Source organism: Apodemus sylvaticus, chromosome 8 (genome assembly GCF_947179515.1).
Source record: "Apodemus sylvaticus chromosome 8, mApoSyl1.1, whole genome shotgun sequence".
Classification (NCBI taxonomy): Eukaryota; Metazoa; Chordata; class Mammalia; order Rodentia; family Muridae; genus Apodemus; species Apodemus sylvaticus.
The window spans coordinates 70,642,491-70,786,669 of record NC_067479.1 but is presented as its reverse complement, the minus strand read 5'-3'; the positions used below and the strand labels follow the sequence as shown (position 1 = coordinate 70,786,669).

At 39.8% G+C, this 144,179-nt stretch overlaps 2 protein-coding genes across 2 annotated transcripts; both read left to right on the top strand.

Annotated features, from left to right (window-relative positions):
- The first annotated feature begins 27,671 nt into the window (after positions 1–27,671).
- Zmym2 (zinc finger MYM-type containing 2) lies at positions 27,672–98,013 on the top strand. The gene is made up of 27 exons (XM_052191351.1): positions 27,672–27,797; positions 28,613–28,675; positions 43,385–44,241; positions 47,376–47,658; positions 49,740–49,905; positions 50,627–50,839; positions 55,032–55,103; positions 56,390–56,540; positions 57,505–57,620; positions 60,467–60,583; positions 62,713–62,863; positions 67,271–67,443; positions 74,091–74,256; positions 74,991–75,025; positions 78,424–78,553; positions 79,455–79,570; positions 80,268–80,439; positions 82,926–83,053; positions 83,796–83,815; positions 83,998–84,003; positions 84,377–84,443; positions 85,858–86,026; positions 86,571–86,722; positions 92,292–92,406; positions 93,019–93,270; positions 94,383–94,503; positions 95,962–98,013. Exons 3-27 carry the CDS (start codon positions 43,395–43,397, stop codon positions 96,152–96,154), a joined length of 4,131 nt encoding a protein of 1,376 aa, XP_052047311.1. The 5' UTR covers positions 27,672–27,797; positions 28,613–28,675; positions 43,385–43,394; the 3' UTR covers positions 96,155–98,013.
- A 31,084-nt stretch (positions 98,014–129,097) lies between these two features.
- On the top strand, positions 129,098–143,222 carry LOC127690710 (uncharacterized). Its single transcript, XM_052190274.1, has 7 exons — positions 129,098–129,119; positions 129,715–129,989; positions 130,701–130,788; positions 140,314–140,619; positions 140,894–140,971; positions 142,356–142,655; positions 142,927–143,222. Exons 1-7 carry the CDS (start codon positions 129,098–129,100, stop codon positions 143,220–143,222), a joined length of 1,365 nt encoding a protein of 454 aa, XP_052046234.1.
- Positions 143,223–144,179: the final 957 nt, after the last annotated feature.

The window sequence follows — 144,179 nt, the reverse complement described above, 5'->3', positions numbered from 1 at the left end:
TGTTTTTTGTTTTTTTGTTTTTTTTTTCAAGACAGGGTTTCTTTGTGTAGCCTTGGCTGTTCTGGAACTCACTCTGTAGACCAGGCTGTCCTCAAACTCAGAAATCCACCTGCCTCTGACTCCCAAGTGTGGGGGTTAAAGGGGTGCTCCACCATTGCCTGTCATGGAGACTTTTTCTTAACTGAGGTTCTTCCTCTCAGATGACTCTAGTTTGTTCTGGCTTGAAAAACAAAACAAACAAGTGAACAAGCAAATAAAACCAACCAGGACACTACTGATCAAGACCAAAATGAAGATAATTACTTTTTTTTCTGGGACAATTTTATTTTTCTAAATATCACCAGTTTTTTTTTTTTTTTACAGAATCTGTTCTTTATTCTCTTCCATGCCTGTTCATGCCATGACCATGAAATATTGGTGGCAGCTAATTGTGTAAGGAAAGTTCACAGGGTGAAAGGCCAAAAGCTGTGGACTGTAACAGGGTCCACAGTGGATGGCGAAGCACGGGCTTAAGGAAGGAAGCACACTAAAACAAGAAGCTGGTAGGCCATGTGGGCTCTCTGACCTTCAGAGGCAGCAGGGAGACAGTCTTCAGGAGAAGGCTGTTCAGCACAACTGGACTCAGTAGCTGGCGTTGGTTCAAACTGCAGGAGTCTGACCCAGAGTGGCTCATTTTAGACATATTTAAGCATAGCACAATTGGGTAAAAACTGTTCTGGTGATGACACAATCTTGCTATAATAAAGTATACATAAATCTCCTTGAGGAATAAAGAAGTTAAATATGGATCAAACATGACTACCACAATTCTTGGTAATTTCCATAAAGATAGGTTCTATAAATTGACTAAGAAAAACGAGTTTATGAGATGGGACCGAGAAAAGTCCTGTGCCTGAAGATCTTCAGCCACATAGATTGCACAATGGTTACCAGTCTAGACAGCATGCCTGCCCCAGACTTCTGGGCAGATTTCAGGCTTTCCAGTACTTCCCTTGGAGGAGTGATTCTTGATTTCCAGGTTTCCCTAGCACATATCTGTGAGCACAAAGACTTCCATGCCCCCTGTTAATGTTGGAACCACCAAACCCTCCAATGGGACTTCTCAGTTGTCCTAGGACCTACCACAAGGCCTCACCTCATGGAGGTTCCTCCATATCACAATAGGGTTATCAAGAGACCAAGACCTCCATAGCACAGTCCTGGAGAGATAGACCACACCCAAGCTATAGCATCATCCTATAAAGAAAATGGGCAGTGCAGATCTTTTGGAGTGGTACGCAAAATATATTACTTTATCTAACATTAATATAGAAAACAACCATAGCTGGGCATTGTGACACACACCTTTAATTCCAGCACTCAGGAAGCAGAGTTAGGTGGATATCTAGATTTGAGGCCAGCTTGGTCTACAAAGGTGAACTTCAGAATAGCCAGGGCTGTAACACAGAGAGTCTCTGTCTCTAAAAATAAAAACAAACAAGCAAACTAGCAAACAAAAAAAATGAGAGAGAGACAGACAGACAGACACACACACACACACACACACACATACAGAGAGAGAGAGAGAGAGAGAGAGAGAGAGAGAGAGAGAGAGAGAGAGAGAGAGGGAGAGGGAGAGAGAGAGCAAAGATGAGAGCAAAAGGACCATTTGTTGTTAATATGCACTCTTCAGGGATGTAGGTGATAGGGAGGCAGCACAAGCGCAGGGGTGTGTCTTCGGTAGGGTTCTTATTGCTGTGACACCATGACCATGCCAACTCTTGTAAAGAAAACATTTAACTGAGGCTGGCTTACAGTTTCAGCGGTTAAGTACATTATCATCATGCCCAGAAGAGTGGCAGCTGAGAGTTCTACATCTTGATCTGAAGGCAGCAGAAGACTCTGTTAACACCACGTTAACAGCAAAGGTTTAAAGAAAGAATTCTCTATCACTTGCCAATTCTCTATCACAAGCCAAGGAAATTGTGAAGCAATGCCCTACTTGCTCATTATATAACCAAACTCCATTGCCTATGGAAACTAACCCTAAGGGTACCCAAAGAAATGACATTTGACAAATGGATGTCTTCCATTTTACAGAGTTTGGCAAACTGAAATATGTGCACCATACTATAGACACATATTTAGGATTTCAATGGGCAACTGCATTAGCATCAGAAAAAGCTGATTCTGTTATTACACGTTTGTTAGAATTTATGGCCGTTATGGGAATTCCCACACAAATTAAAATGGACAATGGGCCGCCATATATCTCTAATAAGATAAAGCAGTTTTTTGAACATTACAATATAAAACATGTTAAAGGCATACCACACAATCCTACAGGACAAGTAATTGTGGAGAGATCCAATCGAACTCTAAAGGAGATGCTTAATAGGCAAAAAGGATTAACAAGAACCCCCAAGAATAGATTACATAGTGCTTTATTAACTTTAAATTTTTTAAATGCTAATGAACAAAACACCACAGCTGCTGAAAGACAATGGATTGTGGAAAGAACTATTGAACTCAACTGGCCTATTTAAATTAAGGATATTCTAACATCAGAATGAAAAATGGGAAATGGGGCTGGGGAGATGGCTCAGCGGTTAAGAGCACCCGACTGTTCTTCCAGAGGTCCTGAGTTCAATTCCCAGCAACCACATGGTGGCTTATAACCATCTGTAATGGAATCTGATGCCCTCTTGTGGTGTGTCTGAAGAGAGCAATGGTGTACTCATATAAATAAATAAATGAATAAATAAATAAATAAATAAATAAATCTTTAAAAAAAAAAGAAAAATGGGAAATGTGTTACACTGGGGGCCGGGTTATGCCTGTGTTTCCACAGGAAAAGAAAAGCTGTGGGTTCCTCCAAGTTCATAAAAATCAGACATGACAAAGGGGAGACCTCCTGAAGACCTTGGCGACAAAGAAAAGGGAGACTAACACAATCAACACAATAGGTGATGTATATATGATGATGTTTATGTCTCTGTATGGAGACAGCTCTGGAACCAGCTGAGACTAAAATGTCTTTATGCACCCAATAACACTTATTTGGTACAATTTCTCATAACTTGTTATTACATAGTATCCTCTACAAGGGAAAGTATACAAAGTTATAGTGCAGTTTGATTATGTGATCAAACTAACCTGAAGAAAGGCAGTCATCTTTATTGATCTTCACTGACCAATCTGTGCACCCTGCACACGCTTCATGTGAATGTCTTTACAGAAGTACATGTTGCTTTTAAGTTTTGTATACTACAGGATGAAAGAAGAGAAAGACAGCCCCGGAAAGATTCACTCTGGGATGCTGAGATTCTGGGACCTTCCATTCCAGCTTTGCACTTGACTACTTCAACTACATCAACTACACTGAAGCTGATTCATTTAAAGACTTGCTTCCAGAACTTTACCAGATCAGCTAGCTTGCCTATCCAGCTTTTCAGAACATCATGGTCAAGATGTCAGCTAAGCAAGGAACTTTCTTAGCACATAGTGACTGGAAGGCAAATAATGCCAGGTAGCTCTCCTTTGACGAGTCAATTTTCCTATTTCCCTTTGGGCCCCCAGATGGGAATTCTTCACCCCAATTCAGCTGGAAGCAGACAGAAGAAGATCATCATCCCAGTTCCTTATGTTAGGTGGATGGTTCTGGTTATTTTAGAAATTATAGATATGTTGTCATTTTAGGGATACTTTACAAATGTAGGTTTGGACAGGGAGGGAACTAAAGGACTTAAACTCAGGGATTTCTATCTTTCTTTTCCTCTTCTCTCTCTCTCTCTCTCTCTCTCTCTCTCTCTCTCTCTCTCTATATATATATATATATATATATATATATACACACACACACAACGTGTGTGTGTGTATGTATATTTATTTATTTGTTTGTTTGTTTGTTTTTTGAGACAGGGTTTCTCTGTGTAGCCCTGGCTGTCCTGGAACTCACTCTGCTGTAGACCAGGCTGACCTAGAACTCAGAAATCCGCCTGCCTCTGCCTCCCAAGTGCTGGGATTAAAGGCATGTGCCACCACCACCCGGCAGTAGAAATTTTTATAATTGAAGTTATGATCTCTTATATTGGTAGAGAATTTATTTGATATAAATTTAAGGTTTTCATTGGTATAAATTTATCACTGATATAAAATTGGGATTAATATTGTTATTCTCATTTAGGCATTGTGCCTATATAACACATTTAAGAATACAAGGCTTAGGCCCAGTCCTTCTATAACTGCTATTATAAACTGTTTTTAGATGATTAAGCAATATGAGTTAAGGGCCAGATAGCAAACTTGTGGTTGTGAGTTAATTAAAAGGGTGTTCCTGAGATATTTCAACTAGAAATGGCCAAGAGTAGTCAAGGCTTAACAGTGATGCTTTGCGTAGATATATAGTCTTTAAAGGTCTCAGAAGTTTGCAGTTTATGACATTTATGCGCCGTTTATTGACATTTCTTTATTAAAGGTCATTTGACTGGAGACCTGCCTGCTCCTGACAGCACCCCTTTCTTGAATTCAAATAAGTAATTGAGCATCAGTGGAGTTGCTTCAGTTGTGGCAAGACAGTCACCAGGCAAGAATTGCCTCATCTCATCTACAGACAAATTTTGAAGACAAATCCTCCAAAAAAGGGACACACTATGCGGAATAATCAACTGATAATCTCTGCCAAGGCAGAGTAATCAGCCCTTCAAAATTCTGCATTACCAAGGTCTGTCAGATGATCCTGGTCCAGAAGGTTGAAGACAGATGAGCCAACGTTTTGAAGTACAGGGCCTGTCCAGGTGATCAGCAGTCTCATTGGCTAAGTTTTAGAAGCTATATTTTGTGCTTCTCATATTTTCAGATAATATTATTTATTCTTGGATTTCTGATGGTGTTGAAGACTAGTAGTCTCATAGCCAGTCCATGCTATTTAGCATTGAGAAAGATGATACAGATTTGAGAGGATGGTTTTCAGATGGCTTACAATCTAAAGCCAGGACATGAGTCAGGTGTAGAATTATTAGTCTTTTAAGTTAGGATAGATGACAGAGGTACTATTTAATTGATAAAAAATGATGGACTGGGTGTTAAGTCTATCCTGTACTTTGTAAATTACAAAATGGTAATAATTGTGTTCAATTTATGTCTGAGGTAAAAGAGTCTTTTAATTGGACAGAAAGGGGGAAGTGCTGTGGATACCTGGTCTTGTATCTTGATGCTAATTCCACTCCTGGGAGGGGCTGCCTTTTTATTATCCTAATTAAGAGGAGTTAATTACAGATGCCTTGTGAACCTTTTCCCCACCTTAACTTTTCAAATAAAGGCTTGAGTCAATGATTGGACAGGAGAAGGGAAGGTGGATCTGAAAGGTTTTGTGGGGAGAAGAGAGAGGGGGAGGAGAGAGGACTGACAAGGAAGTAGAAGGAGAATGGAGAGAAGCACCTGGCTAGGAGAAAGCGCAAGTTACAAAGGATCTCATAGATGGGAATAGAGTAGTGTAGTGCGAGATCTGCCCAATCTAGGCTTATAGCTTGTATTGATATTGATTGAGTTGTGATTTCTTTAACTGGGTCATTTGGGTTGGAGATTTACTGCTACATCCTATTGATTGTCCTCGGTCAGGGTTACTCCTTAGCTACTTCCTAGCGACTGTAATCTGATTGTTTCAGATGTACTTTCAGACCCTTCGTGATTGTATATGGTCTTAATTCAGAGCTCCCGCCTGTTGGCTTACGATAGACATTCAGTTAGATGCTCACCAGCTTGGACACTCCTCACTTGTTCCCATTTTCCTATAAAACCTTGTCCCGATGAGAGTTCTGGGCTGTTTCATCAAACGGTCCTGTGAGCTGGAGGTGAGTAAGCCCAAATTCGTGTTTGTAATAAAGAGACTTTAATGTGATTACACTGGAAAAACTTCTTGGTAGTCTTTGGGGGTTTATAAATGCTTCCTGGCACAACACTGCAAAGTTCCTCTACTTGCTGGGACTAGTATATGGCTTCACTCATTCTAATACATTTTTGCCAGATTTCTCTTTTTGATGTTTTCCTTTACTGTCTGGACTCTGCTGTCCTGGATTTGCTCTGCCTTTGGAGTGCTGGGATTAAAAGTGTACATCACCACACTTGTCCCTAAACTTTTCTTTAATTCCTTTTTCCACGTTGGAAGCTTAGCTGGCTGTGGTCTATTTCTGAAGTCACTACTTCCTTCATCCCTCTCAGCATCTTTTCTTTCATTTGTTTATACTTCCTGATGCTCCCTTTCACCTCTAACTGTACATTTTGTATTTTTCCTTGGTTAGCTTGCTTCTTCTCATTATAAATCTACATAGGTACGGCTACTTAAAACCAAGCAACACAGTTAGTACTAGGCTGTCTGGAAATTTCCTCTGCCAAAGCTGTCAATCCATAACTTTTCAATTTAGCCTCAGGCAGATTTTTTTGGAGAAGGGCAGAATGCAGCCACATTCTTCACCAAAATATAAGAATGATCTCTAGGCAACATACTCCTATGTTTTTCTTGTGAAACCTCTTGGGCTGGGCCCCACAGCTCAAATCACTCTCAGCACTACTGTCTTCCATGCTTCTACTACTATGTCCTATTAAACCCTCCTTAGAATGATCAATTGCTTTTCTAGTCCAAAGCCACAAAGTGTTCCATATTCCTCCAAATAAAACACAATCAGGCCTATCACTCCAGTACTTGGTACCAACTTCTGTCTTAGCTGGGGTTTTATTGTTGTGAAGAGACACCATGAACAAGGCAACTCTTATAAATGAAGACATTTAAATGGACATTTAGTCCATTATCAGCATGGAAGGGAAGCATGGCAGCAAGCAGGGGGACATGTTGCTAGAGAAAGAGTGTGGCAGTAATTTTTATTTTCCTGTAGTAATTGTTCTCTCAAAGGCTTACTGCCTCCATCTGTTAACCTAGCGCTAGTCATGGAAGCTTCTAGCTTCCATACAAGATTATCTAGGCTGTGAAGCTTTTCATCCTCTGAGACTTGTTGCTAAATAAGCTCACCCTTTCTTGTTCTTTTTGATCTCTGGCTGGTGCTGATGTAACTCAGTTGTTCTGGTTCAATCTTCTCTCCAAGCTGACTGATTCAATTTGGCTTCTCTCTCTCTTCTCTTTGAATTTCTCTGCTTGATCTCACACTAACTCTAGCAATCTGCTCTAATTTTTTTGCCTCATTCTCATTCTCTGGCTCATTCTGTCTTCACCTGTGTCTAGCTTGTTCTTTCTCTACAATCTGTCTCTCAACAACTTTCCCAGTAAAACTACCTCCTCTCTCTCTCTGCACTACTTTCTCTAAGTCACCTTTCTTTCTGGTGTTCTCATGAGAGTTGGGCATATCCTATTCTGTCAAATCTTTCTCTGATATCTTTCTCTCATTTGTCACTCTTTCTGCCATTCAATTAGATATCACTTTCAAGCATGGGTGCTTTCTTCTGCAATATAACTTTACCTTCATTGTTTGGGATTAAAGGTGTGTACTAAGGGTGTGCCTGTATTCTAGCCAGAGTGATTAATGGTATGTGCTAAGGCTAAGCCACACCACAACTAGAAACAGGGTTTTTGCAGTAAATAGTACAATCTCAGGGTTCATAGTGTGATCAAATATCCTGTAACAAAAATGCTGAGAGTTCTATATCTTGATCTTCAGACAGCAGAAGTGAGTGCCCCACTAGACGTGGCTTACACTTCCTCTAACAAGGCCATACCTACTCCAACAAGGCCATATGTCCCAATAGTTCCACTTCTTATGGGCCCATTTTTATTTAAACCACCACATGCAGCTTATAACCATCTGTAAATCCAATGTTTTTTTCTTAGCCTCCACAAGCACCAGGCAGGGACACAGTATACTTCCACACATGAAGGCAAAATGTAACAGGGCTTCAGATCTTAATAAGCCCCAGACCTTAGAACAATTGACTCCATGATGGACGTAGCACACAGGCTATACAACTCAGCATATAAATAGTAGCTTCTATGAGAACAAAAACAAAGTCCTAACCCATCAAAGTTCATAGTTCTAGGGAAGTTCTTGAAATGTACTATCCTTGCTTTTTGGCATCTTTTCTCTTCTGGCTAATGGTTCTTATTAACTGAAGTCTGTCAACCCAGAACATGTTTTTGTGCTTAAAGCTCATCCTGAGAAAGGCTCAGTGCTGCACTGGGATCCTGAACACCTAGGGTAGTTGCCTATAGGCTAATAAAGACTTCTAAGGATTATACCTATGTTTGACTAGTCTTCTTTGGTAGATAACCCCCAACACAAAACACTCCTACACATTAAGTGAATGTAAATAACTCTTAAAAAAATAGTTAAGCTGGGGACTGGAGAGATGGCTCAGTGGTTAAGAGCACTGACTGTTCTTCCAGAGGTCCTGGGTTCGATTCCTAGCAACCACATGGTGGCTCACAACCATCTGTCATGGGATTTGATGCCCTCTTCTGGCGTGTCTGAAATAGTTACAGTGTAGTCACATACATTAAAAAAAACTTTAAAATAATAATAATAATAAAGCCACAAAGAAGAAAAGGAAAGAATATTAGCAATAAGTTAGGGAATTGAGAAGGAAGTTGTCAAGGTGCTGGGATTGACTTGCACAGAACAGAACAGAACAGAAGGAAAGACAAAAGCTTTCTTTCAAGGAACATCATATGTGTAATTCTCTCATTTCAGTGAAGAAACTCAGCTCTAAAAGACTCACTCAGAGTTACAATGTTTTCCTTTTCTTTAGGACTCATGGTTACCAAGTCTGTCATTCAAGAAACAGAGGCAGATTAATCAGAATTTACTGTTCAAGGCCAGGCTAGCTACAGCAGACAGAGACAAGGAGAGAGAGAGAGAGAGACAGAGACAGAGACAGAGACAGAGAGATAGAGATAGACTGAGAGAGACAGAGACAGAGAGAGAATATAAGTTCAAATTATATTGCTATTGTAACAATACTAAGTGGAGTTAGAGTTTACATCCTGGGTGTTCTCTCCTTACATATTGATTAGATTAGTTCCCTTTTGGCAATTATGGGTTCTTTATCTTGGAGTGTAGTCACCTATTTGCTTTTTCAGGTCTCTGCTCTTTAGTGGTGTGTTGCTGTCCATACTAAGGCAGCAAAAATGCTCTTTCCACTTGCCTGATGAACTTCCCCAAGTCTAGAACGAGCTAATATGTAGAGATACTTTTTATAGGCACTGTGTGAAGATGTGTCTCTGCCCTTCCTTGCCTGTCTAAGGCATCTTCTGAATGGTTAAAATAAAAAACCTATGGCCTATATAGCAAAAGGCAGAACAGAAGGTGGGACATCCAGCAGCGAGACGAGAGGAACTCTGGGAGAGTCGGGCGATGGAGATTCGCCATGAAGATGCGGAAGTTGGTGGAATGAAACTGAGGAGTTGTTACCAGGCAGCAGAGCTTAGATGAGGCAAAATAGGAAAATATAAGTGAAGAGCTGGTTGGGGACAAGCCTACGTTAAGGCCAAAAAGCACCGTAAATAAATGTAAGCCTCCGTGTGATGATTCGGGATCTGGGGCAGGCATAGAAAGACCCACAGCTACAACAATACGTTTCCATTCTTTATAAATTATGCAGCCTCTGGAACTCTGCTGTGGCCTTCAGAACAGGTAGACAGCTACAGGGTTAGCAGACAGTGGAAGCAGCAGCAGCAGCAAATGCAGAGGTACTCTTCCTCTGCTGGTCCTCCTAACTCTTGTTACTTCTGCAGACATTTTGCTTGTTTTTGCTTTAAGAGATAAAGGGTTACTTTATTTCAGTACCTGATCTGTGTAATCACCAAGGCCAAAAACACTAGATGCCAATTTCAGTTACTGCTTTCTGTCTCTAGACAAGTCTAAGGAGCCCTTCTTAGGCAAGAGGTCTCTTCCTCCTCCTCCTCCTCCTCCTCCTCCTCCTCCTCCTCCTCCTCCTCCTCCTCCTCCTCCTCCTCCTCTTCATCCTCCTCCTCCTCCTCCTCCTTCTCCTTCTCCTCTATCCTTCTCTATCTTCCTCCTCCTTCTACAAGGTCTTGTATAACCCTGAGTAACCTTCAATTTACTATGTGCCTAACCTTCTTGCCTCATTTGTTTGTTTGTTTTATTCTAGATAGGGTTTCGCTGTGTAGCCCCGACTGTCCTGGAACTCCCTCTGTAGAACAGGCTGGCCTCGAACTTGTCATTTGTTAACCCCTGCACCCTGCCCCTTGTGCTGGGATTAAAGGAGGGTGGCCAGCCTCAATTTCTCAAGAGCTGAGATTACAGGCATGTGCCTTCATGACCCTGCCCCACCCAGGAATAGGATTTCTATGTAACAATCAGCCATGTTAAACTTGTTTCCATCTTTCTTCTCCTGAAGTGGAAACTTAAGGGTTCTTTGGAAAGTCAGTTGTGTCAGATGGTGTTTTGCTGGGGCAAACACTTGAAGGACCATTTAGCTGGAGCAGACACTGGTGAAGGGATGCTCTGCTAAAGCAAGCATGTAAAAGGATGTGTGATGAAGGATTCTTGTTAACGACAAGCATGTATTGGTCCCCCGTACACTGCATAGTTGGGCGCTATTTGTTGGAACTCCATAGAGAGAAATACACCAAAAAAACCTTTTGGTGATGTGCTGCTGCTTCTTGCTGCTTCTAAGGCTTCAGGCTGCTTGGCAGAGTAAAGTCAGTTGAGACAGACTCACATGGAGTTTTGCTAAGTCAGACTCATATGCTGAGGTAAGATACACGATGAGGCGAGATCTGTGGAGGACACGTGATGTTTGGAGGGAGTATAATAGGACATCGTGGACAGTGATGAGGGTTGGGCTAGGCTTGTTTATAGAGCTTGCTGGCCCTCCTGCTGACTTGTGCCAATTTGGCTGAGGCCTGGCTGTCTCGGCTGGGTGGTGCCACCACTGATGATTCGAGTTTACTATCCTGACTACTGAACTGGACGGCTGGTGTATCCATGAAGTGTTTCAGAGTGGATTGAGCTGCTTTCCTGACAATGCAGATGGGATTTGCTCCAAAGAACCATTTCTAAACAGGTCCACTTCTCCTGTATTCTTTCTTTCCCACTGCCTCTGGTGGGTGGTGAGCTAGAAGAGAGGTTAAAGCATCTAAGAACACTCATTAAAAGTAGGTTTTGAAAAATTGAGGTTACATTCTTCCTTTAAAAATACATCACCTGGGCTGGAGAGATGACTCAGTGGTTAAGAGCATTGACTGCTCTTCCAGAGGTCCTGAGTTCAATTCCCAGCAACTTCATGGTGGTTCACAACTATATCTCTAACAGGACCTGATTCCCTCTTCTGCTATGTTTGAAGACAGCTACAGTACACTCAAATAAATAAGTAAATAAATAAATAAATAAATCTTAAAACAAAACAAAACAAAAAAACTCTTTAGTTCTTCTGATTGCAGGATTTCTTTCTTTTCAATGGGAAAATTCAAAGTATAAGTCTATGTGTGTTATCTAACCAGGCTCAAACAACTTTTAGATTAGAAATAATAGTCTTCTAGTCCTCATATTGGAAGGATAGAATAAATTATATTAGCAGGGAAGCTCTGTTCCTGTCATACACAATGTGCTCACTGCAGAACATAAATAAACTTGTCTTTTTTACCTTAAGAAAAGTTACACTAAACTTTCAGAAAGAAAAAAATGCATTTCATTTAAAACACTATTTGATCTGTTTTCAGTCATCATTTTGATTACATATGAGCATAGTGCTGGTGGTAGATATCCCAATATAGACCCCACAAACAAATTATTAAACAAAAAAATTATACATATATTTTTTTCTGCCCAAGAAAGACAGCAAAGTTCGGTAAGCCTAGCACTTTTTCCTTTGTGACAGGATCTCCCTATGTAGTCTAGGCTGGTCTTAAACTCATGATCTGTATTATAGTTTGCTTTCTATAGCTGTAACATTTGGATCAAAAACAGTTTGGTAAGGAAAGGGTTTATTTGGCTTACATATCCCAATAACAGCCCATCATGGAGGGAAGTCAGGGCAAGAACTCAAGATAGGAACCCGGCAGGAACTAAAACAGAGGCCATGGAGGAACAGTTCTTATTGATTTGCTCCCCCTGGCATCCTCAGACTGCTTTCTTACACAATCCAGAACTACGTGCTAGAGCCCCTCAGAGGGCTAGGACTTCCTCTACCTATTATTAATCAAGAAGATGCCCTACACTCATGCTCAAAGGTCAGTCTAAAGTGGGCATTTTCTCAGTCGAGGTTCCCTCTAAGTCAGATGACCCTAGCTTGTGGGAAATTGATTAAAAACTCACTGGAACAATTCTGTCTCTGCCTTATCAGTGTCAGAATTCTAGGTGTATACCATCAGGTCCAGCTAAAACTTATATCTCTAATAATCTACTGAGCCAATTATGACAAGCTGTGGTGGTTATTGAATAGCTATGGTCCCCATAAGACTCGTGTGTTTGAATGTCTGACCCATAGGGAGCGGCACTATTAGAAGATATGGCCTTGTTGGCAGAAGTATGTCATTGTGGGGGTGGCTTTGAGGTCTCCAATGCTCAAGTTCCACCCAGTGTCACACAAAGTCCCCTTCTGCTGACTGTGGCTCAAGATGTAGAACTCTTGGGTCCTCTAGTTCCATGTCCACCTGTATGCTGCCATGCTTACCATCATAAGGATAGTGAACTAAACTTCTGAAACTGTAAGCCAGTTCCAATGAAATGTTTTCCTTTATAACAGTTGCCTCGATCATGTTGTCTCTTCATAGCAATGAAACTCAAAGACATAAGCATGTTTTGAAGTTTATAAGTTGTATATATAGGTGCTTATTGTAACTCTGAAAAGAGGGGCTATCTATATTTTACACATGATGAGACAGGGTTTAAGAAGTGTTACTGCATGCCTAAAATAATTGTCCAGTGGTAGATGATGCTGGAGTTCAAATGCTAAAGCATTAATACATGATCTCCTTGGTGACTTGTTGGCACTCAGAGCACTAGACTACATTTTCATAACACCTCCACTAACCTTGTTCAGCCAATTAACAGCTCTGTATTGCTTTATCATAGGAATGAAGAAAAAGACTCAAAGAGAAGGGACATTTCTGAGAGTTGGGTAGGCTAAATAAGTATTGAAATAAGAATGTAATGCTCAGACCTGGCTTTTTAACTTCGACTGTTACTTCCTTAAGAATATTTTTGTTTATTGTATATATGGTCATATATACAATATATATGCCCATATATACAGTAGGCAATAGGTAGCCAGAGAACAGCTTCTGGGAGTCATCACCCTCCTCTGTTTACAATGTAGGTCCTGGGGATCGAAATCAGGTTGTCAGGTTTGGTAGAAAGGCAGCCTGAGTGATCTTGCCGCTGACCCAAACTGATACTTTACATAATTTGCCCTCAAATCTTCTTCATATTACCTTTCCACACACATCTAGTGTTAAATAAAACTTCCTATGAAGTTAAATAAGAATTAAAAGTACATGTATGGCCTGTAAGATCTCTCACTATTGTAAAAGTGCCTACTGCCAACCCTGACAGCTGGAACGCAGTACCCGAGAGATACAATGTGGAAAGGCAGAACCAGCTCTTGCCAAGATATCCTCTTACCTCCACACATGCAAGTGGCATGTATGCATCCCCTGCATACACACAAAATCAGTAAAAATATATTTTAAAAAATGTACATATTGCATAGACTAGTGGTTCATGGCTTTAGTCCTAGCACTCATGAGGCAGAAGCAGATAGACCTCCACACAGCAATTTTCAGACTATCTGGGCTACAAAGAGAAACCCTGTCTTAAAGAACCAAAAACCAAACCAAAAGAAGACAAAACCCAAACAAACAAACAATCAGTGATAGGGATTTTGTAAGAGCATTTTCTACCATGCATTCTCTCATTCCTGATGTGATTATTTTTCTGTTTTGATGTCTTAGCTACTTTGGAGTAATCGTTAAAGTAGGGTGACAGAGCATCTCCACTGAGTTCTTTCATGGTCTGCCTTTCCACTGTGTTATTTTGTATTGCCTTTGCCTCTTCTCCATCCTGTAGGGCCTGCCACACTTGAGAGTTTACATGTGCTGGGGCCTAGAGAGATGGCTCACACAGGGTAGGACTTGCTGTGCAAGCATGAGGACCTGAGTTCAGTTGTGCAATACCCTTATAAAAAGCCAGATACAGTGTTAATTACCTGCCATCTTAGTCCTAGAGAAGGGACACAGAAGGATCCCTGCACCTCACTGGTTGGCCATTCCAGTGGAATTGATGAGCTTCACAGTTCAGTGAAGACCTCATCTTTAAAAAAAAAAAAAGGTGGTGTCAAGCATCGTGATGCTTTTCATCCCAGCATTTAGGAGGCAGAAGCAGGTGGAGTTCTATGAGTTTTGAGGCCAGTCTGGACTACATAGTGAGTTAAAGACAGCCAGAGCTACATAGTGAGACCTCATCTTGTAAAAACAAAAATGAATAAACAAAGAAAGGTAGAGAGTGATTGAAAGAAATATCTGACTTTTACCTCTGGCTTTTATACACACACACACACACACACACACACACACACACACACGCCTGCACACATGCATGCACTCACAAATAAATGCAACAAAAATGGTTTTAAATACTACAGTCTGCCTTTAAGCTAATGGCAGTCATGTTTGAAGCAGACAGAAGTCACGGGCAGCTTAGATGCACTTCTGAAATCCAAGCCTCCAGACGAAAGTTTGGACACACGAAGGAGGGAACCAACCTGCAATAACTTCTACTAGGAAAACACAACAATTTCACCTGCCATATAAGGTTCTGCCATGATAAATAATGATCAGAATAAAAACCCCAATTTAGAAATGATCCGTGCTGAGAATAACTTTTCTCTCCTGGGACTCACAAAGGAGATCTTTTTGAGGTTTGCCATAGGCAGATGGGCGGAATGGACACTCTCTAAATATGACAGCTGCACACTTAAGGGAGCCATATAAGGCTCTTATGGCTTGTGCGTGTAAGGGCATATGTGCCCCAATGCACTCGTAGAGGTCAAAGCTTGTGTGTGATCTCTCCTCTCTCTTTTTACCTTGAGGATTCTAGGGATGGAACTCAGGTTGTCAAGCACCTTTACCTATGGGGTTGTAAAAGTAACTTTTATTCACCAGGAGCTATTGTTATCTAGGAGGCTTACTACTGAAGAAGCTCACCCTTTCTATCTCTTTCTGAACTGGTTCAGCTCAACTGTTCTGGCTCAAACTCCTCTCCAAGATGACTGACTCAAACAGGCTTCTCTTGGCTTCTGACTGAAGTGCTCTGTTTGACTTCAAGTTAACGCTAGCAATCTGTTCTAATTTTCTTGATTCTTCTTATCCTCTGGCTTGTTCTGTCTTCACCTATGTCTGCAACCAGTCTCTGTTAAACCGTTCCAGTAATAATGCTCTGAACTTTCTCTCTGTGTTACTCTCTCTCCTGTCTGATCTCCTGTGAGTCGTGCATATCTCATCTCTGACTCATTCTGTCAAATGTTTCGCTGATTTGTGATTTTGTCTGCTCCTCAATTAGAAGATACTTTTAAATATTGCTTCTTCCTTCTATAAACTAGCCTTACCTTCATTGTTTGGGATAAAAGGTGTGCACTAAGGTTGTGTATGCATTCCAGCCAAAAAGATTAAAGGTGTGTCATTCCAGCTAGATCACACAGACCTAGGAAGTCTTTGGATGTGATTCCCTGCCAGAGCAGCCAGGTTGCTGAATTGAAATTTGTCCATATTGAGTCATCTTTTGTCCCGCGCTACCGTCTCGCCAGCAAAACGACACGGCACACTCAGGATCCTTCTGTAGAAAGCTTTAATGCATCTTGAGAGGGAGAGCATAAGCTTACAAAGCGGAGACTCCAACGGTCTGAAAACCCGTCCCTTATATAGGCTGGTAAGCCTGCCTAGGACGTGGCACTTCCTAATTGGTTGCAGCTCATCAGCCCATATTACGCCACGAGGTAGGCAGAGAGCGAAGGATGTTAAATCACTTCAGGCACGCGCACTGATTTGATCAGCACAAGCTGGATGCAAACGCCATCTTGTAATGGAGTTTGCAGGAGCAGCGGGCGGCTCCTCACAATCTTTCTGTACAGCCCTCGCTTTTTTTTTTTTTTTTTTGACAGCATCTCAGTGTGTAGTTCCCATTGGCCTGGTCGATAGATCACACTGGCTTCAAACTCAAGAGATCTCTCTCTTCCTCCTGAGTTCTGGGATTATGGGCCTTTGTGACCATGCTCGGTTAAATGGTAAGTCTTTTATCTGTTGCTTACTCAGTATTGTTGGGGCAACCTTTCTTCACATTGTGTGACTGTGTATCTCTGTATTATCCATTGTTATTTCTATACCAGCAAAAAAAGATGTATGGAAAGATTCTGGTATTGTTAATTCTATGGCCCATCATAGAGTTTTTCCCTTTTGCAAATATTCTTCTATCCTTACCTGCTTAATGGCAATCAAGAGTTGGTCTGGTTTTGTCTTAGTGCTGATAAGTTGTAATAAAGATCTAATGACCAATAGCTGTGAGAAGAAGGATGACGGTGGAACCTTTGGGCAGAGGAGTGATGCAGGGAGAAGCAAGCAGAAGAGGGGATTCAAAACCAGACATTGAGGGGAACAGACACAGACCAGAGCGGAGCAGAGAGGTCTAGAGCTAACCACGTGTCAGCTTGTAGGTTAGGTAGGCGGGTTAAGTTAGATGAGCTAACTGGGAAACTGCCCAAGCAAAAGGCCTAAGCTTTAAACTTTATTAGTAGTCTCCATGTTTTATTTATACTGCTAGCAGGTCTGAGAATGCCCCAGAGTACAGTCATTCATGATTCTCACCAGTCTTGTAACCAACAAGCATTGTTGCTGCAATTTCTTCTGTCAGGTTCAAGAATGATCTGTGAGAAGACCAGGAATCCACAATGTATTAATAGTAGTTAATTTTCTTGGGGTCAGTAATATGGTTGTGACAGAAAGAGGCTTACATTTATTTTGACTTACGGTTTAAGGGATTAGAGTTCTTGAAGATGGGGGAAGCAGAAGCAGGAAGAGGATAGCTTCATCAAATGCTCAGTCAGAAAATGGCCACAACAGGAAGCGAGTCCAAGCTGAGAAGCCTTAAGGCCTCTCCTCTACGACCCACTTCTCATAGGCATGGATGCTAGGCCCCTGCTAGGGACCAAGTGTTCAAACTCAAGATACCATGGGAGCATTTCTCTCATTCAAGGATTCAACAACATCCACCGAATCTGGAAGAAGGCTCCAAGCGCCTGCCAGCCCTTCCCTTCTTACTTCTATCTTTTTGGCTCACTCCACGGGCAGCCTAGTTTTTTGCATGAAAACTATAGATCGTATTTAATCATCCCCCCACATGACAACGTTCTAAATTTTAAAGGTTTACTAGTGTGTGTGTGTGTGTGTGTGTGTGTGTGTGTGTGTGTGGTGTTTACATGAATATCATAGTACACATATGGAGGTCAGAGGGCAACCTCTGGGTGTTGCTTGTCATCTTCCACCATGATAGTCTCATGTTCTTGGGATCTTCAGCCTTAGTGACAAGTGGCAAGTGATAGGTTATTTCTCTGAGGTTGAAATAAGCCAGTTCAAGACAGATTATATATATATAAACACAGATTGATTGAGAAACTGCTCTTGGTGGGCGAGTTCACTGGTCTCAGGGAACTCACAGGGAGGGAGTCAGGGAAGGGAAAGAGAGAAGGTAAAACAGGGAGAGAGACCAAAATTTCTAGGTTATATAGGAAGGAGCCTCTGGGGGAAGGGCAGTCCAGCCCCTGAGTTGGAAAGGTCAGAGTTGGGAGTGGGATATGCCAGGTAGGGACTGAAGGATGGGGGGGGGGGGACCTAGAAGGCCAGGTCTGCTTTGGGATGTAAAATATCCGCCTTGTCTGAGGTCTGAACCCCAACAGTGTGTACCTTTATCCAGCAATACAGCAATCTTTCTAGTCTCATGATGATATCTTAAGTATACTATTCAGCCTGTGTCTTTTCTTTTTTTTTTTTTTTTTTTTTTTTTTTTTTTGAGACAGGGTTTCTCTGTGTAGCCCTGGCTGTCCTGGAACTCACTCTGTTGACTAGGCTGTCCTCAACTCAGAAATCCGCCTGCCTCTGCCTCCCAAGTGCTGGGATTAAAGGCATGTGCCACCACTGCCCGGCATGTGTCTTTTTTTTTTTTTTAATGCAGGATCGATGTGTTTAATTTTCAGTTCCTTTCTTCCTGTTTACAATTAATTATGTTTAGTATGTTTTGTATTGTTACAGAGTAACTCCATATACCCAGATTTTAAATTACTAATTTGCTGAAACATACTTGGTAGACCATGCTATTTACTTTCTCCATAATTTTTTTTGCTTTTTTTGAGGCAGGGTCTTATATAGGCTAGTCTCAAACTTGATATGTAGCTTTAGTTAACCTCAAGTTCCTGAATCTACTGCTTCCACCTCCTCAGTGCTGAGGTCAAAGGTATAAATCACCATGCCTGGCTTTATTTTCCATTTAAAAATGTACAGGTAAGCCAGGTGTTGAGGCTCATACCCATATCTGAGCTCTGGCAAGAGAATCAAGAGCTTAAGGCCAGGGCCATTGAGGCAATGTATGGGTAAATGCTCCTACGTTGTTAGGTATTCAGCAGAAAAGACTGCTTCGACCGAGGTTTAAGCCAATAGGAAGTCTTTATTAACTGGCTAGCATTGGGTGTTTAGGATCCCAGTGTAGCACTGAGCCTTTCTCAGCCTACCAGCCCTAAGGATCAGAGTCTTATCCCTGGGAAACCACATGGTTGAAGGAGAGAACTGAGTACACAGATTATATTCTGATCTCCACAGACCAAGGTACACATGTGCTTATACACAGTAAATAAGTAAGTACATAGATAAAGGAATTAATTTTGAAACAGTATTCAAGACCAGTCTGGGCTATATAGTGATATTCTTTCTCATTTCCCAAAATAAAAGCATTAAAAAAAATCAAAGTGTGTAGTTAAAGGTTTTCAGTTCTATCAATGCTATCACTTCAATTGATTTTTACAACATTTCAATATTTTCATAAAAAATACCATATTTTCTTCGCTTTCCCACTTTTTTCTTTTTTAAATTGAGCCTCTCCTGGCCTGTCTTCCTTCTGTGACACACACCTTCTCTCCCCAAGGTTGAGGGACAGCTAAACAACTTGAGATCTCTATGGACTAGCCTATTTGGGACATTTTACATAAATGGAATTGTATAGTATGTGGTCTTTTGGACCTACCTTATTTCATTTAAGATAATCTATTGAAAGGTTATCTACACATTTATCAGAATTTCCTTCCTCTTTAAGGCTGAGTAATATTCAATCATTTGGCTATACCAGGTTTTATCCATTCATCAGTTGGTGGACATTATATTGGCTTATAACTTTTTGAAATTATGAACAATAATGTTATGAACATTCAGATGCTTTTTCTTTAAGAAGTTAAAGATTTACTTATATATTATGTAGGTCATATGTAGAGGTCAGAGGGCAGCTTTAGAGAGTTGGTAGGACTCTTCCATCACATGGGTTTGAGGGAATCTAATTTTGGTTACTAGACTCTGTGTCAAGTGCCTATATTTTCTGAGATATCTTTGCAGGCCTTTTTTTTTTTAATTTACTTTTGTTTTATGGATGGGAATACTTTGCTGCATCTATGTGTACTATGTGCATCTACATTCACTGCATGCTTGGTGCCTAGAGAGGCCAGAGAGGGTGTTAGATACCTTGGAGCTGGAGTTCCAGTCAGCTGTGAGATGGGCACCAAATCCAATTTTTCTGTCTCTCTTTTTTAAAGATTTATTTTATTTTTATGTTTATGAGTACACTGCAGCTGTCTTCAGACATACCAGAAGAGGGCATTAGATCCCATTACAGATAGCTATGTGCCACCATGTGATTGCTGGGAATTGAACTCAGGATCTCTGGAAGAGCAGTCACTGCTTCTAACTGCTGAGCCATCTCTCCAGCCCCCAAGTCTCATTAGTTATGTTTCTGTTGCTGTGATAAAACACTATAGACAGAACTGACATTCAGAAGGAAGGGTTTACTGGAAATTACCATTCTGAAGTGCTAGGCAGCCACGATGCTGTGGCAGGAAGCTGAGAACTTGCAGCTTAAACTGCAGTCATTAGCAGAGAGAGTAAATTGTGAGCAGGGTAAGATCTTAGGTCTCAAAATGAACCCCCAGTGACATGTTTCCTCCAGCAAGCCTACCCCTCCTAAGCTTCCCCAAACAGTGCCACCAAGTGTCAAATGTAAGAGTCTATGGGAGCCATTCTCCGGCAAACCAGAAAATAGGCCCTCTGCAAAAGCAGCGAGTGCTCATAATTGATGAGCCATATCCCAGTCCCCTCTATGAGTTTTGAGACGTGGTGTCATGAGGTCTCAGACTGGCCTTGAACTCCGATCCTTCTGTTTCCCTCTCCCAAGTGCTAGTATCCCAGGTGTGTACCACCATACTTGGATAATATTCAAATGCTTATTTGGTTAGTTGGCACAAGTTCTTACATAGTCCAGAATGGCCCAGAACTCAATTATATAACTAAGGAAGACCTTGAATTCCTGATCCTTCTACTTCTCAAATTCTGGGATAAGCATTGTACCCCAAGTCCTGCTCAAAAACTTCACATACTTCAGGCTGGCCTTGAATTTACAAGGTAACTGTAGATGACTTTGGCTTCTTGATCTTCTTGCCTACACCTCCTAAACTGGAGGATTAGAATCATGTGCCACTGCACTGGTTTATGCAGTACCAGTGTTTTTCTACCCACAGATTTATAGTCTTAGCCCTCAAATGTTTATTTTATTGCTATTATTATTTTGGATTCTTTCTATTTTGGATCTTTTACTTTTTCATGTTTGGTTTTTCTTTTTCTTTTCTATCTTCTTCACACCTCTTCCCAGAAAAGGTTTCTTTGTGTAACTCTGGCTGCCCTGGAACTTACTCTGTCCAGGCTGGCCTCAACGTTCAGGTTGCTGTCTGCCTTCTGAGTGCTGGGATTAAATGCTTGTGCCAGAATTCAAGGCCAGACTGGGCTCTATAGTGATACACTTCCATCTTTTTTTTCTTTCTTTTTTCTTTTTTTTTTTTTTTTTTTACTTTTCTGGGTTTTTAATAGTCACATGCAGAGCTCTGGTTCATTTCAGCTCCTTCACTGCCAAACCCGGGGGCAGGGATTGCTTCAGCTTCTCTGACTTCTCCTTGTTTGTGATGACCAGGGTGTACAGGTACCCGCTGCAGCGAACCTTGAATTTCACATTATCCTTGTTCTTCTTCTTCTTTTTTTTTTTTTTAGATTTATTTATTTCTTTATTATATCTAAGTACACTGTAGCTGTCTTCAGACACACCAGAAGAGGGTGTCAGATCTCATTACGGATGGTTGTGAGCCACCATGTGGGTGCTGGGATTTGAACTCAGGACCATCAGGAGAGCAGTCAGTGCTCTTAACCGCTGAGCCATCTCACCAGCCCCATCCTTGTTCTTCTTGATCTTCACAGATTTGGCATCCTTTCGCCGGGCTGTAAGCAGAAAGTCCTTGATTTCCTCAATTTTCCGAGGCATGGCGACGGGAGCTCAGCTCTAGCATCCGCACCTGCCCAAAAAAGACTCGATACACTGCCATCTTAGATGTCTTTTTTCTCTTTATGTAGCCCTGAATGCTCAGAAACTCCCTATGTAGACAAGGTTGTCCTTGAACTCATAGATTTGCTTACTTCTGCTTTCCAAGTGCTGAGATCAGACATGTTCCACCATAGTAGTTTCAGGTATTCAGCAGAAAAGACTGCTTCGACAGAGGTTTAAGCCAATAGGAAGTCTTTATTAACTGGCTAGCAGTGGGCGTTCAGGATCCCAGTGTAGCACTGAGCCTTTCTCAGGGTGAGCTTTTAAGTACAAAACCATGTTCTGGGTTGACAGACTTTTTTTTTTTTTTGTTGTTGTTGTTGTGGGTGTTCAGGATCCCAGTGTAGCACTGAGCCTTTCTCAGGGTGAGCTTTTAAGCACAAAACCATGTTCTGGGTTGACAGACTTTTTTTGTTGTTGTTGTTGTTGTTTAGTTTGGATTTGTTTTTTTTTGCCCCCGAGACAGGGTTTCTCTGTGTAGCCCTGGCTGTCCTGGAACTCACTCTGTAGACCAGGCTGGCCTCGAACTCAGAAATCCGCCTGCCTCTGCCTCCCAGAGTGCTGGGATTACGGGTGTGCACCACCACCACCCGGCAACAGACTTTTGTTAACAAGAACTGCTAGCTAGAAGTGGAACTACAGAAGCCAAAAGGCAAGCTTAGTATTTTTAGAGACTTTCTCAGAGCTATAAACTTTGATAGCTTGGGTCTTTGTCTTTGTTTTGACTGGCGGTGCTGTCTGCATGCTGAGTTTTTTTTTTTTTTTTTTTTTTAAAGATTTATTTATTTTATGTATGAGTACACTGCTGTCTTCAGACACACCAGAAGAGGGCATCGGATCCCATTACAGATGGTTGTGAGCCAACATGTGGTTGCTGGGATTTGAACTCAGGACCTCTGGAAGAGCAGTCAGTGCTCTTAACCACTGAGCCATCTCTCCAGCTTGCATGCTGAGTTTTATCCTGAATGGCGCTTCCATTATGGAGTCAGTTATGCTGAGGTCTGGGACTCTGTTAGAAAATGGTTGTTTTAAAATGAACTTTCAAACAAAATTGAGTGTAATTTGTGTTTAAATTATCACGGTCTAACATCCCCCTAATGTAGAATGATGTCCCCTTGGCACGACTTAGCCCTTGCACTTTCAAACTCTGAGCAATTGTAATTACTTATGCAAGACCTGCTTAAGATTTGGCCTATTACTGTTTATCAAATTGGTGACAAGGTGTTCATAATCTCTTCCCCGTGTAGATGTATAGGCAGTTAACAGTTGGTTGGGGGAAGGGCTCATGAAACCCTTCCTCTTCCCAAGAATGTATAAGCAGTTAACAGCTGGTGGGGGAGGGGTTTCCAAGGCCCTGGGGCTTCCTTAGGTAAGTAGTTAATAGTTGCTGGGGGTTGAGAGGTTCCAGAGGTGCTGCCCTTCCAGGTGATAGAAAGTATTATAACAGTTTCTGGTAAGACTTTTCTTCAATGTAATTGCCTATGTTCTTGTAAGTAGTCATAATTAAATCCATCATTTACAAAGTTCTACTTGTGTGGAGTCATTTCTTGGGTTTGACATTGGTACCCTACCTGGGGTAAATGGGTATTTTTTTCCCTCTCTCTAGGAGAAGTCCATATCACATGTGGATCAAAGTTTTTATGACTGGCTGGGTGTGATAGTACAAGCCTTTAAGCTCTGCACTCAGCAGGCTTAGATAGGAGGATCTCTGGAAGTTCTAGGGCAGCTTGGTCTACATAGTCAGGCCAGTCAGGCTACAGTGAAAGATTTTCTTAAAACAAAATGAAACAGGACTCTAATAAGTTACTGTTTTATGGACAAAAGAAAATGATGAACAAATAATTATATCTAATCTTCCACATACTTTTTAAAGTTTTACCACTGTGTGTGTACATGTTGGTAATCTTTGAACTTATGAGGTATAGGCAAGATCAAGAGTCCAAAGTCATCTGTGATGGTTTGTTTATGCTGGGCTCAGGGAGTTGCACTATTTGGAGGTGTGGCCTTGCTGGAGTAGGTGTGTCACTGTGAGTGTGGGCTTTAAGACCCTAGTAGTAGCTACCTGGAAGTCAGTGTTCTCCTAGCAATTTTCAATTGAAGATGTAGAACTTCCAACCCCCTCCTGTACCATGTCTTCCAGGACTCCTGCCTTGATGATAATGGACTGAATCTCTGGACCTGTAAGCCAGCCCCAATTAAATATTGTCCTTATAAGAGTTGCCTTAGGAACCAGGCAGTGGTGGCTCATGCCTTTAATACCAGCACTTGGGAGGCAAAGGCAGGCAGATTTCTGAGTTTGAGGCCAGCCTGGTCTACAGAGTAAGTTCCAGGACAGCCAGGGCTACACAGAGAAACTCTGTCTCGAAAAACAAAACAAAACAAAACAAAACAAAACAAAAAGAGTTGCCTTAGGGATGGAAAGATGGCTCAGTGGTTAAGAGCACTGCAACCATCTGTAATGGAATCTGATGCCCTCTTCTGGTGTGTCTCAAGACAGCTACAGTGTACTCACATACAATAAATAAATAAATAAATAAATAAATAAATAAATAAATAAATAAATAAATGTTAAAAAAAAAAGAGTTGCCTTGGTCATGGTGTCTGTTCATAGCAGTAAAACCCTAAGACATCATCCTCAGCTACAGTGTAGGTTCCAGACCAGCCTGGAATATATGATTAATCTAGCAGTGCTTTGTAAGTTCTAGACCAGCCTGGAATATATGATTAATTTAGCAGTGCTTTGTAGGTTCCAGACCAATTTAGCAGTGCTTTGTAGGTTCCAGACCAGCCTGGAATATATGGTTAATTTAGCAGTGCTTTGTGACACATGCTTATCCCAGGTTTTGGGAGGTAGAGGCAGAAGGACCAAGAAGTCAAGGTCTTCCTTAGCTACATATTTGAGTTCTAGGCCATCCTAGAGTGGAAGAATCTGTATGACTAATCAAATAAACACTTAAATAATTTCCAGGTAAGGCGATGCATACTTGTTTTCTACCATGTGGGCTCCGGAGATTGAACTCAGGTCACCAGATAATTATGAAGTATAAGATAGCAGTAACATCAGAGAATTGGTAGCAGTATCAAGCTGCTCCCATGTAAACAGCTTGTGGCAAACCAATCAATGCTTACCACCTAAGACCACTTCTAACAATAAGTTCAGTGAGTTGACTTAAGATAGGACCCTAATATCTTCATTAGACCCTTCAAGGTTCAGGGATGTATTTAGTAGAAGGACAGATTGTAAGAGCCAGAGGTGGGAATGATTCCAAAGGAACACCAGGACTGACCAGAGGTTGACACAGAACTCATAGGACCTTCTGGGGTTCAAATCTCAGCACTGTAAGGGGGGAAGTGGACGTAGGGTTCCACTCCTAATCAAGAAGCTGTTTGCAACTAGAAACGCAAGTCTTTCCAATGGAGTGTCATAGAGTATCAACTACCCTTCAGGGTAGGCCAGACGCCCAGGAGCATTGGCAAACACAAACCAAACCAACTCCATGTCCATGCTTTTCTTGGTGGGCTCCCCCCCCCCCCCCCATTTTGTTATTTGGTTTCTGAAGACAGGGTTTCTCTGTGTAACAGCACTGGCTGTCCTGGAACTCATTCTGTAGACCAGGCTGGCCTTGAGTTTGGAGATCTCTCTCTGCTCCCGAGTGCTGAGATCAAAGGGGTCTTCCACCACTGCCTGGCACATTTTGGCTTCTTCCCCCCCACCCCCTTACCAGTTTCCTATTTTTTTTTTCTTCTTTTGAGAGGAAGAACAGGAAGTTGGGGTGGGAAGGTAAGGAGGAGGGTCCGAGAAAAGGGGGGAGGGGAAAACATGATGAAAATATATTGCATGAAAAAATGTTAAACAGAATAATGGCCCTAGATTCTCATATATAATACTTCTATGTTGTCAGCGAATTTTATCACTTCACATTTGTTTTTTTTTTTGGATTTGGTTTTTTTTGAGACAGGGTTTCTCTGTGTAGCCCTGGCTGTCCTGGAACTCACTCTGTAGACCAGGTTGGCCTCGAACTCAGAAATCCGCCTGCCTCTGCCTCCCAGAGTGCTGGGATTACAGGCATGCACAACCACCGCCCTGCCACTTCACATTTATTAAGATGTTCCTGTTGTGATAGTGACCTCAAACATGTCCAAGTCAAATGGTATTGTGAAATTTGAAATTTCAGAAGAATGTTTTAGTGTATTGAAAATAAAAATAATTTTCTTACAAAAGGTTTCTGAAAAATACTCTCTGAAAAGCTGATTCATACGTATTATAGTTTTTTCCTTCAAATGGTAAAGGAGAGTAGTGTATGTATGGAATTTAAACGAAGGTGAAAGCACTTTATTAAAAATGAATGTTTCTATCAGGTTATCCTTTGTAAATGGTATCCACTGCAGTCCACTTATTAGTATGAGACCTTAATCAATAATTCATTAAAAATTTCATGTTCATTATCACCCGGAAGAGCTTTAAAATGTAACGTCATATGACTCATTACTAGGTGGTATTGTCAATTCGAAAATTCAGAGGTCTAATTTAATCAGTCCATTTGGCAGGGGAAGGAACCAACAACATCAGTTGTAATCCCGCTAACAACCACCAGGGCGAGGTACATTTCTTAGGTTACAGGGAGTCCTGGAAATCCGGCACCAAGGCTTCTGCCAAAGACTTGGGTGTAGACGAGAAACAAAAGACCCTCGTGCCGCCCTCCAGCGGCCCCGCTAAGAATGTTCCCCGTGGGACTCCCGTGCGAGGGTCACTGCCCACGAGGCCAGGACTGAAGCGACGGGCACGCGATGGCCCGAGGCCCTGTCAACATGGAGGACAGGCGCTGGGCAGGCCCAGGAGCGCGTGCTCGGCCAGGCACCGACGGCCGAGCCCAGACAGTCCAGGTCCTAGGGGCGCGAGTCCGCTAAGGGAGCCCGCGGCTCCATCTTGCCCCGCGGTAGAGTCTGGGGTCACCACCGTCACGTGGCCCCGCCGCAATCTCGGGCGCGCAAGCTCTTAGCGACCGAGGGCAAGGCCTATGGTAGAGCGCGATCGGGCCCGTTCCGGGCCGAGTTTCTCGTCCCCACGAGTTCGGTTCTGATGGGCCCCAAGTTCTCCCAACAGATCCCACAAAATGGAGGCCGATGTCTCCTCTCGCCGCAGCCACGGCGGAGGTGGGACAGCCTTCCCACCGGCTAGGCAAGGTGGAAGCGCCAGCATTGCCGCCAGCGCACCAGTCCCCTCGCGGCCGCGGCCGGGCTCGCCCCCTCGGTCCGTCGCAGGCGCTGCCGGGCTCGCCAGTCGCCAGTCGCCAGGGTCTTGGGGGCCTGGACAGGGAGGACGCCCCGACATCGAGGCCGCGTCTCTCTTCGAGCAGACTCGCTGGGGGCCGCGGCGACCGTCTGGAGGCCGAGGCCCGGTGTCCCAATCCCGGGCCCGCAGGAAGCCTCGACGAAGACTGCCCGCCCCTAGGGCCGAAGCACGAGCTGTACAGTGGGCAGCGCCACTCGGGCTCCTGACCCCGGCGGACCCCGCGAGTGGGGGCGGGGCGGGGCGGGGGCTCGGAGGGAGGGAGGGAGGGAGGGAGGGAGGGCTGGCCCAGCCGGAGGCTGGCGGCTGGGGGGGGGGGAGGGAGGGCCGGTAGGCCTGAGGGCGTGGCCCAGGTGTGACGGACAGCCGCAGTGACTACCTCACGAAGGAAGGTCCTGAAAGAAGGCCGACCAGGCCAATGGAACCTGCCCGAGGCATTCGGGGCCGCCCTCGCCAGTAGCCAATGAGCGCGCGGAGGGCGGGGCCTCCCCGGGCACCGCCGTGCCGCCGCCTCCTCTGCCTCCTCCTCACCAGCGCTAAAGCCGGGACTGGACCGACTGGAGTTGTGCGTGTCGCCGAAGGGGGGTGGGCCGGGGGAGGGGAGGTTCGATCCGAGGAGCTGCAGCCAGAACCGGGTGAGGCTTCTCCCCGCCGTCTTTCCTGTCGAGGGCCGCGGAGAGTGGGGGTGGCTGGGAGCAGCACAGCCTCGGGAGGAGGAGGCGGAGGCGGGGGCGACTGGGGAGGCGGAGATGGGTGAGGGCAGCGTCGGGAGCCTCCCACCGAGCCGGGCTTAGCAGCCCGCGGCGGCCGGCGTTGCCGCTGCTGCGTCGGGGCCTCAGGGTGCGCTGGGGGCCGCGCTGATGTCCAGGGCGGCTTCGCGTGCGGCCCGAGGGGTGAGGGAGCGCGGGCGCGGCCGGACGGGCTGGGTGAGGCGGCCACCGGGGCGGGGGGCGCGGGGGCCTCGGGGTGCGGGCGGCGGCGACCTCCGGTCGCGGGGTGTTTTCCTTTCGGTGCTGCGGGCGCCCGGGCCGGGGAGGGGCCCTTTGGCCCTCTCGCTTGGGGGCCGCACTCCCACCCTGTCTGCCCGACCGAGACCCCAAGTTTTCGATGGCAAGGGACGCCTTTTGAGTCTTTCGTGGTCCTCTTCGTCGCTGGTCTCCTCCTCGGCGCTGTGCTGCGCGGCTCTTGCTCTTCACGTATTGTTTGGCTGGGTCTCTAATGGCGGACGGGGAGGCAGCGCTGCCGGTCTCGGACTGCAGGGGGGGCAAACCTCAGGCCCAGGGCAACTGCTTGGGGGCAAATATGGGCAATATTAGCCCATCGTTGCCATAAACTATTTTTTTATCTGTAAATCGGTGCTGAGTTTGAGTGGAATGAAGGTGGTGGTAAGATTTGCGAGGGAGTGCAAGTCCCTTGCTGGCGTCGGGGCAATGTTTGCCCTTCCCCCTCCCTACCCCGAGCAGGCTTGATGCCTTTAGGTCCCTTTCCCTGCAGAAGTTGGCTTACACATAGGTTTTGGCCCCAAATAAAATGTTTCACTCCACTTGGGTAGGAGTGGGCCGTTTTGCATGGGCTTTGGAGTAATAATAGAAGGGCTGAACCTCCTTGACCTCTTAGTCCCTTCTCTGCCTCCTCCTAGTGTAGTCTGGTGCTTCTACCAGATTGGATGCTCATCCATTTCTCTCTCTTTTTCTCTTTTTTTCCCCAGGACCAGAAATTTTGTTCAACCCTATCTGGTGCATCTTTGGCAGAAAGTGAGGAAAACACCATTGTGAGTCCTTTGCTTCTAATTTGTTGCTTATTACAGAGTATATCGTTGGATTATAGGGGTTCAGCTATAGGGCTTGGCCCTCCTGGTTGTTCTTATGGGAGAAGCCTTCTTTTGGGTGGCATCTGCTCTTGGTCAGAAGCTCGAGTGATGCCTGATGAGGCAGCTGGGAGTGGGCGCTGCTGTTTCCACCGCTGCGGACATAGCTTCTGCTGCTGCAATACCAACCTCAGCAACCAGACGGGCTTCTGCAGCTGCTCACGTTACCGGTGGGGAGGAGGGGTGTTGTGAAGGAGGGCATATTTCTGGTGCCCTCTAGAGTTACAGAGTGGGAATTAATGTTATTTGGTTTGAAGTGCACGCAACCATTTTTGACATTTTTCTTGTCATAATGGTTAATGGACCTCAGGTATTGGACAACTAGGGAGAGCTGCTCAACCTTTTATGTCTCATCTGAGTGACAGAATTTGACCATTAAGGTGGAGGTGTCTCTAGATCTCTCATGTTTCATCTTTGCATCTGTTGTTTCATTTCACCAAGTAGATGCTGCTCAGACCTGTGCGTCCTCTACTTAGTCTCTCATCTCTGGTGGTGACCAGTCCGTCATGGTTTTTATAAATTTCGAAAAATTTTTGTAGTGTGTGAGTGCATGATGTGTTTGTGTTGGTGCACATGCCACAGCATCAGTGGCATGTAGTGTAAGGTCAGGATAACTTTTGGAGTTGGTTCTACCCTTCACTGTCTAATCGTTTCTGTGGGTCCAACTCAGGTTGTAGGCTCATATAGCAGGCGCCTCTATCTACTCAGCCATCTTGACAGCCTTGTCACTTAATTTGAGATGGCCTCTAATGTATCCCAGGTTGACCTTGAACTTTTGTTAAGTAGCCTAGAATGATTTTGAACTTGTGATCCCTCTGTCTCAACTTCCTAAGTACTAGAATTACACTTGTGTCCTCTGTTTAGATTTATGTGGTGCTGAGAATCAAACCCAGCTTCCTCCACGGTAGGAAGCACTTTACCAATGTGCTCCAATTCTGAGCCTAGTACACCTCCTGTTGTTACTCTTTTTTTTTTTCTCTAAAGATTTATTTATTTATTTCATGTATGTGAGTACTGTCTTCAGACACACCAGAAGAGGGCGTCAGATCTCATTATAGATGGTTGTGAACCACCATGTGGTTGCTGGGAATTGAACTCAGGACCTCTGAAAGAGCAGTCAGTGCTCTTAACAGCTGAACCATCTCTCCAGCCCCTGTTGTTATTTGTATATTTTCAAAGGTGTGCTATAAATATAGATGCTTATGTTTTCTTCATCTATATATATTTTTTTAAATTTATTTTATTTGTTTGTTTTTTTTTGGATTTGGTTTTTTTTGAGACAGGGTTTCTCTGTATAGCCCTGGCTGTCCTGGAACTCACTCTGTAGACCAGGCTGGCCTCGAACTCAGAAATCAGCCTGCTTCTGCCTCCCAGAGTGCCCGGATTACAGGCGTGCGCCACCACTGCCCGGTAATTTATTTATTTAATGAACATGCGTGAACTGTAGTTGTACAGATGGTTGTGAGCCATCATATGGTTGCTGGGAATTGAACTTAGAACCTCTGCTTGCTCCGGCCCTTGGATATATTTTTAATGTGTATGATTGGTTTACCTGTATGTGCGACATACATGTACTTGGTGGCCAAGGATGTCAGAAAAGGGCATTAGATGTTGTGAGCCACTGTGTGGGTATTGGAAACCTAACCTTGTAAAAGCAAGTACTTTTTAACTGTTGAGCCATCTCTCCAACCCAATGTTAACGTTTAAATTCATATTAAGTAGATTAATCCACAGGAGAACTTGGTAGTATAGGTAATATTTTTCCTTTCTGAATACTGTTTTTATTCTGAATTTGCAGAGGAGGAAATAGGCAAGGAAACATACTGGGAATATTTAGTAAAGCAGGTTCTGAGCATAAGCAGTGTGATGGCAGCCCAACATCAGCACTGTACTGTGTACTGTACTTTATGATTCTCATGTCATAGACCTCAAATTTCAAACTGAGTCAAAATGACCTTTTCTTGCTTGGAAGTAGAAACATAAAAAGTGCTTGAATCCTGTCCCGTTCTTTCTTTTAAAAAAAATAGAAAATACCAGGTGGTGGTGGTGCCCATCTTTAATCCCAGCACTCAGGAGGCAGAGGCAAATCTGTGAGTTTGAGGCCAGCCTGGTGTATACTGTGAGTTCCAGGATAGCTTGGGCTACATAGAGGAACTCTGTCTGAGGGGCCTCAGAATAGTTAACAATTGGTATTTGTTTGTTTGTTTGTTTATTTAAGACTAGGATTGTGGTCCGGGCTGGCCTTGAAGTCACTTTGTAGCACTTGATGCCTTTGGCCAATCCTTTTGCCTCTTTTTCTAATTTGTGGGTTTACAGGATTGTGCCACCATGACATGATTGATTTAGATTTTTTTTACCTTATTTTAGCACCAATAGAGGCTGTTTGTATCAGTATAGTTTTTTTCAGTATATGTCTAGATTAATCTGAAAATTTGAAAGAACTTTATTATTATTGGAGATGAGGTTTTACCATATAGTTCTGGAACTCATTTTGTAGACCAAGGTGGCCCCGAACTCAGAGAGATACACCTGCCTCAGCTTTCTAAGTACTGACTCCAGGTGTCCACCTCTATGCCTATCTTGAGTGTGATGTTCTTGTAGGGATTAAGTCATTCGAATACTATATTTCAGGACCTTTCCTGTGGATGTTGTTTATATTGTATGAATGATTGTCTTCCCTTTCCCCCTTTTTCTTATATTTTTGATTGTGAGCCTAGCCTTTAATAGGTGAGCCATCTCTCCAGTCCTCCTCTCCTTTTTTGTAGTTGTGGTTTTTGCTTGGTTGTATTTTGAGATAGTCTTGAGGGTAGTGTGTGTGTGTGTGTGTGTGTGTGTGTGTGTGTATGTAAATGTTGCTCAGGATGGCCAAGACTTTACAGCAGTTCTCCTGTTAGGATTACCTAGGGTTATAGGTAATGGACATGGCCTGCCCTGGCCTGACATAGGCCACTGGACATGGCCTGACTCTGTCAGTCCTTTTTCAGTCACTTTGGTGGTCCACAGAAGCTGACACAAGAACATTTCCAGCTCGAATGGATATGAGCTTGTCAGACCCTAGATTTGTATAATTGGATTTATTTTGTAGACTTTTATTCTGTTTTGTTTGTTACAGAAATATACAAACAATGCTATTGTGACAAAATGAATCTTTGGCTCTTATAACATGCACTGATATTACTGTGATAGGAAAAATGTATGAAATACTATAACTCTTTGTTGTCAAAAGATGTGGTATAGTTTTAATTTTGTCTCTTTATGCTTTTATGTCTGTCCCCATTTCACTGATAACATCAACATGTAGGTTGTTCTGTTAAATGGCACTTGGAAATCTTAAGAATATTCACTTCTGTGTGTCTAAGGAAAGCTTAAGCTAATTTCTTATCCTGCTGGAATTATATGTGTGATTCACCACAGTGGCCTCTTGACACCTTAAGACAGACAGACAGACAGAGACAAGATTGTCTTTCTGGAACATCTTTAGAAAAATAGACACAGTGTCCTTCTCCTGCTATGATTAAAACACAGATCAAAAAACAACTTAGTGGAGAAAAGGATTTATTTATTTTATACTTCTAGGTCACAGTTTATCATTGAATGAAGTTAGGGCAGGAACTTTTAAGCAGGAACCAAGAAGGACATTGCTTGCTGTATTGCTTTTCTCCTTTCCCTCTCTCTTTTCCTCTCTCCTCTTTTTTTTTGGGGGGGGGCATAATTTCAATATATAGCTTTTCTGGCTTGGAACTTCCTATGTAAACCAGACTGTACTCAAACTCATAGAGATCTGCCTGCCTCTGCTTTTGGTTCCAGAGTGCTATTAAAGGCTATCCAGCTATGCCCTATTCAACTAGTTTTATATATATAGCCTAGGCCTCCCTGCTCAGAGATGGTGTTGCTTAGAGTGGGCTGGGCCCTCCCACATCAAACATGAGTCAAGACAATTCCTCACAGGCATGGCATGGCACAATCTGATCTGGGCAGCTCTTCATTTGATACTTAGATGACTTCAGGCTGTGTCACATCGACAACTGAAACTAAATAACTAGGATACTCCATTTCGTGTCCACTTGATACATAAACACCATAGATTGCCTTTCCACTCTTGTTTCTAAGATCTTGTTAATATCATAAAATAAAATGTCCAACTTTCAAAGTCATACAGCCTTTAAAAATTTTCAATACTTGAAAAGTTTAATCTCTTTCAAAGTCCAAAGTCTCTCTTTTTTTTTTTTTGTTTTTTTTTTTTTGTTGTTGTTTTTTTTTTGGTTTTGGTTTTTTCAAGACAGGGTTTCTCTGTATAGCCATGGCTACCCTGGAACTCACTCTGTAGACCAGGCTGGCCTCGAACTCAGAAATCTGCCTGCCTCTGCCTCCCAGAGTGCTGGGATTACAGGCGTGCGCCACCACCGCCCGGCAAGTCCAAAGTCTCTTAACTGTGAGCTCTATAAAATTAAAAACCAGGAATATTCATTCTTATTCTCAGTGGGAAGCACTAGGCATATTTATACTCAGATCAAAGCAAACCCAAAATCCAACAGTATAAATCCAAATTCTGAAGTTCAGTGTTCGGCATCTAGGACTCAGTCACCTTCCGGACTTCGAAGGGCTTGACAGCTTACCTTTCAGCTGTGTCACCCACAGCACATGAAACGTGCCTTTTAGTGTCAGGTCAGCTCTACGGCATGGATCTCTCACATCCTAATTCTCCACTGCAGCTGTGACTGCACTTTTATCAATGGCTTCTCCTGGCCCTGCTTTATTGACTCTGCCTCTGCCACATGGTGCCAGGCCTCAGCCACTTTCCATGAACCTTTCCATTCTACCTTTTATGCCTTAAGAACCAGTCCAAGGTGGACTGATTCTTTTTTTTTTTCCCCAAGAGAATAAGACTTTATTTAAGTTTGGGGGGCTGGGAAGATGAGATGGCGGCAGTGCTTGAGCCCCTGCCTGCACCCGGATTCCTTCACCTGGATTCAGAGAGCACATCCATGAAGTAAAAAAAGGGAACTCTGACCAAACAGCACTGGTGCCTGGAGATTCTAGATAGGCTTTTCTGCCCTGTGCCAGCCAATCAGGGAGACCAACCTGGTTTTGATACAAAGAGGCCCAGGCCAAAGAGCATCAAGCTAACAATTGTCTACAACAATTTCAAGGCTAACTCATTTTAGCCAGAATTATAGCACACAGGCATGGTGCTATAAAGTATTAAGTGGGGGCTAAGCTTTTAGTGTCATTGCACACGACCAGCACACTTCAGCTCCCACACCCATGTGCTAATAGCCATTGTTAAAAGCAAACCGAGCCCTCCCCCAATCTAATCACATTACAGAAATTGACCAGGATCTGTGAGCAGTGCCCACAGGAGTGGACTGATTCTTAAAAGTTGTGTAGTTTTGGCTACCAGTTGGATAGTGCAGCCTTGGTGTCTTGTTGGGGCTACTTCCCAACTCCCTTCTGTATGCTGACACTGAAGAAATAACTTTCTGAAGAGTCATCTTAGTGATACTGACCTCTTACTTAACCACTAATGATTATTCAGTCCTAGCTAATCAGGAACCACAGAATGAGATTCAAAATACAGCACAATTGTGTTAAGAATTTCTTCCCTCTGAAACTTCAGACAAGACAAAAGTTTCAGCATTTTTATCGTCTAAGCTCCATTGTAGCCCATTTATTAAGCACTGGTTTGCAATGAATGGCCTTCCAACTCAAAGTTTGAAAATTCTCTATAATTTTCTAGCTAAATAGTGCAAAAGCATACAAAGCTATGGCCAAGCTCATTGTGGCTGCAGCCTCACTCCTAGTACCAGATTTGGTTCTATTTTGCCTTTTTGTTGTTGCTGCTGTGTTAAGAATACTCTTACTAAGAGCAGTTTTGAAGAAGGATCCATTTGGCTTATACTTTAAAGGAGACATCTTATTGTTGAGGGAAGTCGGAGCACAGCCTGGAAGCAAAAAACCATGGAAGATATCTTCCTTTGCTCAATCTCTGCCTTGCTCACATGTTTGTTGTTTATCTAGTTCTCTTTCTTTCTTTCTTTCTTTCTTTCTTTCTTTCTTTCTTTCTTTCTTTCTTTCTTTCTTTCTTTCTTTCTTTCTTTCTTTTTTGGTTTTTTGGTTTTTTGGTTTTTTGGAGTTGGTTTTTTTCAAGATAGGGTTTCTTTGTATAGCCCTGGCTGTCCTGGAATTCACTCTGTAGACCAGGCTGGCCTCCAACTCAGAAATCTGCCTGCCTCTGTACTGGGATTACAGGAGTGTGCCATCACCCCCGGCTCTTTTTGTTTTTTCAAGGCAGGGTTTCTTTGTGTAGCTTTGACTGTCATTTAATTCACTATGCCTTGAACTTAGAGATTTACCTGCCTCTGCCTCCAGAGTGCTAGAATTAAAGCCATGCTCCACCACTGTCCAGCTATCTAGTTTTCTTATACAGCCCAGGCTCACCTGCCCCAGAGATGATGTGTTGCTGCCCATGTTGGGCTCCTCCCTCCTGTATCATTCATCAATCAGGACAAGGCATAGCACAGACCAAATTGATTTGAACAGTTACTCAGTTGCAACTCTCCCTTTGATTACTCTAGACTATGTCACATTGGCAGCTGAGACTGACTAGGATACAGGGTATCAGTATGTCCATATTGGCCTCAGCTGCCTTCCTAAATGTTGGGATTGAAGGGGTTTGTTAGCTTGCCCGACTAGGATTTTCCTATTTTAAGTTCCTAACAGTCCATTGAAAATTAGAAGAAATAACTTCTATTCTTGGGTATGAATAAACCTTTCTTCATGGCTATAATTGTGTGTGTGAACACGTGTGTGTTATATTTATTTACATGTACATTTGGTTGTATATACGTGTGTGTGTGTGAGTGTGTGTGTGTGTGTGTAGAGGCCAAGGGTTGATGTTGTATGTCTTCCCAGTTGTCATTTGTCATAGTTTTTGAGGAAGTTTTTCTTTTCACTGTTTTTTGGGGTGGATGGTGCACACCTTTAATACTCAGAGACAGAGGCGGGAAAGTCTCTGTAAGTTGAATGCCAGCTTATTGCACATGAGTAGTTTCAGGCTAGCTGAGGATGCATAGTGAGACCCTGTGTTAAAACAATTAAATTAAAAACAAGAAGATAGTAGCTTGGGGTGGAGAGATGACTCAGTGGTTAAGGACTGTTCTTGTTCTTTCAGAGGACCATGCATAGTATAATGTAAAAGTATTAATTGAGCCTTTTTTATCTTTGTCAGTATGATAAGATAGATGTTCTTTAGAATCTAAATTTGTATTTACTTAATACAAGTAGTTCTTTTATTCTTCTTGGTAGCTTTTTAAAAAAAGTTTTAAAAAATTACTGTTTTATTATTTTATGTGTATGGGTATTTTGTCTGCATGTTTGTGTACTTTATGTCTTGGTGCCTATGGAGGCCAAGAGAGGCTGATTCTCTGTAGCTGGAGAGTTACAGATGTGTGTGTTATCCTTGTGGGTGCTGGTAATAGAATCTAGATCATCTGAAAGAGCAGCCCAGTGTTCACAACTGCTAGGCCCCTTGGTGCCTATTTTCAACTGTTTATGTTCACTTTTAACCAAAAAGTACTGTTTTCAGTTAAAGTAGTAGTTGGTCCCTATTTTCTGACATATTGCTCCTGAAATTTATGAATCTCAAATGATACCTGTGCTAACGAGGTTTTTCTGATGGCTGGCAGTCCTGGTGGTTTCGAAATATGGGTAGGGCAAGGGCCTGGTAATTGGAAAGACTGGGGTATAAGAGGGTTGGGATTTTTCAGTACCAAACTTTTATCTATGGGGAAGGGAGAGAGTAACAGTTAACTTTATCATCAATGTTCACAAGCTTCTATAAAAACTGAAAAAGAAGGTTCAGGGAGCTTTGGGAATGATGAGCTTTTAGAGAGCCCTGGAGGATGGTATCCTCAAAGGGGCACAGGGCTCTTCTGCTCTTGGTTTCCAGATCTCTTTTATAGTTTTTAAAATATTACTTATATAAAGTAAACTGTTAAGTGTAAATTCCAAATTGAATTTTATGGATAGCTTTAGCAAAGTTTGGCCCTAACTTGAAGATCTTGAGGACTCCCAGTTTAGATCTGATTAATAAGAAACATGTTAAAACAAACCTGTGGCTTGCAGTCTGACATGGAAGATACATGAGTCCTCAACCTGTGGGATCAGAATAAAACACAATCAGAAGGTATCTTGCTGGTTTTAGGGGAAGCCCTCCTCTCCTCTACATTTGGTCATAGATTTTATGTGCTGAGTTTTCAGTGGGAGTGTTGGAGACACTTTAATGTGTTTTTTTCCCTTAACTGGTCATTCTGCTCTCCCCATATATTTAGTTGTCTTTCATTCTTTTCCTTTAAAAATTTGTGACATTAAAAAAATATTTATTATTACTTAAAAAGTTTTTAGGTTTATTTATATTTTATGTGTATCAATGTTTTGCCTACATGTATGTATGTGTACCAAGTATATGCCCGGTACACACATATATGTAGATACACAACATATAATGCACGTGCACACCTATCATAATACAATTTTTAAAAAGTCATTGAAGATTCTTCATATCTTGATCTTTTTCCCCCCCCTCTCAAGACTGGGTTTCTCTATGTAGCCCTGATGGTCCTGGAACTTGCTCTGTGGTCCAGACTAGCCTTGAACTCAGAGATCTGCCTGCTTCCGAGAGTACTGGAAGCTTTTGATCTTATGGCTTCTGCTGCTTAAGGGAGACTACGGTTGTGGGGGATACCACACCTGGTTTATGCTGGGATTAGATTCAGGGTTTTATTTATACTATGTGAGGACCCTGCCAACTGAACTATATATCGTTTTTCCTTTGGTAAAAAAAAAAATTTTAATAGCTTCATAATTTACATTTCCAATAGTGCTAAGGAGATTGGATTTTTTTTCATTCTTTTCAGTATTTAAAAAAGTTACATGTATTTTAATATGTGGTCAACATTATGGAATATTTTGAAGGACATACTCTGAGTGGAATAGAAAGTTTGCACATTTATTTAATGGTAGTTTTTCAAAGAAATGACTTGTAATGTATATGATTCTCTCCTTCTACCTTGTGTGTTTCCGGTGGTCAGGCTTGTCACCAAGCACTAGCAAGTGCCATTTTGCTGGTCCCTTTGGATAGTTTTTTTAAGACATATCAAAATGTAGCTCAGGCTGGCCTGAAGTTCCCTTAGTCTCAGAGCTCTGAGTTTACAGAGCAGACCATCAGGCTCTTGGTTTCGTGTACATTTGCCAGAGACTGAAATGGGCCTCTTTTGACTTGGTGATGGGTTGCTTGTGTGTCTTCTGGCAAAGTGTTTTATTTAAGTACACTGTTCATTTTAAGTTCCACCTATTTACCTTCCCACACCTACCTTTCCTTGTTGAATTTTGATTCAGAAGTATTTTCTCTCTGCATTGTCTTCATTTCCTTAGTAATATTCTTTGTACAATATTGTGAATCTTGAAATTTTAGTATGGTTTTTTTTTCTTGTTTGGTGTCATCCAGAATGACAAATTCAGTGGCATGAAAATTTCTCAGTTTTTTAGTTGACTTCTATTTAGATCTTGTTTCTTTTTGAGATTTATTTATATATTGTATATAGTAAAAATGAAGGACCAGTTTTGAGTATTCCCCCCTTCAGGTCATCTTTTGTTTTTTTGTTTCCATATGTGAAAGAAAACACAGACTGGCTGTAAAAGTAACTTTTATTCTCCTGTAGTAATTGTCATCTTGGAAGCTGACTGCCTCTCTCTGCTAATTTGGACCTAGTCCTGGCAGTTTCTAGCCTCTGTACAATCTGATCTAGGTCTAGAATGTTTTCAGTCTCTTGAGAATTACTGCTGAGTAAGCTCCCCCTTTATAACTCCTTCTGAGCTCTGGTTGGCTGGTTCAACTCAGCTCTTTCACCTTAAACTCTTTTCCAAGGTGACCGATTTAATCTGGCTTTTGTCTCTTGGCTTCTGCTAAATTTCTTTGCTTGGCTTCATACTAACTTTGTCAACATGTTCTAATCTTCTGGCTCCTCATTCTCTGCCTCATTCTGTCTTCACGTGTGTCTAGCTTGTTCTCTGTCTCTCTGCAGTCTGTCTCAGTGTGGCTGTCCTCCCCCTCTCTGTACTGCTCTTAAAGGAGCTTCCCTTTTTCCTCTTTCCTCTCATGAGAGTTGGGCATGTCCTAGTCTGTCAGATCTTTCTCTGATTTGTCACTTTGTCCGCCACTCAATCAGACATCACTTTTAACCATGGTTGCTTTCTTCTACCAGCTAACTTTACTTCTTTGTGATTAAAAGTGTGGGCTAATGGTGTGTCTGTATTCAAGCCAGAGGGATTAAAGGTGTGTGCCAGGCTGGGCCACACCACAACCGGAAAAAAGTTTTTCCAGTAAACAACACAATCTTGAGGTTCACAGTGTGATCAAAGATCCTGTAACCACTGGCTATAATAATTTCCTCTAGTTCATCTATTTTCCTGTAAATTTTTTTATGCTGGAATATTTTTTGTATACCATATTCTTTATTCATTCACCTATTCACTTCTCTGTTAAGGACTTTTGGATCTGTCTTTTTGTTGTTGTTCGTATGTTTGTTTTTTGAAACAGAGTCTTTTTGTAGTCCTGACTTTTCTGGAGTTTGATGTGCAGAGCAGATTAGTCTCTTTACTCAGCTTCTCAGGGCTAGTGCTGTGCAAACATTACAGAATAACTATAAACTACTTATAATGTGTTTGCCAGAATTATATATCCAGGTAATTCTGGATTCAAAAAGGGAGTTTGGAAATGTTCCCTTTTTCTTTTTGTTCTTGTTCTTCATCATAGCCATCACTACCACCATCACCAGCATCATCATCATTGGTTTTTTTGAGACAAGGTTTCTCTGATATAGACCTTGCTGTCCTGGAGCTTGTTCTGTAGACTAGGCTGGCCTAGAACTGAGATCTGCCTGCCCCTGCTGGTATTAAAGGTCTGTGTCAAGATTGCCTGGGTCCATTTTCATTATTTTTAGGGAGGTTTGAGAGTTGTTAGCTATTTTGAAATGTTGATAGAATTTATAACTACAGCTGTCTGTCCTTATTTATTTATTTATTTATTTATTTATTTATTTATTTATTTTTAAGATATGTTTATTTTATGTATATGAGTACACTGTAGCTGTCTTTAGACACACCAGAAGAGGGCATCAGATCCCTTTATGGTTGGTTGCGAGCCACCATGTGGATTCTGGGAATTGAACTCTGGACTTCTGGAAGAGCAGTTGATGCTTTTAACTGCTGAGCCATCTGTTTATCTGTGCTGCCCCCTGTCCCATTTATTCTTTGTGTCTTTTAGGTCTACTTAGATTTCATACTCTTCCTTTGTGTGGATTTTAAGGATTTTTCTCATTTTACCTTTGTTTGACATATGATGAATTGCTCATGTAAAAATTAGTAGTGACATTTGGATTTTATTTCCCATTTTAGTAATTTGAGGCTTTTTTTTCCCTCTTAAATAGACAGTACTTTTTTACTATAGTTTACTTTTCTCTTTTAAGAATCTACCTTTGTTTTTTTTTTCTATTTTAACTTGTATTTACTTCTACAGTACTTACTGTTATTTCCTTCCATTATGAATTTAGGCTTAGTGTGCTTCTTTTGTTGTTGATACTGTTTCTTTGTTCCTTATTGATTTGAGAGGATTTTTCATTTTTTTTTTTTTTTTTATTCGCTCTTGTTTGTTCCTGTACTCCAGGCTGGCCTCAAATTCATTGCATAACCAAGATGACCTTGGAACCCCACCTCTGCTCTACAATCTTGGGTCATGGGTGTGTGACAGTGGACCTGGTTTTTGTGGTGCTGAGGATAGAGTCTGGGGTTTCTTGAGTGATCAGCTTGCATTCTTTTTTTTTTTTTTAAGATTTATTTATTTATTACATGTAAGTACACTATAGCTGTCTTCAGACACTTTTTCTTTTTTCTCTGGCCCTGCTCACTCTAGCCCAAGATTTATTTATTTATTATATGTAAGTACACTGTAGCTATCTTCAGCAACACCCCAGAAGAGGGCACCAGATCTCATGACAGATGGTTGTGAGCCACCGTGTGGTTGCTGGGATTTGAACTCAGGACCTTTGGGAGAGCAGTCAGTGCTCTTAACCACTGAGCTATCTCTCCAACCCAAGCATGAACTCTTACATCTTTATCTGATATTTGTATTGATGGATATTATTTTCAGAATAGTGCTGTACTGGGATAATAAAAGATTATTCTTGTCATTCTCTAATGATTTAAATATTTTCTATTTGATATTTTGTTTTGATACATTAATATTTTACAATTTTCTATTTTATTAGGAATTATTAATTTTAAATTGATTATATTGAGAACTATAGTATATACAACAAACACATTAGTTAGTATTCTTTTGTTGTAGAAAATTTATCTTAGCCTCCTTTGATTCCTTTAGTTTTTTATAAAATTTTTAGGTAGGTTTCTAAAGGGGAAAGTGTTCTATCTTTTGTTTTGTTTTGTTTTTGTTTTTTGTTTTTTCGAAACAGGATTTTCTATGTAGCCCTGGCTGTCCTGGAACTCACTCTGTAGACCAGGCTGGCCTCAAACTCAGAAATCTGCCTGCCTCTGCAAGTGTTGGTATTAAAGGCCTTCTTTTTCTTATTTCTTCTTTTTTTAAATTTGAGACAGACTTTCACTCTGATAGGCTTATAAGTGAGAAGATGATGATAATTTGTTTTTATTTTTGTTGATTATGATGGGCTTGAACTTGGATTTCATAAAGTTAAGCAAGTTACGGAAAATTGTTAACTAAAAATAAGTGGTAGTAAGTTACCTATAACTATATTACTCTTGTTTATGGTTCATAGAGTAATAAAACATTTGCATATCTTTTAAACCTGAATTGTCTTTAATAAGAAATTTAAATGAATGGGAAAATGGATAGGACTCCCTAAAGCTGAAGTCTCTGATACAGAGGTGGAATAAAATTGAGAATGAACATCTTCCATTCACAAAGCCATGGGATGATTTATGGATTGTCAATTAGTAGGAATGTTCATGTTTATCTGTGAATTGTCAATGTATTTCCATTGTAAAGCTATTATATTAGCACTGTTGAACACTTCTATTATATTCAGCTCTCATTGTAAATCTTTTGATTTCTTTACCAGTTCATGGTTACTCAATTTATACTGTGTTTTGGAGTAAAGTTTCTGACCATCAATTATACATTTTTCTATTGTTATCTCTCTCAATATTTTTATTTGTTTATTGGTTGATTGATTGATTGTATTTTTGAGACAGAGATTCTCTGTGTAGCCTTAGCCATAATGGAACTAGCCTTATAGACCAGGGTAATAACCTCAAACTGCAAGGGCTTCTCTATCTCAAACATAAAAGCCGAGGATCCCCCTTACCACCAATAAATTCAGCTTACAAAATATGAAAATCATAGCCTGTCTCAAAAAAAAAAAAGAAAAGAAAATCATGTGATATAAAAATTAGGAAAATGATAAATAGTGAGCACCTTCTGTACCCCTGTTACCCATTAGTCCATTAGTTGAAGTGATAGTTACATTTATGTCCTTTGTCCTATTAGCTCTTTGTACTTTTTGATTGTAAGCCAGGCTTTGAAGATTTATATAACCAGGGGTTGGGTGATAGCTCAGATGATAAATGGTTGCTGTAGAAGCATAAAGCATGAGGACCTGAATTTAGGCACCTACATAAAAAGCTCTGTGTATCTGTCATCCTAGCAGTGGAAAGGTGGAGAGACAGCAGGATCTTTGGAACTTCTAGCCAGTCAATCTAGTCAAATTGGTGAGCCCTATTAGTTAAGTGAGAGATTTACAAATTGAGGTGAAAAGTAGTGGAGAGACGACTCAGTGGTTAAGACTGCTTCCTATTTCAGACGACTTGAGTTTGTTCCTTGGACTCATGTTGAACACCTTGCAACTGCCTGTCACTCCAGCTCCAGGACAACTGATGCCTTCTTTTGGCCCACGCAGGCAACTGCACATATGTGGCATACATTCAATACACATACCCATAAATAAAAATAAAAATAAATGTTAATTTAAAAAATCAGGTAAAGAAAAATCTGGCCTGGGATCAGATCAAGTGTCAGTAGTACCAAGCTTCTTTGGATGTCTAGGACCTGCCAACCTTTTTAACCTGGGTGGATGTGAAAAACTAGTAAAAGATTTCTAAATGTCCAAGGACCAAAAAGTCAGTGAGTTCCAGGTAAAGATTCCATCTCAAAAGAAAAAGAAAAGAAAAGAAAAGATAGAAAAGAGAGGAAGATACCTGATAGGGACTCCTTGTTTTCATATTATCGTGTTAGTTTTGGAATTTCTGTTGACACTTAATTATTTACATTTCGGGTAAACTCTATGGAATAAATAGTGGTAGTAAATAGTGGTACCACTAGAAAGTGGTAGTGGAAGTGGAAGTAACGTGATTACTGAAAATCAGCTGTGTTCCTTGTAACCTTGCTGTAGCTATATGGATATGTAAACTACAAAGTGCTTGAGACCTCAGAAGATCCTGCAGGAGTCTGACAACAGAAAGTAAAACCATCTTTAAAAATAAAGTCACATACTCACTTTATTTTCTTTTCATTTCCCTGAACAGGTTCTTTGGCATGGACACAAGTTCAGTGGGAACATTAGAATTGACTGATCAATCTCCCGTTTTATTAGGAAGTACAGCCATGGCAACTAGTCTCACGAACGTAGGAAATTCATTTAGTGGCCCACCTAATCCTCTAGTGTCTAGATCTAATAAGTTTCAGAACTCAACAGTGGAAGATGATGATGATGTTGTTTTTATTGAACCTGTACAACCTCCTCCATCTTCTGCACCTTTGGTTGCTGAACAAAGACCCGTAACATTTACATCTTCAAAAAATGAAGAACTACAAGGAAATGATCCCAAGATTCTTCCTTCATCAAAAGAGTTGGCCCCGCAAAAGGGCAGTGTAAGCGAGACAATTGTTATTGATGATGAAGAAGACATGGAAACAAACCAAGGGCAAGAGAAGAATTCCTCAAATTTTATTGAAAGGAGATCTTCTGAAACTAAAAACAGAACGAATGATGTGGATTTCTCTAGCTCCGCTTTTTCAAGAAGTAAAGTAAATGCAGGAATGAGTAATAGTGGTATTACCACAGAACCAGACTCTGAAATTCAGATTGCTAATGTTACAACTTTAGAGACAGGCGTAAGCTCTGTGAGTGATGGCCAGCTAGAAAGTCCTGAGGGGAGAGATATGAACTTGATGATTACTCATGTGACGTCACTGCAGAACACCAGCCTGGGAGATGGTGCTAATGGACTTCAGTCCAGTAACTTTGGTGTGAACATACAAACATACACCCCATCTCTAACTTCACAGTCCAAGGCTGGAGTAGGACCTTTTAATCCTGGTAGGATGAATGTTGCAGGAGATGTATTTCAGAATGGAGAGTCTGCACCTCATCATAATCCTGGTAAGGAGTAATAATCTACTTCATAAAAATGAATTTAATATTTTGTCAAATAACTTTATCATTGAAATAAAAGTGTTGTTTAGTGTCTTCATATAGACAGTGTTTTAATTTTGCTAACATTAAAGTTTAAAATTTTAGTGAATTGTGAAATGTATAGTATTTGTGAAGTAGAATATTAGTAGGATTTTGTTTAATGAATTAAAATACTGCGTAAATTTAGCATATTTTTATAGATTGCTTTTTGCTAATATATTAATGTTATATATATTAGAACAAAAAGATTAATAATATACATAAAACATTGTACAATAAATTCTACTTATTCTCTTATTTTCTGCATATTTTTCATGTTTTTATTAAAGAATTGACTACTTTTTTTTAAATTTCCTATCTTTTGAAGAAAGCAAAACACAGTTTTCATTTTAAAATTATTCTAAGGGATTATTGACATGTAAAAGCTATTCCTGTTTGCTATATTCAACTCGATGACTTTGAGGCCTTGTGCTTTAATTGTTACTATCTTTGTTCTTTGAGATAGGGTCTTTGTAGCATTGATTGGCCTGGAACTTGCTGGGTAAACCAGGGTGATCTTGGACTTTGTCTCAAGTGCTGGGATTAAAGGCATGTGTGCTGCCTTTTGTTTGATTTCTCATTTAGTGTTAGTTTTTTATTTTGTTTTATGTTTTCCAGTGTTTTTAATAAGCATTTCATTTATTATCTGCCTCCCAAGTGCTGGGACTAAAGGCGGCATCACCACTGCCCAGCTAAGTTGTAATATTTCTTGACTATTGGAAGCTCCCTTGTGAACTGCTTTGTGCTTTGAAAAATATTAAAATACAAATATAATTACTGGATTTGCTGGGTACAGTGGCACATGCCTGTAGCTTCAGCCCTTGAGAGGTGAAAGCAGAAGACTGAGGAACTCAAAGCCATCCTCCCGCTACACAGCACATTTGAGGGCATCTTAGATTATACTGAGATAATACACTATCTCGAAAAGGACTCTCCTCAAACAAACCAGCATATAAAACTCGCCTTTTCACAAATAACTGTGTGTGTTTCTCTTCTCTGCATGAAGATATGTCTTTCTACCTCAGTTTCTGTTTATTTATTCCACTTCATTATTTAGTCTCATTAGCAACTTTAACACTGAGGAACTGTGTAAAATTAATGTGTGATTATTAAAATGTAGGTGATGTGCAATGTTCTTTAATATGAGTTTTTAAAAACTTATTTACTTAAAGTGTATGAGTATCCGCCTGTGTGTATGTATCCGCACCATGAGCTTGAAGGGGCCAAAAGTGGGAATAGAACCCTCTGGAACTGGAATTATAGATGGCTGTGAGCCTCCACGTAGGTCTGGGAATTGAACATGAATCCTCTGAAAGTGCAGCCAGTTATTCTTAACCTGTAAGACATCTTTCCAGTCTGCTATCTTTGTTTATTTACTTCAACATTAGTATCTGATTAGTGAAGAATGTTTGCAAAGAAAAAATTTAAAAAGATGTTTGGAAATAGTTTTTCAAACATGTCACATTTGTTCAAGGTCCTAATATCTTATTTCATTTTTTTGGTTTTTGAGACAGGATTTCTCTGTGTAACAGGTTCTGGCTGTTCTGGAGTGGCTTTGTAGACCAGGCTAGCCTCAAACTCACAGATACCCGCCTGCCTCTGCTTCTTTTTTTTTTTTTTTTTTTTTTTAAGATTTATTTATTTATTATATGTAGATACACTGTAGCTGTCTTCAAACACCAGGAGAGGGCGTCAGATCTCTTTACCCATGGTTGTGAGCCACCATGTGGGTGCTGGGATTTGAACTCATGACCTTCAGAAGAATAGCCATTGCTCTTATACACTGAGCCATCTTTCCAGCCTCTGCCTCTGCTTCTTAAATGCTGGGATTAAAGGATGGCCACCATGCCTGGGGCCTTATTATATATTTATATAAGTGTTCCTTATAAATATATTTATACTTCCTGTCTCATACCAGCGACTTTTTTTTTTTTTTTTTTTGTTTTGTTTTGTTTTGTTTTGTTTTTTGAGATAGGGTTTCTCTGTGTAGCCCTGGCTGTCCTGGAACTCACTCTGTAGACCAGGCTGGCCTTGAACTCAGAAATCTGCCTGCTTCTGCCTCCCAAGAGCTGGGATTACAGGCATGCACCACCACGCTACCAGTGACATTTTTTAGTGCTTCCTGCATGCTAGTTGCTGTGCTTTGTTACAGTATTAGCACATTTAACATTCTATGCTATTTATGTGCATAGATGTTTGTGTAAGGTACATGTGCACTGCTGTAGTGCCAGAGGTTAATCTGAGTATTGTTCCCCAAGCATTGCCCATCTTATTCTTTGAGACAAGGTCTTCTCATGTGCTTAGAGCTCACTAAGTAGCCTAGGCTGGCTGGTCTAGGGGATCTGTCTCTGCCTCCTCAGTTTTGGGGTTGTGAGTGTGTGTACCATACTTGGCTTGCTTTTAAAAGAACAAAACAAACCCAAAACAAAATAATGTGAGTTCCGGGGTTTGAACTCAGAGCCTCATGCTTGTGCAGCCAAATAGTTAACATCTGAGCGATCTTCCAGCTCCATTCTTTTTTTTTTTAAAACTTACAAACAAAAATAATATGCTTTTATCTTAGAGAACATGTTGATTAGAAATGTGTATATATTGTAGAATGGCTAAATCAAGCCTATTATACATTATACACTCTTGCTATTTTTAAGACTATATATATATATATATATATATGTATATATATATATATATATATATTTGGATTGGTTTTTTCGAGACAGGGTTTCTCTGTGTAATCCAGAGTGCTGGGATTACAGGCGTGCGCCACTACTGCCCGGCTAATATATTGTTTATAGAAAGCAGACAACTTACTCAAAAACACTTCTCTGCAAAGTTGCTACTTCATTAACATTTGAGACAGGTTTCTTCAGAGCTCAGGATGGTCTTAAATTCATGGCAGTCCTCTTGTTTGAATTTTCCAGGCATGAACTATTATGGGTTTCTTTAATATTAGTATTATAAACTTGAGCAAACTGGGAAAGTAAAACTATTTCTTTGATAATAGATTTCAGTGTCTTAAAATACCTATTTGATTATTCTTTTCTATATATTTTGTTTTTAAGATTCTTGGATCTCTCAGTCAGCATCATTTCCTCGTAACCAGAAACAACAAGGGGTGGATTCTTTATCACCAGTGGCCTCACTTCCTAAACAGATATTTCAGCCCTCGAACCAACAACCCACTAAACCAGTTAAAGTCACTTGTGCAAACTGCAAAAAACCTCTACAGAAGGGGCAGACAGCTTACCAGCGAAAAGGATCAGCTCACCTCTTTTGTTCAACCACCTGCCTTTCTTCTTTTTCCCATAAACCTGCTCCAAAGAAACTCTGTGTTATGTGTAAAAAGTAAGATTAACCTTTCACACAATTTCATGTCATTGAATATTGATCATAAAAGTTTTTAGATTTTTTTTTGTTTGATGATGAATTCATGTTCTAAAAATTGGTAAGCTACTTTGAATATTTGAAGCCCAAGTCTTAAGTGGGTTATAGATGGGGCTTTTTTTCTTTTCTTTAAAAGGAAGTAAAAACACTTTATGATAAAATTAAAGATTTACATGGAAAATATTTTAGATAAACACGTTAAAATTGACAATTTTCATGGAAAATTAAGAAGTAAAGTGATAGACATGTAAAACATTGCTAAATTAATTGAAATATGGGATAGAAACATTTTATGATACAATCGAAGATTTACATGGAAAATATTTCTGATAAAATGGTAGGAAAAATGTAGAAAAACATGTTAGAATTGAAGATTATCATGGAAAATCTTATATAGATATAATAATGGTAGGCATAAGTTGATTAAAAGTGGAATTATAAACATTTTCTGATAAACAATATTTACATGGAAAATATTTCTGATAAAATGGTAGGAAAAATGTAGAAAAACATGTTAGAATTGAAGATTATCATGGAAAATTTTATATAGCTATAATAATGGTAGGCATAAGTTGATTAAAAGTGGAATTATAAACATTTTCTGATAAAGATTTACATGGAAAATATTTCTGATAATAGATGGGGTTTCTTATTTGGCAGGCTCTGGGCTGACTTTACAGTGCTCAGGAGCAAGTCTAGGGCCTCACCTCACAGGACCTTGCTCGGCTGCTGACTCCATTAGTAAACATAGAGTATAGCTTAATGTTATAACAGTTATAATGTTGTAACAAATATAAGTTATGTGCTTATATTTGTTACAAAATGCATATATGGTACATTATGTTTTATAATAAGCCACATTTTACAGTATTTTTGGAATGTGGTTATTTTCAGTGGGTAAAGCTTTGCGTTTTGGGTATTTTTGTTTTGAATATTATCAAAGGCTTATAGTTTCATGACCCAGGTACTTTTTTTTCTAGTCTTGGAAATACAGCTTCTACCCCCCCCCCCTTTTTTTTTTTATTCGATATAATTTATTTACATTTCAAATGATTTCCCTTTTCTAGCCCCCCCCACTCCCCGTCCCTCCCCCTTTTTTTTGAAACCATTCTCACTGATTACAAGCAAATATAGATGATATAATGTCTTATAGGGTTAAATCAGATGATTTTCTGTACTCTATTGGAGCAGCCCAAGTCTGAAGCTGTTTTTAGCCGTTAGACCTCTAGGAAGGGCTTAGTGCTTTATTCTTGGAGTAAATCTAAACACAGAAACAATTGTTCTATAGTGTTTAGATTCTTTTAAATACTGTAATAGAGAGTTTAGAACTTTAGTTCTTTCAAAGAAATGTCAATACTATCATTATTATTTAGAGCAAACTTGTGGCAGTCCCATTACTTCTTCCAAGTGCTGGGATTACATGTGCATGCCCCCCCCCCCATTTATTTATCTGTTTGCTCATTCATTCATTCATTCATTCATGTTCAAACATGATCTCATGTAATCTAGGTTGGCTGTATAATGAGACCTTAAACTCTATTTCTAAGTATTAGGTAGGTTACTGGAAAAGTAAAACTATTTCTTTGATAATAGTTTCAATGTCTTTTCAAAATCCACCTTCTAGGTGTTCAGATTATAGGTGTGAGCCACCATACCTGGCAAGTAGTGCATTTAAGTAGACTATATTGTGTATGGTCTATCTTGATGTTAAATTCCATGATCTAGTATTAATCAGTCAGGAATGGGAATTGAACAGGTAGTATCAGTTTAAATAATTAGTCTTTTATTTCATGTTATTATAGAAATTTTATTTTAATATTTCCTATATCTGAAAGCCTTATTAGTATATTTGAAAATAAATTATTAATGACAAGATCAAATATTTTGACTTTTAATCTTTTCTAAGAGTTCATATTTTGTAGTAAAAGTGACTTCCAGGATCTATTTGATTTCCATGATTCAGTCTGTGGTTAAAATATCAGTTATAACGTTTATTTTTGGTTTCTTATGAAATGGAGCTTTAAGTTGTTCTTGTTTTTCAGAGATATAACTACAATGAAAGGAACCATTGTTGCACAAGTGGACTCAAGTGAGTCCTTCCAAGAATTTTGTAGTACATCTTGTTTGTCTCTTTATGAGGACAAACAGAGTCCTGCTAAAGGAGCTCTAAATAAATCAAGATGCACAATCTGTGGCAAGTTGACTGAGGTTTGTACTTCTGTACTTTTCACTTTCTCTTATAAGAAATGAGTTAGGATTTTAACAGATTTCCTGTACTCTGTATTGATGCATGCGTTCTCAGAATGACGATACACAAGACTAGGATTTATACCACTAGGATTGTGTAATTCTAGTCTTCCAAGAAAGCTCACTCAGGAAAAATTACCTTATTCATTTAGTCATAGAAAAAAAGTCATAGTATTATGACTGCTTTTCCTGTTTTATTGGTCTAATAATGTGTTAATTTATACAAATAGACTGACTATACAAGAAAGACAAATACTTGTAGGCAAGCAGTAGAAGCATTTTTAAAAATTTACATTATTATGATGTTAAAGCAATGTGTATATACATACCTTGTTTGAATTGATTGTAGTATTCTTTTTTTCTTCCTTGCCAGTGCTGTATGCTTTATCATTTCTTTTGTTGTGTAAAGATTTAAAACGTGGTGGCTTTTCTGTCATTTTTATCTTTAAAGAGGATTATAGTGATAAATACTATGGTTGTTCAATTTTTTTTCAGTGCCATGCATGTGTGCATATATTCTTTTATATTTATACAGTTCAAAGACATGAAATGTATTTCAATTTTTTTTCCTTTTCCTCGAATTAGTCTTCTTGGGATGTATTGTCTTTGTTGCTGTTGAATTATCTTTTTAGCTACTTGAAAACAGATAAATTCTTAAACATTCTGTTTTTTTTTCTTTTAGATTCGCCATGAAGTTAGTTTTAAAAACATGACTCATAAGCTGTGCAGTGACCACTGCTTTAACAGATACAGAATGGCCAATGGTCTGATAATGAATTGCTGTGAACAGTGCGGAGAATATTTACCCAGTAAAGGTGCTGGAAATAATGTTCTGGTGATTGATGGTCAGCAGAAAAGATTTTGCTGTCAGAGTTGTGTCACTGAATACAAACAGGTAATTTATGTGCTAAGAAAAAAACTAGCCAATTATTCTTTTAGGTGGGCATTGGAAGCATTGCAGTAGTGCTAAGGTTCATTGCATTTATCTTGGAATCCCATTTAATTTTATGGTTCTCTAATGAAGAGGGCCTACCTCAAATGAATTAGGAAATATACATGTAGATTGTGGAAATCAGCTAGTAATTATACATATAATAGTAAATTCCACCAATGCAGTTTCTCTTGAATTTTCTTTTGGGGAACTTGGAGAGGGATTTTCTTTTTCTTTCTTTCTTTCTTTCTTTCTTTCTTTCTTTCTTTCTTTCTTTCTTTCTTTCTTTCTTTCTTTCTTTCTTTCTTTTTTTTTTTTGGTTTTTTTTTTTTTTTGGTTTTTTTTTTGGTTTTTTTGAGACAGGGTTTCTCTGTATAGCCCTGGCTGTCCTGGAACTTACTCTGAAGACCAGGCTGGCCTTGAACTCAGAAATCCACTTGCCCCTGCCTCCCAAGTGCTGGGATCAAAGGTGTGCGCCACCACCGCCTGGCAATAAATCTTTTTAAAAAAATAAAAATAACTTGGGCTGGAGGGATGACTCAGTGGTTAAGAGCACTGACTGCTCTTCCAGGGGTCCTGAGTTCAATTTCCAGCAACTACATGGTGGCTCACAACCACCTGTAATGAAATCTGATGCCCTCTTCTAGTGTATCTGAAGACAGCTACAATGTACTCAACACATAAAATAATAAATAACTTAAAAAAAGAAACCTAAGCCTTTAATGGTATCACAGTCTTTTTCATCATAATTTTATGAACCCATTATTAAAAATTAAATGGAAACATGGATGATTAGATTAGTATTGATTAGTTCTTTAGAGCTGCTGTATACCATATACTATAGACTGACTTAAACACTAGTCATTGATAGTCTCTCAGTTCTGGAGGGTGAGAATTCAAGTGTTGGTCTCTGCTCTTCTCTTCGTCCTACTTCCCTGCAGCTGTCTGCCTTCTTACTATATGACAGTCCCTCTTCTATACAGGCCACCAGTCCTGTTGGATTAGTGCCCCGCCCTCATGACGGTCTTTAACCTTAATTGCCTCTACAAGAAATTGTCTCCATATAACAGTTGAATTGGAGGTTAGTGTTTCAAAGCAGGAAGTGGGTTGAAGGGAGCACACAGTTCAGTCTATATGATAAAAGCAAAGATACCCTGACGCATTGTCTTTTATTTGTTCTGTTTCGAGACGGAACTCTTTGCAGCCCAGGTTGCCCTTGAACTCCTGCCTCAGCTTCCCATGTACTGTGACTGTAGATAAATATCAGCATTCCTACATTGCTTATTGCCTTTTAATTATCTTTTATCTTTATGCTTTTAGGTTATTTTCATTCAGTATATTTGTATGCTGGAAGTACAGTATGTATAATAGTGTGCCTCGGTCTCTTCTTATTCTGTGCTCAGTTCCATGCTATTAACTTAATTAGCCACTGCAGGAGTGTTTTCTAACCACTAAATCAAGATGGCTTCTATATTTCCTTCTGTAATGTTGGGAGACTGAGAGACAGTACAAGCCTGTATTGCAGTAACTTTCTTTTTGATGGCATTTAAGCTATGACTTGTCCTTTGGTTTACAAAATAGTAAATGATGACTAACAGAATATTTTGTTACCCCCACATTTGGGGATAATAAGTATCTATAATCTTAGTAGTTGAGAAGTTGAAGCAGGAGGGCTAATCCGTAGCCCTCAAAAAATAATTTGATGTTGGCTTTAGAGTTATTTGGTCAAGGTTGAAGTATGTCCCTTGTTGAAATGACTTGTGGGCCTTTCCTGTTTTTTATTTTCTGCCATTGGGAAATGCACAAGAACAAGTGTGAGCTTATGTCTTAAGAGCCTGCTTCACTGCTTTGCTGCTGTGTCTTTCATCCTACTCAGTTGTTTGTTTTGTTTTTGGTACTAGGTATTGAACTACTGGGCTGCCTATCTATCCTGATTATGGTATTTTCAAGTTGGGAAACAGCTTTCTTTAGCTACTCTCAATTCAGTTCTTCATTGTTTGGATATCTTGGTCCCATTCTGATTTATTTTATATGGTTTTGAAAAGCTGTTTTTCAAGATTACAGAAATAGAATTTTGATATGGTGGCATAGAATCTATATGGGGTTTTGTTTAGTGTTGACAATATTAGGCCTTCTTATTTACAAACATATATCTTTGCATTTACTTAAGTCTTTAATGGTTCAGGTAGTTGTTTTTTTAAGTCTATTTCTTGAGCAATCTAGTATTTTTCACTGTGTAGGTCTTCATTTCTTTGGTTATTATTCCTACATGTTTAGTTTTGGACTTGTTAACTGACACATTTATTTCCTTTCGAGACTGTACATGGCTAATGTATAGAAATATGTTGAATTATTGTACTTTGTGATCTTCAGCTATGCTGAAAGTATTTATTACCTCTAATTTTATTGTTAGTGTCTTGGGATTTTTCTGAATTTTTAGTCATTCCATCTACCTGTGAATTAGAGTTTTACTTAATCTTTTCTAATATTGATGGATTGCTTTGTGTTTTTTCTTAGCCAGTTACTGGCAGAACTTAATGTTATATTTAATGGAATGAAGAAAATAATCATTAAATATTCATGATCCCACAGGAAAGCTTTTTTTTTCCCTCCTCCAATTCATTACTTTTGTTAGTTCATATAGCCATTGTAATGGTTCAGGTAGTTGGTTTTTTAACATTGAGTGTATTGGGTCTTTTTATTATAAAAGAGTGAATTTGGCTTAATGCTTTTCTGTTCCTTTGATATAATTTAAAAATACTTTATTGTAGCATGTACATTGATTCCCTTTTTTGAATGCTCTTTATAGGGATAAATCCCATTTGATCTTTATTACACACTTCTAACTAAGTTTATGCCTACTCTGATTTTCTTTTGTAGATATGTTTTTTTTAGTGAGGGTAATGCTGGCCAGTGGAAAGGTGGATTAAAATGTCTCATCCACTTTTTTAGAAGAGATTGACAATGCCTGTTGTTTATAGAATTCAGTAGTGGCCTTTTCTTTGATGAAAATTTGCTTTAGTCTTGAAATAGAATCTTGTTATGTTCTGCAGGCTGGCTTCAGATTTCTGTGTGCTAGGGTTACAGCTGTATGCCATCATGCGAGTGTCAGGGGTTTTCATCGATTGACTAAGTCTCTTTACTTAATAGAATTCTCTTGATACATTCTGGACAGTTTTTGTGTCTGTTTTGGGAAATTGTTGTTTTAGAAATTTTTTCATTTCTTCTAGGTTGAACTTATTTTATATAACTTTTTATACTACTTTCTTGTACTTTTTTTTCAAAACATTAATGTCATTTATGTATAGTGTTCTTTCTGTCCATTTTGGTGTATACACACACACACATTTGGGTATAGGCTCATGTGTGCATGTGTGTAAGCCACACATTCTACATGTGATTAAAACATCAAAAGGGCAGGCTGGGTGTGGATGCACTGTTGTTTTTTAACAAAATCTTTTTCGTTTTTACCAATTGATTTTACCAATGAATACTGGGGTTCCTGATGCTTGGGTGAAAGCCTGCTAGCGCAGAGAGGCAGAGAAAGCACCCAGCTAGCTGCCCTTCCTCCTCATCCTTTGCCCAGAAGCAGTCATGTCAGGCTGTCTCAAAGAAAACCTCCTACAAACTCAGTGTCCCTCCCTTCTACCTCCCATGTGTCTCTCTATCCACCTCCTGACTCCCTCTTACTCTCTCTCTGCCCACCCCCAAGACAGGGTTTCTCTGTATAGCGTGTGCCACCACCGTCTGGGGTTCTTTCCTATGTTGTTAAGTTAATGTTTTATCATTGTATCATTTTTCTCCATTAACAGTGGGCACAGAACAGAAAATGCATTGTTAAAAGTTAGGAGATTATAAATTAGTCAACAATTAGCTGGGTGGTGGTGGCGCACGCCTGTAATCCCAGCACTCTGGGAGGCAGAGGCAGGCGAATTTCTGAGTTCGAGGCCAGCCTGGTCTACAGAGTGAGTTCCAGGACAGCCAGGGCTACACAGAGAAACCCTGTCTCGAAAAAACCAAATCCAAAAAAACCAAACCAAACCAAACCAAAACCAAAAAAACAACAAAAAAAAAAAATTAGTCAATAATTGAAGCAGCTTTTCAGTCTATAACTGCTTTTCTTTATGTACTAACAAAGTCTTTTAAAATGTTTTAGGTAGGTAGCCATCCAAGTTTCCTGAAGGAAGTTCGAGATCACATGCAGGACTCTTTCTTAATGCAGCCTGAGGTGAGCAGAAATGTTGGTGAGATTTAAGACCTATTTTAAAAAATTATCCACATACACACAAGACGTGTGTGTGTGTGTGTGTGTGTGTGTGTGTGTGTGCATGCATGCAATGGTGGGTATGTGACATTCAGAGGATAACTTGTGGGAATTAGTTATATCCTTATACTATGTGAGTCCATAGTGTCTCATGTATATGAAAAAATCATATCCAGTTTGAAGCATTACAATGTATTTTAAGCATAATAGTTATAAATATATTAGAATTTGTTTTCTTAAATTATATCAGATGATAAATGTTTTTGTTATCTCTAAAAGATAGATTTTTCAATTCTACTAAATTTTATGTGTCTTTTATTTGTCAGAAAATACTTGTGTTCTTCGAAAATTCTTCAGATACCTTTTTATTTTTCTTTTTGGGTATTTTTTACCCAGATGACTAATATACTTCTGATATCTCTGACTTCATGTTTTTATTGTTTCTTAGCCAGTGAGGCTGATGTATTTATATGTGTTTATTTTACCCATGCTCCATTTCAGAGTGTTTTACTGTTGCAGCTGCTGTATCTTTTTGACACACATATTATGTAGCCTAGTCTTATGCCTCAACTTGCTCCATGCTGAGACTCAGACGTGCAGTGCTGCTTCTCGCATGTCTGCTTCTCACAGATGCACTATCAGTTCTCAGCAGACTCCTTGAGATACCCGCAGTTAGGTGCCGTCGTTCTTTTTGTGCAGCTCCCTTCATTAGTTTGTTTTCCAGGCTGGAGTACTCTAGAACTTCATTTAGTTCCTCAACTTAGTACAATTTCTGGGCTCCAAAAACCACAGCCCACCTCCAGGCACTGAGATTTAGTAGCCCTAGTGTTTGCCTGGTTCTTGAGACTCAGTCTTGAGCATAGTGCCAGAATCATTGCACACATACAAAAAAGGTACCAAGCCCTTTCCAGATTTTCAACTAAATTTTCGAAAATCACTTGTTTTATGAAGGAGAGTTAGATGATGACAATTGGTTTGTTAATCTAGTTAATGGCACAATTAGTTTGAATCTAGATAAGAGAGTAGTTGGTCACTTTGAATAGGTAACATGCTTTGACCATGTGTGATAGCACTTGTCTGCGATCTCAGGTCTAAGGCGCTAAGGAAGGGAGGCCTACGTTTTGAGGCTGGCCTGAGCTCCATAGAGAGCTGTCCTTCGCTCTTCAAAAAATAATACGGAATTGGTTCTAGTGGAATTGTATGTGTGATTATATGTGTTTTCAAATTATCTTTTTGTGTTCAAATTTTAGAAATATGGAAAACTGACAACTTGTACTGGTTGCCGAACACAGTGCAGGTTTTTTGATATGACTCAGTGCATAGGTCCTAATGGATATATGGAGCCATATTGTTCAACTGCTTGCATGAACAGTCACAAGACAAAATATGCAAAATCACAAAGTAAGTTTCAGATATATGGAAAGCTTAAAGACTTTAATAACATAATTGCTTATTAAAGGTAACTTATTTTTGTTTATTTTGTTTTTTTGTTTTCTTGTTTTTTTTTTTTTTTTTTTTTCTTGACAGGGTTTCTCTGTGTAGCCCTGGCTGTCCTGGAACTCACTCTGTAGACCAGGTTGGCCTCGAACTCAGAAATCCACCTGCCTCTGCCTCCCAGAGTGCTGGGATTACAGGTGTGCGCCACCACCGCCTGGCTAACTTATCTTATTTTTATACAGTTTTAACTGTGTTTTGTTTTTCCATACCTAATGTTGATGATTTCCATACTTGTTAATTTTTAAAAGTTAGTGAGGTTACATATTTTTATGTATCCAAATATGCTTTAGATAATTTGACAGGTATTTTTAATTTTTTTATGGCAGTATTTGTACATATGTTTTTCTTTTTTTCTTTTTCCTTTTTTCTTTTTTTCTTTTTTTTCGGTTTTTCAAGACAGGGTTTCTCTGTGTAGCCCTGGCTGTCCTGGAACTCACTCTGTAGACCAGGCTGGCCTCGAACTCAGAAATTCGCCTGCCTCTGTCTCCCAAATGCTGGGATTAAGGCGTGTACCACCACTGCCCGACTACATATGTGCTTTTATTTTATGTGTCTGTGTACCTGTGAGCATGTAGTGCCCACAGAGGTCAGAAGAGGGTGAGGGGTCATCTAGAAATGGAGTTACAGGTGGTTGTCAGCTGTCTATGGGTGCTGGAAACTGAACTTTGGTTCTTTGAAAGAACTCTTATTGCTGAGCCCTTTATTAAACTCCTGGCAGTATTTTTAAGGATGGAAATAATCTTGAATAATTTAAATTACAAATAATAGAATAATTTATAAGAGACCCATTTTAAAAAATCAGTTAACATTTTTAGAAAATCATCTTTTACTTTATAAAGAAATCAGGTATGTTTCTTTTCTCTTATAGGTTTGGGAATTATTTGCCATTTTTGTAAGCGAAACTCTTTACCTCAATACCAAGCCACAATGCCTGATGGAAAACTGTATAACTTTTGCAATTCCAGCTGTGTGGCTAAATTTCAGGTTTGCTTTTTACTCTTTCCTACCCCATAAAATGCACATAGAGAACAATCAGTGTAATAGGCTTTATCCTTTCTGTTACTTTTAATTTGTTGAGTATCTGATGAGAGGGTAGAGATTATAGCCTGATTCACAGCTTGAAGGAAAATGAATTTTAGTATGGTTTAATTCAGTGCTTTTTTGTTAGTTTGAGTAGCTATGTTCTATAAATGAATGAAAGTGTCTTCAACCTGTAAGCATTAAGCATATATGCTTTCTAAATTAGAAATGAATCTTATCAAAAGGGGATTAGACTTGTTAGAGTAGACCTTAACTTAGTATGGGATCCATTTCCCAGAGACAGTTTTGATTTGGTAAATGTTCTTCAGAGTTGGAATATGGATAATCTCAGAGGATAATGTTATAGGTAGTGTTGAGACTTAGCTTGGTTGACCACTCTGAAAGAATAGTTTAGAGGGAACTCAAGCAGAAGTTAGGTAGTAGGTTTACCTGTTGTATATGAAAATTTCAGGGTATTGCTCAAAGATTCAAACTAGTTCATAATGCCATGCATGAGTTAATTCATCCAACAGTTCTACTTTATTCCAGGTACTGTGCTCTATGTTAATTTATTTAAACTGAAACTATAGTCTTCTAAATATGCTATAGTAGTTACTACGGCACTTACTACTATTTAAATTGAGGTTTAAACTTAGATGAATGACTATTGTTTTATTGAGTTACAGCCTCATTGAAGGTGGATGATTAAACTTAGTTAAGTTTTTGTTTTGTTCAAATGTTTTGTTCAAATATAGCTTAGGCTGGTCTAGAACTGAAAGTACATATCCCTGTTTCAAACTTGCAAGTGCTGGGATTGCAGGTTTGAGCCATTATGACCAGCCTAACCACTATCACTGTTCACTTGAAACTTCTGGTGGCTCTGGTTTGATGAGACTTTGTACATGTACATTAAATTTTTTTTTCTTCAGTTTTTTTGAGGTGGGGTTTTTCTGTGTAACAGATCCCTGGTGTTCCTGGACTCACTTTGTAGACCAGGGTGGCCTTGTATTCACAGAGATAGCCTGCCTTTTCCTCCTGAGTGCTGGGATTAAAGGTGTGCCACTGTGCCTGGGTATAATAAGTATTTTTAAGAAACGATTTTGAATAGCACATCTAGGTAAGGGATAAATATATGTGTGTGTGTCCAATCTTATGCAGTCTCCTTTATATACAAATAAGACAAGCTGTATAATTTGAACTTTATATCTGTATTAGGTATTTTCCTTTTAAAAGCAACATAACAGGGCTGGAGAGATCAGCAGTTAGAGCACAGGGTTCTCTTTCAGAAGATCTGTGTTCAATTCCCAGCACCCTCACGGCAGCTCAGGGCTGTGTGTAATTCCTTTTCCAGGGGATCTGGCACCCTCATATACATTGTTGTCAAAATTCCAGCATGCATAAAAATAAATTTGTAAAAAAAGATAATAGTATTCTTTGTCTCTTTAAGCTACTATTACAAAATAGGTTATAAGCAAAAGTTACTATAAGTTCATGGTTTTAGTAGTTAAAAAGAAATCCAATATGGTTCTTGCAGATTTGTGACTCAAAGCTCTTTAGATGAAGCTGCATCAGATGGCCCAGAAGACATGTAACATTTTAGTCAGCTGATAGTTTTTTTTAAACAAACTTTAATTGTATTGTTGTGTGAGGTATTTAAAAATGATTTTCTCCCATCAGTGGCTGTTGAATAAATTGTATTAGCTACTTCATACAGGCACGAATTTATGTGTCACGTATCCATGAGATGCGTGATAGACTTCAGAAGAGAGATAAATACCAGTGTATTCAGGTTAAGAATCAGAAAAAATAGCTCTGCATGGTAGTGGCTTACACTTTTAATCCCCATACTCAGGAGGCAGAGACAGTGGACCTCTTGAGTTTGAGGGCAACGTGGTCTACAGAGTAAGTTCCAGGACAGCCAGGGCTATACAGAAAACAAAAGATAAGAAAATAAAAGAAAGGAAAAGAAAAAAAAGGAAAAGAAAAGGAATTGGGGGTGAAAAGTTCTTTTGTGGTGGCATTTGGCTTTAATCCTAGCATTTGGGAGGCGGGAGGATCTCTGTTCTACATAGCTAGTTTCAGGACATCAGAGACTGTATGGAGACCCTATCATAAATGAAGAATCAGAAAACAAACATAAATGGAAAAAAGAAAAGCATTATAAGTCCATGTATGCTTATAATATCCTATCTTATTCTGTGAATTCTGGTATGATTACCAGCTTTTACTCTTTCCCCACCTAACTGTGAAGAGTTGATTACCTTTTTAAAAAGTAATACATGCTGTTTTTCTCCATAATAACTTGGAGTGATTGTTATGAAAGTGATGTGAGTTATATTTGAACCTTGGAGATGAGTGCATGTTTTTCTATCTTCTTCCTGACTTGTGCTTCCTCTCTCCCCATCCCTCTCCCTGATTTTATTTACAGTTTAGAACTCGTGAAACTAACCTTACTGTTCCTGTTTTCTTCAGCTGAAATAATTGAACTGTAGTTTTTCCTTTTCCTATTTAGACAATCTCTTGGTAAATATTTCAGTTCTAAAGCTAACATTTTTTAGTTTGTTTTGTTTTTGTTTAAGTACTGGGGATTGAAGCTAGGACCTTGTGCTTGCTGAGCGAGCATCCTACCACTGAACTATTCCTTTGACACAGTGTATTTTAAAGGCAAAATTAAGAATTGCTGTATCATGTACTAAAGAAATAAGTAGCAAAAAACCTTGCTTTCTACATGTTCTAGACATTTGGTAGTTTTTATGGCTAGAAATTCTGAAATTCTTGTCAGACTAAGTAAACTTTGTTCTTTATTTTAGGCTCTAAGCGTGCAGTCATCTCCAAATGGCCAGTTTGTAGCACCCAGTGACATTCAGTTGAAATGCAACTACTGTAAAAATTCTTTTTGTTCAAAACCAGAAATCTTGGAATGGGAGGCAAGTCTTGTTACCTTATATGTGTTATCTAACGCTAAGACAAGAATCTAAGAAAATAAGTGGAATTTCTATTTGGAAACTTCTTTAGTGGACAATAATAAGCTTCATATTTTGTGTCATTGGTATGTTAACTTTGTGGAAATGAAACAAATAGGATAGATTTCAGAAGCAATTTATTGAAGTCACATGCACAATAAGTCAATTCATATATCCAGGGTCTCTGCAGAGTTCTCTCCTTGTCATTACCATTTGTGAACTATGAATGTTATTACTTAATATTTGTAGAATTAGAATTTGTAAGGTAGATACTATGCTGTTATTTAATATCTTATAAAGTTTTGATAAGTATATTTTAATAAGGGAGTAGAGGCTGTGAATCTTGAACACAAGATTTTTTTTTCCTTAGCACTTAACCTTTTGTAATGTTCTTATTTACTTTGTCATGTTCTTTGTTTTTGCTGTTTCCATGTGAGTTTGTTTGTTTAAGAGGACAGTAATGGGTAGTTGAATGATGCAGGCTACCCACTGCTGTGTTGAACAGTGCTTACTTTTGCCCATCCTTTAACCTTTCTTTAGGTGGATTGGGTGGTTGGAGGGTAGAGCGTGGAGTATGTACTTAAAAAGTTATATAAGATGTAAAACTAAAATGAGACTATTTTCTATGGTTCTTTACATGTTATTTAAAATGTAATGCTTAGGTCAAAGTGGTTTCTAGAATTAGACTCCATGATTTCCATAGGATTTGGAAATCTGAGAAGGTTTATTATTTTAGAGCCTGTAAAATTAATTTTTTTTAAAGATTTATTATTATGTGAGTATACCGTAGTTGTCTTCAAATGCACCAGAAGAGGGCGTCAGACCCCATTACAGATGGTTATGAGCCACCATGTGGTTGCTGGGAATTGAACTCAGGACCTCTGGAAGAGCAGACAGTGTTCTTAACCACTGAGCCATCTCTCTAGCCTAGCCTGTAAAATTCTTTACTTTTATTATTTTGCTTGGTGCTGTCCCCAGAGTAGTTAAACCATTCATGCTTTGAGACTTGATGGCATCTCATCATGAGTTTTAGACTAATAACCACCTAATAGCAGAAATAATATTGAATGCCCAACATGACAATAAAGGAATGGCCAGGGAGTGAGGAAAATCTACAGGCAAACATGCAAAATAGTATCATATAAGAAATGAGGATTATAAGCTGAAATCTGATAGATGAAAATGGGAATCCCACTGTTCATGCTTTGTAATACTTTTCTGTAATATTTTGTTGCTTCTATTTACATAGAACTTTAGTGTTACATGCCATTAAGAGATACTGCCATATTGAGTGAGCACTTCTCTTAGGAGACTGTGGGTTTAGGACCCCATAATTAGCATTTTTTCCTCTTAATTTTGCATGTGTGCTCACATGCTGCTTACTGACCCAGGGCCTTGAGTATGCTTAGCAAGTACTTTACTTCTGCGCTCCTTTCCAACCACCCTTTCTCGTCTGAGTTATGTATTCATAAAGGGGAAATTTTTCATTAATGATTGCTCTAATTACTTGAGTTGTTTTGTAGACTTTTTCTTCATGTGTTAACGTTGATTATTTAGACTTAATCTATATCTGCTATAATTTTTGGAGAAAAGTTGCTTTGCTTAGAGTTTTAGTTCTTAACTCCTGGGTTACTGTTTAAAAAGTAGGCCTTACAATTGTGGCTTGAAGCCAGAGAAATAATAATAACTTTTTATTTATGTCATATAAGAGCACCAATTTGAAAATTTTAGAAATAATAGATGTTTTTATTAATGTGTGACCGGAATGTGTTAGATTGCTTTAAAATGTTGTATCTTATATTTCTGTAGCCTACGTTGTACTTTTCATTATTTTCTTTGTGTTTCTCTAACTCATTAGCATATCCAGGCTGTCACTTTATGTTAGTGATTGCTCTCTTAGTCACTCAGTACTTTCAGGGGAGTTAATAATGCTCAGTTGGTTAACTTAGGTGTCTGTGGCCTTCAGCAAATGTCTCTCCAAGGATCATAACATTAAGTAGATACATGATTTAACTTTCTGTAAAAGTGGCTTGTTTATTTCTTAAACTTGAGTATGGTTCTCATACTTACCAAGGTTCCCGTTGTGCATTTAGAACAAAGTGCATCAATTCTGCAGCAAAACTTGCTCAGATGACTATAAGAAGTTGCATTGCATAGTTACATATTGCGAATACTGCCAAGAGGAGAAGACTCTGCATGAAACAGTCAATTTCTCTGGCGTTAAGAGACCTTTCTGTAGTGAAGGCAAGTGTGTATACAGCATTGTTCATAACTTTTAATATATAATGTTTTTTTGCTAAGTTATTTAAAGATTATATAATTACAGCGGTCTAGAAATAGGTACACAATTTTAATATAGCTTAACAAAACTTAGTTTACTTTTCTACTGAATCTTTTTGTTGTTTTACATGTATTGTATACTTCTGGGTCTCGAGGTTTGCTCTCTAGAAATTTTGGGATAAAATGAAAGCAAGCATTGCCATACTTTGTTATTACTAGAGCTGACACGGGGTCTGAATGGTGGTTTCTAAGAGCAGGAAAAACGTTTTGCATTAGCTCCATTTCCCTACCAGCTTGCAGCTATAGATTTTTTTTAGTATATAAATTTTGATCATCACTGATCTCAGGTTAAGGAAGTCACTAAAGTCTGTGCGACTGTTCAAAACAAATACCCCACAAAAAGCCCTCAGATCTGAAATTTCTCTGACTCAAAGCATTTTTAGTAAGTGTCATTGATGGACAGGTGGGAGGCATTACACACAGTGACAAGCACAATGGATACTCTGTGGTTTGTGGTGTTTGAGACACATTGGATTCTGTTACATATGTTCCCAAGTGTCTTTTCTCCTCACTTAAACTTGCATTGGTCTTATACCAGAAATCAGATTATAGACATGAACTCTGGTTCTAAATTTACTTCTCCAGAGATAAAAATAGGATTGGGTTTTAGGCACTCATTATTGCTAGTGTTTCCAATTGTCACATTTTTGCTCTAATCTGCCTTTATCTTGTCTTCTGTTGTGGGTCACTGACGTATCTTTTTCTTCTCAAAAAAAAAAAAATCTATCTATCTATCTAGATAAATATACATATATATGTATATATCCACATACATACATACAAAGAGATAGCGAGATATAGATACATATACACATATGTATATATATGTATACATACATACATACATATGTATATATATATGTATATATATACACACATATATATATATACACACACACACACACTTATATCTAGTCCCTTAAAGAAAAGAGCTCTTCCCCATCTCTCTTAGCAGCTATCAACTGTGAGGAGCTATATCCCTATTACTTTTTGATTTGTTTTTTTTGTTGTTGTTGTTGTTGTTGTTGTTGTTGTTTTTCAGACAGGGTTTCTCTGTGTAGTTTTATTGTGTAGACCAGGCTGGCCTTGAACTCAGAGAGCTCCATCTTCCTCTTCCTAACCCAAGTCCTGAGATTTAAGATGTGTTGCTCCTTATACCCCCAGTCCCTCTTCCTATTACAGTTTTTAAGGCCTCTTTTCAGTGGCTTCCTCTCTAGACAGTTTTGTTTTGTTAGGAGGAGTTAGAAAACACAGAAACCTTCAATGTCTCTCATTCTCAACTATGAGTCTGCTGTCATTAGCAATAAATACAAAATACAAAAATACAAAAAAAGCTTCCTATCTGTTCTTGTAATTTTGGGGGGGGGGGTTGGTTTTTTCGAGACAGGATTTCTCTGTGTAGGCCTGGCTGTCCTGGAACTCACTCTGTAGACCAGGCTGGCCTCGAACTCAGAAATCCGCCTGCCTCTGCCTCCCAGAGTGCTGGAATTACAGGCGTGCGCCACCACCGCCCGGCTTTCCTATCTCTTCTTTACACCTGTTATTTTTCCATTGAGGACTGTTTGTCCCTGCTTCTACTTTTTCTGTGAGTTACTTTTTTTTTTTTTTAAGAGATGTATTTTTTTATTTCATGTGTATGAGTACAGTGTAACTGTGCAGATGGTTGTGAGCCATCATGTGGTTGCTGGGAATTGAACTTAGGACCTCTGCTCACTCCAGCCCTGCTCGCTCTAGCGGAAAGATTTATTTATTATTATATGTAAGTATATTGTAGCTGTCTTCAGACACACCAGAAGAGGGTGTCAGATCTCATTACAGATGATTGTGAGTTACCATGTGGTTGCTGGGAATTGAACTCAGGACCTTCAGAAGAGCTGTCAGTGCTCTTAACCACTGAGCCATCTCACCAGCCTTTTCTGTGAATTCCTATATCAAATATGGGGCAAAAGGGAAGTTGGATAATCCTTAATGCCAACAGTCCATGGCAGAAAAAAATGTTTGTTCAATGGTCTCTCCATACACCTCACAAACAGTATAGCATGCATGTTAGAAGGTATTAATGAACAAAGAAGAACACTTCTACTTAATTGTACTTGGTACATCTCACCTAGAACCATACTTTACACCTGTTACCTAAGAGCAAGGTTATATTAGAAACGACCAAGTCTAAGGCTTGATGGCAGATGCCTTTAATCCCAGCACTTGGAAGGCAGAGGCAGTCAGATTGTTGTGAGTTTGAGCCCAGCCTGGTCTACAAAATAAGTTCCAGGACAGCCTGGGCTATTATACAGAGAAACCTTGTCTTGAAAAAAACAACAACAAAAACAACAAAAGGTTAATATTGAGTTGATTTACTCTGTCACCTTCATTTTTGTGCCAAAACAGTCTAATTCATCCTAAATCTGAACATATTATTATTAATATATGTATCAGTGTTCTTATAGAAATTATATTTTTATAAATCTAAAATGAATTTTATTAAATTGAAGAGTGCATCTTAAATAATTAATTGGTACTTAGAAACAATTTTCATTGGGAAGGACTTAGTTTCAAATGGGTATAAAGTGTTAAGGATATGAATTTTTCTTTTTACTTTCTACTACTGAATGAGTTTTTATTTTGTTTTTATTTGAAGTTATCTGTTACTCAACCTAGTTTTCTGGGTAAACTATTTACTATCAATCAAATTCAGTGAATTAAAAAAAGCAAGGTATAGTGGCATATACCTTCAATCCCAGCACTCGGGAGGCAAAGGCAGGTAGATACCTGTTAGTTTCAGAACAGCTTGATTGACAGCCAGGGCTACATAGACACTCTCAAAAAAACAAAAACAAAAACAAAACCCAAAACACCTAGCAACAAAAAAATCAAGAAGATATATATTAAAAAGTATTTAAAATATAGCTTAAAGGCTGGCGATGAGTCAGTGGGAAAAGGTGCCAGGCCTCATGACTTCAGTTGGATTCCCAGGACTCATATAATAGAAAGAAGCGACTTTAAGTTTTCTTGACTGCTACTTGTAGACTATAGCATTGACACCCATGACATGACACATACATGTTTACATATGCAAATAAATGTAATTTTAAAAGTAAAATATAGTTCATAGTAATAAATTGTAGGATGTTATATAGTAATTTACAAAACATTTTATTTTTAAAACTGTACAGTTATGTATGGGGGCAGTTGCCTACATACAGTCTTAACACTCAGGCATTGGAGGAAGGATGATTGCAAGTTCAGAGCACCCAAAGTTAGATTGTAATGAGACCCAGCTTCCGAAAGCTGAGATTTACAGATAGGACAGAACATTTAAAACTCTCGGGTTCATGAAAACATTGTATATGGTAGAATTATAATTTGATTTTTTTTTTTATTAAAGGATAGATGAGATTTCCTAGATATTAGTAGATTATTCTACTTACATGAAGTAGCATGAGCAAGAATACAGAGGCTTATTTAACTTCAGAGGTAGTATAGGTGGGAAATCAGATATGTGAAAATAAATTTATGTAGACGATAAAGAAGTATTTGATTAAAGTAGTAGATAGCAAAGTATTTTCTCTAGTCATGTCAGAGTTCTATATTCTTGACGAATTTCTATATAAAAATAGGCTGTTAGGAAGAATCTAGAAAACTTGAATATAGTACCTTCTAAAGAATATATCTGAATTTAGTCAGAACTTTTTAGCAGTCTGCATTCATTTTCCAATGCACTCACTTGTATCTTTGTGATTTTATTCAAATAGAAAATAGTTCTGAAGCATTACCAGATTTTAATGTCTTAAAAGTATTGTTTGAACCTAAGTGATAGATAGGTTTTCTTATGCAATAATGTTCTGTTGTAAGTTTTACAGGTTGGCGTTATAATAGACCTAGTGTTTCAGAGGGCCTGGGGAAAAGTTCAGTCAGTCAAGTGCTTGCTGTTCAGACATGAGGCATGAGCACCTGAGTTTGGTCCCTGCCATCCTTGTACAAATCGGACATGGCATCTGTAATCCCAGCACTGGGGAAGGGAAGCAGAGACTTTGGGGACTTGCTAGCTAGCCAGCCCAGCTATATTGGCAAGCTTTAGGTTCAGTGAAAGACTGTTGGAGCAATTGAGGAAGTCAACTGGCTCCAAGCTCTGGTCCCCACATGCACCTCAATGTACACAGAAAACATGGAGGTTTTCAATCAGAAGGGAAGAGGACTTTTTATGTGAATATATTCAACATATTCTGAAACTGATAGTCTTATAAGATTTGTCTCAGTTTAAAGTATGTCTTTTTATGTGTGTGTATGTTTTAAAAAAAATACAACATTTTTCAGGCTGCAAGCTATTATACAAACAAGATTTTGCAAGACGATTAGGATTAAGATGTGTTACCTGCAACTATTGTTCTCAGCTGTGTAAGAAGGGAGCCACTAAAGAACTTGATGGCGTTGTCAGAGACTTCTGCAGTGAAGACTGCTGTAAGAAATTCCAGGAGTGGTACTACAAGGCAAGTAACAGTACTTTCTCAGCAGAGCAGCTACTTGGGGTTGTCTTTTGAAGTGCTTGTTACTGTGACAGCATCTAGTTGTTCCTTCTTTTAATTTGTGTACTCTATGCCTGGTCCTGTTTGTGCTGTTCATTAAGATGGATTTTGTCTTTCCTACTTGTTTTTATATTTTGAAGTGGGATTATCATCATTTTTCTTTAGAATTCATTTAGGTATTACCAGCCATTAAACTATTTGTGTATTTTCTGTGGTTTAGCTTCATAAAATGGATATTTCTCTAAATTTATTTTTAATAACTACATTATCAGTATTGAACAATAACAGTAGTTGCTTTAAATATTAAGCTAGTGTTTTGTAAGTCTTTGCTTATATGTGTGTGTGGGTTCACATGTAATAAATATCTCCTTGTGGAGCAGAAGTGTGGAACAACTGTATTTTGTATATTATAAAAGGCTTTTCAGGGGGCTGGAGAGATGGCTCAGTGGTTAAGAGCACTGACTGCTCTTCCAAAGGTCCTAAGTTCAAATCCCAGCAACCACATGGTGGCTCTCAGCCATACATAATGTACACCCTCTTCTGGAGTGTCTGAAGACACCTACAGTGTACTTACATATAATAAATAAATCTTTTTTTAAAAAAAAAAAGACTTTTTAAAAGTCAACAAATAATACCATTTGGGCCATTGTATTAACTACCTTTTTTGAGACAGTGTTTCACTGTGTCACACTGGCTGGCCTTGATATCACAAATCTCTGCTTTCTGACTGCTGGGATTAAAGGTGTGCACCCTTTTTCTTGATGATTTTTTTTAGAGACTTTTTTTTTAGAAAATAAACATAAATTTAGAGTTTGTATGATAAGATTTTATCCAAGGAGAAGTTACTAATTTCTACACTGGCAACAAAAAAGTACCTCAGTGGTAAAAGTTTGTGATATGTATGGATATCATGTTTGTGATAAGTCTGGATATACTTTTAAAGCACGTGAAAATAGATATCATGACTCCTAATATTATGACATAGATTAAGTTTGAAGAATCTGACTAATGCTTCAGAGGATGAAGCTAGTTATTGTCATAACCTCTTGTCAGCCAGGTACTCCATTTTCAAGCACCTTGACAAATTTCTGAAGGGAAAGTGCTTTCACAATCAGCAGCAGAATTTCATCAAGACTCAAAGCATAATTTCTCTGGGATTAACAGGCATTTCTCATTGGCCCAAAACAAAAACAAAAACAAAAACAAACAAACAAAAGTAATGATTTCTGTTTTGATAGGTAAAGATGTGTGTTTGAAATTGACAGTCCAAAATTCTTTTCTACCAATATAGTAATTCTTATTTAAAACGTACAAACCTTTGTGTAATATACATGATAGTATTGAGAGACTACCTGTAATTCAAACAATTTTATATATTTTTGGTATTTAAATTTAATAATGAGAGTTGTACAGCTCAGTGCTTACTTAGTAGGCAAAAGGCTCTGCATTTGATGCTATGTACCACAAAAATAAATTTCATTGAAATATTTTAACAGTGTGCTTTTAAATTTTTTCTTAGTATATTAGTTGCATTTCTACTACCTTGATAAAACAACATTGTCAAGATGATTTATGGAAAAATATATTTTGGCTTAACAATTCCAGAAAGTTATAGTTTGTAATGTCAGAATAGAGAGAGGTACCAGGTTGGGATACTGGCTGGAGAAAGGTGTTGAGAACTCACATCCTGAACTGTAAGTACAAAGCAGAGAGCATACTGGAAAGTGGCAGGAGAATTTTACCTCTGAAAGCCTGCCCATCCTGACTGACTTCTTCAAATAAGACTGCATCTCCTAAAACTCCACAAACAGTGTTTAATCCCACAGTCAAGTGTTGAGTTGTGAAAACCTGTTAGGAACATTCTCATCCACTTCTACATATGATTTTTACTTGATAAAACATTTTAAGTAATCTGTGTTTCCTGATCTTTACAATAGATTGCTCCTGAATTTAAAAAGAAACTTGCTGCAAATTGTCTTTTTCAAGTTGGAATAAAAAAAATGTGTTGATAGACAACAACAACAAAAAATCTTCAATAAAATTTGTTTTATCTGGGTTTGGTGATACACACCTGTAATTCAAGCTGTCAGAGACATGTGGCCGCATGCTACCCTGTGTTTACACACAAAGACCCCTCTGACTGTGTTTGGGGGTTGGAAAGATTGCTCAGTGCTTAAGAACACTGCTGTTCTCGCAGTGTTCTTGCAGAGGAGCTCGGTTCAGTTTCTAGCACCCATGTAGTAGTTACCCAGCTTCAGCCGCCTGTAACTCTGGGTCTAGGGGTCTGACTCTCTTCCGATTAACATGGCACTAGACATGAACTTGGTTTACATACAGACACTAAAGCATGTAAGATGCAAAAACAAAGAGTTTATAGCCTCTACAACTTTATGTTATTAAATTTAGAATTCTTGGTTTTGAGTTCTCAGTTATTCTTTTAGTTTGAAAAACTAGATACTTTGTTTTCATGAGTAATTGACATTATCCTGCCCTGGTTTTTCTTTGGATAAATTGTTTTTAATTTTGTGGAATAAAATTGGACATAGGAAAAAAGCAGGTATGTTTGATTATAGAATGAAGGACTGATTTTATTATTCAGATTTTTTGATAAGTTATGTCTAATTATGTTCTTTTGAATCATTAATTTCAATAAAAATTTCTGGCTGTAGAAGCATATACCTGTAACGTAGCATTTGGGATATAAAAGCAAGCCAAGGTTTGAGGCAAGGCGAGCGAGCATCATGACGCCTTTCCTTCTACAGACCCAGTGTGATCCAGAGTACTGTGCTGGGGCGTGTGAGATAAAAGTTATACATGCATATACACATATGTATATGTATGTATGTGAAGCTATAGGTTGCTTTGGTATGGTTGTATTTCTGGCTGTAGATTTGATTGGATATCTTTTTTTTTTTTTAACCAGAGCTGGGGACCAAACCCAGGGCCTTGCACTTGCTAGGCAAGTGCTCTACCACTGAGCTAAATCCCCAGCCCTATCTTTTGTTTAATAAATTTTTTTCCTTTTTTTATTGAAATGGGAAGTAAAAACACTTTATGATAAAATTAAAGATTTACATGGAAAATATTTCAGATAAAATAGAAGAGATACATAGAAAAATATGTTAAAATTTTCATGGAAAATTAAAGAGTAAAGTGACACAATAAAAAACATTACTAAATTAATTGAAATATGAAATAGAAACATTTTATGACAGAATTGAAGATTTACGTGGAAAATATTTCTGATAAAAGTATAGAAAAATGTAGAAAAACATGTTAGAATTGAAGATTATCATGGAAAATTTTATATAGATATAATAATGATAGGCATAAAAGTATTCCTAAGTTGATTGAAAGCCAAATTATAAACATTTTCTGATAAACTTGAAGGTTCACATGTAAAATATTTCTGATAAAATTGAAGAAATATATAGAAAAACATGTTAAAATTAAAGATTATCATGGAAATTATACAGATAAAATAATAGGCATAAAGGTAATTCTAAGTTAATTGAAGGTGGAATTATAAACATTTTCAGATAAAATTGAAGATTTACATGGAAAATATATCTGGTCAAATTCAAGAAATATATAGACAAACATGTTAAAATTGACTATCTCATGGAAAATTTTACATATAAAATGTTAGATATAAAAACTTTCTAAATTAATTGAAGGTGGAATTAGAAACATTTGTGATAAAATCAAAGATTTACATTGAAAACATTTCTGATAAAATAGAGGAAATATATAGAAAGATATTAAAATTGAAGATTATCATGAAAAATAATGCAGTTAAATTGGTAGACATAAATTACTAAATTAAAAGGGGAATTACAAGCATTTTCTGATAAAATTTAAGATTTACATGAGAAATATTTCTGCTAGTCTATGTCTTCTCATTGGGGAGTTGAGTCCATTGTTTTTAAGAGATATTAAGGAATAGTGATTGTTTCTTCCTGTTATTTTTGATGTTATTTTTATGTTTGTGTGGGTATCTTCTTTTGGGTTTGTTGGAAGAAGATTACTTGCTTTTTCTAGGGTGTAGTTTCCCCCCTTTGTTGGCATTTTCCATCTATTATCCTTTGTAGGGCTGGATTTGTGGACAGATATTGTGTAAATTTGTTTTTAATGTGGAATATCTTGGTTTCTCCATCTGTGATTGATAGTTTTGCTGGGTATAGTAGCCTGGGCTGGCATTTGTGTTCTCTTAGGGTCTGTAAGAGGTTCTGCCTAAGTTCTTCTAGCTTTCATCGTCTCTGGTGAGAAGTCTGGTGTGATTCTGATAGGTCTGCCTTTATAAGTTACTTGCCCTTTTCCCCTTACTGCTTTTAATATTCTTTCTTTGTTTAGTAAATTTGGTGTTTTGATTATTATGTGTGGGGAGGATTTTCTGTTCTGGTCCAGTCTGTTTGGAGTTCTGAAGGCCTATATGTTCATGGGCATCTCTTTCTCTGGGTTAGGGAAGCTTTCTTCTACAATTTTTTTGAAAATATTTACTGACCCTTTAAGTTGGAAATCTTCACTCTTGTCTATCTCTATAATCCTTAGGTTTGGTCTTTTCATTGTGTCCTGGAGTTCTTGGATGTTTTGGGTTACCAGCTTTATGCATTTTGCATTTTCTTTGTTAAGTCAATGTTTTCTTCAGAACCTGAGGTTCTTTCTTCTATCTCTTGTATTCTGTTGTTGATGTTTGCATATATGACTCCTGAATTCTTTCCAAGGTTTTCTATCTCCAGAAATGGCTCACTTTGTGATTCTTTTATTGTTTGTACTTTCACTTTTAGATCCTGGATGGTTTTGTTCAGTTCTTTCACTTGATTGTGTTTTCCTGTAATTCTTTAAGGGATTTTTTTTTTTTTTTTGTGTGTGTGTGTGTGTTTCTTCTTTAAGGGCTTCTGCCTGTTGACCCATGATCTCCTGTATTTCTTTAAGGGAGTTATTTAAGTCTTTCTTGAAGCCCTCTATCAGCATTATGAGATACGATTTTAAATCCAACTCTTGCTTTTCTGGTCTGTTGGGGTATCCGGGACTTGTTGTGGTGGGAGAACTGGGTTCTGATGTTGCCATGTGGCCTTGGTTTCTGTTGGTAGGGATCATGTGTGTGCCTTTCTGCATCTGGTTATCTCTGGTGCTAGTTGGTATTGTTGTCTCTGGCTGGAGTTTGTTCCTCCTGTGGGCCTGTAAGCCCGTGTCCTTACTACTGTGAGCTCAGAAGTGAAAGCACTGCTGGGAGATCTCTCTATCCTGGCAGGCTATGCACAGAAGGCTGTGGAGTCTCCCGGCTCCCTGGTGCCAATGGCAGCAGGAAGACTTCTGTTCCAGCTGCTCCACTGATCTTAGGCCCTGTGTGCTCCTAGCTTTTTCCCTCCAGAGAGAAGGTGGAGATCTCACCTCTGCGCTCAGAGGTGAAAGTACTGCTGGGGGATCACTCTCTCCCCACGGGCCATGCACAAGAAGGCTGTGGAGTTCCCCGGCTCCCTGTTGCAAATGACCAATAATATTTTTTTCTAAGGCCAGGTTTCTTTGTGTATCCTGGGCTGTCCTAGAACTTACTCTGTAGACCAGGCTAGTTCACCTGCCTCTGCCCAAATAGTTGGGCTTAAGAGCACATGCCACCACTGCCCAGCTTCTGATGGATATTTTGCTAAATTAGTTTATTTTTTAAGTAAATATTGGCTGCTTTAAAATGTAGATTATAAGTACTTATCAGAACATTAACTTCTTTTTAAATTTTATATTAAACTGTCAGAAAATAAAATATTTTAAGCTGTCATTTCTGAGTTTTAACAGCTTGTTGAAGAATTTTTCTGGTCTTTCTGGAGACATCATTTATGTTATTGCTCAATGGACTGTCCTGTAATATATTTAGTGGACTTATTTTCTTTCTTTAAAAGAAAGCAGTCTACATATCTGTTTATTAATAAGAACCATTTATGATAATATAATTGCTAGAGACTTCTATTATGATTATGGGCTTCAATATTATTTTATCTTATGCTACTTGCTGTTTGGTTTAAGTTCTTGTTTTGTTTATTTTTATTTGAGTCAGGGCATTACTGTGTAGGCCATGGTGGTCTCTAACTTGCCAACTTCTTTCCTTGGCCTGCTGACTTTTGGCATAGTAAGTATGCACTACCATGCCCAGTTTCAAAATTAATTTCAAGTAAATTTCTATCAATTTTGTATACTCGGTGTTCATTTAATCATTTTTAATTGTTCACATATGCATGTATATATAGGTGCACATGCCTTTATATGAAAACCATAAGAGGGCAAGAGGTCCCTCAGTTGAGTTTATAGGTGTTTATGGGATGCTCTTAGTTTTATGGATGCTAAAATCAGAACTCCAGTCCTCATGATTGCACAGCAAATACAAAAAACTGCTCAGCCATCTCTTCAGCCATTTTTTCTTTTTTACTTTGGTGTTATAAGATTGGATTTTGTATCGCACAAAATTGTATCACATGTTTTGTTTTCATGTTTGAGTTACAGTTTTATTTTTTCTTTGATATCATTTTAGTACTTTCTCGTCACATTGGTCGTCTATAGTGTGTGCTCTGTTAAATCTTCTCATTTGACATGTCTGAGCACTTTTCCTTTTTATTAAGGCTGCGAGGTGTGACTGCTGTAAATCTCAAGGCACTCTGAAAGAGCGAGTGCAGTGGCGTGGAGAGATGAAACATTTCTGTGATCAACACTGCTTACTACGTTTCTATTGTCAGCAAAATGAGCCCAACATGACAACCCAAAAAGGACCTGAAAACCTACACTATGGTATGTCATGTGGCCACTTGGAAACTTTTCATATTCTTAAAATAAAGAATTCCAAGCATTGATAATAAACAGTTGATTTTGAAAGTAGTTATTAAGACTGGATCATGGCTCACTGGTATAGTAAGGATGATAGTTTATAGCCATAATAAGCTTCTCCCCAAAAAGGTCAGTTTTCTCATAGTTTATGTATAGGTGGAAAATAATAATTGAAATAAATCCCATACTTTTTCTAAGTCGAAGACCTCTGTATGATAATGTTTTATAGATACATTGCTCATTTTATTCCCCCTTAAAAACATTTGTGATGAAAAGTATTGGCATTATTGAGCTAAATTACAGAGAAATTAAACAGAATTAAAAGAACTATTTTAGAAAGTAATCTGTCCTGTGACAGCTACCTTCAAATTCAAATAAAACGTTTTCTGAGCAGATTATGTGCTAATTGTGGCCTAGAAGGAACCACAAAGCTTTTTAGAAGTTGTGGTCTTCTATTTTACATAAGCAGTAATTCTTAGAGTATTGAATTTTCCCTAAAGCAAGCATACTTTATTAGAGAGGGCAAAGGGAAAAATTGGTTAATCATTCACTTACCTCCATATTTTTTATACTGTGTAAATTTGGGATTGTTTCTTAAAATAGTTTTTCAAAATTGGTAAAACTCACTGATAAACAGGGATTTTTAAAAATGTCAAGAAAGTGTATTTGTCTTATTTTTAAATGTTTATGTTTTTTAGATCAGGGCTGTCAGACGTCCCGAACCAAAATGACAGTGAGTATTTCTCAGTTTAGTGCTGTGATGTGGTTTATAGTATAAGTGAAAGTAATTAGGCTGAGTTAATATGATCACCATGCAAGGTTCTATTTTTATTTTTTATTGTGTTGAAACAGTGGAAATATTCAGCTAGCTTACTAGTAGCAGAGACTGTCAGACATAATGAAGACATAAAGTGAATGATGGTATTCAAACTGACACAGGAATAGCTTTGATAGGATTGCTCCCTCTCTGTCCTTCTCTGATCCTCTCTGTATTCAGAGGGCATGGATGGGCCAGTGGTAAACAGTCAGAAGGTTTTCAAGAGAAGCAACAGAATACAAAGTACATGAGCTACACACTGGAAACCAACCTGACGTGGATCTTGCTCGAAGGGAAGCAAGGGAGGTGAAATTGAAAGAAGGGATATGAAGATCTCTTAGTGGATGGCTTTTCTATAAGTCTTTTAAACCTGGAAAACACTATGGTCTCTGATCCTATTTTGTTTAGCCTTTTTCTCTCTTTTGGTACAATGCAGCAAATCCTTAATTGCCTGTAACGGTTATTAGAGAGCATAAGTAGTGCTAGGCCATGCCATGAAGAACAGTGAGGCACTGTCTGCCTTCAGTATGCTGCCTTTTGGAGTTTCTAGTACCCTTGTTCAAAAGGTCTGTGCTTAAGGAATTGCTCATTGGCATTAGAAAAAAACCTGTGTACCAGACCAGCTCATACTGTGGTGAAACAAATCAATAAAACCTGTGGACCAGACCAGCTTATACTGTGGTGAAACAAATCAGTAAAGATCTGTAGCTCCAACAAAGCTCACCTAGCAGGTTTTCAGAACTCTGAGATACTTAGGCTCCAACTCAGAAATTGTGATTTAGAAAATTATTTAGGTGGTTCTAATATAAAAGAAGAGATGACACTAACCTTCAGGCATTCGCTCTTTATATCTTTGGGTTAGGATGCCATCATAGCTATTAAGACTTGTGTCTTTTTTCCTTTCCTTTCCTTCTTTCCCTTTCCCCTTTCCTTCCCCTTTCCTTTTCCTTTTCCTTTCCTTTTTTTTTTATGCATTGTAATCTTTTAGCCCTGTATCAATAGTTAAAAGAGCTTAGCTGTTTTTTAAAATGAGCTGAAATGTATTCTACTTCTGAGAAAGACACCTAAAATATTTATTAATAGAATTTCATTTGAGGTATGATGTAAGTGAAAATCACATGCACAATATAAAACTATGGATTAGAGTAATAAAAAAAGCCGCAGCCACAATTACCATAAACTGTAAAAGTAATACTTAGTATTATCAGCATTTCCAAGCTGTTAAACTGACAGTTTTTAAAAATTACACTCATTTATTTTTATATCAGAAACTTACGACCTATTTACAAAAAGCGTAATAGCATTGTGGTGTAGCTTTCTGCTTACAGAATTATAATCAGAATTAGCAGAATGTTAAACCTCAGCTAGTGCTGGCTGTTTGCACATTTGATATGTTGAAAAAGTTGAACTTGAAGGACATAAGTTATGTAAATACTGGAAGAATCCGGCAAGTGTTTTACAGGAGAATGTGAAGAACAGCTTTCTAGATCTGATGGGTGTGTCTGGTGCTCTCAAGGGCAATGGTAAACTTACTAATAGTTTTCAAGTGCCTAGCTTTAAGTTACTCAGTTTCTGCACCCTTGCCAATGTATCAGTGCTCAGAACAACTTTACAAACTCATATTGACCATGCTCAGAATATGAACTGTCTGTATGTCATTCTGTGGGAGATGGGAGGAAATAGGGATGCATAGGGATGTCTAAAATAGTCTGGAGTTCTACAGCTAGAAGGGAGAGAACCTGGCCCTCAGAGTTGAAGAATTAATCTTTTCATTAGGCCAGAATCCTTAGGTCTAATCATTTCTGGAAAGAAAATCAGAGTGTACTTCACTTCTTTCCAATACAGTCTAATCAGTTGGAAAATTAAGGCTTGATATGGCTGAGACTTGTAGTCTCAGATACTCAGGACTTGGAGGCTGTAGGATCAAAACATCAAGGCCTAAGTGGTTTACAGAGTTAAGTTCAAACCTGGAAAATGAGCAAACCTAGGAAATTGAGACCTAACAAGGTTATATGATACAGGGTGTTCCAGGATATAAATATTTTTTTTAAACTCTCAGCATTCTATAAACTTTGGACCCACGAGGAAGCCACAAGCCTTAGTGTTAACAAAGAAACTCCTACTGTGAGCAACTGCCCATTATTATTACATTAACTCAGCCTTGGGCAGCAGCAAACAAATTACTGTTAGCTAATCGATGGAGAAGTGTTTGTTAGACTAAAGAGTTTTGAAGGCTCTGAATTCTGGTACTGGAAATAGAAATGTTAAAACATAATTTAGGGGCTGGAGAGACAGGTCAGCAATTAAAAGGACTTACTGCTCTTGGAGAGGACCTGGGTTTGGTTTCTAAAACTCACATGGTAGCTCAGAACCATCCATAACTCCAGTTTCAGGGGATCTGATGCCACTTCTGACCTCTTCAGGCATCAGGCAGACACATGATACATACATGTACACAGGCAAATACTCATATACATGAAATAAAGATACATAAAATTTTTTTAAATCCACAGTGAATGGGTAGGAAAGGCTTTGGTGGCATAAAAGGAGATGATGGTGCAGATAGAATGGATGTCCAGAAGAGAGTGTCAGTGTTATGGAAAAATATGGCCTGTGCTTAAAACATGGCATCGAGTTACACACCACATGTCTCTATACTTTGCATCACAATGCCTAAGAGACTAGAGGCAAATCAACCAATCAGAGAGTTGGCTTGGGAGGGAAAAACTGGCGCTGCCAAATCACAAGCCCTATTCGACTAACCTCTCCCTTGGTTTCATGAATTTCATCAAAGTTGAAAGATAAAATCAACCACTATACCTCTACATCAAGGGTCTCAAGCTCTACCTGAATAAAACTTAGTGTATTTATAATTAAACTTCAAATGCTAAGTCTTTGTTCTGTGTATTTTCAGGATTTACTTATAATGTCTCCCGAAGGTGACATTACTCTGTAGAATGAATTCCTGCTGCTAACCAGCATTTAGATCCACATTGATCCTCCAGATTATGACTGGTAATCTAGGAGTAATAATATTTGGTTATATTTTCCCACTTTTTGGAGTCAGAAAACAGACAATGAGCTGGGCATGGTGGCACATGCCTTGAATTCCAGTACTCTGGAGTCAAAGGCATGTAAATCTCCATGAGTTTGAGGACAGTTTGGTCTGCATACTGAGTTCCAGTCAGAACTACATACTAAGACTCTTGTCTCAAGAAAGAAAAGAAGAAAGACAAAGGAATAGAGGAAAGAAAAACATGATCAGTGCCAGGAAGATGAACAAAAATAAAATGTTTCTTTTTGCTTCTCTGTAGGGCTCAGCACCACCCCCCTCTCCTACACCAAACAAAGAGATGAAGAACAAAGCAATTCTTTGCAAACCTTTAACAATGACAAAAGCAACTTACTGTAAGCCTCACATGCAGACCAAGTCTTGTCAGACAGGTAAGTTGGGAACTTTTGAATTGTACCTCCTTCTACTTAATCTATACTGATGTAAAGTGCATGTTTTCCTAGAGTGAAAGGCTATAGGATAGGTTTATTGTGTCTTTTTCTTTTGACTCATCTGTGTGATTCTTTTTATATTGCCTTGAGAATAAAGCATATTAATTAAACTGTGATCTTTTAGTCAATGATTAAAGGTCTAGAGTATAACTTACTAAAAGCCACACAATCCTCTAAAACTTTTTCTGGACTGATAGCTACAGTTGCATGTTTCCTGTTGAGAAAATGGTTTCTTTGAGGTCTATAACAATAATAGTTTTGCTTCCTCCTGTTCAGGAAGATATTAAATAATTTAGGTACTTGTTTCACAATTGCAGCACTAACTATTTTGTTCTTCATTTCCTTTCGATTTTTTTCTTTTATATTTTCATTTTTTAAAGAAGTGTTAAGTAGTGTTTGTTCTAAGTTAGTATAGGTGTTGCAGAAAACCTTTGAAGTTTATCAAATCTTATAGAAACTAGAAATTTCTTTTAAATGAGTACAGTTATTTTCTTTTGTTGTTAGTTTGCCAGTTAATATTGTTAATATTAATACAGTTACTCTTGTTTGTTGAAATCAGTTAACCAAAGAAACAAAAAGTCATGTGAAAAATAAAAAGTCATGCTTGGTGGTTGTGTGCTTTTGATTGCTCTCCTAGAAAGGCAGGAGCAGGGCATCTATTATTTAAGGCCAGCTTGGTCACAAGTTTAAAAACCAAAATAGCTATTATGGTGGTTCATATCTGTAATCTCAGGATATAGGAGACTGAGATTGCTACGGGGTTAAGGCCAGCCTTGATGACATGTTTAATGATTTCTTAAAACAAAACCACATGTTGTTCTTTCCCTATATCACTTTTCAGATGAGAATTGGAAGACAGAGTATGTCCCAGTGCCTATTCCTGTACCTGTGTATGTCCCTGTGCCTATGCACATGTACAGCCAGAATATTCCTGTTCCTACCACAGTTCCTGTTCCTGTGCGTGAGATTTTACCCTTTTAGTCTAAGCCATTGCAGGCGTTTGGGAAACTTGTTTGTAATTACTAGTGTGCTGGTGCTGGCAGAGCTGTACTAACTGTAGTTGCTGTGACAAATTTGATTTAATGGGAAGAGGATTTTCATTTTGGTTCATAGTTAAGAACTTCCAAAGAAGTTCTACCTTCTAATGGTTCCACAGCCTTTCAAAACAGTACCAGCAGCTGGGAACCAAATGTTCAAATTCACGAGTTTATGAGGTGTTGTTGACATTTGCACCCAGTAGAAGCCAGCTTCCTGTTATCTATCATGTTGATCCTTTTTATATTTTTTGTATGGACATCACAGAGTGTCAATTTGAGCAGATGGGTGTATCTTCTGTGCCAACACTGTATTTCACAAGGAATTTATTTGAAGCCATAAGGTTTAAAACTAAAACATAGACTAGAGGTTCTTAAAATGTTCACTTAATCACATATCACCTGTAATGTTTAGAGTACTGTGTTTAAGCTTGACTTACTTTATTTTTAATGTATCTGTATTCTGGGATTTTCTTGTCATGGTAGACTTCTTAGTTTTGATATTTAGTCTTGCTAAAGACTTTCTTCAGTAATGTATTTATATAGTAGTAGGTCATGGATTTAATTTGGGAAAATAGCTTGTATTGTTTCGTATACCTAACAGTAAATGCTTTGGTTAGGTGCCCGTTCCTGTGTTTCTGCCCGCTCCATTGGACAGCAGTGAGAAGATTCCTGCCACAGTTGAGGACCTCAAAAGCAAAGTTTCTTCAGATCCTCTTGATACAGAATTGCTTACAATGACAGATATGATGACTGAAGAGGAGGGGAAAACAGAAGCATCCACCATCAATAGTGAGCTACACTATTCAGTTTGTTGATAAGAGCTTGGGGGATGGGTTCTGTGTACTTTCATTATTATAGTATTTAAAGGCATAACCTGTAGCAATACTTAATAAGACAGTAGGAGAAAGGATTATAGCAGAAATATATTAATAAATATACACTTTGCCTCAGCGGTTAAGAGTACTAGTTGTTCTTGCAGAAGACCTAGGTTTGGCTCCCAGCACCCACATGTTTATATCTTCCTTTAATTCTAGTTCCAGAGGTTTCAGTGCCCTCTTCTGACCTTCACAGGTGTAAGACATGCAAGTGATGCACAAATATACATACATGTACAACTCTTGTACACATAAAAAAAAAATCAAAAAAAATTTTTTAAAGAGAAATACACATTCTATCTTGGGCCAAGTATGCTCTAATTCTAAGCTTGATCTCTAGTGGAATAAATTGTTTTATTTTGAGATGGAGATTTAGTATGTGTCCTGGGCAATAAACTCTTGGCCTCAAAAGGTCTTTCAGCCTAATCTTCTGAAGTTGATAAGATTACTTTTGCCTACTACCACACCTACTTGTGTTTTCAGAAAATCAAACAAAAGTTTTTATTTTTTTTTAAGTTTTATTTATGTGTTTGAGAGTTGCACATGTCTATCCTTGGTACTTGTGGAACACAGAAGATAGTGTTATTTGCATTGGAAATGGAGTTAAAGATGATTGTGAGCCACCCTGTAAGGGCTGGAAACTGTACTTAGGTCCTTTGCAAGAGCAGCCGTTACTCCTAATTCACTCATTCCGTTTTCCCCCCCTTTTTCTTTTTTTCTTTCTTTTTTTAAATAGTAATAGGATTTGAAGTCAGTTCAGTTAATTTTCATAGTAGATTTCAAAGAGTTTGTTTTGTGTTAGATACTTTCACTAATACTTTATTTTCCCCATTAATTAAAAATAATTTGCTTTATCTAAACCAGAATTTATCCTATTTTCTGTTAGGACACTGCTGCTACACAGTGGCATGATTTGATATGAGTGTTTTGTTGGGCAACTCTGTCCTTTTGAACCCTAGCCTTTTGGTAATACTTAGAATCCATTTTTAGTCCAGAACTGCCTGATTGCCTTTATACTAGAAGACAATTGTAGTAGTTGTTTTGCAGTGTTCTCAGAGGTTGTAAAATGAAATGGATTGTAATTAGTGGTATGGTTTTCTTTTTTGTTGTCATTTGTTTTTTGTTTTTTTGAGATAGGGTTTCTTTGTGTAGCCTTAGCTATCCTGGAACTAGTGCTGTAGACTAGACTGGCCTCGAACTCACAGAGAGATCCACTTGTCTCTACTTCCCACATGCTGGGATTAGAGGCATGTGCTGCCACCACCCAGCTTGGTGTTCGTTTTTAATTAAAAATAAAATATAGATACCTGCTTAGTCCCTGTGCTCTGGTGAGTTCTAGGTGTGTCTAGTACATAACAGAACAATACCCCATGGGAAAAAGAATGAGAAACCATGTCCTGAGTCCTTCATAGAAAGTTAGGTTGTTTTGTGAACACCTTTGCTTCCTAATTGTATGTATTTGTCTTCTTTTTCTGTCTGGAGACCTCCTGTCACTCTGTAGTATATATTGGATAGAATGCGTCTGTAACTGTACAGCAAAAAAGTTAAGCAGTTCATCCAAATAATGGTAGTTATTAACAAGTATATACTGAGTATGTGGAAAAAGTATTGTTTGAAAAGCGTAGTTATTTACCTCTATAAGTTTATTTCTGATAAAGAATTGTTTTAATGAATATTGACTTTGGGAAATGGCCTCCTCCGTGAAGTGCCTGCTACACAAACATGAGAACCTGAATTCGGGTCCTCAGAACTTACTTAAAATGTCAGGCACAGTGGCTTGTACCTGTAACCCTAGTATGAATGGACAGGGTAGAGTAAGGAGGGAAAGTGGATCCAGTAAACAAAGAAACAGGAAGGACATCAGCCTTTGGTTTCCATATGCATTCCTGTCTATGCAGAAGTACTTATGTCACATCTTTCTTTCTCTCTCTCTCTCCTTCCTTCCTTCCTTCCTTCCTCCTTCCTTCCTTCCTTCCTTCCTTCCTTCCTCCCTCCCTCCCTCCCTCCCTCCCTCCCTCCCTCCCTCCCTCCCTCCCTCCCTCCCCTCCCCTCCCTCCTCTCTCTCTCTCTCTCTCTCTCTCTCTCTCTCTTCTCTTTCTTTCTTTCTTTCTTTCTTTCTTTCTTTCTTTCTTTCTTTCTCTTTCTCCCCTTCTCTCTTCCCCTCTTCTCTCCCTCCCTCTTTGCCTCCCCTTCCCCACAGATACTCTAACACAGGAATTGTTTTGTTGTTATATTAACTTTTGAAAGTTAATGTATAGGCTTAAGAGTTTACAATTATAGTGTTGAATTTTATGGTAGCTTATATATTGATATTAGTGTGTACTTTTTCCTTTGAGAGATTAAGTGCTGTTGAGTTTTTTTTAAAATTTGATTTCTAATGCTATTACTGCTTGGTTACAGGTGTAATTATTGAGACAGACATAATTGGCTCAGATCTTACAAAGAACTCTGACCCAGATATACAATCCAGCATGCCTGATGTACCATATGAACCAGATTTGGATATTGAAATAGATTTCCCCCCAGAGGTACTTAAATACTGCCTTATCACTATTAAATCAAGTTATATAGTTGTATTTAAGATAATAGATCAACAGTATTTGTATTATCTCTTGTCCTCATAATTGTTTCTCTTTTTTCACGTGTCCTTTGCAGTGGAGGATGCTGGGGATGTGGTTTTCCACTTAGCTATATCCTTCTTCCTTTGTTTTTTTTAATTTTTCCAAATAAAACTGAATTAATTACAGGATCTTTAGAAACTAGAGAAGAATACAATACTGGTATTTTTTTAAATTTAGAGGTATTGATAGTACTGGGGTAGAGGTAAGGAATCATGATAGAGTGTTTTGCCATATAGTTCAGGGGCTGGCCCCCCAACTCATAGCACTCCTCTCAGACTCTCTTTCTGGGATTATAGGTGTGTATCAAAAGTCTAGCTTCGTAGCATTTTTCTTAATGTTCTTGAAGTTAAATGTTCTTTTAATGTTCTTTAAAAGAACATATGCCCTAGGGCTAGATGGCTCAGCAGTTAAGAGCACTGACTGCTCTTCCAGAGGTCCTGAGTTCAGTTCTCAGCAACCACATGGTGGCTCACAACTATCTGTAATAGGATCTGATGCCCTCTTGTGTTGTGTCTGAAGACAGTGACAGTGTACTGTAAAATAAATAAATCTTTTTTTAAAAAAAAGACATATGCTCAATTGCTTCTTGCTGTTTAGTGCAGATTAAGTGTAGAAGTGTTCCATCTGGGTGTCTTGGCATGTTCTACAGTCCCAGCACTTGAAGATGAAGTTAAGGGCAGCTATTGTCAAGTTGTGAGGTCAATTTGATTTAATAAGGGCCTGTCTCAAAAAAGAAAAGTGTTTCAAAGCCTCATGTGATAGTGCCATACCCATAGTCCTACTACTAAAGGAGGAGGACTGTAAACTGTAAACTCTGTAAAGTGAGTCCCAGGCCACAAGCAGACAGATAGGAATGTGTTTCTTTTCTCATTTCCCCCCTAATTTATGAAATTCCTATTGAATGAAATATCGAGCAAGGCTTAATAGATTAAACTAGATTGGCACTTTAGATCTTCTAACTAAATTTTTGTTTCCTTTTTTCTAGTATCATACAGTTCTATGATATTTCTGTATTTATACTTGTTGCACATGGTTTTTAGTAGTATGAATAAGGCTTTTTCAAAACTTAACACCCTGTTAAGTATAAGTATTGTGCCTAGCTTAGCTGAAACTCATCCTCTTGTCTGAATGATCCTTCATGTCTATGTAGCATAACTTGTACTGTTATAGTTGAAATAAAAATATTTTCTAATTTGTCAGCTGCGGAGGAGCTTGATATGGGAAAATGAGTTTTTTATTACCACCTGTTTTTGGAGAAGAATATGAGGAGCAGCCCAGACCTCGATCTAAAAAAAAGGTACAGGATTTGTTAATGCTTTTATGTCTCTTATTCATTTAATGTCTCTGTAGCAGCATGCCAGAGAAAGATGGTTTGGTGATTTCTTATACCTGACAATATGGGAAGGTAGATGTTAAAAACTCTATCTTAATACAAAGTCAAAATAGAAAATAATTGACTTAAGGAAAATTCAGCTCAGTAACAGAGACTATTCTCTGAGTGAGCATGGTGACATGTATCTGTAACCATTGCTTTTGTCTCAAAGGAAAGGAGGAAGTGGGAAGGAATTCATGATTTTCAATGGTTTAAATTTTCTTTTATCAGTTTTGATGAGGTTAATTAATGAAGAGAGGTATATTTTATTCTTAAGCATGCTAACACAGAGCATAAGACATTTTTGGGGACTAGGGCTGTGGCTCAGTTGTTAGAATACTTGCCTCCTGTGTAGGAGGCCCTGGGTTTGATTCCTAGCACTTTATAAAACTGGATGTGATGATACATGCCTCTTAAAAGCAAGAGAGGCTAGAGGATCAGCGGTTCACAGCCAGCCTGAAATAAATGTTACACTGTTTTTCACACACACGCACCCCCCACACACACCCATACTAGACAGTTTGATCATTGAGACATATAGAATCTAAATTGGTTCAGTATTCTATCAATAACTTTCTCTTTCTGATTTCCAACATAAGACAAGATCAAAAGGCAAAGAAAATGGCTTTCACAAATTTGTCTCAGGAAAGAAAACGGAAAATAAAGGAGTGTCTACAGTGTGATGAAGGTGATCAGTGTTAGAGCATAGTGAGTTGGAGACTGCCTGGGCTAAATAATGAGACCCTTTTCCAAGACAGACAGCCTCACCACCAGACAGAAGGACTGAGGTTGTGACCGAGTGGCAGTGCGATTGCCTGGCGTGGTGCTGGGCCTGATCCTCAGTACTAAAGAGAAAATAATAAAGAGGAAATTCCTCTTTTTCATTTTGTTGTTGTTCTGTTATTTTAAGACAAAGTTTCTCTGTGTAGTCCTGACTGTGCTGGAACTCTATGCCAGGCTGCCCTGTTAATCTCATAGATCTACCTACTTCTGGCTCCTGAGGTAGGATTAAGGTTGTGTGATGCCACCACTGGGTAAGAGTAAAGCTCTTACATGTTTAAGTTAAACAGTTCTTCACTCCCAAAGTGACATTTAGAATCCCATTTTTATTTTATACTTTTTATTCTGATTTTATTATATAAAAGTGATTTGTATGCAAACGTATTCATGGAGTTGAATTTCAAGAAGCAGTATAGATAACTATCATTAGCTCTCAAGAGTACCAGCCAGTTTTAACACAATTTTTTAAAAGTTGCCTTTGTTTAAAGATGACTTGCATAGATGTCATGAAATAATGTAGTCTCAGAGAAAGGATTTACAGTGTTATTTTTATTACCAGGGAACGAAGAGAAAGGCTGTATCAGAATACCAGTCTCATGATGATAGTTCTGACAATTCAGAATGCAGTTTTCCTTTCAAGTATACATACGGTGTAAATGCATGGAAACATTGGGTCAAAACTAGGCAACTTGATGAAGATCTTCTGGTATTAGATGAGCTAAAATCCTGTAAGTGTTTTCATTTTGTTATCCTAAGTTTTGTTTAAAAATCTGTTTCTGTACTCAATTACCTTTAATATTTTTCTTTTAATTTCTTAATTTTGTTCCCACATTACTTAATGTGCATGAGTGTTTTGACTACATGCCTGTTGCCTACCAAGGCCAGAAGAGGATGTTGGATTTCCTGGAACTGAACTTAACAGAAAGTTGTGAGCTGCCATGTGGGTGCTGAGACTCAACCTGGGTCCTCTGGAAGAGTAGCCCTTCACTTAACGTCTGAGTCATCTCTCCAACCACATGATTCAGTTTTAATTTATATCTATGTGTGCATGTCTATGAGTGTATTCTGTGTGTGTGTGTGTGTGTGTGTGTGTGAGAGAGAGAGAGAGAGAGAGAGAGAGAGAGAGAGAGAGAGAGCATGAGAAGAGAGTATGTATGCCAGTGGAAGTCAAAAGAGGACACCGCAGTTAAAGCTGGACTTAAAAGTATTTATGAGCTGTGCAATGTAAGTGTAGAGCCATAATAATTACTGATTATTTTTATTTCTTTTTAGCTAAATCAGTAAAGTTAAAAGAAGATCTACTCTCTCATACCACAGCTGAGCTCAACTATGGGTTAGCCCATTTTGTAAATGAAATCCGACGACCAAATGGAGAGAATTATGCACCTGACAGCATCTATTATCTCTGCCTTGGTATACAGGAGGTAAGCTTTTGTATATGATGTTACTAAGGAAAGTTGTGGTAGAATTTTGTTTGCTGTAACTTTTAGAAAGTTTTTTATTTAATTTACGTGTGTGTACGTATGTGAACAAATGTGTGTTTTGGTGCCCAGAGAGGCCAGAAGAGAGTATCAGATACCTTGGAGGTGGTGTTTCTAGTATTTGTGAGCTGTCTGATGTGAATGCTAACATCTGAATTCTTATCCTCCTGGTTGACCAATGCTCTTAGGTGGGCCATCTTCAGTCTCAGTTTTCTGGAATTTCTTTTGGCTAACCAGGAAAATTAGAATATAATCTCTTTGGAAATATTTAGGGTACGTAAGGGATTTTTCTAAGATATTTTATGCTTTTCTATCAGCAGTATATACATTCCTTACCCCTTCAAGTTCTTTAGAACAAAAAGCAGTTGACTTAAGTCAAGTGCTCTCCTCCACCTCACGCATCTTTCTGAAGGAGTCTGTCAGCATTTGGAGATGACATCCTTTTTTAGTAGTTGCAAGTAAATGAATTCATAGACTAGCTACAGAGTTTCCTTTAGAGTTGCTGATGCTTTTCTATAGGTATAGGGCATAATAAATACATGCACTTATACTAGCAATGCTAAGTAACTGTATTACTTATGTAACTTATTACTGTATTACTGTATGCTCCTTGCTCTATCTGTCTAGTTAAAGAGACATTACTTTTGACCATGCAGATGTAAAGATCAACTATTTTTCTGTATGAAACAGGGCACTAGAGTTCAATGGGAAAGTAAGAGAAAATTTTAGACTTCTTGTTATTTTGTCCAGTGGTATATTTTTGTTGTGTTTTATAGTTCTATTTAAAATTATATTTAGAAGGACTTCCTGCTAAGAACATCCTAAAAAATGAGCTTCTAGGTTTTTTGGTTATGTGATTAGTTAGTGTCGAGGATTTGTATTTTGTTGTTTTAATGATACTTTCATTCTTTAAGAATCTCAGTATATTCTGATAGGTTCTCCCTCCTTCTCCTCTAGGATGCATCCCCCGCTCCCTGCTCACTCTGTTTAAGGAGGCATTGGCCTTTAGAGACTGGCTGTCTTGATCTCTAGATCCAGGACTCACTTAGCCTCTTAATGTATCATCATCCCCAGATTTTGATGATTTTAATTAGAGTAAGACCTCAAAAGACATAGCAAAATGGGGGTGTCTTTGTCCCTCTTGTATCTTATCCATCCACATTTTCATCCATTTTTCAAATACTTTAAGCTATATAAGCTGCCACTGCTTACACGTAGATAACAATTCTTTTTTGTATGATATTCATCTTATATATTCTATACCTATTTGTTTTAGTAGGTTTTTTCCTCCTAATTTTTCTGCATATGTAATCATGCCACTTATTTGTTTTCTTTTTCTTTTTTCTGCATTATTTTAAATAACACATTCCTCTTTTCTCCCTGTACACTGTAGAATGGAAGTAGTGAGAGAAGAAATCTTTGGTTCATTTATGGTCTTGGAAGGGAAGTCTTGAGTCTTTTTGACTGTTGAGTGTGATGTTACCACCCTTTTTGTTAATTGAACTTCCTGCTACCATGTTGAGGAACTTTTCTTCTTAGTTGACTAAAACCTTTTTGAAACTTTTCTGTTTATATTTTTCTATTATAATTAGTTGTTCAATTTTTGTCAGCTGCTTTTTTTGTATCTTTCAGATGATCCTAAAATTCTATGGTTTTTCTTTTTTATTAAATAGTAGTATAGCAAAACAACATTATGCTTCTAGCATACACTCTAATTACCCTCTTTTATAAATATACATTGTCAGATTAGATTGGCTGATATAGCAGTTTTTGTAAGCATTCATGATAGGAAGAGTCCACAATTGTTTCTTTTCCTTATTTGGCTTTGGAGTAGCAGTGGTCATAAAGTGAATTGAGAGGTATTTTTTTTTCTTATTTTCTGAAAAAAATTGATGAGGATTGTTAGCTATTCCTTCTATAATATGTAATGAGATTCACTGATAAAACTATATGGACCTGGATTGATTAATTTTGGATGGAAGAATGGCTTTAAATTGCTAATTCCTTTAGCTTATTTAGAGATCCTTTCCTTTTGGTTCAGAATCACTTTGGCAATTTGTCTTTGAAGACATTTATTCAAGGTGGGCTTGATGGTGTACACCTTTAACTCAGTGCCGAGGCCAGCCTGGGCTACAAAGTAAGGTACTATCTCAGAAAGAAGAAATTACTTGTTAAATTTTTGGGTTTACTAGCACAGGGTAATCATTCTCTAATTTTCTTTTAATTTTGGAAGAGTATGCTCTTTCATTTCTATTGTTAATTTATGCCTTGTAGTTTCTTGAACAGTATAGTTAGGAATCAGACTTTTCTACAAAAGACAATACAGTAAATACTTTAGGTTCCCAGAGCAAGAAGAAAAAAAATCTAGGATATTATACAAATTCTTTTTTTCCTGTTTGTTTGTTTGTTTGTTTGTTTGTTAGTTTGTCCATCCTGAGTGCAGTATCCTCCCTCCTGTCCCAGTCTCACCCTTACAGATCCCATCCCTTCATAACCCCCTCCCCTTCTCCTTAGAGATTGGGAAGCCCCTCCTTGGGTACCTCCCCATCCAGTCACTGCAGGACTAGGTACATCTTCCCCCATTGAGGCCCAGCAAGGCATTCAGGTTAGGGGAAAGGGATTCAGTGGCAGGCAACAGAGTCAGAGACAATCCCTACTCCAATTGTTAGGGACCCACATGAAGACCAAGTTGCACATCTGCTACAAATGTGTATATAGGTGGCCTAGATCCATACCCTGCACGCATGGTTCAGTCTTCATGAGTCCCCATGGGCCCAGGTTAGTTGACTTTGTAGGTCTTCTTGTGGTTTCCTTGACCCTCAATTCCACCTCCCAACTCTTCCATAAAACTCACAAGCTCCACCTGATGTTTGACTGTGGGTCTCTATTTGTTTCCATCTGTTGCTAGGTGAAGGCTCTCAGGATATAGTTATGATAGGCTACTGTTTGCAAGCATAGCAGAGTATCATTAATAGTGTCAGAGGATGAGTCTCAAGTTGAGTCAGTCCTTGCGGTCCTTCAATCTCCATCTTTATTTCTGTACATTTTGTAGGCAGGATAGATTTTGGGTTAAAGATTTTTGTGGGTGGGTTTGATGTCCTCCCTCCACTGGAAGTCCTGTCTGGGTATAGGAGGTGGCCACTCAGTTTCCATACCCCCCTTTATACAATTTCTTAAGTAAATAACAGGTTAATATGCCATTTGGAAAGCTCTGTTCTTTTTGTTAAGGAAGGGTTTTACTATGTAGTCCAGGTTCATCTGACCTTAAATTGGTCAGGTCAGTTTGGTCTAGGTTGTGAAGAGGAATTCAAATTTAGAATTGAAATTCTAAATTCAAATTCAAATTTAGAGGAATCCTTCTGTCCCTGTCTGATGGAAGTTATAGGCACACATAGCCATTGCTGGCTGTCTGTGGGTGCTGGGAAGTTGAACTCAGGTCCTTAGGTAGGTAGGATGGCTCTTGTCCACTGAGCTGTTGCTCTAGTCTTCCTAAATAGTAACGTGACATTATCCCAGAATTTCTTCTAGGATTTTATCCTTGAGTATTTTATAGATAAGAATGTAGTAAAGATTTTGCTTGAAAGCTGCGAACAGTATTTATTAAATTTAAGAAACAATGGTCTGTGTAGTTAATTGAAACTATACAAATGAGTTTTCAGTAATTATAAAATAGATCCAACCAACTTTGTGAGCCTCTAAGACTACATTTATAGAATGTAAGTACATTTATAATATTAATGACATGAAATGAACTTTACCAATCCTTCATTTTAATTTTTTTTCTGCTTACTGGACATTAGCATGGGCTTTGGAAATTAACCTACTCTTGTTGATAAATTACCTTTTCTGACTGCTAGTAATTGATTTTCTATGTATCCATGCTAAATGTTTTTGGTTTGTTCTGGTGAGGAGAGATGAATTGAATAGTAACTTATCTAAGATACACAGCTTGTATGTTTAAGTCGGGGTCAGATGTGGTAGCATAGTACTTGGGAGCTTGAGGCAGCTAGGCTCATGAATGTGAGGTCAACCTGGACTACATAGTGAGTTTATGGACTTGCCTGGGCTATATAGCCCTGTCTCAAAGTAATGAAGTGGAATCTGAGCAGTTGATTTAAATCTTTATAAAGCAGGAATTGTGGTAAATGCCAGCATATGTGAGGCAGGAGGTTGTGAGTTTGAGGCTGGTATGAGCAGTGAAGGAGAACAGCAAGGAGGCCACAGAAATAAGCTTCACTTAAGTATTTGGACTATTTATACCGAGGAGTATTGGTAGCACAATTTTGGAACAAATTAATTTTACCCAAGTATCTCAGGGAAAGGTATAACAATGGTCTGAGGAGATGGCTCAGTTGGTAAATTACTGCACAGCAAGCATGAGTACCGGAATGTGGATCTCTAGCACCTTATAAAAAGCCAGGCACGGTGCTGTCCGATTGTAATCCCAGTGCCGGGGAGGTGGAGATAGGAGGCTCCTGTGGCTTCCTGGCTAAGCAGTCAGCCTGAACCAAGTGAGCTCCATGTTTATTAAGGGACCCCATCTCACAGAAACAGAGAACCTTAGGTCTCTACATGGATTTACACACACACACACACACACACACACACACACACACACACACACACACACACACACACACACACACACATGTAATAATATGAAAGACGCTTTAAATTGAATTTTTTGAAACACAAGTAAAATTTCCCAGACAGAAAGAATGTTTAATATGGCTGGAATATCAGGTGTGAAGTCAAACCAGAAAGGGCCTGGATTGTTTTACACATTGTTTAGTGTTCAGATATAAAGATTGTTTCTGTTTGGTTTCTGCTGTACTAGATAGAAAAGTCCAGGCCCTTGAGTGTACCAGATATGTGCTCGCCCTTGTGCTGCATCTCTGATTAGTCTCCACTTTGAAAAGCACCCCATGTACACGCATACACACAGGTTTTTGACAGAGGAAGGGCAGAGCATAGGCAGACAGCTCTTCATTATCTTCCTTTAATCATTAATTATTCTTTCAAATGTGTATCTTTTCCCCATGTATGATATAAATATGTCATTCTATATATTCTCTGACAGACTAATCACAGAGTGTGTGATGTGTGTATTTGATGAAGGTCCGTGTGTGCCACACTGCACAGATGGCAGTCAGAGGACAATCTTGCAGAGTGGGTTCTGAAAACCTACCTTGGGTTGTCAGGCTTTTACATGGCAAATGCTTTACCTGCTGAGCCATTTCCTGGTTCCAAACTGATGCATCTTACCCAGTTTTTACATTCAGGATTCTGTGTTACACTTTCCAGCTTTGCATGTTGTAAGTAACAGGTTAATTGGGAGTTGATGCTTTTTTAACTTTTACACACATACCTGAGGGTAGTAATCTCTTATGTTTTATTAGAATGCTTGCTTTTCCTAAACATAAAGCTTTTTTTTTTCCTTAAGAAATGCAAAGTGTGATATATTCACTATTTATAATTAGCTGGTTTTCCTTCAATAATTTTTTTTTTGTAGTACTTATGTGGTAGTAATCGAAAGGACAACATATTTATTGATCCAGGATACCAGATGTTTGAGCAAGAACTGAATAAAATACTCCGAAGTTGGCAACCAAGCATACTTCCAGATGGTAATGCTATTTTAAATGTGCGTTGGTAGTTGATAATGGAATTGTTATTTTTACAGGACGTATGTTAAATATATTTAGGAAGTAATTTAAGCTACAATGTAAGAGCTTGTGAAGTGATCCTATATGCAGATAAATAGTAACTAATGTTTGTGAAGAACTTAGTAAAACCTGTGGCCTGCTTTCTTTGTAGTACAAAACTAGATTGTCTTAAGACCTACAATGTAGATTGTTATGTGAATAAAATATATTTGTTTATGAGAATCATGTTTTGTTTTTAAGAATTATACATATTTAAAATTATTTTCTGATCATAATGTCCTTGTCTTACTGAAGGACAGAAATAAGCATCCTGTACCTTATTCTGGGGATGGTGATTTCATACTGTTTCCCAACTTATGTGTTGTTAAAAGTTAACATGTAAACTTATGTTAAAAGTGTTACATGAAAAAAAAGTGTTACATAAAATAATATGTAATTGCTGGTTCATTCACAGTGATCTAATGTGAGTAGTACGTTGACATAAGGCTGTTTTAAACTTACTTTATTTCTGGATAGTCAAATTAAAACTTTGTGGTATTTATAATTCTTTTAAAGTAGTTTTTTCTATTTAAGGGTCAATATTCTCTCGAGTTGAAGAAGACTATCTCTGGAGGATAAAACAACTAGGATCCCACTCTCCAGTAGCGCTTTTGAACACCCTATTCTACTTTAACACTAAATATTTTGGCCTGAAAACAGTGGAACAACACTTAAGACTTTCCTTTGGCACTGTGTTTAGGCATTGGAAAAAAAATCCTTTAACAATGGAAAATAAAGCATGTCTTCGCTATCAGGTGTCTTCCTTATGTGGAGCAGACAATGAAGGTAGTGTAACATTTTAAAGACAAGATCTACCTCTATTTTCTATGCGTGAATGTGTGTTTCCAGAATGAATGTATGTGTGCATCACACGTTTCAGTGCTTGCTGGGGTCATAAGATGATGTCAGATCCCTTGGAACTGGGCTGTGAATGATTTAGAGTCACCATGTAGGTGCAACTGAACCCAGGTCTTCTGGGTTCTTCTCTTAACCTCTGAGCCATCACTGGCCCTGATAATATAGCATTTTTATTTGGAGATTGTGGTGGGAATATTCATCTTACTAAAATCCACCTCTGCCTTTCATAAGAGACTAAAAACAATTACTTTCATAAAACTCAACAACAGTATATTTTGGGGACTTGTTTTGGCTTGTTGTTATTGCTGTTTTGGTTTTGTTTGTTCCTTTTTGAGACATGGTTTCACTATATTGTGTTGGTTAGTCTGGAACTCCCTGTGTAGACCAGGGTTGCCTCATTTGTTGCCTTCAAATGCCATATGTCTTACTGTTGATACTTTTTGAGATAAGATTTCTAGTCCAAACTGGCATTAAGGCATATAGCAAAGAATGACCTTGGATCTGTGATCCTCCCTATTCTGAGACTACAGGCACGAACCACTACACCTGATTTTTAAGCTGAGCCTCTTGGATCCTTTTCTTGGAAAAACTGTACATTGCTAAAAGCTGCCACACAGAAAATCCTGAAGGGCACCTAGTCCTAATGTTGCTAAAACAGGTACTAAGGGTAAATAGTAATGTCTTCTCTCAGAATTAGTTTTAGGGGGCTGTGGGATAACTCATTGGATAAAAGCATTTGCTGTACGAGTCTAACCACCTGATTGGAATTCCTGGAGCCCACATAAAATGCCAAATGCAGTAGAGTGGGGAGAGGAAAGACAGTCAGCAGAAGGCCCCTAGGCCAGCTCTCCTGGAGCAGACAATGCAGCAGCACATACAGAAAGAGCTTTCCTTGGGTAGGTGGCACGTGTACACACACACACACACACACACACACACACACACACACACACACACATGCCACATGCCACATGCACACAAACTCACAAGAAAGGAAAACGATTGGTGTAGGAACCTTAATTTTGTTATTGTTGTTAAAGATAAAATTGCTACTGGAAAACGAAAACATGAAGATGATGAGCCAGTATTTGAACAAGTTGAAAATACAGCCAACCCTTCTAGATGTCCTGTGAAAATGTTTGAATGCTACTTGTCTAAAAGGTGAATGAACATTAATGATATTTGACTAAAATTTTATAGTGCTGGGGATCTAACTTGGGGTCGCTTGCCTACTAGATGTACGTGCTCCACTACGGAGGGAGCTGCGTCCTTCGCCTGGAACTTTTTAAACATGTCTGTATAAGTTGATTGACTTTAACACTATTAAGAAATGAAGGTATTTAATTAATTTTAAAGATTTTTATCTCCTTGCTTTAATGGAGTTTTTTGTTCGAAAGTTATATTTAGCTTTAACTTTAGAGTCCCCTTGTGAAAATATCCAGCACATGTACTTTAGGATTCTAGTCCATATTAAGAAATCACTCTTTACTAAAAAATATCACTCCTGCTGTCCTCCTTACATTAGAAAATTAAAGTAGGTCTGTTGATTGCCAGGCAAAGATACAAACTTTCTGTAGAGAAGTAACTATTTTATGCTTTGGGGGTATTTAGTTTCTGCTTTATCTATTTAGTTGTCCTACTGAACTAGAAAGAGGCCACATACTATAATATAAATAAGTAGTTCATGGCACATGACTTTACACAAACAGTTTGCTGGTCATTGTCTGCCAGCTTCTAGTGCAAAGGAAGGTGTGTTTAAAAGTAGGTAGAAGGAGCAGAGATGAAAATAAAATGCTCAGATGTGACTGGCAACAATCTTTGAAGACAGTTTTTGGAAGGCCCTTTGCAGTTGCAGGACAGCCATCTTCCCCTGTCTAAAGGCGGCACACCCTGGGAACTACTGAAAAACTGAGGCCCCCCCCCCCCCCCCCCACTGTCTCATTTTGAGTGTTGTTTTAAATAAGCACTCTGACTTTCAGAAAGAGAAAGTACGTTGCTTTGTATGTTCTAAACAACTTTCCAAATCATAGTGTGATTTCCAGGGTGGTTCTCATGAACTAGTAAAAACATGAACAGTGCCTCTAGCATGACCATGTATCTAGCTGTGGCATAAGGGTAACTTTCTTCAGCTCTGTTCTGGACCATCACTTTAGTTTTGTGGATTTTCAGTGCTGGTAACAATTTGCCAGGTGTGAATTCCTTTTGGAATTTGATGGTTTTTCTGTTGTATAGTGCAGTAAGACTTTTGTTGTGTTAACATATTTACATCATGTTAGGTCACATTTTTCACATTTCCTTTTCCCGAAATGGACATACACACTTAATTTGATTGAGATTGTAATTGGCACCATTACAACAATGACTAAAATGATAGCATATATGTTAATGGAGTCTTGGATTTATGAAATAAGAATTTCAGTTATATTTGAGAACTAATCCTTTATCATAAAACTTAGAGATTAGTGTACTGATACATTGTTATTGCAGCTAATGAAGCAGAGGCTCTGAGTACATCTATTGTTTGGGGCTGAGTTATTCTTGAAAGAAGTAGATTTGTAGGGAATTTTGTTATGTTTTATGAAACTGACCTTTTTTTTTTTTCTCTTTTTTCCTCCAAAGTCCACAGAATCTTAATCAGAGAATGGATGTTTTTTATTTGCAACCAGAATGTTCTAGTTCTACAGATAGCCCTGTCTGGTACACATCTACTTCCCTGGACCGGAACACCTTGGAAAATATGCTTGTACGGGTTCTTCTAGTAAAAGATATTTATGATAAAGACAATTATGAACTGGATGAAGACACAGACTAAAAAGGACCATTCCAGAAGCAATGGATAACACAGCATTAGATAGTCATGCTGCTAGATCTTTACAGGAAGACATTTCAAGTTTACTCCTTCTGTTCTGAGTTTTGTAGCAATGTACCCACACTGGGTATTACCATGTAAATAATCTGTGAGTGAAAGTTGCCATTATTCTATGTAGTGGTTTTAGGATACTTAACAAATACATCATATTCTTTTTTATTATTATTTATTTGATTAGGTATGTTTGTAACTTTTTACATTACAAATATGAAGAGAATGTGCCATGTATAAGTTTTCTCGTTGCACTGCTCTACTGTTGCAAAGCCCCCAGGGTGTGCTTTACTGCGTTCCTGACCAGAGGGTGTGTATGGGTAGCACTACTCAAGTTTAGAACTTGCGGTGTCTTTCAGAATTTTTAAAATAAACTGTAAACTAATAGGCTGGGTTTTTTGTTTTGTTTGGGTTTTTTGTTTGTTTGTTTTATGTTTTAGTATCTGAAGCCTTACCAGGTTATGTAGAAAGATACCATCTTCTGTACCAAAAATAGACAAGAGAATGCTGTCAATACTGGTGTTCTGTAATGTGAACTTATGCTGGTGAAAACAACTTTATGTTCCCCTTATTAAAACTTAGTGTCCTTTTCTCACTTGTGAATTTCTGCATCACCCCATCACTTTAAGAAAAAAAAGTATGTATATATGTGTAAGTAGAGAGAGTGAGAGAGAGAGTGACTATAACTTGAAAACAAGATTAAGACATTTTTCTTTGTAAAATGTGCGGTGACAGTGTAAGACTCTTGTTTTTCTTTTCCCATGCCAACCATCAGTATATGAGACCCTCCCCGTTAGGGCACAGACCATGCTGCATTACAACTTGCATAGCACTCGCAAGTTTTACTGCTTTTACTGAATTCTTGTGCCTGCTTCCAGAAGTGACTGATGCATATGTGGGGCAGAATTATTTTTAGAAATGCCACTTTTGAAATAGTCATTTAAAAGAAAGTCAGGCTTCTTGAAGGGAGATAGTGTCACATTGTTATGAGGATATTACCAGTGGAGAATGCTGATTAATCCAGGTGATTGAAGACACAAAAGCCGATGGAGAGAGTCAGTTTCAGAGGAAATGGTGTTTGGTACTAGGTTGTTTGGCTTTGAAATTTTAATTACTTCTTATAGAAGATTACACTTAAAATACCTTTGTGCTTCTGCATAGCAGTTTATTCATAACTTTTAGATTAAGGAAATCTTCTTCAAATGATACTTTCTAAAGACTGAGTAAAGTGGTATCCAAAAATTATCAGTTATTTAGCTGACTTTGTCTAGCATGTATGGTGTTACCTTATTTCTGAATCCTGAAATCACCATGGTGATCCTAGTTTTCAAAATAGTTTTGAGGGAAATAGTGACTAGACAGCATCTATATATCCCTTATGAATTTCTATTTCCTTTAGCATAAACTTTAGCACAGTAAAGAAATTTTCTCAATCATGATTTTGAAAATTTCACAGGTCTAGCTACTGCTCGTTTAAGCAATAACTATCTGAAATGTTTTTGGCATGAAAATTTATAGTGTTCTAAATTTTATAAGTTTGAATAACTTCAGTCCCTTGGTTTTGTATTTGAATCATCAGACTGATAATAGCAACTCCTTACTTTACTAAGACAGACCTGCTCCCTCGCCTGTTAAATGAAGCTGGAAACACAGCAGAATGCAGGTGTTTCTTGGCCTTTCAGCACGCCTTCTGAAGCACTTGTACTAGAAATGCATATTGTGATTAAAGGCTGGTTAATCCTAACCATCTTCTATCTTCAGAGTGGTGCTATAGCCCATCAAAAAAGCAATAAAATTACCCACAAATGTCACATGTATATTTTACCAATATCATAAATTTCTGCCGTGGTACTACTAAGCACCGTGTCTTGCTATTTAGTTTTTATTGTTTGTACATTTTAGCTTTTCTAAGCAGAAATGACTACAGAATTTTGATCGTACATGATAGAGGATTTAGAGCTTGTCTTTGTCTCATGCAATCCAATGATTGATCTACTTGATTCTCAGGGGGAAAGAAAAACAAACTATTTTATGAGAATTGTTCTGGGAAATTTATTTCACCTGGAACACATTTCCTTGATTCTTGGCTGTCCTTAGTGTGTGGCCATAACTGACTGCTGAGAGAAAGGACATTGAAATGATAGTTTATTTTTACTTCTCGGTGACTTCTGATTATAGACAGCATCCTGTAAATATAACTTTATTGTCTTGAGATGTCTATTGAAGATACTATATTTTTCTGTTCTGAACGATTTTGCCACTAAAAATCGTTCAATGAAAAAAATGACTAGCTATTCTGAGGCAGGTGGATTTCCCATGCAAACTGAATCCTCAACGCATTTCAAAAGGCTTTTGCTGTATTTAGGTAACATGAGATATTAAAGGATTTTTCTAGGCAAGACGCTCAGACTTTTTTTTTCCCCATAAAAGTACATTTTATTCAAATCGTAACTCATGTTTTTCTTTCATGAAATGGAGTGGTTATTGGAGTGTTCATACTGAAATAGGAGAAGGGTGCATATTCTGTGCTTTCTAATTTACACTGCTTTTCCTGGCTTCCCTTTGCCTTGGCCATTTGTGACTGCAAACTGGGGTAATACCTTATGGTGGAGCACAGAGGGCAGCAGTGACGGAGAGGACAGAAAATAGCAAGTTTGAGTTTGCATTTCTCTACCATAGGTACCACTTAGTCTGCAATCCTAAATGTCTTAAATGTCCTAAATACAGTCTTACATTACTAAACACTAATGTTTTTATCTGGACAGCTATTTTCAAGGGGTACCATTATATGGGTCTGCTTTTGTTGTAAGCTACTATTAATTATAAGTTACTTTAGTTTCACTCAAAGAAAAAAAAAGAGTTAGGACTTTCATGTCTGTGTGAAAGCATTCTAAAGAATAAATTTCATTAACTTAATTACAGAATTATCAGTTTTACCCCCGACAAGCCATTATGTATATTTAGAGTAGACTAAAGTTTGCTCAAGTTTGCTAATTCTATGCTGGATCCTTGGGATTACATCAATTTCACAGTACTACAACAGGTCAGTGTCTTATTAAGGGACTGGGAATAGAAATAGCTGCCTGTTCCCTGTCTTCATCTGGAAGATGGATATTTGGAAGGATAACAATAAACCACTGTGCTTACCACATGATGAGATGAATTGGATAGGAAAATGTTCCTATAATAAAAGACAGAATATCCTGATTACTGAATTGCAAGCTCATGAATTTAGACCAAAATATAAGTTTAAGATTTAACTTGTATTGTAGACGGTAGTGACAAACTGAGCATTCCTAGTTTGAAAATCTGAGATCTGCATTGGTCTTAAAAATTTACAACTGTTGAAGGACCATCATGACAAGACTCACTTTGGGTGTCCTTGACTCCAGGTTGATCATGTGTTGCCAAACATCTCAGCTTGTGTGGGACTGCAGAGCCACAGCAATGGCATCACAGCTGAGCTGCAATGGCATCACAGCTGAGTTCCAAACTGATCATCTCTGTCTCTCTCTTGCAGCTCATGGACAGGAAGAATGGCAGGGCTTGGGGTTTCTTTTTTTTTGTTGTTGTTTGTTTGTTTTTCGAGACAGGGTTTCTCTGTACAGCCTTGACTGTCCTAGAACTCACTGTAGACCAAGCTGGCCTTGAACTCAGAAATCCACCTGTCTCTGGCTCCCAAGTGCTGGGATTAAAGGCGTGCGCCACCACTGCTGGGCTTAAGGTTTCCAAAGCCCAGTACTGCTTGTGGTTTTGATTCTCGAGTTGCAGATTGAGCTTGATTACAATGCACCTCACAGTTTGATGGCCAGTGCTTGTGATTCACTTAGTTTTCTTGGAGATAGGAAAGGTCTGAAACAGCTTTTGTACAGGAGCCATAGCAAGTCCAGGTCAAAACTGCACACCAATATTAACACACAACTGTTACTACACACTTAATTTTTTTTCTCTCTTGGTTTATTCAGACAGGGTTTCTTTGTGTAGTCCTGGCTATCCGGCCATCCTGGAACTTGCCCTATAGACCAGGCTGCAGGCCTGCTTCTGCCTCCTGAGTGGTAGGAACAAAGCTATGTGCCACTGTGCCCAGCTTTGTGTGTGTGTGTGCCACAGAACTGTTGCTCTCCTGGGTAGGTAGAGAGGAAGTGTGGCAAAGTACTTTTAAACAATGTATACCTATGTAACAGCTAGGGATGCACTCCATCTTCAGAAGGCTGTGAACACACTAGAAGTACTCCCAAAGGCTGTGCTCTGTGTTTGTTTAAGAGACCATCACTGCCTGTGAATGTGATGTAGATTGTCCCGTGACTGCAGGTGCTCCAGAGGAAATGGTCAGAGTACTTCTGGACAGTGATGGTATTAGCCCTGGTATATAGCTTTCAGCCCAACCCAGTATATGAATAAGAAGTAGCTTCCAACCACAGACCTGTAATGTTCACCGTGCATTAGCCATGTCTACAAGGACCTCAGCTACAGTGAATCAAAAGCAATCCAGTTTCTAAGTACAGTACAGTAAGTGGAACACAATGTTCAACATGTTGCGGTTATTCTACATTGGTAGAGGGGTTTCCATTAGCAATTGCTTGTGGAATAAACTCAGCTCACTTAAGTCATAGTGTGTTCTTAGATCTATACAATATAAGACATTCTCACTTTGATCACATATTAATAGTTTGTTTTTGTTGTTGCTTGTTTGAGATTGCATTTCATCTACTGATGAGAACTACTTGAAATTCCCCATCCATTTGCCTCTCTCAGACGCACAATTTTATAGTTCTAAGTTGCTGTCAGAAGGTGGCAGTAGTGCATAGCATGGTATTAATTTATTTGTGGTATTTATATGGTATTTAAAATCCTTGGGAATCTTGTAATATAGAATCTTTAAAGGCGAATTACATGTTGTAGATTTATGTTAATGGGTTTGGGGCAGCACCTTGTTACTAGGCTTTACTTCAGTTAACCAAGAATGCAACTGGCATAAACTGCTGTATACAGTGTAAGCCCATTTCTGTCACAGATGGGGGGGGATAGTTTTTAGAATTTTTAAGTATTATTAATAAGGGATTGGTGATAAGAAACAATAGATTGGTACTTTTAGTAAAATATTTAGGCTTTTTTTGTTGGGGGAGGAGTAGAGATAAATCTGTACAATTTGCATTTGGATTTTGTTTTGTTCTGAGACAGTCTTTTATGTACCTATGACTGACTGTCTTAGAACTCACTATGTAGACCAGGCTGGCTTCTAACTCAGATCCACCTTCCTTAGCCTCCCAAATGCTGGGACTAAAGGAATATACCACTGCACCTGGCCCTATTTGAATTTTAAGAATACATAAAATAGGAACAGAATACATAAGTGATATTTTTAGATTCACCGTTGTATTCTGAATCACTAAACAATCTCTTGGGCATTGTAACCTAAATTTGTAAACAGAATATCTTTGTGGAGAGCTATTCTTTCCACAGGAGCCAATCATTTCTTCAACAAACTGACCATCCTTTAGGGACCTAGTCACATGCTAAGAATGGAATGGGACATAGAGCTAGGCCCCTCCTCTCCAGGATATGGTCTGTAGCTGAGGAGACTGTCAGCTAAGACTGGCACTTGGGTCTTCCTGTAAGTAATGTACTATACCTAGTACCGACTCACAGTGAGACCAGCTCTTGTCTATCTGACTGAAATTCCAGGTATCTCAACTGTCATGTTTCCAGTTCTGTCCAGAAGGAGATGCAAGGTGGAAATAGCAGAGAACATCTCCCAGGCATGTGATTGCTGTCTAAAGAGATTTATTTGTGTATGTCCCATTTAGTTTGAAATGTCTCCTTGATGCAAGAGCAGATACATACATCATATTTTGTGAGAATGTAATGTAACGGGGGTATGGTCATCCCCCGCTCCCCATTGCACGTTCCTAGGAAAGTTCTGGCACGTATTAGTGTTAATAGATGTTGCAGGGCTCAGTGAGTGGCTCAGTGGTTAAGAGCACTGACTGTTCTTCCAGAGGATCCTGGCTGAATTCCCAAAACACACCTGACAGTCCAAACCTGTCTATAACAACAGTTCCAGGGCATCTATCAACCTCACAGACATATAGGTATGCAAAACACTAGTGCACTTAAAATAAAAATAATTATAAAAATGTTTTTTGAATGAATTAATGGTTTAAAGTAGACTGAAGTGATATATAAGAATGTGCATCTGAGCATCTGTCTTACCTGGCTCTCTACTGCTGCCTCCTGAGTTCCTAGGCCTTTCATTTCAATACAAGGGGTTTGGGTATTGGGCTAGATGTAGGCACTTGGTTAGTAGTGTGCAAGGGCTTTAGAGAAGCTGTGTTTGGTCAAAATCAGCCACAAATCCTTAAAGGATCAGAGTGTGTAGGTAGAGTGAGATAAAGGTATTCTCCACAAAGCCCATCTAACCCTTACTGTTCTGAGTGAGCGTATTCTTATGATCTCAGTCTGAAAGCCCTATCTACAGTGATCTGTACTTACATGTCTTTTTTAGATTCCACTTAAATTCCTATACTGAGCTCCACCTGGGCTGTATTTATGCTGTAACAACTGTGCTTTTCACCAAAGCCAGAGTGGAGTGTTTTACCCAAAGTGTGAGACTCCCTGGCACCAGCAAAAATTCCTGTAGGATTATTCCAGTGTCTTCTGTGTAGGTGGTGATATTGCCCACAATTTAAAGGCCTGTGTCACACAAACTGATGGCAGATGTCATCTGGGGCTTTTGAAGTGTGGTCTGGAGCCACTGTACAGTTCTGCCAGGTGTGTGAAGCAGGAAGTCCAAGTGACCTAGAACCCAGAACTCTTCTCCTTGATAGAAAATAGCAGATGACTATATGCCAAATTAAGAATAACAGAGAGGTAGGTGTGCAAGAAATCTTGGAAGCTAGGAGGCAGGTAGTAAGTGGTCACAGGAGCCAGTGATAGCCACACAGGGAGGGCTCAGTCACTGCCACAGCTGCGACCACCAGGGCACAGTGCTCTCATCTATAAGCATCTGTAAAGGACCAGAGACTATGCTAGGCCCTAGGGAAAAAACCAAGAGGAAAAAAATGAGGTACTTACGATGACATTATGAGGTACTTAGTGGAATTCCCAAAAGATTTCTACTGTGAGCTGACAATTTATAGAAAAATGAGTATTTTCTAATAAGGCTGCAATAAGGATGGAATGGCCTTAACCTAAGAGGGCTACTCATTTTGTTTAACTGGGGGTCAAAGCCAATAATTTGTTACTGGAAGTGGTTGGTTGCAAATGTTTATCTGTTGGGTTTCATCTTTAAAAATGTCTTCTTGAATGGGTAGATATTACTGAATACTGGCAAGTCATGAGTCAAGTGCCTTCCTCTCTTGGAAGGCAATAGTACAATTTCTTTTTTTTGTTTGTTTTACAATTTCTTTTTTCCCTCTTCTTTCTTTGTTTACTTATTTACTTATACTCTTGTTTTATTTTCCTCTTAGTACATCATTATCCTGCAGATTAATCCCTTTCCATACAGAGTTACATGGGCTGTGGTTGCACCCTTGGCGGTGGCAGGTTTGAAGTCCCTTTCCTGCGCTGTTTTCTACTGCAGCATTGTTTGCCTTATGGTTTTTGGCTTGTTCTTTAAGAAACATCTCTGCCCTGTAACAAAAGCTAGTAATATGGGGAACACACACACACACACACACACACTTACTTTGGCCCTGAATAAAAAAACACAATAAAAGTTTACATTGTTAAGCCCTGAAGCTTAATAGTGTGGCAAGACCAGAAGAGGCTATTCTATCTTCTCATGACAAAAGTCTGTGGATCCAGTGTCCAAGAGAGTGCAGTGCTGCTGGCCCTTGCCACTGTGGGTTTAGTCATGAGTAGATTCAGGCATGGTACAACGGGGCCTGCTGAGGGCCACCAGCTACATCAGCTTCAAGCACTTCAATCTCTGCTAAATCTTGCTTCAAATACATACAAACCAGTCTCAGCAGCATCTTTTAGATTTTAGTTGATTTTCCCCCCATATAGATCTATTGATAGACATTTAGTTTGAGGGTCTGGTAGCGCTCCGTGTTAGAGTGCTAGCACATAGACTAAGCCTGAGTTCTATCTTGGTTTAGCACTCTAAGAAAGGAGGAAAGTAAAAGCTGACTCTTCACTCACTTCAGTCTGGGGTGACTCCTTACAAGCAACCATGGTGTGCGGTGAAATCACAATTCATGAAGAGTGAGAAGAATTCCAGGTGTGATGATTGGACCCCTGTCCCTGCATTTGGGAATTTGAGGCAGGAGGATTAAGAGGTTGAGGTTAGCCTTGGTTAAGATCTCTGTCTTACACATATTACCCCCCACCCCCTGCCACAAGAAAAGTAAAAGGGGAGGGTGAGGGAAGAGGTTAGTCAGTGACGTGGGTGTTTGATGATCCCATAACCAGAAGCCTGCAATTCACAGCTACTGACCAAAGATGCATGGTTGAGTGTGTGAGGAAGGACTGTTAGTTGCTTCCAGTGGCCTTAGTCTCTCCCAGGTCCAGGGCTCTTGCAGAGTGGTGCCCTGCAGCCTGTAAGAGCTCTGAATGGAGCCAAGCCCAGCCTCTCAAAGTCAGGCGATTAGTGGCAGTTCTGCCTGTTAGGTGCAGCACACTGCCAGCCCGGTGGAAGGGAGCTCCCTGGAGTGCCCTGGGCTTGGCATTCTGGGCTGCCTCCTTCTGGTCCAGACCCTCAGGGAAAGGAGGCAGCAGGTGTCTTTGGAGAGTAAGCCTCACAGGGCTGGCCTTGACTACTTCTTTGCTGTGTCTCACTGATGGAGTTTGTAGGATTAAAACATTTAGCTACTTAGGATTTTGAGAGGCTGATAGCAAGGCATCTGTTGAGGACTAGGGATTTAAGTACAGGTTCTCCCACAAGAGTCCTTCCTGCCAAAACTCAGCCACAGTCAGCAGTGAGGAGGCAGCACCAGTTTTGCAGAAGTCCTGTGAGAAGGGCTGGCCATGAGTTGATGGCCAGGCGGCTGCAGAAGTTGGTACCTCTTGAGGTCACTTTTCTTGTCAGGCAGGAAGGCTGAGTGAGTAAAGGTTGCCAGTCGACATGACTTAGTTCCCACATGGTAGAAAGAACCAAGTTATCCTCTGACCTCAACATTCTCATGATTCACATGTGACCCCACTCTGATCCCCCCCACACATGAAAGATAAAAGTATAAAATCACGTTTCTCAGCATATGTTCAGGTTTTACTAAACAGGTTGATTTGGATTGCTGGATGTGGGAAGGAGGCTGGGAAGGGCAGGTTCAGCTTCTTCTGCCTGGTGGTCCTTAGGGAGGAAGCTCAGGACCTCAGCCCACTCAACAAAGGCCCAGGACCTGCCTTCCTCTGTGATAGCTAGCACTGAGGTCTCCCCCTTTAACCTGAGGACCAGCGAAAGTGTTTCGTGCCTGCCAACTTGGTACTCCTGTCCTCAGGCTTGGTGAAGGCAGGCTATACCTCTGTATGAGGTGCTGTGGCAGGGGGCCATATTGGGCAGCAGATGCAGAGCAAGGCTGTAGCAGTTACTGTTCTGGAAACAGGATTCTCTAGCTGCTAGGGAATTCAGAGGCTGAACTGTTGCAAGAACAACACTGCCCTTTCTACTAAACCTGAAGTTTTCTATAATTTGAGATGTACTATTCTCTGGGTCTGCTTGAGCTGGCTCTTTGGGTTTAGCAACTCAGGCCTTCCTGTGAATGCCTGTGAGCATCTGCTGTGCATTCTTTAGCGATATTCTCCATACCCCTGATATGGAAGGAAGGAAAACCTTTTGCTATGGTCATAATGGATTCTTCTGAGTGATGTTTATCAGAAGGGGGCACAGAAGAAAATTGGAAGAAGTTTTATTTTGTTACCAAATCCCAACTCTGTGGTGCATTCTAGAAGCTCTCAAAACTAAGGTAAATTTTACTCACACATTTCTACTGGGAGCCATACCTTCTGAGCTCAAATGTAGTTACTTAAAAATCTCTTGTCTTCCTGTTTCTTTTTTCCCTGGAGTCTGGTGATTTGGCCCAGAAGCTTCTCCGTCCTGTTGAATGAAATGTCTGAGACCATCATGTGGCCAAGCTTTCAATGAAACACAATAAAGAGGCTGCAGCCAGACGTGGGCACAGTCATGAAAGGCTGACAGAAACACATTCTGGTGAACTGCAGTATGTCAGGGAAGTGAGGCAAAAAGGAGGGCACAGAGATTGGTGATGAGGAAAGCGGGAATGATTCCAGACAGTCCTCATTCAGATTATGAGTAAAACATTCCACTTTAGATCTTAAGTTTTCTGAGTTGGTACTTTGTTAAAGCAGGAAAGAATCTGTACTTGGAACCACAAGGAAACATTTTTCCTCTGCATTCCCTTTCTCATCTCCCCCTTCCTTCCTTCTCCTCCTCCTTCTCACTTGAACCTCTCATATTAGTTCCCCACCCATTCATAACTATCCATTCTATTTTCCTTTCCTCCAATCTATCTGGCCCTGTGCCTTACTCTATAACTAGCCTCTTTGGTTCTATGGACATTTATTATTGACTTAACAGCTAATATCTACTTATAAGTAAGTATATACCCCGTTTGTCTGGGTCTAGGTTACCTCACTCAGGAAAATTTTTTTCTTGTTCCATCCATGTACCTGCAAATTTTATGATTTCATTTTCTTAAACATCTGAGTAATACTCCATGATGTAATGTATCACATTTTCTTTATCCATTCTTCTGTTGATGGACCTCTAGGCTATTTCCAATTTCTGGCTATTATGAAGAGAGAAACAGTGAACATAACTGAGCAAGTGTCTCTGTGGTAGGATGAATTGTCCTTTGTGTATATGCCCAAGAATGGTATAACTGGGTCTTAAAGTCCATTGAGTTCCATCTTCCTGAGGAACTGCCACACCAGTAATGGAGGAGTGTTCCCCTTATTCCACAGTTTCTCCAACATGAGCTGTCACTTGTTTTATTGATCTTAGCCATTCTGACAGGTGTAAGATAAAATCTCAAAGTAGTTTTGATTTGCATTTCCTTGATGGCTAAGGATGTCGAACATTTCTTTAACTGCTTCTTGGCCATTTGAGATTCCTCTTTTGAGAATTTTCTGTTTGGATCTGTACCCCATTTTTATATTGGATTACTTTCTTGATCTCTTTTTTTTAAGTTCTTTATATATTTTAGGTATTAACCCTCTATAGATGTGTAGTTAGCAAAATTCTTTTTCCCATTCCATAGGCTGCTGCTTTGTCCAAATGATGGTTCCTTTACTGTGCAGTAGCTTTGCAGTTTCATGAAGTCCCATTTATAATTGTTGACCTCAGTGCCTGTGCTAATGGTGCTCTGTTCAGAAAGTCTTTTCCTATGCATATGAGATCAAGACTATTCCCTATTTTCTCATCTATCAGGTTCATCATATTTGGTTTTATTGCTGAGGATGGACTTGGAGTTGTGTTTTGTAGATGTGTAGCATGGATCCACTGAATTTTTCTACAAGCATTCATTCAGACCATTTGTTGAAGATGCTATATATGATTTATATATGATTTTCTTTATCAAAAATCAATGACCATTAGCATGTGGATTTATATCTGGGTCTTCAATTAAATTCTGTTGATCATGTCTGTTTTTGTGCTAAAAAATGCTTTAATAAAAAGTTTCATAGGACAACTTGAAATTGAAACTGGTCATGCCTTTAGCAGTTCTTTTATTATTCAGAATTGTTTTAGCTACTGTGTATGTCTGTGTGTCCATATGAGGCTGAAAATTGCCCTTTCAAGATCTGTAAAGAATTGTGTTGGAATTTTGATAGGGATTACATTGGTTCTGTAGATTTCTTTTGGTGGGAGGCCATTTTTATTATATTAGCTTTGCTGATCCCATGAGTAAGGGAGATTTATCCATCTTCTGATATTTTCTTCAGTTTCTTTTTTTTTTTTTCAGTGTCTTTCTTTGTGCTCCTTTTGGCTTTGATTCTTCTTCCTCCTTCTCCTCTTCCTTCTCCTTTTCCTCCTCCTCTTCTTCCTCATCCTCCCCCTTTAGATCTTTCAGATATGTACTATTATGTTACTAGTATGAGATCACTCCATTTTTTGTTGTTGTTGCTTTGTGTAGACATCCTGTCCTATGAACTTACCTCTTAGAATTACCTTCACTGTGTCACATAAGTTTGGGTATGTTGTCTATTCATTTTCATTTAATTATAGAAAATACTTAAATTTTGCCTTGACACATTTTTATTCAGTAATGAATTTTTCAGTTTCCATGAGTTTGTCAGTTTTCTATTGTTTCTGACATTCAGCTTTTATCTGTGGTCGTCAAATAGGATTCAAGGTGTTAATTCAGTTTTCTAATATCTGTTGAGACTTGCTTTGTGTCCAGGTATGTGGTCAATTTTGGAGAAAATTACATGAAATTCTAAGAAGCCTTATTCTTTTGTATTTGGGTGAAATGCTCAGTAAATATTTTTTAGGTCCATTTTGTTTATAGCATTTATTAGCTCAAGCATTTCTCTGTTTTTTTTTTTTTTTTTTTTTTTTTTTTTTTTTTTTGTCTTGGTGACTTGTCCATTGGTGAGAGTCAATTATTGAATTCTCCCATTATTAGTGTGTGAGGGTCAATATGTAATTTAAGATATAGTAGTGTTTTTTTTTTTTTAATGAACTTCGGTGCCCTTGTGTTTGGTGCATAGATGTTATGAATTTCAAGTCCTCTTGGTGTTTTTATTTTCCTTTGATGAGTATGTAATATCCTTCCCTATTTCTAGTTTTGATTTGAAACCTATTAAAATGTCTACACCAGCTTGCCTCTTGGATCTATTTGCTTGGAATATCTTCTTCCATCCTTTAACCCTGAGGTGATGTCTATTCTTGATGTTAAGGTGTTTGAAGAGAAACCTCAAAGCCCACCACCTAGTGACACACTTCCTTCAACAAGGCCATACCTCCTAATAGTTCCACTCCCTATGGACCAAGCTCTCAAACACTTGAGTCTATGGAGGAAATTCCTATTCAAATCACCATATTCTACTTCCTCACCCTATAGGTTTGTAGCCATACCATAATGCAGAAATGCATTCAGATCATCTTCTAAAGTCTTCATAGTCTGTAAGAGTTTCAACCTTGTTTAAAAGTTCAAAGTCTCTTTTGAGACTCATGCAATCTCTTATGGATTTACAATCTTCTGTAAATCAAACTGAAAAAGCAGATCACATACTTCCAACATACAAGAGCACAGGATATACATTACTGTTCCAGAAAGGGAGAATAGTGAGGAAACACTGAACCAAAGCAAGGCTGAAAAACAGCTAGGCAAACCCCAAACTCTGCATTTCCATGTGTTGTGTCAGAACACTCTTCAGATCTTCAACTCTTTTTGACTTTGTTGACTGCAACACACTTCTTTCTCATGGGCAGGTTCCATTGGCCCCATTAGCAGCATTTCTCAATAGGCATCCAATGATACTGGCATCTCTAACAACTTGGAGTCTCCAAGCCAATCCAGGCTTTACTTTGACAGCTTCACACAATGGCCTCTTTAAGCCTCCATGCAGGGACACCCCAACACATGCTTGACCTCAGTGATTTTCCTAAGTAGCAAAGGGAGATTCCATGACTCCCTTCTATCCTTTACTCTAAAGCCAAAACCATGTGGCTGAAACTGCTGAGTTTGCTTTCTGTTTCTAAGGGTTCCTTAGAAACCTGTTTCACCAGCTTTCAGTTTTCTAAGGGTTCCTTCACTGTCTAAGCATGGCTGTCCTAGAACTTGTTCTGTAGACCAAGCTGGCCTTGAACTCAGAGATCTGCTGACCTCTGTCTCCTGAGTACTGGGATTAAAGGCATATCACTTCTCCTAGATCTAAGATTTTCTTTAACTCCTTTTCACAATTTGGAGGCTTAGCTTGGGTGGAGTCTTACCCTGAGGTCTTGCCTTTTATTTCATTTAATATCAGGCTTTCTATTAATGTGTTTTTACATTTTTGTGAACATTGACTTAGCTCCATTCTACTTTCTAGTGCGCCCTTTCTCCTCAAATTGTATATTTTGTATTTTTCATTGTCCAGCTTGCCCCTTTTCCTTATTGGTATAGATCTGCATAAGAGATCTGCATTAAGAACCATATAACAGAGTCAATACTAGACTGTTTTGAGATTTCTTCTGCCAAGGAGATTAACCCAAAACTTGTCATTTTAACCTCAGGCAGACTTTTCAGGCAAGGAAAAAAGCAGTCATTCTTAGTTAAAATATACAAGAACAGTCTCTAGGCTACATGCAGATATTCTTTTCCTCTGAAACCTCTGAGTCAGGTCCCCACAATGCAAATCACCCTCAGTACCACTGTCTTCCATGCTCTTACAAGTATGGCCCATTACTCCCCACTAAAGAGTTACACTTCTTTTCAAATCCAAAGTCCCAAAGTTCACATTCCTTTAAACAACAGCATGGTCAAGCATATTACAGCAATACCCAGTTCCTGGTATCAACTTCTGTCTTAGGGTTTCTTTTGATGTGAAGAGATACCTTGACCATGGAAACTTTTATAAAGGAAAACATTTAGTTGAAGATGGCTTACAGTTTCAGAGGTTTAGCCCCTTATCATTATGACAATTAGCTCAACAGTGTACAGTTAGACATGGTGCCAGAGAAGGAGCTGAGAGTTCTACATCTTGATCTGCAGGCAATAGGAGACTGCCTCTAGCTTGAGCATATGAGACCTCAAAACCAGCCTCCACAGTGACACACTTCCTCCAACAAGGCTATATCTACTCCAGTTAAGGCCACACATCCTAATAGAGCCACTTCCTATGGGCCAAGCATTCAAACATACAAGTCTGTGTGGGCCATTCCTATTCAAACCATCACACACTTATGTTTTCATTGGGAAATTGAGACAATTGGTGTTGAGAGATATGAATGAACAGTGTTTGTTGATTCCTGTGAGGTTGGAGTTTTCCTTCTCACATTCTCTAGGGTTAGATTTGTAGACATGTTGCTTAAATATGGCTTAGTTTTTTAATGTCTTATTTTCTTCATTTACTGTGAGCAAATGTTTTCCTGGGTATAATAGTTTGTGGTAGCATCTATGGTCGCTTAGAATCTGTAGAACATCTGTAGGCACTGCTGGCTTCTAGAGTCTCCCTTGGGAATTCAGGTGTTATTTTAATAGGTATGTTTTTGTATGCTGTTGTTTGGTCTTTTCCCCTTATAGTTTGTAATTTTTCCTCTTTATCCTATACATCTATAGTTTTGATTATTATGTATTATGGAGAATTTCTTTTCTGGTTTAGTCTATTTGGTGTTCTGTATGTTTCATGTACCTTAATAATTTCTTCTTTAAATTGTAGACATTTTCTTCTGTGATTTTGTTCAAAGTATTTTCTGTGCCTTTGACCTGGGTTTCTTCTCCTTCCTTCTCTACCTATTGTTCGTAGATTTGGCCTTTTCATGGTGTCCCAGATTTTCTGGATGTTTTGTGCTAGGAGTTTTTGCATTTAACATTTTTTTTGACCGAAGTATACATTCCTTTTATAGTGTCTTCAGTGCCCAATATTCTTTCTTCCATCTTGTATTCTGTTGGTGAGGTTTACCTCTGAGGTTCCTGTTCAAGTTCCTAAATTTTTCATTTTCAGGCTTCCCTCAGTTTGGGTTTTCTTTTTTCTTCTTTGTTTCTTTCTTTCTTTCTTTCTTTCTTTCTTTCTTTCTTTCTTTCTTTCTTTCTTTCTTTCTTTCTTTCTTTCATTCTTTCTTTTTCTTTTTCTTTTTGTTTTGTTTTGTTTTGTTTTTTTTGTTGTTGTTTTTTGGATTTGGTTTTTTTCCGAGACAGGGTTTCTCTGTATAGCCCTGGCTGTCCTGGAACTCACTCTGTAGACCAGGCTGGCCTCGAACTCAGAAATCTGCCTGCTTCTGCCTCCCAGAGTGCTGGGATTACAGGCGTGTGCCACCACTGCCCAGCAGTTTGGATTTTCTTTATTGATTCTATTTCCAGTTTCAAGTTTGAACTGTTTAATTCATTTTCTTCCACTGTCTCTGTTTTCATAGACTTATTTAAGGGATTTACTCATTTCCTCTTTGAGAATCTCTAATTCATAAAGACTATTTAAAAGATTTTTTTTTTTTTTGCTTTGGTAGGATTGCTGGGTTCTAGTGAAGTCATATTATCCTGGATATTAGTGATTATTGGGAGAAAGTGGACGACTGGGAGTGAACCTTGAAATTTTATATCCCAGCCCAGTAGATACAATATGACCAGTGACTACTGGCCACTGCTACTGTGTCTTATCCACCTTGATGAGTGTATCCTCTCTGACTGTGAGTTAGAATAAACTTTCCCAAGCAGTATAACCGGGGACCAAGAACCTTTTGGGAACTTTCACATTGAAACCACAGCAGTAACTTCAAAATGGGGCCTTAAAATATGAACCTGGGCAGTTTGCTCAAGACTGGCTGAAGAGAGGAGAGTCCATAGACAGAGAGTAAAAGACTAAGGAGACAGAGATAGAGAGATGGAACTCTCAGGAAAAGGTACTGAGTGGTGTGTGTGTGTGTGTAGGTGTGTGATGGAATTTCAGACTGTAGGATTGTATATTACTGTCTTTTGCTATAAAGACTTGGTTTCCCAACTGTGGTACTATTGAAAGGTGGAGGAACTTTTAGGAAGTAGGACCTAGGCAGATCATTGAGAGCATACCCTCAAAAGGCAAATGGAGACCCCAACCCCTCGTCCCTCTCTGTTTCCTGGCTGGCAAGAGGGGAACAGATCTCTGCCACAAGCTCTCACCCCTTTGTTCTATGCTGCCACAAGACTGTAGTGATATGGTCCAGTGACCATAGACTGAAATCTCTGAGAGTATGTACCAAAGCAACTCTTTTCTCTTAACGCTTTTGGAAATGTCACAATAATGGAAACTTAGCAGTGTCACTTAAATTTTTTGTTTTCCATTGAGACAAGGTTTCTCTGTAAAGCCCTGGCTGTCCTGAAACTCTCTCTGTAGACCAGGCTAGCTTCAAACTCAGAGATCCATCTGCTTCTGCCTCTGAAGAGCTAGGATTAAAGGCGTGTGCTACTACCACCTGGCATCACTAAAGTTTTGATACACGTTTCCACCAACTGCAAGAGTGGTCAGGAGGATGAGGTTGTGGCAGCTTCTGGGCGTGTCGGGTTCAGAATTCTGGGAGCAAGTCAAAGCTCCTGGTGAGAGAAGAGATGAGCTGATGACAAAGACAGGGGCCGAGAAGGTGAAACCAACAAGGAGCATGCCTGCAGAGACAAGATTTGGGGGAACGGTCCTCAGTACCATCCTTAGGAGACCATGGGGAAGCGTTGGAGGAAGCAGGAGGTTGACGTCAGAGGCCCTGGGGTCAGCGTGAGCGTGGAGCTGAAAATGCTGTTCAGAAGCTTGAGAAAGCAATGCTGCTCCTGAGAATTTTGTTGGTGAAAGGGAGAGCTAAGAGCCATTTTTTTTTTTAGCCTGCTCTGCAAGCTGTGACCACTCATTAGTGGGCTGTTCATTCTGACTCTTAACCTCTTTCATAAGAATCTGCAACAATGGGAGCCGGGCAGGCTATTTTACACTGTCTGCTCCTCAGCCCACTCTGACTCTCATTCCTGTTTCCAGTCAGTACTGGACAACCAACTTCCAAAATGCCACTCTTACCTCACAGGGCTGAGCCTGGTCATACAGGTAGAGAGGTCAAGAAGGGCTATCGGTTATAACAGGAAGTCTCTCGGACTGAATCCTGCTACCGCCCATGCTGGGTGATGCTCTGTGGGTATCACCACACTCATCAGCCTAGTGTCTATGGTCACTTCCTGTGCCAGAGGCAGAACTGAGTGGTCACATACAGGGCCATTTGGCTCTCATGTCTAAAGTACCCACCATACAGGAAAGGCCTGTGGAGCCCTGGATCCCAGGGATGATGGACAGAGCTGTGTGCTTATGGCGACTACGTGGGCTAGTTGTGATACATTTTCAAAATTACCAGGAACATTGGTTTTTTTTTTTTTTTTTTTTTTTTAAGTCAGAGTTTCCCATCAAGCAACGCTGGCTGTGCTCCAGTTCGCTTCTATTCATGTGAAGGCAGAGTTGGATGGATACAGGGTGTGACAATTCTCAGGCCTCGCCTTTGTTTCTGTTCAATCCCTGGTCCTTTCAAGCACACAATAAAAGTGCTTCGGTCAGCAGGGTGAGGCAGGATAACCAGAGAGAAGTGTGAAAACGCGATTATGGCCTGTGATTAGAGGCTGGGGCCTGTGCTGAATGTTTTTCACCACGTGGTCTGCACTAAGGCCACCATTTGTCATAAAACAAACTGCCTGGTGCCCAGGAGTAAAGAATAGATGACAGATGCACTTTAACATGTTTTGTTCAAGTAAACGAAGTGCCATTGTTTTGGAAAATGGAGCCAAAGCTTACAAACAGTGAAAGGATTTCCACATTTTCATATTTGTCTGGTTCTAAGGGGCTTGGGTTCCTTTGTGCATCTTTTACTAGTTTATCTGTGGCTGGGGCTTCCAGTTACTGCATTGGAGCATCCATGAAAGTCAGTTAATGTAAGGGGGACAGTGGTTATCCCACAGTTGAGACATGGTCCTCAGGGGCTAAGGTGGAAGACAGTCTTCCTGGAAAACAATCTGAAGGTGTGCCTGAGACTTCACCTCCCTCACCTCAGCAGCTTAATCCCACGCAGCTGTCATGAAGACAACCAGTGGGGACTGGGCTGATGGTTCTGCCAGTATCCGGATTGGAGTTTGGATCCGAGAAAACCATGTAAATGACCGGTGAGCACAGTGGATTTCCTTTGAAGGTAGAGATCCCCAGACTAAGCTACCCAGTAAGGTTGGCCACAGCTGTGAGCTCCTGATTCCATCAAGAGACCACGACTCACTGAATAAAGAGGAAGAAGGTTGAGGCTGATTTTCCACATCACCTTTAAGCCTCAGCCTTGGCCACATGAATGCCCTCTCCTTACCCACGCAAAAAAACATGCGCCACACAAATGCACAGCATGAAAAATGAAGAGGAAAAAAAAGAAAAGAGATGTGAGTGCAGAACTGGCTTTTGATTAAACAAATTGTCATATAATGACATGGTGGAATCTGTTTATTTTCTTGTGGCTGGGTTTTGAGACTGGGCCTTACACGGTAGCCTGGGCTATCTTCAAAGTACTCTGTAGCCCAGGCTGGCCAGATCCTGGTGATCCTGCTTCAGTCTGTTGAGCACCAGGATTGTGGGTGTGAATGTTTACATGACCTAAGTGGTGGGACCATAGCTGCCTTTGGAGATCACACATTTGAAAAAGAAAATGTGCTAACATAGAGAATGAAAAATATAAGAAGAGATAGAAATGAGTTGGATTCTGTGTGAACGTATGGGTAGAAGATAACACAAACTGAAAGCCGAGATGACCCAGGAGGACTAAGATAAGCACCTCCTTCATGGCTCCTTCATGCCTACAGTCTACATGTGTGTGCTTCTACATGTGTGTGCTTCTACAGCAGCAAGTCCTGATGCAGTGTTTTACTTGGGGTACAGGGGGACTTGGAATTCACTGGGTTTTTGAATCCATGGTTAGGATCTTTCATTAGACTTGATAATTTCTCAACTTTTAAAATATTGTCCCTGCGGCCAACTGCCTCCTTCCTTTCTAGCATGTTGATTTGTTGTTGTTTGTTGTGTTTTTGTTTTACAAGATGGGGTTTCTCTGTGTACTCCTCGCTGTCTTGGAATTCACTCTGTAGACAAGGCTGGCTTCAGACTCACAGAGATTCACCTGCCTCTGCGGCCTGAGTGCTGGGATTAAAGGCGTGTGCTATCACCTGGTTAGCATGTTGATTTAACAGGAAACTTTTGATCCCCAAGCTTCTGTCTCATACTGCTAGAGTAGAAGAGACTCCTGGTCAAAAGAATCAAATCTCTAGCCTGGAGGGAGGTTAACATTCCAATTGAATGGTTTATTCACTTAGCTAAAGGACCTCCCCTAGGAAGACTAGCTTACCTTAGGCCAAGCTAAGGGAGTCCAAGCTAAGAGATAGGAAGAATTATTAGTCTTTTACTGAGCTACACACAATTTCCTTCACAGAATCTCCACCCTTCTGGGAATACATGAAGGATACTGACATCCATGTGGCATGAAAGGCTGTTGGCTTTAATTTTTCCTTTTCTCCTTTCTTTTTCTTTTTGAGAGAGGGTTTCTTTATGTAGCCTTGGCTATCATGGAACTCTCTCTGTAGGCCAGGTAGGCCATAAACTCACAGAGATCCATCTGACTCTGCCTCCTGAGTGCTAGGACAGAGATAGGCCACCACTGCTTAGCTCTGTCTCTCTTTAAATCCTGGTTTCTCTAACACGTTTGGATCCCCCACATTCTGGGCTTCCTTACTATTTTTCTAAACTCGTTCCTCTGACCCTCATGTGTTCTTGTTTGTGGGCATGTGTTTAACCTGCTGGCCAACTTACAAGGCATAGCTGATTTTTTTCCTTCCTTTCCACCACCTCCTCTGGGCAACTAATAAGGTTAGCAACCAACCTTCTCTGAAGTTGTTTTATGTATTTATTAATTTTAATTTTTAAATTCTAATAAAATTTTCTATGACCTACACTTGAGTCCATTCTTAGATTTCTTTATCAGTGACACTCAGAGCACCCAAAGGAGACATCTATTTATCCTGTATACTTTCTGTTTCTAGTTTGTGGTTTATTCAGGATAATTCCCTCAGCTTAGTAACTTGCTTTTTTTTGTTTTACAATCAGTGAGCTTATGAATTTTAATTATATAAAGAATGGGTGGTATATACTTTATAGATGATAATAAAACATGCACTATTTACTATTATCCATGCCATATAGTCAGCAGAATCTTACAGAAGGATCAGCTGATGTTTCATTTTATCCTGCATTTCACAATTGCACAGCTTCACTATGGATATGAGTTGATGGTTTTCACCAAAGAGCAAGAAGAACGCAAAATAAAAATAAGGCTATGTGTCAGAACTTTGCTCCTTTTTAAGAGGGCAAGGGAACACCTTTAGTGAGTCAGTAATTTTGCAATAACAAATAGTTTCCTTAGCTTTTTGTGCCATTTACAACCTAAGGGGGAAGAGACAAGATGCACTTGTACTCTGCCTCTTGACATTTTTTCTGTCACTTTCTTTCTTTCTTTCTTTCTTTCTTTCTTTCTTTCTTTCTTTCTTTCTTTCTTTCTTCCTTCCTTCCTTCCTTCCTTCCTTCCTTCCTTCCTTCCTTCCTTTCTTCCTTCCTTCCTTCCTTCCTTCCTTCCTTCCTTCCTTCCTTCCTTCCTTCCTTCCTTCCTTTCTTTCTTTCTTTTTTTTTAAATTTTATTCGATATATTTTTTATTTACATTTCAAATGATTTCCCCTTTTCTGGTTCCCTACTCCCCGAAAGTCACATAAGCCCCCTTCCCTCCCTCTGTTCTCCCACCCATCCCTTCCCACTTCCCTGTTCTGGTTTTGTCTTATACTGCTACACTGGCTCTTTCCAGAACTAGGGGTCTTTCTTTCTTTCTTAGTACACATGGAGGGACCCATGGCTACAGCTACATATGTAGCAAAAGATGACCATTTCAGACATTAATGAGAGGAGAGGCCGTTGGTTCTGTGAAGGCTCGATTCCCCAGAATAGGAGAATGTAAGTCAGGAAACTGGGGAGGAGGGTGAGTGGAGGGGGGAGGGGGAAAGGGGATAGGGGGTTTTCTGAGGGGTAACACGGAAAGGGGATACCATTTGAAATGCAAATAAAGCAAATATCTAATAATAATAATAATAAATACTCATTAAAAATAAAAATAAACTTGCTTTTTAAAGAATAGATCTTGACAGGTCACTGTGGTGGCTACTCTTGGATGTCAACTTGATTGCATTTAAAATGAACAAAAATCCAAAAGTGAAGGACATACCTGTGAGGGATTTCTGTTTAAGAGAAGACCTGCTTCTAATCCAGATATTTGAGGAAAGAAAACACACCTTTATTCAAGATCTAATCTGTACTATGCCTTCTGCTGGAAGCCTATATAAGGATGTGGAAGAAGAAGCTTTAGCTGGTTGTCTGCTTGCTTTCCCCTGGATAGCAAGTCCATTACCTCACTGGAATTAGAGCCTACACTTTTTGGATTTAAGTGTCTACTGAGGACCAGCTGAAATATCCAGCGATAAAGAACTACTGGATTCGTGGACTTTGCATTCATAAGCAGCCATTTTTGGACTGACTGGGCCACAGCCTGTAAGTCATTCTAATTCATGCCCTTTATAGTTACATTCATTCATTCATTCATTCATTCATTCATTCTATAAGCTCTATTACTCTAGAGAATTCTGACTATACATCAAGCATATCTATATTGAGTTATCAAAACTCAATATAGCAATTAAGGATCGCTAGGAAGCTCTGGGATGAGGTATCAGAAAAGACATTTTATGGGACATTGGCTACCTGAAGGCTGTTTGTCTTGGGGCTTTATTACTGTGAACAGACACCATGACCAAGGAAACTTTTTTTTTTTTTTTTTGGATTTGGTTTTTTGAGACAAGGTTTCTCTGTATAGCCATGGCTGTCCTGGAACTCACTCTGTAGACCAGACTGGCCTCAAACTCAGAAATCTGCCTGCCTCTGCCTACCAGAGTGCTGGGATTACAGGCATGAACCACCAACGCTAGGCTCCAAGGCAACTCTTATAAGGACAACATTTAATTGGGGCTGGCTTACAGTTTTGGAGATTCAGTTCATTATCGTCAAGGCAGGAGCATGGCAGCAACCAGGAAGGCGTGGTGCAGGTGGAGCTGAGTGCCACACCCTGGGCCAAGCATATACAAATCATCACACTGTTCTCGTACATCATATTGATCTTTCTCCTTCACATGGGGCTTTGCACATCTGCTGGGCAGAGGTCCTGGACCTGAAAGCAGATCAGGAGTTCAAGGTCATCCTATGGTACTGAGAAAGTTCTAGGCCAGCCCTAGGGAACCTCAACCCTGTCTTTAAAGGAAGAAGAAAAGAAAGAGAGATGCACCTGCACCTATGCTTTGCATCCATGTCCCCCAAGGTGACTATCTCGTCTCCATATCAAAATCCATTAAACTCCATCTCGGCTGCATTCGCTACGTGAGTCACTGGTTGTCCCTCCACTATGAAATGACATGAGTGTGGGGACCCTTGGCTGTAATCTCAGCAGCTGGAAGGTCAAGGAAGAAGGGGCAGAAGTTCATGGTCATTCTTGTCTTCATAGTGAGTTGCAGGATAGCCTGGGATACATGAGATATTGTCTCAAGACACTCAAACCAACAAAAGTCAACAGGTCTCCGGTTCACCTGTAGCTGCAGGCAGCAACAAAACAGAATGAGGGCTTTTCTTCTCTTGAAATGAATGGCATGGGTCCTTATTCCCAGTAGATATCTGTGTTGTCCCTCAGTTTCCTTTGCATTAAAGTGAACAGAGTAGGAAGACCTTCCATTGCATCTGCCAGACCCTTTATTCTATTTCCTCATATGTGGTGAACCCAACCATACTATTTTCCTTGCTATACCTGTAATTTTGCTACTGGTATAAATCCCCATGTAAATGTCTGTGTTTTTACATGGTCTCAGGTGACCCCTGTAAAAGAGCCATTTAACCTCTAAAAAACTAATGACCCACAGGTTGAGAACTTCTGTAATAGACCAAGCAACTGTGACCCTCTGTAGAACAGAGAAGCATCCAGGACACAGGTGTTCTGTGGTGAGATGAGATGAAGAGCAGTAGGGTTTGTGGTTGGGTTCAGAATGTCTATAGCCTGTGTGGCACCCGCCACAGAAGCCCCCGTGCCCCGTCACTCCTGCCTTTTCTACAGGCCATGCCTATCTACTTCCCCATCTCCCGGCTAATTCCCTTTTCTCTTTCTGATCCTTGGGGAAGCACTTTCCTACTGTGGGTCAGCTAAACTCTTACATATGATTCTTAGTTACAAAGTAACAAATTAAAAAAAAAATCTGTATGTCTCAGGTTTTCAGCTAAAATTTCCTGGAAGTGAAGATATTTAGCAATTGTGTTAATTGGTGACACACAACACTTTTAATCTCAGCTCTAAGGAGGGGAAGCCAGAGGCAGAAAGATCAGTGTGGAGTCCTGGACAGTTTGGTCTAAATTTTAGGGAGTTCTAGGATGGCCAGGAGTAAAGAAACTCTGTCTCAGAAATGAAACTTAAGTTAGTTGACCTTGGTCTTACATAGTTTCTTCGATAATTTTAAATTGAGACTATGTGGTCTTGTATGTAGGCTAAGAGTTCCAGAAGTTTGAGACTTGATCCTGGTTCATCCTCTTCCTGCCTCTACCTCCTGAGAAGGGATTAAAGTCTCCTCCTTAGCATTTGCTAACCCACCTTACACATGCAGGTTGAGTGGACCTGATTTGTAATGGGCCACATCTCCATAGGATTCTCAGACTTCCGCAACTCTCTCCACACTCTAGATTATCAGGACTTAGTGGACCCTTCTTGGCTCACTGTGTTAGGAAAACGAAGGTGAATACTTGTGAGATGGGGGAATCCACTCTCCTGTGTTCTGGAGCACAGCTGGAGCATTTGCCTTTCAATTCATCTCAGGTTTAGAGCCTCCAAGAATGTCTCTGGCGTCTCTCCATTCCACATGAATATGAAACTATTTGGCACTCATAACAAGCAAGCCTCACAGAAGCTGTTGCTACTGTGTTCACTGGACAACCAAAGAGATGTGGTAAAAATGGTTAACTACTTTCAATGTGAACCCATAACTGCAATTTTTCAGAGGTGCAGAACTCAGAGCTCTTTGTTCTTAGACTTTGTTTGTTTTTAGTTTGTTAAGATAGTATCTTATTTATCCAAGGCTGACCCACAACGAACTATGTAGCCAAGAATGACCCTGAACTTTTGAGCATCCCTACACTTCTTAGAAGTGAACTGGGAATATGGCCACCAGACAATCACTTTTGTTTTGTGATATGGGATGAAAAGTATACTTTGACATAGTTTGTCTGATACCTTAATAAGTTTGAAGCTAACAGAAGCTTATTAGATTTTGATATTGATTTTTTGGTCCAAAGATATTAAGGAGAAAGTTAGCTGGAGAGAGTGGCTGTGGTCTTCTCAAACGAGAGATGCTTCTGTTTCTTACCTTCCATTGACCAAGGGCACCTGTCCTGTTCACTCTAGACGTTCCTTGGTTTAACTTCACAGAGTGCTGTCCCATTTCATGAGCTCCAGTGGATGAGGAAGTCAGAGTCCATGGCTTAGCTCTTGCAAAGGCAGTGCCGTTCCTGAGATCATTCACAGCTAGGAGACAGGGATTGCTGTAGCATGGACCTGTTTTAATATTTAATGTATTCATTTCTGCACAGAGAGAGGACAACCGAGTGAAAAGTGTGAGAAACACTCAAGAAGCCAATAGGAGGAGGAGGCTGAGGCAGGAAGGCCGAAGATCCTCAGGTATTCAGAGTCAAATCCCTGCTAAACCATAAACCCTGCTCTTATATTTCTTTGGTCTGTGACTGTGAGCAGATTCAAGAGACCTGATGTGGAGATCTGTGTCAAGGGTAGCCTGGCACTCAGTGGTTCCTGATGTCTGCCTGTCTCCCAGGAGAGCCAACGGCTCTGAGTGTCTCCCTGTTGTAGATGTGGGTTTGAGTCTATGCAGGCACAACATCCCCTGTTAGCACTAATGCTGCGGATCCTGTTGTATTCTGAGGCAATGCTCCTAAATCTGCAGACACCTTGTCTTTCCCAGTGAATGTACTTCTGACTGTGAAGAGCAGGGTAGGTGTTGTAACAGGGCTGGTAAAACAGTGTTCATAACCACTTGATAACTGACTGCAGCCCTTTTTGGCTAAGCAATGTGCAGCAAGAGTCCCCGAGAAAAGTTGATGTGGTTGTGTGTGTGACCTTTGATATCTTCATGCCACCCCTCTGCCCCTTGCAGGTCCTTCTGATAGCCCATGGATTGAGCCTGAAATCTGGATCTTCCTGCAAGAGTGGGAAGTGGTGGAATATAAAATGGGGAAGCCAGGCGAGAAAATGTTCCAGAAGGCCTCTCTAAGCGGTGTCTGAGGAAGAGCTGGAAGAGCTGCCATTTGGGCAGAACACTTTCTGTCTACCCTCTACCCTCCATGTTCATCAGACTCCTGACCCTCTGGCTCCTACTCCACAAGGGGGATCTCTACTTCCTAGACACCAGCTAGCAGCTCTTTCATTCTCTGGCCCTCTGTCTAGAGAACTTGTGGTCTGTGTTTCACAGACTCCAATTCTTCAGAATACTGGGAAAACAGGTTCAAAATTGAGTTGTATATTAGTGCTGGATACAATATCAATGATCAGAATTTGGAAACATCTAAATATCAAAGTTTCAGATATGAAATGAATGTCTGTCGAGGGACATTGCCACCATTCTAAATTTCATTGTGTATGTGTTTGTGTTTATATACATATACACACACATATATATGCATACATACACACACATATACACATATATACACCCACACCCACACACACACTAGGACACTTACATCACTTTATGTACAATTAAGATCCAGCTATTCTTTATTTTGGAAATCAATCATAACCTCAGGTGATTTGCCTGTAAGTCAGGTTGCCATTGTGACTGCCTTCAACTTGACTACATTTAGAGTTCACTAACCATTTCAATGTCTAGGCACCTTTCTGAGATGTTTAGCTTAATCTCTTGAACCAGGATGTGCTACCACTGATCTAGATCTGTGAGTTAGAAAAGTAACCCATTCCCAGACTTTTTCTTGGGGTGTTTTTTTTTTTTTTTTTGGTTCTTTTTTTTTTTTGGTTCTTTTTTTTTTTTTTTTGGTTCTTTTTTTTTTTGTTTTTTTTTTTTTTTTTTGGTGTTTGGTTTTTTTTGAGACAAGATTTCTCTGTGTTGACCTGGCTGTCTTGGAACTCACACTGTAAACCAGGCTGGCCTTGATCTCAGAAATCTGCATGACTCTGCCTCCCAAGTGCTGGGATTAGAGGCATGCTCCACCACCGCCCGGCTCTTTTCCCAGTCTTTAGAGTTGGCAAAACCAGGACCTCATCTTGAATACTTTTTCTGCTATAATCTTATATAAAGGACACAAAGGAACGAAGTTCTTTATTGCCTTCTTGGTATCACCATTCCTGGTAAGTTCATCCACTGACTGGAGGTAGAGGTGTCTATTTTCTGATTGTGATCCTTTTGGAGTTGATGAAGCTTACACAGGGGTCTCCTGAATCTAGTCCCTGAGCCCAGAGTATTCAAACCCCCACATTCCACTTCCTTGCCCCTTCTTCAAACACATGATTCCAAAGGGGGCCTTAGGCATCAATAACATAATGCCAAAACATTCAGTTCAACTTCAAAAGTCTACACGGTCTATAGCACTCTCAAATATGTGAAATGTACAAAGTTCCACATCTGATGTGATTGTCACCTAATGACTGTAGTGCCCTAAAAATCAAAGTCAAAGAGCATATTACCTACCTCAATCATCACAGGATATTTATTCCTTTTCTAAAATGTCATAGTGGGGAAATAACTGGATCAAAGCAAGATCAAAATTCAGCTGTGCAAATTCCAAACTCTGTGTGTCCATGTCAGTTGAAAATGAGCTCTTCATATCTTCAACTCCTTACATCTTTCTTGTGTGCCACATGAGTATTTTTTGAATGGTTCCACTGTTTGTTAATACCTTTCCTGGGCAAGTTACCTATGCCTCCAGCTTCTCTAATATCTTGGAGTCTCCAAGGCAACCTAAATTTGCAGCTTCTTGTTCCAATGTCTGGGATCCACACATGATCATCTGGGCTCCTCCAAAGGGCTTGGGTCACTTCTCCCTCACTGCCCTGTGTAGTGCTCTAGGATTTGGTTGATGACACTCCATTGTTGCTGTTTTTGGTGGGAATCCTATGGTGTTGGCATCTCCAATAGATTGGGGTCTTCTACTGCATCTAGGCTTCACCAATAGCCTCTCATAGACTCCCTCATTGGTGCCTCTCTTCTAATTCTTTGCATGACCACTTCAGTCCCAAGTTATTAACTCCCACTATAGCTTTATCTTCACAAATGACCTTAAGGCTCTTGGCCCTGATGTCCATAGTATCCCCACAGTCGCATCTTGTGAGTGCAACCTGAACACCTCGGAATTCCTAGAGTCTGCCCTACCAACCAAAGAGCATCCATGGGATGTTCTGAGGCCTCAGGCACATATGTATCAGAGGACTGCCTTGTTTATTCTCCATGGGAAAGGATGATCCTAATCCTATACATACTTTAAGTACTAGAGTAGGAGTAATACCCAGTGGGGTCTACCCTCTGAGAGAATAAGGAAAAGGCAGTGGATGGAGGAAACCTCTGAGGAAGGATTTTGAGAAGGGAATCCTTTGGGATGGAAATAAATTCATGAATTTTAAATGAAGAAAGAAGAAGAAAAACAGAAATAAATACAAACAAACCACCAACACCAACACCAACAAAAACAAAAAGCCTTCTTGCCTGGCCTCTTCCAGTGCCAAGACTCAGCTGCTTTCCATGACCTCTTTAGATCTTAAAGACCCACACCACCTGGATAATTTTCATCCATTACCATGTCCAGCTACAGCACGAGGTACAACCTTGGCAATCTCTTGAACACAGCTTCTGTGTGTTCTCATAAAATACTCCCCATAAGATTTCACCTCAGGGATGCTGGTCTGTTCTTAATCACCCCTAATTTCTATTCTCCAGCTAGCTATCATCAATTGACCCAGTAACCCCTCCTGCTCCTGATTCTAATGCTAGAGCCACATGGAAGTGGAAACTCCTAGATTCTTTGGCAAGTAAGTTATGCTAAATGATGTTTCATTGGGTCACAGAGGTGAAAGGATGTCGTTCTGAGCTGAAAACAGGTGAGCGGATCTTTTGCGGGAGCAGACACAGGTGAAAGGCTGATTTGATATAGCAGATAAGTGAAAGGACCTGTGAGGTCAGAGTATAATGAGATCCCACTAACAGTGGGGAATGAGCGCTGAAGAGTGGTTTGATGTGTTCTGTGTTACTGTTCTTCACTAACTAGAAACAAGTATCGCTTCGCCTTCCAAAGAGTTATTGAGTCATTACTTGTGGTGATGCTGCCACTGAGAGAACCTTGCCCTAGAAATGCTACCTACATTCCCGTGTCAGCTTTGTACGTCTGTGGGCTTCTTCATGCCAGTTGGCATGTCTTGCCATTTCTTCAAAACTGGCATGTAGCTTCTGGTTTCTGACTGGTGTCTGCTTGAGTAGACGACTGGTCTGCAGCAACTGAATCTTATTTGGTGTTAGCTATAGGAATGAACTCATGCCCAAGATATAGCTTGCCCCCAAAACCTATTGATGAACAACTCCACTTAACGCATATCCTAATAACTTTTCTCTTCCACTACCTCTGCTTGTTGTGGGCAAGAGGAAAGATGGAAACCTTATTAACAGAATGGTGCAAAATCATTGATGCCTAATTAGCTCACTTGGCCAAAGTTAGGCAGAGTTGTGCTGGAGGCTGGGTCTGCAACATGGCACCCCATGCTCTATTTCATCTTTATCAGCTTTCTGTGTTCAATGATTTCATTCATTGCCACAACTTGCCTTTCTTTCTTTCTTGCTTTCTTTCTTGCTTGCTTTCTTTCTTGCTTTCTTTCTTGCTTGCTTTCTTTCTTTCTTGCTTTCTTGCTGTCTTTCTTTCTTTCTTTCTTTCTTTCTTTCTTTCTTTCTTTCTTTCTTTCTTTTACTTCTTCTTCTTCTTCTTCTTCTTCTTCTTCTTCTTCTTCTTCTTCTTCTTCTTCTTCTTCTCCTTCTCCTCCTCCTCCTCCTCCTCCTCCTCCTCCTCCTCCTCCTCCTCCTCCTCCTCCTCCTCCTCCTCTTCTTCTTCTTCTTCTTCTTCTTCTTCTTCTTCTTCTTCTTCTTCTTTGCTTTTGGAGACAGGGTTTCTCTGTATAATCCTGGCTGTCCTGGAATTCACTTTGTAAACCAGGCTGGCCTTGAATTCTGAAATCTGCCTGCCTCTGCCTCCCATTTGCTGGGATGAAAGACATGTGCCACCACTGCCCGCCTTAAACTTGGCTTTCTTAGAACTTAATCTTTCTTCTGACTTGGAACTCAGAGATCTTAAGGCCTCTGTCTCCTGAGTCCTGGGATGAAAGTTGTGTACCCGTTAGACCCAACTTATGCTTGTCTCCACCTAGGGCTTGTTCCATTCCAAGCTAGTCTTGTTCTTAAAGATCTGCTTGCATTTGTCTTCCTGGATTAAAGGGGTGTACCCTGCAGCTCAGGCCTATATTCTACAAGGGCCCTGCTCCTCAAGACAAGATCAAAACCCTGTTTCTTAGGGTTTCTATATCTGTAACACAATTGTGCCCTGCCCTCCGTTTCTGGATTGTTGTTCATTCCAGATTAAAACATAGAATTGTTCTTTATTCACATGAAAAGACATCAATAAGCTTCTCTGGGTGGGATTTTGCCCAGAGACCACCATTCCCTTAATCTCATTATCTCCTTGAATACAGCATTCAGCTGCATTTCACCTTCTGGTGACACCATATTGATTGAACCATAGTATTTGTATTTTGGTTTTTAAGTTTGCACTGCTTCGTCCTCATGGTCTGGATCACAGAAAACTAAAGAACAAAGTCTATGCTGGACTTCTGAAAGACTTCCTTTGTCAGTGCAATTAATCTCAGTCTCTTCACCTTACCCTCAGACAGACTCTTCGGACAATGACAAAGAGCAGCTACACTCTTCAACAAATATCAGAAAAACAGTCTCTAGGCCCATACTAACATTCCTCTCCTCTGAAACCTCTTGAGCCTTGCTCCCACAGTTCAAACAACCATCACCAACACCAACCACATCCCTACTAGAGTGACCCATCCTGATCCACATAAGGCATCCCATGGCTTTTCCAATCCAAAGCTGACAAACTCAAAGTCCTCATATCCACATTCCTTTAATTAAAAATCTGTTCAGGCCTATCCCAGCAATACCTCACTCCTGGTCCCAACTTCCACCTTACTTTGTGTTCCCATTGCTGCAAAGACACACCATGATCAACAACTCTTAGGAAAGACAATATTTAATTGGGAATGACATGGGGTTCTGAGGTTCAGCCCAATATCATCAAGGCAAGAACCATGGCAGCATCTAGGCAGACATGGTGGTGTAGCACCTGAGAAATCTATAACTTCATCTAAGCTAAGAGACAGGTAAGAGGAGGGTCTGAATACCCACTCCCACAAGGACATTCCTTCCAACAAGTCCAAACCTACTCTAAGAAGACTACATCTCTTGCCGGGTGGTGGTGGGGCACGCCTTTAATCCCAGCATTTGGAAGGCAGAGGCAGGCAGATTTCTGAGTTCGAGGCCAGCCTGGTCTACAGAGTGAGTTCCAGGACAGCCAGGGCTACACAGAGAAACCCTGTCTCAAAAAAACTGAAAAAAAAAAAAAAGACTACATGTCCCTAGGGTGCCATTCTCTGTGCCAAGCATATAAAACCCACCACACCTATAAGGAGGAAAATTAGTCCCAATAAAAGCTTTTTTTTTTTTTTATAAAGTGACCTTATTCATGACATCCCTCTATCTCTCTGTCTCTTTCTCACTCTGTCTCTCTGTCTCTCTGTCTCCCTGTCTCTCTCTCTCCCTCTTTTTTTCTTTCTCTCAATTTGTCTGTCTACAACCTAAAATACATATATAAGCACATTCTATAAGCACTGTAATTGAAAATAATCTGAATAATGTATGCAACATATCTAGGTTCTACTATCAAAAGCATGATTAAGGCTTAGTAACTACCCTTGGTACTCATAGGAAACTGTTCTGATACAGGGCTCATACGTAAATTCCTTAATATTGGACTCTGCTCAGCTGCTGGGTTTATGCATAGGCAAAGATCCCAAACCTGTTTGGGGACATTAAAACTTCCCTGTCACTCTATGCTATTTGCTTGGAAAATTGTTTTCCAACTTCTTACTCTGAGGTCGTGACTGTAGTTGTCACTGAGGTGCTTTTCTTTTGAACAGACCACAAATGGCTTATGTTCTGAGATCAAGAATCGACAATAGGTCCTCATAAAATTGCAAAGCTTCTGTAAGGCAAAGCTCACAGTCAATAGGACAGAACGACAACAATCAGTTTGGGAAAAGCTTTTTTATCAACACTACATCCCATAGAGGGCTAATATCCAATATATACAAAGAACTCCAGAAGTTGGACTCCAGAGAATCAAATAACCTTATTAAAAACTTGGATAAATTGCTAAACAAAGATTTTCAACTGAGGAGTATCAAATGGCTGAGAAGCACCTAAAGAAATGCTCACCATTCTTAATCATCAGGGGAAATGCCAATCAAAACAACCCTGAGATTGTGTAGTGGCTATTCCTGGTTGTCAACTTGACTCTATCTGGAATGAACTACAATCTAGAATTGGAAGACTCACCTATGATCCTAATCTGGATGCTCAGAGATATAAGTTTCTGACCTGGATCTTGGCAAGGAGATCTTGAAGCATAGTGTCTATGAATTTCAGAAGATTAAGGCAAGGAGATCTCCGAGTTCAAGATCTTCTGGGATTAAAGGCATGGAGGCACACGCCTTTAATCGGAGCCATCCCCTCTGCTGGAGATCCACACGCCTGTAATCTGCGCTACACCCTCTGCTGGAGATATATAAGGACATTGGAAGAAGGAAGATTTACTCACTCTTCCTTGCCTGCTTGCCTCGTGAGACTGAGCAACTGCTAGATCCTTGGACTTGCATCCACAGCTACTGCTGACCATTGTTGGGGAGTTGGACTATGGACTGTAAGTCATCGACAAATTCTCTAGCTATATAAAGAGTAACCATACGTTCTGTGACTCTAGAGAACCCAAACTAATACAGATTCCATCTCACACCAGTCAGAATGGCTAAAATCAAAAACCCAGGTGAGGTGTAGAGATGCTGGTGAGGATGTAGAGAAAGAGAAACACTCCTACATTTCTGGTGGGATTGTAAGCTGGTACAAGCTGTCTGGAAATCAGTATGGCGGCTCCTGAGAATAGTAGACGTAGTACTATGTGAGAACCCAGCCATATCACTCCAGGGGATATATGTTACCCAGAAGATGCTCCACCATGTAATAAGGACAGATATTCCACTATATTCATAGCATTCTTAGTTATACTTTCCCCAGAAGGAGGGGGGTGGGGGACCGGGATTTGAAATGTAAAAAAAGATCATATCCAATAACAAAAGAGACAATCTGAGAACAAAAAAGTTCTCAATTACAGGAAACTACTTAAAAACAAATTTCTGTTCCTCTCAGTTTCTCACCAATATGTTTGTTGATCGATGAGCCATACATTTGATCCCAGCACAGCACAGGGGGAGCACAGGCAGGCAGAGCATTGTACTGGGTGCTAGAGTTTGGTCTGAATGTTAGTGAGTGAAGAATGCCCAGGACTGTGTAGATAATCAGTCTCCTAGAAGGAACTGAAATTAATTGGCTTTGTGTTACTTTGTTTCTTTGATGGTTTTCAGTGGAGACTGTGGAGATCCCGGTTCTGTCCTCAGCATGTGAGGTGGGACTAAAGGCGGGATTAAAGGCAATTCCTGCCCCACCCTACCCATCCCGAGCCATTCCAACCCAAGACCAATATAACAGACCACGTTTGCACAGAACTCTCATAGTTGAAGAAGTCCAGAGAAGTAAGCAGAGCTCTCTGTATGATCCAGAGTCTTGTGAACACCAGGACACAGCTGACGCTGCTTTCCTCATTGTTTGCAGCAAAGGAAGCCCAAGAGAGAAAATGCCAGTGAGTTGGGTGAAATTCATTCATGGTGTCTGTGGGATATTTGTGCCTTAACATATGACCAAACATGGTTAACTTCCTTAAATTTGAACCCATGTCTATAATTTGTAGAGGAAGTAGAACTAGATTTATTTTGTCCTTGGGTTTCTTTGTTTGAGTTCATTGAGTCGGTGTCTTAATTATCCAAGGAGTAGCCCACAACCATCTGGGTGGCCAAGGATCATGAAGAACTTCTGGGAATTGCCATAGGTCTTAGGAGTAGATGACCTTGTGCGCACCTCAAGACACCCATGTTTTGTGATATCGGATGGGAGAGTATAGTTTCACACTTTTGTGTGATACTTTTTTATGTTTGGAGCACAGCAGGAGTTTATTAGGAGATTCTGAAAGGGATTTTTTCCACCCGCAGAAAATGGGAAGACACTGAACTGCAGAGACTGACTGTGGTCTTCTCATTCGAGATGTGCTTCTGTTTCTTACCTTCCATTGATCAAGGGCACCTGTCCTGTTCACTCTAGACATTCCTTGGTTCAACTTTACAGGAGTGCTGTCCCATTTCACGAGAATGGACCAGCTCCAGTGGATGAGGAAGTCAGAGTCCATGGCTTAGCTCGTGCAAAGGCAGTGCCGTTCCTGAGATCATTCACAGCTAGGAGACAGGGATTCCTGTAACATGGACCTGTTTTAATATTTAATGTATTCATTTCTGCACAGAGAGAGGACAACCGAGTGCAGAGTGTGAGAAACACTCAAGAAGCCAATAGGAGGCCGAGGCCGAGGCAGGAAGGCCGAAGATCCTCAGGTATTCAGAGTCAAATCCCTGCTAAACCATAAACCCTGCTCTTATATTTCTTTGGTCTGTGACTGTGAGCAGATGCAAGAGCCCTGATGTGGATATCCGTGTCAGGGTAGCCTGGCACTCAGTGGTTCCTGATGTCTGCCTGTCTCCCAGGAGAGCCAACGGCTCTGAGTGTCTCCCTGTTGTAGATGTGGGTTTGAGTCTATGCAGGCACCACATCCCCTGGTAGCACTAATGCTGTGGATCCTGTTGTATTCTGAGACAATGCTCCTAAATCTGCAGACACCTTGTCTTTCCCAGTGAATGTACTTCTGACTGTGATGAGCAGGGTAGGTGTTGTAACAGGGCTGGTAAGACAGTGTTCATAACCACTTGATAACTGACTGCAGCCCTCTTTGGCCAAGCAATGTGCAGCAAGAGTCCCCGAGAAAAGTTGATGTGGTTGTGTGTGTGACCTTTGATATCTTCATGCCATCCCTCTGCCCCTTGCAGGTCCTTCTGATAGCCCATGGATTGAGCCTGAAATCTGGATCTTCCTGCAAGAGTGAGAAGTGGTGGAATATAAAATGGGGAAGCCAGGCGAGAAAATGTTCCAGAAGGCCAAGTCCCTTAGCAGGCGCCTCTCTAAGCGGTGTCTGAGGAAGAGCTGGAAGAGCTGCCATTTGGGCAGAACACTTTCTGTCTACCCTCTACCCTCCATGTTCATCAGACTCCTGACCCTCTGGCTCCTACTCCACAAGGGGGATCTCTACTTCCTAGACACCAGCTAGCAGCTCTTTCATTCTCTGGCCCTCTGTCTAGAGAACTTGTGGTCTGTGTTTCACAGACTCCAATTCTTCAGAATACTGGGAAAACAGGTTCAAAATTGAGTTGTATATTAGTGCTGGATACAATATCAATGATCAGAATTTGGAAACATCTAAATATCAAAGTTTCAGATATGAAATGAATGTCTGTCGAGGGACATTGCCACCATTCTAAATTTCATTGTGTATGTGTTTGTGTTTATATACATATACACACACATATATATGCATACATACACACACATATACACATATATACACACACACCCACACACACACTAGGACACTTACATCACTTTATGTACAATTAAGATCCAGCTATTCTTTATTTTGGAAATCAATCATAACCTCAGGTGATTTGCCTGTAAGTCAGGTTGCCATTGTGACTGCCTTCAACTTGACTACATTTAGAGTTCACTAACCATTTCAATGTCTAGGCACATTTCTGAGATGTTTAGCTTAATCTCTTGAACCAGGATGTGCTACCACTGATCTAGATCTGTGAGTTAGAAAAGTAACCCGTTCCCAGACTTTTTCTTGGGGTGTTTTTTTTTTTTTTTTTTTTTTTTTTTTTTTTTTTTTTGGTGTTTGGTTTTTTTTGAGACAGGATTTCTCTGTGTTGACCTGGCTGTCTTGTAACTCACACTGTAAACCAGGCTGGCCTTGAACTCAGAAATCTGCATGACTCTGCCTCCCAAGTGCTGGGATTAGAGGCATGCTCCACCACCACCCGGCTCTTTTCCCAGTCTTTAGAGTTGGCAAAACCAGGACCTCATCTTGAATACTTTTTCTGCTATAATCTTATATAAAGGACACAAAGGAACGAAGTTCTTTATTGCCTTCTTGGTATCACCATTCCTGGTAAGTTCATCCACTGACTGGAGGTAGAGGTGTCCATTTTCTGATTGTGATCCTTTTGGAGTTGATGAAGCTTACACAGGGGTCTCCTGAATCTAGTCCCTGAGCCCAGAGTATTCAAACCCCCACATTCCACTTCCTTGCCCCTTCTTCGAACACATGATTCCAAAGGGGGCCTTAGGCATCAATAACATAATGCCAAAACATTCAGTTCAACTTCAAAAGTCTACACGGTCTATAGCACTCTCAAATATGTGAAATGTACAAAGTTCCACATCTGATGTGATTGTCACCTAATGACTGTAGTGCCCTAAAAATCAAAGTCAAAGAGCAGATTACCTACCTCAATCATCACAGGATATTTATTCCTTTTCTAAAATGTCATAGTGGGGAAATAACTGGACCAAAGCAAGATCAAAATTCAGCTGTGCAAATTCCAAACTCTGTGTGTCCATGTCAGTTGAAAATGAGCTCTTCATATCTCCAACTCCTTACATCTTTCTTGTGTGCCACATGAGTAGTTTTTGAATGGTTCCACTGTTTGTTAATACCTTTCCTGGGCAGGTTACCTATGCCTCCGGCTTCTCTAATATCTTGGAGTCTCCAAGGCAACCTAAATTTGCAGCTTCTGGTTCCAATGTCTGGGATCCACACACGATCATCTGGACTCCTCCAAAGGGCTTGGGTCACTTCTCCCTCACTGCCCTGTGTAGTGCTCTAGGATTTGGTTGATGACACTCCATTGTTGCTGTTCTTGGTGGGAATCCTATGGTGTTGGCATCTCCAATAGATTGGGGTCTTCTACTGCATCTAGGCTTCACCAATAGCCTCTCATAGACTCCCTCATTGGTGCCTCTCTTCTAATTCTTTGCATGACCACTTCAGTCCCAAGTTATCAACTCCCACTATAGCTTTATCTTCACAAATGACCTTAAGGCTCTTGGCCCTGATGTCCATAGTATCCCCACAGTCGCATCTTGTGAGTGCAACCTGAACACCTCGGAATTCCTAGAGTCTGCTCTACCAACCAAAGAGCATCCATGGGATGTTCTGAGGCCTCAGGCACATATGTATCAGAGGACTGCCTTGTTTATTCTCCATGGGAAAGGATGATCCTAATCCTATACATATTTTAAGTACTAGAGTAGGAGTAATACCCAGTGGGGTCTACCTTCTGAGAGAATAAGGAAAAGGCAGTGGATGGAGGAAACCTCTGAGGAAGGATTTTGAGAAGGGAATCCTTTGGGATGGAAATAAATTCATGAATTTTAAATGAAGAAAGAAGAAGAAAAACAGAAATAAATACAAACAAACCACCAACACCAACAAAAACAAAAAGCCTTCTTGCCTGGCCTCTTCCAGTGCCAAGACTCAGCTGCTTTCCATGACCTCTTTAGATCTTAAAGACCCACACCACCTGGATGATTTTCATCCATTACCATGTCCAGCTACAGCACGAGGTACAACCTTGGCAATCTCTTGAACACAGCTTCTGTGTGTTCTCATAAAATACTCCCCATAAGATTTCACCTCAGGGATGCTGGTCTGTTCTTAATCACCCCTAATTTCTATTCTCCAGCTAGCTATCATCAATTGACCCAGTAACCCCTCCTGCTCCTGATTCTAATGCTAGAGCCACATGGAAGTGGAAACTCCTAGATTCTTTGGCAAGTAAGTTATGCTAAATGATGTTTCATTGGGTCACAGAGGTGAAAGGATGTCGTTCTGAGGTGAACACAGGTGAGCGGATCTTTTGCTGGAGCAGACACAGGTGAAAGGCTGATTTGATATAGCAGATAAGTGAAAGGACCTGTGAGGTCAGAGTGTAATGAGATCCCACTAACAGTGGGGAATGAGCGCTGAAGAGTGGTTTGATGTGTTCTGTGTTACTGTTCTTCACTAACTAGAAACAAGTATCGCTTCGCCTTCCATAGAGTTATTGAGTCATTACTCGTGGTGATGCTGCCACTGAGAGAACCTTGCCCTAGAAATGCTACCTACATTCCCGTGTCAGCTTTGTACGTCTGTGGGCTTCTTCATGCCAGTTGGCATGTCTTGCCATTTCTTCAAAACTGGCATGTAGCTTCTGGTTTCTGACTGGTGTCTGCTTGAGTAGAGGACTGGTCTGCAGCAACTGAATCTTATTTGGTGTTAGCTATAGGAATGAACTCATGTCCAAGATATAGCTTGCCCCCAAAACCTATTGATGAACAACTCCACTTTACCCATATCCTAATAACTTTTCTCTTCCACTACCTCTGCTTGTTGTGGGCAAGAGGAAAGATGGACACCTTATTAACAGAATGGTGCAAAATCATTGATGCCTAATTAGCTCACTTGGCCAAAGTTAGGCAGAGTTGTGCTGGAGGCTGGGTCTGCAACATGGCACCCCATGCTCTATTTCATCTTTATCAGCTTTCTGTGTTCAATGATTTCATTCATTGCCACAACTTGCCTTTCTTTCTTTCTTGCTTTCTTTCTTGCTTGCTTTCTTTCTTTCTTGCTTTCTTGCTTTCTTGCTTTCTTGCTTTCTTGCTGTCTTTCTTTCTTGCTTTCTTTCTTTCTTTCTTTTACTTCTTCTTCTTCGTCTTCTTCTTCTTCTTCGTCTTCTTCTTCTTCTTCTTCTTCTTCTCCTCCTCCTCCTCCTCCTCCTCCTCCTCCTCCTCCTCCTCTTCCTCCTCCTCCTCCTCCTCCTCCTCCTCTTCTTCTTCTTCTTCTTCTTCTTCTTTGCTTTTGGAGACAGGGTTTCTGTGTATAATCCTGGCTGTCCTGGAATTCACTTTGTAAACCAGGCTGGCCTTGAATTCTGAAATCTGCCTACCTCTGCCTCCCATTTGCTGGGATGAAAGACATGTGCCACCACTGCCCGCCTTAAACTTGGCTTTCTTAGAACTTAATCTTTCTTCTGACTTGGAACTCAGAGATCTTAAGGCCTCTGTCTCCTGAGTCCTGGGATGAAAGTTGTGTACCCCTTAGACCCAACTTATGCTTGTCTCCACCTAGGGCTTGTTCCATTCCAAGCTAGTCTTGTTCTTAAAGATCTGCTTGCATTTGTCTTCTGGGATTAAAGGGGTGTACCCTGCGGCTCAGGCCTATATTCTACAAGGGCCCTGCTCCTCAAGACAAGATCAAAACCCTGTTTCTTAGAGTTTCTATATCTGTAACACAATTGTGCCCTGCCCTCCGTTTCTGGATTGTTGTTCATTCCAGATTAAAACATAGAATTGTTCTTTATTCACATGAAAAGACATCAATAAGCTTCTCTGGGTGGGATTTTGCCCAGAGACCACCATTCCCTTAATCTCATTATCTCCTTGAATACAGCATTCAGCTGCATTTCACCTTCTGGTGACACCAAATTGATTGAACCATAGTATTTGTATTTTGGTTTTTAACTTTGCACTGCTTTGTCCTCATGGTCTGGATCACAGAAAACTAAAGAACAAAGTCTATGCTGGACTTCTGAAAGACTTCCTTTGTCAGTGCAATTAATCTCAGTCTCTTCACCTTACCCTCAGATAGACTCTTCGGACAATGACAAAGAGCAGCTACACTCTTCAACAAATATCAGAAAAACAGTCTCTAGGCCCATACTAACATTCCTCTCCTCTGAAACCTCTTGAGCCTTGCTCCCACAGTTCAAACAACCATCACCAACACCAACCACATCCCTACTAGAGTGACCCATCCTGATCCACATAAGGCATCCCATGGCTTTTCCAATCCAAAGCTGACAAACTCAAAGTCCTCATATCCACATTCCTTTAATTAAAAATCTGTTCAGGCCTATCCCAGCAATACCTCACTCCTGGTCCCAGCTTCCACCTTACTTTGTGTTCCCATTGCTGCAAAGACACACCATGATCAACAACTCTTAGGAAAGACAATATTTACTTGGGAATGACATGGGGTTCTGAGGTTCAGCCCAATATCATCAAGGCAAGAACCATGGCAGCATCTAGGCAGACATGGTGGTGTAGCACCTGAGAAATCTATAACTTCATCTAAGCTAAGAGACAGGTAAGAGGAGGTTCTGAATACCCACTCCCACAAGGACATTCCTTCCAACAAGTCCAAACCTACTCTAAGAAGAGTACATCTCTCGCTGGGTGGTGGTGGGGCACGCCTTTAATCCCAGAATTTGGAAGGCAGAGGCAGGCAGATTTCTGAGTTCGAGGCCAGCCTGGTCTACAGAGTGAGTTCCAGGACAGCCAGGGCTACACAGAGAAGCCCTGTCTCAAAAAAACTGAAAAAAAAAAAAAGACTACATGTTCCTAGGTTGCCATTCTCTGTGCCAAGCATATAAAACCAACCACACCTATAAGGAGGAAAATTAGTCCCAATAAAAGCTTTTTTTTTTTTTATAAAGTGACCTTATTCATGACATCCCTCTATCTCTCTGTCTCTTTCTCACTCTGTCTCTCTGTCTCTCTGTCTCCCTGTCTCTCTGTCTCCCTCTTTCTTTCTTTCTCTCAATTTGTCTGTCTACAACCTAAAGTACATATATAAGCACATTCTATAAGCACAGAAATTGAAAATAATCTGAATAATGTATGCAACATATCTAGGTTCTACTATCAAAAGCATGATTAAGGCTTAGTAACTACCCTTGGTACTCATAGGAAACTGTTCTGATACAGGGCTCATATGTTAATTCCTTAATATTGGACTCTGCTCAGCTGCTGGGTTTATGCATAGGCAAAGATCCCAAACCTGTTTGGGGACATTAAAACTTCCCTGTCACTCTATGCTATTTGCTTGGAAAATTGTTTTCCAACTTCTTACTCTGAGGTCGTGACTGTAGTTGTCACTGAGGTGCTTTTCTTTAGAACAGACCGCAAATGGCTTATGTTCTGAGATCAAGAATCGACAATGGGTCCTCAAAATTGCAAAGCTTCTGTAAGGCAAAGCTCACAGTCAATAGGACAGAACGACAACAATCAGTTTGGGAAAAGCTTTTTTATCAACACTACATCCCATAGAGGGCTAATATCCAATATATACAAAGAACTCCAGAAGCTGGACTCCAGAGAATCAAATAACCTTATTAAAAACTTGGATAAATTGCTAAACAAAGATTTTCAACTGAGGAGTATCAAATGGCTGAGAAGCACCTAAAGAAATGCTCACCATTCTTAATCATCAGGGGAAATGCCAATCAAAACAACCCTGAGATTGTGTAGTGGCTATTCCTGGTTGTCAACTTGACTCTATCTGGAATGAACTACAATCTAGAATTGGAAGACTCACCTATGATCCTAATCTGGAGGCTCAGAGATGTAAGTTTCTGACCTGGATCTTGGCAAGGAGATCTTGAAGCATACTGGCTGTGAATTTCAGAAGATTAAGGCAAGGAGATCTCTGAGTTCAAGATCTTCTGGGATTAAAGGCATGGAGGCACACGCCTTTAATCGGGGCCACCCCCTCTGCTGGAGATCCACACGCCTGTAATCTGCTCTACACCCTCTGCTGGAGATATATAAGAACATTGGAAGAAGGAAGATTTACTCACTCTTCCTTGCCTGCTTGCCTCGTGAGACTGAGCAACTGCTAGATCCTTGGACTTGCATCCACATCTGCTGCTGACCATTGGGAGTTGGACTATGGACTGTAAGTCATCGACAAATTCTCTAACTATATAAAGACTATCCATACGTTCTGTGACTCTAGAGAACCCAAACTAATACAGATTCCATCTCACACCAGTCAGAATGGCTAAAATCAAAAACCCAGGTGAGGTGTAGAGATGCTGGTGAGGATGTAGATAAAGAGGAACACTCCTACATTTCTGGTGGGATTGTAAGCTGGTACAAGCTGTCTGGGAATCAGTATGGCGGCTCCTGAGAATAGTAGACTATGTGAGGACCTAGCCATATCACTCCAGGGCATATATATACCCAGAAGATGCTCCACCATGTAATAAGGACAGATACTCCACTATATTCATAGCATTCTTAGTTATACTTTCCCCAGAAGGTGGGGGAAACCAGGGTTTGAAATGTAAATAAAGACCATATCCAATCAAAAAAGAGACTGGGTTCTCAATTACAGGAAACTACTTAAAAACAAATTTCTGTTCCTCTCAGTTTCTCACCAATATGTTTGTTGATCGATGAGCCACATATTTGATCCCAGCACAGCACAGGGGGAGCACAGGCAGGCAGAGCATTGTACTGGGCACTAGAGTTTGCTCTGAATTTTAGTGAGTGAAGAATGCCCAGGACTGTGTAGATAATCAGTCTCCTAGAAGGAACTGAAATTAATTGGCTTCTTGTTACTTTGTTTCTTTGATGGTTTTCAGTGGAGACTGTGGAGATCCCGGTTCTGTCCTCAGCATGTGAGGTGGGACTAAAGGCGGGATTAAAGGCAATTCCTGCCCCACCCTACCCATCCCGAGCCATTCCAACCCAAGACCAATATAACAGACCACGTTTGCACAGAACTCTCATAGTTGAAGAAGTCCAGAGAAGTAAGCAGAGCTCTCTGTATAATCCAGAGTCTTGTGAACACCAGGACACAGCTGACGCTGCTTTCCTCATTGTTTGCAGCAAAGGAAGCCCAAGAGAGAAAATGCCAGTGAGTTGGGTGAAATTCATTCATGGTGTCTGTGGGATATTTGTGCCTTAACATATGACCAAACATGGTTAACTTCCTTAAATTTGAACCCATGTCTATAATTTGTAGAGGAAGTAGAACTAGATTTATTTTGTCCTTGGGTTTCTTTGTTTGAGTTCATTGAGTCGGTGTCTTAATTATCCAAGGAGTAGCCCACAACCATCTGGGTGGCCAAGGATCATGAAGAACTTCTGGGAATTGCCATAGGTCTTAGGAGTAGATGACCTTGTGCACACCTCAAGACACCCATGTTTTGTGATATCGGATGGGAGAGTATAGTTTCACACTTTTGTGTGATACTTTTTTATGTTTGGAGCACAGCAGGAGTTTATTAGGAGATTCTGAAAGGGATTTTTTCCACCCGCAGAAAATGGGAAGACATTGAACTGCAGAGACTGACTGTGGTCTTCTCAGTCGAGATGTGCTTCTGTTTCTTACCTTCCATTGATCAAGGGCACCTGTCCTGTTCACTCTAGACATTCCTTGGTTCAACTTTACAGGAGTGCTGTCCCATTTCATGAGAATGGACCAGCTCCAGTGGATGAGGAAGTCAGAGTCCATGGCTTAGCTCTTGCAAAGGCAGTGCCAATCCTGAGATCATTCACAGCTAGGAGACAGGGATTCCTGTAGCATGGACCTGTTTTAATATTTAATGTATTCATTTCTGCACAGAGAGAGGACAACCGAGTGAAGAGTGTGAGAAACACTCAAGAAGCCAATAGGAGGCCGAGGCCGAGGCAGGAAGGCCGAAGATCCTCAGGTATTCAGAGTCAAATCCCTGCTAAACCATAAACCCTGCTCTTATATTTCTTTAGTCTGTGACTGTGAGCAGATGCAAGAGCCCTGATGTGGACATCCGTGTCAAGGGTAGCCTGGCACTCAGTGGTCCCTGATGTCTGCCTGTATCCCAGGAAAGCCAACGGATCTGAGTGTCTCCCTGTTGTAGATGTGGGTTTGAGTCTATGCAGGCACCACATCCCCTGGTAGCACTAATGCTGTGGATCCTGTTTCTTCTGAGACAATGCTCCTAAATCTGCAGACACCTTGTCTTTCCCAGTGAATGTACTTCTGACTGTGAAGAGCAGGGTAGGTGTTGTAACAGGGCTGGTAAGACAGTGTCCATAACCACTTGATAACTGACTGCAGCCCTTTTTGGCCAAGCAATGTGCAGCAAGAGTCCCCGAGAAAAGTTGATGTGGTTGTGTGTGTGACCTTTGATATCTTCATGCCATCCCTCTGCCCCTTGCAGGTCCTTCTGATAGCCCATGGATTGAGCCTGAAATCTGGATCTTCCTGCAAGAGTGGGAAGTGGTGGAATATAAAATGGGGAAGCCAGGCGAGAAAATGTTCCAGAAGGCCAAGTCCCTTAGCAGGCGCCTCTCTAAGCGGCGTCTGAGGAAGAGCTGGAAGAGCTGTCTTGATCTGATGCTGCAGATGAAGGACCTGCATGAAACTCTCTGTCACGAGAGGGCAAGGCCTGACCCCTTGTTTTCTCCTTATGCATGGGACCTCTACAAGATCTTGGGCCACAGTTCCCAGAGAGGCCATTTCCCAGGTGAGCCTCTTGTGTAGAAAAGGCTTTCATGTCCCAGAGCGTAGCATCAGCTGGGGATAGAGCAGAGCACAGAATTGAGGAAGTCCTTTTCCCATAGGCCTTTACTTCACATAGCAGTCTGCTCTGTGTGTCTAAGTTCCTCAGTCACCCCTAGACAATGGAATGTGGACTTGCTCTGCGTTCACTCTGACTTAGAGGCCAGGCAATTACTTTGAGTGCCTCAGGGAAGGTGAGGGTGCCATGCTTATGCTCTCTCCCCTTCTCCTCCTTTCAGGTCCTTGGTGTGATGGGCGTGGTTTCCTGCCTGCAGACCAAACTCCTTACCTCTGCATTGGTGGGGCTGACTCTCCAGGTATGGGCCTTGGGATTGCCAAATCCATCCACCTATTGGAAAGCTTAATCGGATCTCATCACTCATGATGGCCGAGGGTCATATACTGATTTCCAGTTGGCATGATTGAAATTCCGATATTCCTTTACATTACTACCTCTTGTAAGTTTTACTGCACGTGTTTGTGTCAGGAATATTCTATCATGTTAGGCACAATTATGACGCAATAAATTATATAATGCATTTGCCATTCTTCCTTGGATGGTAGTATCACATTCCTGCCATTGAATACAGGTTATTGTTTCCTTTGGAAATTAGGCATGACCTAAGGAGACATTATTGTCAGCAGTTGACTGGAGGTTGCCTGCTCAGGGGAGTTCTTTGTTGTCCAGTTGATTCCATCTTAGTTGCAAACAAACAAATTAAAAAAAAAATTCTGTTTGTCTCTGGTTTTAAGACACAAGAAGGGAAGATAGTTAGCAACTGTGTGAGTTTGGCATCCCAAGCCTTTAATTCCACCCCTCGGGAGATGGGAGCCAGAGGCAAGCAGAGCAGTATGATGTCTTGGAAAGTTCGTTTTGTTTTTTTTTTTTAATTTATTTGTTATATTTAGTACACTGTGGCTATCCTCAGACAGACCAGGGTGGGCCTCAGGTCTCATTGCAGATGGTTGTGAGCCATCATGTGGGTGCTGGGATTTGATTTTATGACCTTTGGAAGAGCAGTAGGTGCTCTTAAGCACTGGAACCATATCTCCAGTCTCGAGACTGTAGTCTTAATGTTAGTGAGTTGTAGGATGACCAGCAGTATGGACGAGAACCCAATGCTCTAAAAGTTTGTTTTTTGTTTTGTTTTGTTTTTTGTTTTTTTGGGGGGGGATTTGGTTTTTTTCGAGACAGGGTTTCTCTGTATAGCCCTGGCTGTCCTGGAGCTCTCTCTGTAGACCAGGCTGGCCTCCAACTCAGAAATCCACCTGCCTCTGCCTCCCAGAGTGCTGGGATTACAGGCGTGCTCCACCACCGCCCGGCTTCCAATGCTCTAAAAGTAACTTAATGACTGACCTTGGCTTCACTTCACATCTCTCATCATTTTCAATCCAGACAGTGTGGTCTTCCCATGTTGTTTAATAGTTCCTGTAATCTGCCCATTACTAAAACCTAAAATCTGAAAGGTTATTTCCTTGTTCTATAGCTGAAGACAGAGTTGAATTCCCAGTGAGTGTAGCTCTTGGTATTAAGAGCCACGTAAACTCTGGATCCTTGGCTCTCAAGCATTGTTCCTAACCTCTTGCAAACAGAAAGAGGCCATTTCTGGAAGCTCACTGTGTGGGAAGAGTCCCTGAAATAGCTGATATATACATATGCCTGACATCTGATACACTCATCCCGTCCCTCTGTCCCTGCAGGTCTTTCCCCTAGCCCGTGGACAGACCTTGAAATCAGGATCTTCCTGCAGCAGTGGGAAGCAGTTGAACTCGGCCACCCAGGCCAGAAGATGGAGAAGAAGACCAGCGCAGTTTTCCAGCGTCTCCATCAGTTGGGCCTGAGCAAGACCTTCGAAAGCTGTCTGGACCTGATGCTCAGCCTGCAGGATCTGCACAGGACTCTCTGTAATGAGAGACCAGGGACCATCCCCTTGTTTTCTCCTTATGCAGAAGCTCTCTACAGGATCTTGGGCCACAAATGTCAGGGAGGCCCTGTCCCAGGTGAGTCTCTTCTGCATTGACTCTTTGGTTACTGTAAATAGTGGCACAGCTGGCCTGTCCTTCATGAGCACAGAGCTGAGCAGACCATGTAGCAAGTCCCCTTTCCCACAGGAGTGTCCTCTGTGTGTCTAACTTCCTGTGTCAGCCCAAGGCAATGGAAGGTGGACTTGTTCATTGTTGACTGTGATCCAGAGGCCAGGCCATTGCTTATAGTGACTCAGGGCGAGTGAAGACACCATGTTTATGCTCTCTGTGTTTCTTCTACTCTCAGGTGCTCTGTATGGATGGTCTGGGAACTCCCTGTCTTCCATGGAACCTCAACATCCAATGGTGATGCCATCTCCAGTATACCAGTCTTGGGATGATGACATGTCTGCACCTTCTGCACAGCTCCATGGGAACCCATCCCCGATGATGTCCAGTCAGCATTCAATGTTTCCCAGCAAGGAAGCCTGGAATGCTACCTATCCATTGACAGTTCCACATGGACTTCCCGCCTCTCTCCCTGGAGACACCAACCTTCAGATGCCATGGTCAACTTGGGATGACACCTCAAGTTCTCAGTGAAGACATGTTGAGACTTTTTTCCCTCTAAAAGACCCCTCAGAATCGTACGGCATCATATAAGTACTCCATTTCTCTATCTCCATGGAAAGGAAAATGTGAAATTAAATTAAGTTCTGTGACATGACTCTCTTCTCAAGCTTTATTCTTGTTACTTTAGTTGAGGACCTAAGTGTAGAGGGGAGGATATGTGGCACTTGAGGGTGCCGGCTCCATTTTGGCAGAACACTTTCTGTCTACCCTCTACCCTCCATGTTCATCAGACTTCTGACCCTCGGGCTCCTACTCCACAAGGGGGATCTCTACTTCCTAGACACCAGCTATCAGCTCTTTCATTCTCTGGCCCTCTGTCTAGAGAACTTGTGGTCTGTGTTTCACAGACTCCAATTCTTCAGAATAGTGGGAAAACAGGTTCAAAATTGAGTTGTATACTAGTACTGGATGTGATATCAACGAACAGAATTTGGAAACATCTAAATATCAAAATTTCAGATATGAAATGAATGTCTGTTGAGGGACATTGCCACCATTCTAAATTTCATTGTGTATATATGTGTGTGTTTATATACATACATACACACACACATACACAGGTACACACATACATACACACATACACACCAACCACACACACACACACTAGGACACTTACATTACTTTATGTACAATTAAGATCCAGCTATTCTTTATTTTGGAAATCAATCATAACCTCAGGTGATTTGCCTGTAATTCAGGTTGCCATTTTGACTGCCTTCACCTTGACTACATTTAGAGTTCACTAATGATTTCAATGTCTAGGCACCTTTCTGAGACCTTTAACTTAATCTCTTGAACCACGATGTGCTACCACTAATCTAGATCTGTGAGTTAGAAAAGTAAGCCTTTCCCAGTCTTTTTTTGGGGTGTGGGTGGTTGTTTTTGTTTTTGTTTTTTGTTTTTTTTCGAGTCAGGGTTTCTCTG

What these genes read in the sequence shown, in the direction of transcription:
- Zmym2 (XM_052191351.1), top strand. Translation starts at nt 43,395, where the DNA reads ATGGACACAAGTTCAGTGGGAACATTAGAATTGACTGATCAATCTCCC. An exon ending in TGCACCTCATCATAATCCTG is followed by an intron (nt 44,242 to 47,375) that starts GTAAGGAGTAAT and finishes TTTGTTTTTAAG; the next exon opens with ATTCTTGGATCTCTCAGTCA. An exon ending in CTCTGTGTTATGTGTAAAAA is followed by an intron (nt 47,659 to 49,739) that starts GTAAGATTAACC and finishes CTTGTTTTTCAG; the next exon opens with AGATATAACTACAATGAAAG.
- LOC127690710 (XM_052190274.1), top strand. Translation starts at nt 129,098, where the DNA reads ATGGCTAAAATCAAAAACCCAG. An exon ending in CCAGAGAGGCCATTTCCCAG is followed by an intron (nt 140,620 to 140,893) that starts GTGAGCCTCTTG and finishes TCCTCCTTTCAG; the next exon opens with GTCCTTGGTGTGATGGGCGT. An exon ending in TCAGGGAGGCCCTGTCCCAG is followed by an intron (nt 142,656 to 142,926) that starts GTGAGTCTCTTC and finishes TTCTACTCTCAG; the next exon opens with GTGCTCTGTATGGATGGTCT.